This window comes from Pelophylax lessonae (assembly GCF_965119305.1).
Source record: "Pelophylax lessonae genome assembly, chromosome: 1".
NCBI lineage: Eukaryota > Metazoa > Chordata > Amphibia > Anura > Ranidae > Pelophylax > Pelophylax lessonae.
Window position 1 is genome coordinate 476,098,904 of NC_138768.1, and position 144,179 is coordinate 476,243,082.

Sequence of the window (144,179 nt, forward strand, 5' to 3'; positions counted from 1 at the left end):
ATCAGTATAAACAGGAACTGGAATCTATTGTAGATAGAGGTCATCAGCTGAACATCTTGAATAAAAAGGAAAAACTCTTTTTAGTACCTAAGTGCCCACGCACACCTATAATATATTATCTGCCAAAAATTCACAAGTGTCAGGTTTCCCCCCCGGGGCGTCCCATAGTCAGTGGCATTGATTCTGTGACGTCCCGGGTGGGGAAATATATTGACTTCTACCTACAACCGTTAGTGCAGAATATGCCTTCGTATATTCATGATAGTAGACATGTAATTAATTTATTATCAAACATCACCCTTACTAAAGACATGTGGATGGTTACGGCTGACGTATCCTCACTTTATACGATCATACCACACGAATTAGGTTTGGGTGCGGTCTGCATGTTTCTAAATAGAGACTCCACATTACCGTTGGCGCAGATCTCATTTATTATGGAACTATTAGATTACGCCACCAAACATAATTATTTTTGGTTTGGGGGCCAGTTTTTCAGACAGGACACAGGTGTCGCAATGGGCGCTAAATATGCCCCGTCCCTGGCCAATCTGTTTATGGCCCAGTGGGAGGAGGATGTCATCTATGCCCACAGCAGACCACAGGTTCTGTTGTGGGCTAGGTACATCGATGACATCCTCCTCCTATGGGACGGAACTGAGGAGGATTTAATTTCATTTTTGGATTCTTTAAATAATAATTCCAGGGGCATCTCTTTAAATTATGATAGAAGTCAGACGGTTATTAATTTCTTAGACTTGTCTATTGCCATTCATGAAGGCACTTTCTTACCTCTACACATTTCAAGGCAATGGATAGAAATGCCTATATACCAGTTGACAGCTGTCATCACAGTTCTTGGCTAAGGGCAGTACCTAAAGGCCAATACATGCGTATTCGTCTCAATTGTTCTAATAAAGCTGACTTTGAGAGGCAGGCCCAGGTACTCATGGAGAGATTCATTGATAAGGGCTATGATCAAGACTTTCTGCGTTGGTCCCTGGAGCAAGTAAGCCAGATGGATAGATCCCAGATGTTACTAACACGTCCCTCTGGCGTCCTTGAGGAATTCACGTCAAGTCCTTCCTTTATTACTACATTTTCCAATCAGTCTATGGGAATAAAAAAAATTGCTTATGCGTCATTGGCACATCTTAAACAATGACCCAATTTTAAAAAATGTCTTACCAGAAAAACCGCGAGTCATTTTTAAGGGTATACCAAATCTGCGTGATGTGTTGGCACCCAATGTGATTGAAACCCTTTTAAACAAACCTACTTTTTTACATCAGCTGTATGGCTTTTACAAGTGTAATAGGTGTCAAGTTTGTCGCTTGAATCATATAAAACAAAAAAACACCAAAAGTTTTGTGTCTACAAGCACTGGAAGGTCATATAAAATTAATCCTTTCATTTCCTGCACGAGTACTGGAGTGGTATACCTCCTCCAGTGCTCGTGTGGGTTTCAGTATATTGGGAGGACCAAGAGTCCCTTATTTGTGCGCATTAATGAGCATATCGCTAATATTCGAAAGGGCTTTAGAAACCATTCGGTTTCTAAGCATTTTTTGATATCTCATAATAAGGACCCTTCAAATGTTATTTTTTTAGTCATTGACAAGTTCAGTCCAAAGTGGCGTGGTGAGCCGTTAGTGAGGGGCCTTTCTAGGTTGAAAATGGCCTGGATCTACAGAGCTAAGACTTACACGCCCTTTGGACTCAACGTGGACACTGATGTCAATGCGTTTATAGATAACGCTTAGCCCCTTTTTTCTTATTGTTATTTTTAATATACATTTTTATTTTAATTTTATGTTTACGATTGAAAACCTAGGCAGGGTATCTGTATGTTGCCAATTGAGATGAGTAATGATGCATTTATTATGTCCCTCTTGTGACCTAATGTGAATATGTTCGATATAATTTCCGAACTGATACAGTTATGGTCAATAGTGATGAGTGATGACACACATATTCTGTCTCCTTTTTTGTCATTAATAATTTTCTAAATTTTTAAATATTTTTTTGATTTGATTAGGGATTAGTTTGGTTATGTATATATTCATTGTAGTGTATTGGAATGCATTTCCTTTAGTGTTTTTAATAACATATGGAACATTCCCAGTGTGACCTGTGGGCAGTTTGCGTCCAGTCGACTAATAATATATATATACTTAATTTTTTGTGGTCATCATACATTTAAGTCAATTGTTCCTTGCTACTGGTATGATTGCATATTTGCTTATATAATTTGGTTCCATATGTTCGTATCTGGTTTGTGTCTGCCAATATGGTACTGGAACAGAAACTTATTGCTGTTCGGCACACTAGATACATTTGGTCATACTGGCCACATTTTTTAGTTTTATTAAAATTTTGTTGAGGATTCCTATATTGTTTTAAAAGATTTGCATATTATAAAGTAATCCCAATAAACTTTTCATTTTGTGAGGGCACGCCATTGCAGTATGCCTCAATAAAGATGGCGGACGGTTTTTATCCCAGAGGTCATGCTGGGTGGATCCCTTTTTACAATTGTATTTAACAGGTGTCGTCAGTGCGCCGCCCGTACCTTGAGAATGTCAATTCTGACTAAACGTACGTCAGTCGCAGCGTGCTGACGTCACCAACACGAGACGTGAGGACAGGTGTTTAGAGCCGACCGGCCGGCGGCTTTAATTTAGCGCTTACCCTCTGCTGTTTATTAAGTGTTACTCTTTGTATTTTACAATAAATGTTATGGTTTTACACTATGGGGCATTTTATTTCCTATATGTGACCGTATAATTTTACGCCTTTGGGAATATCCTTGGATGCAATATCTTCCTCTGGTTGGGACCTATGTATTCTGTGCTTCTGAGGGGATCAGTATCTTTGTCAGCACTTCATTGAATATCCACCTGTTGGAACCTGAAACATCCATGCTCCCGAGGGGATCACTATTTATTGTCTGCATCATCTAATCATACTTCTGGTAAGCAGTTGTGTATGTTGGTGGTGGTGACAGCTGTGGACTGGATTCTTTTATACCTTGGACCATATCCCCCTTCTTTTGGCTACCTATAATATCATACTGGCATCTGGTTTTTGGCACCGTAATTTGTGCATCTGGTGAGCAGTTTGTATGTGTGGGGGGAGGTCACGCGTATGACTGAACTTGGCAGCTATCTGGATATATATCTTTCCTTTGCTACTAACACATGTGTGTTCGGTAAGCAGTTTGTTGTGTCGGTGGAGGCCTTTGTTTTTTACTTTAGCACTTATTTTCTAATTTACACATATAGGTGACAATATTTGTGGTATGTGCACCTTCTGTTACCAATACAGTATCACGCTATGAGTTTTGTATTTTTATATGCACATGATTGACACCCATTGAGTACATTGTGTCATCTGAGGCCGGAATGCACCATAAGGGTCTTCCCCAATCCCTGGTCATACGGTGGATCTGGAGAGTTATTCATCATCTTTTCAGGCGTTTGAATTTACTGTTTCTGGTAAGCAGTTTATACATCTAGTGTCAATCCCTTATTGAAGAGCTGCACATCAGTTGGATGCACTTATTATATACAGAATATTTGGACACTATTTGCTTTGTTTTTCACATAATTTTCTAATTTTTACTATGGGACTTTACAAGGACTAGTGTATGTAATATATACAAAGTCTTTTTTTATTTTACGTTTTTTAGGTGTTTGTCACACTTTAAGTTGCTGCTTTGAAATTTTTATTATTTAGCGTGGTTACCCCCCTCTTTATTATTTGATTTACAAAAACAACATCCCCTGGACTGATCTTTGACTGAGCCAAGAACTTAAAGTACTAAGGTTTCTGCTTGCAGTTGCTACGGGTAACCCAATCCTTACCCGCTTGCCGACCGTTGCATGACTATTTACTGCGGCAGTCAGCCCCCTACAGGCAAAATGACATAGGGCTACGTTGCTCGCCCACGAGCGCTCCCACCCCCGCTCGTTCACTAACATCCCCGCGTGAGTGACCGGCGGCTCCGATGTCCGCCGGTCACTCACGATCTCCCGCTGGAGAGGGAGAAAGGCTGGCGGCTAATGTAAACAAAGCCGCCTGTCATTCCCCCTGGTGTAATTGCAGAGATCATACGATCCTGCTATGTAGGATCATATGTCTCTGTGGTTACATCACAAGCCACGCCACCCCCACAGTTAGAATCACGCCCCTAGGGATACATTTAACCCACTGATCACCAATAAAGTTAACCCCTTCCCTGCCAGTGTTAGATAGTTACATAGTTAGTGAGGTTGAAAAAAGACATCAGTCCATCCAGTTCAACCTATGATGTGTGTGTGTGTTTGCATATTTATAGCACTGATTACTGTAGTAATGTCACTGGTAGCCCAAAAAGTGTCAAAAATGTTAGTCAAGGGTCCAATCTGTCTGCCCCAATGTCGCAGTTCCGCAAAAAAAAACGCCGCCATTACTAGTAAAAAAAAAAAACAATAAAAATTATATAAATCTTTCCCGTAGTTAGTAGACGCAATAACTTTTGCCTAAATTGGCCTAAAATGTTAAAAAATTTAGATTTTTACATTTTTTTGGGGGAATTTCATATAAAAAATGAGAAAAATATTGTTCTTTTTTCAAAATCGTCGCTCTTTTTTGTTTATAGCGCAAAAAGTAAAAATTGCACATCAATGATCAAATACTACCAAAAGGAAGCTCTGTTTGTGGGAAAAAAAGGACATCAATTTCATTTGGGTACAGTGCCACATGCCTGCGCAATTGTCTGTTAAAGTCATGCAGTGCCGAATCGCAAAATAGGCCCTGGTCTTTGAGCAGCCAAATCCTCCGGGGCTTAAGTGGTTAAAGTGTAATCTTCAGCAGCCCTCTAGGGGGCAGTGCTACAAAAAAAAAAAAAAATTTAAAATGCAAACGCATACGTTACTCCCGCACACATATGTAAACAGTGATTGCACCACACAGGTATTGTCTCGAATGTCAAAGCGAGAGCTATAGTTCTAGCATCAGACCTCCTGTGTTACTTTAAACTGGTAGCCTGTAAATGTATTTAAAGTGTTGCCTATGGAGAATTCTAAACAACGTAGTTTGCCATCATACCACAGGCAGATGCAATTTTAAAGGGTGACATGTTAGGTATCTATTTACTCAGCGTAACATCACCTTTCACAAGATATAATAAATTGGGATAAATATTGTGGTGTTTTTTTTTTTTTTTTCTTCAATAAAGTGGATTTTTTTCCAATAAAATTGTGTTTTAAAAACCACTGCACAAATACTGTGTGACATAAAAAATTGCATCACCCATCATTTTATTCTATAGGGCTTATAATTAAAAAAGTGTATATAATGTTTAGGGGTTCTAAGAAATTTTCTGACAAAAAAAAAAAAACAAAGTCGATTTTTATATGTAGGAGTAAGTGTCAGAATGGGCCCGCATACAAAGTGGTTAATCCAAGTTCTGATAATGTGAACGTGATAATCAAAATAGAAACTGTCAATACTATGATTTCTCATTCAAATCAAGTAAATACTGCCTGTATATAACCTCTTTGGTTTTAAAGCTTTAAATTGGGGATAACTTGAGCAGCTTCGGGGCTTAACAGGAGGGAGTACATGGACCTCTGCAAAAGGAATACAGTTATCTCCACCTCACTAATACTTAATGCCTTAAGCTGGTTTAGGCTGTCTGTGCAGGGACACATTCACCTTGCACTGTAACAGAGATATCAACAGGCAAAAGAACTATAGAACTCCTGCAAACCTAATTAGAAATGGTTAATTTCCATTTCATAAGAATTAACATCATATAATGAAATAACATTTAAAACGTTGAGGTTTCTGTAGCGTTTAGAAGAAAGAAAATTTTTTCTTCACTTTTTGCTATATAAAAAATACAAACATGGCATTTATGCTAAAAGCTATGATGGGATCTTCTATGAAGAATCTGGAAAATAAACTTGGGGGAGAAACAGAGACAAAAGAAAATCAAGATGGGAAAGAGACGGCAGAGTCTAAGGGTATGACAAGAGAAGAGTTTGAGGAATACCAAAGACAGCTGGTGGAAGAGAAGTAAGTTTTCTTCAGCTCTCAAAAGTGTAAATTGAAACATATTTGGTGACATATATGAAAAAAATGTAACCCATTTTTATCTCTAGAGCAAAATTGTAAATTGCATTTATCAACCAGTGTAATTAAAATGCTGCATTAGGGTTAGTTAAAGTCAGTTATATAGATGATGAACTACAAAAACAAAATTTGTTCCTGTTGATATGAATATTCTGTCTATTGTTACTACTTGTTTTTTGATTTATCACTTGTAGATGAGTTGCGATCTTTTACTATATACACAGAGAACTTTAAGAGTCGGTTCACACTGGGGCGACACGACTCTGTACTACTTTGGGGGCGACTTGTGCATTCCCATGCACCACGACTTCGGAGCGACTTGCAGGGACTTCACATAATGGAAGTCTATGCAAGTCACTCCGAGGTCGCCCCGAAGTAGTACAGGACCCTTTTTCTAAGTCAGAGCGTCTTGTGTCGCTCCTATTATAACGGGTCCTGTAGCGGTCAACGGACCGCGAGGGAGCGCGACTTGTCAGGCTGACAAGTCGCCTGACAAGTCGCGTTAGTGTGGACCGGCTCTTAGAAACACATACTGAATAGTGATAGGCGAATCTTTCTGTGATGCAAATCTTGTTAAATTTTTTGAAAATATGACCTTAAAAGGAGTACCCCTGAAGTCTATCAAGGTGCGGTCATGCGACGCTGTACCCAAACAAAATTTTCCTCCTTTTTTTCCCACAAATACAGATTTCTTTTGGTGGTATTTGATTTATTGTTTGCGCTATAACCAAAAAAAAGAGCATCAATTTTGAAAAAAAAAATGTTTTTCACATTCTGCTATATCTATATAACATCTTTTAACATTTAGGTTTCTGCTACATATTTTTGGTAAAAAAATTGCAATAAGCGTATTTTGATTGGTTTGTGCAAAAGTTATCGCATCTACTAACTACGGGAAAGATTTATATAATTTTAATTGTTTTTTAATAGTAATGGCGGCGATCTGCAATTTTTTGCAGGACTGCGACATTGCGGCAGACAGATCGGACCCCTAACTGGCATTTTTGACACTTTTAGGGGTACCAGTGACATTACTACAGTAATCAGTGCTAAAAATATGCATTGTTTCTGTAATAATGCCATTGGCAGGGAAGGGGTTAACCCTGTTGGTGATCAAAGGGTTAAATGTGAGCCTAGGGGAGTGATTCTAACCATGGGGGGGTTGTGGCTTCTGAAATGATCATAGAGACATGTAATCCTATATAGCAGGATCACATGAGCTCTGTGATCATCCCAGGGAGAAGGACGGTCAGCTGTGTTTACAACAGCCGACTGTCCTTCTCTATCAGTGGGGAATGATCGCGGGTGTCAGGCGGCAATCGGAGCTGCCTGACACACGCATCTGCTTCGCCCCCTAGACTCCCCAGAGCGAGCGCCGTACATGTACGGTGATTTGCCTGGGAGCGGCTGCCTGCCGCAGTACATCTGCGGCGGGCAGTCGGCAAGCAGTTAAAGGATAATAGGCAAACTACTCTGAAAAAAATCGAAGGGTAGCTGGGCATTGCCATGGGGGAACCTGTACCAATGCAAACAAATAAAAAAATGAAGAAAATACTTTTTGGAAATATATGACTCTTAGCAGTCAGGATGTTGCAGATGTCTTGCTTTTTTGGAAAACTACAAGAATGCAGAGACAGGAAATTACATCATAGCTATATAGTTCCATAACAAAAAACACTAGCACTTAAAGTGGTTCTAAAGGCAATACATTTCTTGCCTCAGTGCTAGTGATGGACGAACATCGGCCGGGGCGGTTCGAGAACGTTATCCGCAAACTTTCTCAAACGTTTGCGAACCGCAAGTTTGCGGCGGGCCCCATTGACTTTAATGGCAGGCAAACTTTAAAAACCTTCAGGTCATATTTGCAGCCACAAAATACTTACTAGCTGTGCACAAATAGTCCCACAACATGGACATTGTCATAACAGAAGTATTGCTATTGGAAAAGTTGCCATAAAAATTTTTTATTTTTTTTTTTCAGCAAAAACATTTTTTTTTTTCTAAATCAGCCAGAACTGACAGCAGCCGGTAAATACATATAGGGTCCATTCACATGTCTTCAAAATGGGTCCGCATCCGTTCCACAATTTGGCGGAACGTTTATAGACCCATTGATTTTCAATTCTAGTCTGAAAAATTAGGCATTCACAGGATAAAGAAGTAAGTGTCAGCCAGTACAGGCCCCAAAAATTAGCCAACAGGCGTTTACCTGACAGCAAAGAATGTTGTATTCTGTGGCTGGAGGTACATTAGGCATTCACAGGATAAATAAGTATGTTTTGCTCATTACAGCCCCCAAAAATAAGCCAACATGCGTTTACCTAACAGCTAAGAACGTTGTATTCTGTGGCTGAAGGTACATTAGGCAATCACAGGATACAGAAGTAAGTGTCGCCCGGCCATTACAGGCCCAAAAATTGTCCCACATGCGTTCACCTGACAGCGAAGAACGTTGTATTCTGTGGCTGGAGGTACATTAGGCATTGACAGGATAAATAATTGTCGGCCATGAAAGGCCCCAAAAAATTAGGCATTCAATGGACATAAAATGCATTTTATGCTGCTGTATTTACTGAAGACAAGGACCATGAATTGTTATGGGTGGATGGCAGTCAGGCGGATATTTGTGGCCTGTCATAAGGAATTTTAATCAAACATGGTCTACTGGTCACATGTGTTGAATTCCTCTGAGATCCATGCCTCATTCATTTTTATAAATGTGAGGTAGCCAACACTGTCATGAGCTAATGAGTTCTTTATTACAATTATCCTACTATTACTGTCATGAGCTAGGCGCTTATTGGTCACAACCCCCCCTGCTGCGCTGAACGTCCTTTCGGACAGGACACTGAATGGGGGGCAAGCCAACAGTTCCATTGCAAATTGTGCAAGCTCTAGCCAGAGGTCAAGCCTGCCCATCCAGTAGTCCAGGGGTACATCACTCCTCAGAGCATCCACATCGGCCGTTAACCCGATGTAGCATGACACCTGTCGGTCTAGGCGTTCCCTAATGCTGGATCCAGAGTACAGCTGTCGATGGGTTGGCTGAAAGAATGATCTCATATCAGAAGTGACCAACACATCTTCAAAACGCCCTCTTCTTGCAGGCACTGTTGGATTGGTACCCGCAACTGTTTCTCTGTGAGTGGAAATTCCTCTGCCAGCGCACGCAAAAGCAGAATGCAGCATTTCTCGAAGCAAGGCCTGGAAGTCCTGCATTCTGACCGCCCTCTGTGATGGTGGTAACATTTCCACCATTTCTTGTTTGTATCGGGGGTCTAAGTACGTTGCCACCCAGTACTGATCCTTGCCCTTTATGCTTTTTATACGGGGGTCCCTCTTAAAACACTGGAGCATGAAGGCCCCCATTTGCCCTAAACAGGAAGCGGTGTAGGGGCCTGGCTCCTCCCCCCATCCACGGACAACACAAGGGATCCCAGAAAGGTTTAAAGCATGCTCTTCTTGCTCCTCCTCATCTGCCCCGGCACCATCCTCCTCTGACTCCTCTTCAGACTCCTGTTGTTGACTTGTCTCAGATGGAGTAGCACCCCCTCATTTAACATTGCGACTTCCTCATCTTCCTGCTCCTGCTCCTCGATGGCTTGATCAATGACACGACGCAATGCACACTCCAGAAAGAAGGCGTAAGGTACGATGTCACTGATGGTGCCCTGGCCGCGACTGACCAGTTTGGTGATCTCATCAAATAGCCGCAGAAGTCTGCATGCGTGGCGCATGAGCAGCCACTGGCGTGGTGAAAAAAACCAAGCTCCCAGAACCTGTCCTGCCGCAGAGTTCGTACAGGTAGTTGTTAACTGCATGTTTCTGCTGGAGCAGCCTATCAAGCATATACAAGGTTGCGTTCCATCACGTCTGGCAGTCACAAATAAGAAGCCTGACGGGTAGGTTGTGTCGCCGCTGAATGTCAGCAAGGCGAGCCATGGCTGTGTAAGATCTTCTGAAATGGCCCGAGATTTTCCTGGTCTGCCGCAAGACGTCCTGGACCCCAGGGTATTTGGCAGCGAATCACTGCACAACCAAGTTCAGGACGTGTGCCATGCATGGCACATATGTAATTTTGCCCTGTTTCAGCGTGCTCAGCAGATTGGCGGTGTCAGCCACTGATCTGCCTATGAACGCAAAGCTGAAGGGAGTGCAGGACCAGTGTGGCTCTTGGCTTCTAGTCACAACAGACCCAGCACAGCATGGCAACGTTTCACCTGGCATGTGGAATAGGTTCTGGGGATCTTGGGCAGCGCAGCGGAAGAGACGGTAGCAGCGGAAAAGGAGGAGTCAGCCGAGGAGGAGAGGGAGGATGGAGTAGGAGGAGGAGAAGAAGAGGTAGGCCTGCATGCAATCCGTGGTGGTAAAACCAAATCTACACGGGTGCCACGGGTTACATGTTTGACGGCCGTCAGAAGGTTCACCCAGTGGGCAGTAAAAGTTATATACCTTCCCTGCCCGTGTTTGCTAGACCTTGTGTCTGGGGTCAGTTGTATCTTGGCATTGACACTGTGTGCCAGAGATACATTCTTTTGCCGCTAAACATGGCCATACAGCTCTGGAATGCCCTTCTGTGAGAAATATTTCCTTCCTGGGACCTTCCATTGTGGTGTTCCAATGGCCACAAATTTCTAAAAGGCCTCCGAGTCCACCAGTTGATATGGCAGTAGTTGGCGGGTTATCAGTTCCGACAAGCTAGCAGTCAACTGTTGGGCAAGAGGGTTAACCGGCGTCATCATTTTTTTATGCTCCAACATTTGGGCCACGGAAGCCTGCCTTTTTCCAGAACAACGTGAGAATGGCATGATGGAAGGTGGAGTGGAGGACAATTGTGAGGAGAGAGAAGGAGAAGGAGAAGAGGCTGGACGGTGAGAGCCTGGAGCGTGGCTTTGTGGGTTCTGACAGCGTTGCTCCCACTGGGCTCGGTGATGGGAGTTGGGGTGCCTTCTTAAGGCGGTCGTCCCTAGGTGAGTGTTGGGCTTACCACCACTTATGCGTTGACTGCAAAGGCTGCAGATGGCAACACTATTGTCAGCAGCGGACACATTAAAAAAAGCCCACACTACGGAGCCATGTGCCGGAGTCCTGGGAGCCCCAGATGTGACTGTACATGGTTGATGGCTCGCTCCTGATACATTAGCAGTCTGCTTTGTCCCTCATGTGCAATGTAAGTTCCGCCTGCTTCTCCTCCCTATCTGCTGGTCCATCTCTCACTCTGAACTCCCCTCCTCTTCCCCTCTTGTGGTCGCCCACTTGACGTCCATAGACACGTCATCATCGACGTCACCTTCCCCACCACTAACATTCGAGAACTCAGAGTAGGCAGCAACAGCAGGGACCAACCTCCTTTGGCTGATCTGGGTACTGTCGTCAGACTGCTGGGTGGCGGCTGTTGCTACCTTCTCTTCCTGATCCGATGCCAACAATGGCTGCGCATCGCAAATGTCTTGTGATGGATCGGAAAATAATTCCAGTGACTCAAGAAGAGGGTATATGGTGGTGGTGGTGTTGGTGGTGGTGTCTTTGGGGATGCAAACAGCAGAGAGTGAAGAGGGTGCAGATAGAGAGAATGAGGAGGGTGCAGAAGAGGAAGGCTAAGTGAGCCACTCAACCAAGTCTGGTGCGTCCTTTGACATAATCGAACGCACCTTCTGAAACTTCACACTTTAGCTCCGGCCTACTGCTCCTGCCCTACCCCTACCACCCCTGCGTAAGGGCCTGCCTCTTCCTCTGCCTGTCATTTTTTTAAATTACCCTGTGACAAAAGTCTCTAGAGAAGCGCAGTGTATGTGGAAGAAGGTATATAACACCCCGCTTCAATCTGTGGTTTTTAGGGGCCACTGGTCTATCACACCAGTTCTACAAAAAACTGGCCAGTAACTGTTGTCACTGTGTGTAACACAGTTAACGCAGCAAAAGAGGCAACATTTTTGCAGGACACAAATACACTGTTATACTGTTAGATAACACCCCACTTTAATCTGTGGTATTGAGGGGCCACTGGTCTATCATGCCATTTTATACCAAAAATTGGCCAGTAAGTTTGGCACTGTGTGTAACAGAGTTAACGCAGCAAAAGAGGCAATATTTTTGCAGGACACAAATACACTTATAAAAGTATACTGTTAGATAACACCCTGCTTCAATCTGTGGTATTTGGGGGCCACTGGTCTATCACACCAGTTCTACAAAAAATTGGCCAGTAAGATTGGCATTGTGTGTAGCAGAGTTAACACAGCAAAAGAGGCAATATTTTTGCAGGACACAAATACACTGTTATGAAAGTAGACTGTTAGATAACACCCCACTTCAATCTGTGGTATTGGGGGGCCACTGGTCTATCACACCAGTTATACAAAAAAAATGGCCAGTAAGTTTGTCACTGTGTGTAGCAGAGTTAACGCAGCAAAAGAGGCAATATTTTTGCAGGACACAAATACACTTATAAAAGTATACTGTTAGATAACACCCTGCTTCAATCTGTGGTATTTGGGGGCCACTGGTCTATCACACCAGTTCTTCAAAAAATTGGCCAGTAAGATTGGCATTGTGTGTAGCAGAGTTAACACAGCAAAAGAGGCAACAATTTTGCAGGACACAAATACACTGTTATAAAAGTATACTGTTCGATAACACCCCACTTCAATCTGTGGTATTGGGGGGCCACTGGTCTAGCACACCTGTTCTCCAAAAAATTGGCCAGTAAGTTTGGCACTGTGTGTAGCAGAGTTAACGCAGCAAAAGAGGCAATATTTTTGCAGGACACAAATACACTGTTATAAAAGTATACTGTTAGATAACACCCCGCTTCAATCTGTGGTATTGGGGGGCCACTGGTCTAGTACACCAGTTCTACAAAAAATTGGCCAGTAAATTTTGGCACTGTGTGTAGCACAGTTAACGCAGCAAAAGAGGCAACATTTTTGCAGTACCCAAATACGCTGTTATAAAAGTATATTGTTAGATAACACCCCACTTCAATCTGTGATATTGGGGGGCCACTGGTCTATCACACCAGTTCTACAAAAAATTGGCCGGTTAGTTTTGGCACTGTGTGTAGCACAGTTAACACAGCAAAAGAGGCAACATTTTTGCAGTACCCAAATACACTGTTATAAAAGTATATTGTTAGATAACTCCCCGCTTCAATCTGTCGTTTAGGGGGGCCACTGGTCTATCACACCAGTTATAATACTTTTTTAAAGGTGCTTTTGTCACTCTTTGTAGTTGTAGTATCGCTGCAGAAACGCTCACCACACCAGTCACAATGCTGCACAGTGCACAATACAAATCCACTATAATATGCTTTCTATATTATAAAGTATATTATAAGTGTATTACACCCCTATATAGTGCACACCAAAGAATAGTACACCTATACCGAATACCAATCCTTGAAAGGACTTTTGTGGACCTATAACAGAGCGATCTGTGTCACTGACAATCTGTCCCTTCACCCCACAGAAAACCTCTCCCTACACTGACAAAAGAGACAATATAGATAGTACACCTATACCAAATACCAGTCCTTAAAAGTTTTTTTGAGGACCTATAACAGAGCGATCTGTGTCACTGACAGTCTGTCCCTGCTGCACACAGCAAACTGCTTCCTACACTGACAAAAAGCAGAATGTAAAATGGCTGCCAGCTCAGGTCTATTTATAAGGTAGGGGGTATGTCTATGTGCTGAAATGTCTCAATTGGCTGTCCTGTTCCACCTGATGGATGTGTCATGGGTCAAAGTTCTCCCCAATGTAAACTAATATGGCTGCCGCAAACAGTGCCATATGTTCGCAAGATCCGCGAACTGCGAACGAGCAAAGTTGGCCACGAACCTACCAAAGTTGGCCACGAACACCATTGCACAGAGCAGGTTAGTATACCATGTTCATTATTAAAAAATAAATAAATAATTTACAACAAAATAGTAGAACTGCTAATCTCAGTATAAAATATAAACATGGTTGTTGCACCTATGTCTGTATGAACAGCATGCTATCACTCCTACTCAACAACAAAGCAAGCAAAATCCTCTCTTGTATTTGGAGAGGTATGGACTGCAGAGAGGGAGACATCATATTGCCCCTGTACAAATCATTAGTAAGACCTCATCTGTAATATGTAGTTCAGTTTTGGGCTTCAGTTCACAAAAAGAATATTGGGGAACTGGAGAAGGGGCAACCAAACTGATGAGAAGCATGGAGGAGCTCAGCTATGAGGAAAGATTAGAGTAACTTAATTTATTCTCTCTTGAGAAGAGAAGATTAGGGGGGATATGATCAAAATGTATAACTATATAAGTGATCTATATAGTGAATTAGGTGTTGAGTTATTAGCTTTAAGGATATCACAGAGGACCAGGGGGCACTCTTTACATCTGGAAGAAAAGAGATTTAATCTCCAAATACGGAAAGGTTTCTTCACAGTAAGAGCTGTGAAAATGAGGAATAGTCTTCCTCAAGAGGGGGTTTTGGCCAGCTCAGTTTATTGTTTTAAGAAAGGCCTGAATTCTTACCTAGATACACTCAATATACAGTAACTGGATACTAATATTTATAGGTAAAGTTGATCCAGGGAATATCCGATTGCCTTTTAGGGAATTATTGTTTTGCCCCTGCTGTAGCAAATTGAATCATGCTTTATTGGGGTTTTTGACTTCCACTGGATCAATTGTGGGTATAGAATGGTATATATAGAGGATTGTATTTTTTTTTCCCTTCTGTTGGTTGAACTAGATGGACTTGTGTCTTTTTCTCAACCAGACTAACTATGTAACTAACTCTCATATAAGTCCCATCTTCTGAGTTCTGCACAGTATTGCCAGCCCCCTGAAGTGAAATTTACTGGCAGGACACCAAAATTTACAAACGGCACCAATTTTGTTTCAGGCAAAAATCATGAAATTTACTGACAGAGCCACACTTTTTTCCGACACTGCAAAAAAGTACCTAAAATTACCAATTTTTGTGCTAAGCAGTGCAAATGTGAATATTTTAACTATAAACATATACAGTATCTCACAAAAGTGAGTACACCCCTTACAGTTTTGTAAATATTTTATTCTATCTTTTCATGTGACAACACTGAAGAAATAACACTTTTCTACAATGCAAAGTAATGAGTGTACAGCTTGTATAACAGTGTAAATTTAGTTAAAATGTCCAGATTGGGTCCAAAGTGTCAATATTTTGTGTGGCCACCATTATTTTTCAGCACTGACTTAACCCTCTTGGGCATGGAGTTCACAAGAGCTTTGAAGGTTGCCACTAGAGTCCTCTTCCTCTCCTCCATTACGACCTCACGGAGCTGGTGGATGTTAGAGACCTTGCGCTCCTCCAACATCCATTTGAGGATGCCCCACAGATGCTCAATAGGGTTTAGGTCTGGAGACATGCTTGCACGGTCCATCGCCTTTACCCTCAGCTTCTTTAGCAAGGCAGTGGTCGTCCTGGAGGTGTGTTTTGGGTCACTATCATGTTTGTATACTGCCCTTCCACCCAGTCTTTGAAGGGAGGGGATCATGCTCTGCTTCAGTATGTCACAGTACATGTTAGCATTCATGGTTCCCGCAATGAACTGTAGCTCCCAAGTTCCGGCAGCACTCATGCAGCCCCAGACCATGACACTCCCACCACCATGCTTGACTGTAGGCAAGACACACTTGTCTTTGTATCTCACAAAAGTGAATACACCCCTCACATTTTTGTAAATATTTTATTATATCGTTTCATGTGACAACACTGAATAAATTACACTTTGCTACAATGTAAAGTAGTGAGTGTACAGCTTGTATAACAGTGCAAATTTGCTGTCCCCTCAAAATAACTCAACATGCAGCCATTAAGGTCTAAACCACTGGCAACAAAAGTGAGTACACCCCTAAGTGGAAATGTCCAAATTGGGCCAAATTAGCCATTTTCCCTCCCCGGTGTCACGTGACTCGTTAGTGTTCCAAGGTCTCAGGTGTGAATGGGGAGCAGGTGTATTCAATTTGGTGTTATCACTCTCACTCTCTCATACTGGTCACTGGAAGTTCAACATGGCACCTCATGGCCAAGAACTCTCCAAAGAGCTGAAAAAAAGAATTGTTGCTCTACATAGAGATGGTAGTTGAATCCTATCACTCAGTACCTAGTGCAAGTGGCCATCATCTCGATAATTAGATACAAAAAGGGGTACCCCCAAAGGTTTGGGACTTTAAATGCCACTAATAGACTGAAAAGATTGGACAAAAAAGTATAAAAAGTATAAATTTTATTACAAATCAACAACATTTACATTGACAATTTATATATACCCAGCAACCAGCTGAATATACAGAGAATTAAATTTGCATGCAATAACAGACCAGTTTCTGTACAGAAGACTCCTAAGAACCATTGGTGGAGAGAACCGGACCAGACCCTACGCGTTTCGGGTGTAACACCCTTCTTCAGGGGTAAACCAAAGTTCAATACACTAATTGTACCTATATGAATAAATTCAATTTAGTATGATACAGATAAACACATATTCAAAAGGAATTCCATTTCTATGAGAAGTGTCATCATCTTTACAAGTAACGGTACCTACCAAAGGAAGTCCTTCTATAGAGGTAGCTGGTCTGTTGATTAAAACGGTATACAACCGAAAAAGGAATGCCAAGTCTCACATAAACATGGTTCACTGGGAAAGAGAGCAGTATAGAGAGTGGCTGGTAGATGGTAGGACTGTGGGCACCTCAGTGATCCAAAGTTAGTCCTGAACGGTCCTTAATGGGCATCTAGGTCGGTATAAAATACCTGGAATCAGTCAAATAGACAAAGAGATATGTATGTAGTTGTGTTTTAGTAACTAGGTGTCTAAATGGCCATCTACCAGCCACTCTCTATACTGCTCTCGTTCCGGTTCTCTCCACCACTGGTTCCTAGGAGTCTTCTGTACAGAAACTGGTCTGTTAATGCATGCAATTTTAATTCTCTGTATATCCAGCTGGTTGCTGGGTATATATAAATTGTCAATGTAAATGTTGTTGATTTTTTTCATGTAATAAAATTGATACTTTTTATACTTTTTTGTCCAATCTTTTCAGTGTATTAGTGGCATTTAAAGTCCCAAACCTTTGGGGGTACACCTCTACATAGAGATGGCCTAGGCTATAGGAAGATTGCCAAGACCCTGAAACTGAGCTGCAGCCTGGTGGCCAAGACCATACAGCAGTTTAACAGCACAGGTTCCAACCAGAAAAGGCCTCACTGTGGTCGACTAAAGAAGTTGAGTGCACGTGCTCAGCGTCATATTCAGAGGTTGTCTTTGGAAAATTGATGAAGGAGTGCTGCCAGCATTTCTGCAGAGGTTTAAGGGGTGGGGGGTCAGCCTGTCAGTGCTCAGACCATACTCTGCACACTGCATCAAATTGGTCTGCATGGCTGTTGTCCCAGAAGGAAGCCTATTCTAAAGATGATGCACAAGAAAGCCCGCAAACAGTTTTCTGAAGACAAGAAGACTAAGGACATGGATTACTGAAACCATGTCCTGTGGTTTGATGAGACCAAGATAAACCTGTTTGGTTCAGATGATGTCAAGCGTGTGTGGCGGCAACCAGGTGAGGAGTACAAAGACAAGTGTGTCTTGCCTACAGTCAAGCATGATGGTGAGAGTGTCATGGTCTGGGGCTGCATGAGTGTTGTCAGCACTGGGGAGCTACAGTTAATTGAGGGAACCATGAATGCCAACATGTACTGTGACATACTGAAGCACAGCATGACTCCCTCCCTTCAGAGACTGGGCTGCAGGGCAGTATTCCAACATGATAACAAAATACACCTCCAAGACAACCACTGCCGTGCTAAAGAAGCTGCGGTTAAAGGCTAAAAGTAAAAAAAAAAAAGTAAAAGGGTAAAGCTGAGGGCTAGCCAAGCATGTCTTCAGACCTAAAAGCTACTGAGCATCTGTGGGGCATCCTCAAACGGAAGGTGGAGGAGCCCAAGGTCTCTAACATCCACCAGCTCCATGATGGCGTTATGGAGGAGTGGAAGAGGACTCCAGTGGCAACTTGTGAAGCTCTGGTAAACTCCATGCCCAAGAGAGTTAAGACAGTTCTGGAACATAATGGTGGCCACACAAAATATTGACACATTGGGCCCATTTTGGACATTTTCACTTATGGGTGTACTCACTTTTGTTGTCAGCAGTATAGACAATAATGGTTGTGTGTTGAGTTATTTTGAGGGGACAGCAAATTTACACTGTTATACAACCTGTACACTCACTACTTTACATTGTAGCAAAGTGTAATTTCTTCAGTGTTGTCACAAGAAAAGATATAATAACATATTTACAAAAATGTGAGGGGTGTACTCACTTCTGTGAGATACTGTATGTGTATGCTTTGCTTCTAAATATTTGACATGTTTCAAATCAGGCTTCTTTTCATTCCATAGCTCTTTTGGAGTTTTCTTTGTTGCTTTTCCGGGTAAGTGGCTTTGAATATAGCATGTTGTTTTTATTGCCTCTCTCCGGAAGGTTGTTGGCATATCCTCATCAAGAAACATGCTTCTACCACTTTCATGTAATGTGCAGTTTATTATGCAAAAAACATTTTGTTCTGGATTGTATGGTACAGTATTTTACATTAGTCTGGAACCATATTCCTCAGAACATCTTGCGTTTTACCAATTATGTACTTTAGTATGTGACATTATCTGTGCAGAGTATTTTAGCCATTTTGCCAAATGTGTTGTTTACTGTAAGATATTGTTCAGGTTTATACGAAACTTCATCTTTTTATGTTTAACAGATCATAGGTTACCTTGAGTACTCATCAACTAATATGAGAAAATAACTTTTTTTTCTGGACTTTTCTGGACCACATAGATCTGAGTGAATTAAGGTGGTATTAACCCAAAAGCATATATTTATTATATTACAGTTTACCTATTCTTAGATGTGAGGGTTGCAATAGTCTTTTTCTAGGCTTTCTTTCCTTTATTTTCATCTGGTGATCCAGCCAGTAAATTTGTTGTTTTTCAACAGAACAACCACTGACAGTTGTGCTTACAAAGATCAGCTTTTATTTATTCATGTAAAACATTTAAACCAAAAGAAAAACAGCTCTTTCTGTCAGTGCCGGATTTAAAATGGGACAAAAGGGGCAATTGCCCTGGTCCCCACTGCCAGAGGGGTCCCCAGACTTCTTTTAGAAAAAAAAAAAATGAAACTTATTTTCTTGTCAATTTCAGCAGTGTGTTAATCGAGGAAATTGTCCAGTTTGCAGCCTTTGCCAAGCACCCATCATGTCTCACTCCATCTCAACAGGCAGTTTTATTATATGATGAAGGGCTTGCTGATAATTTTTCAGGTGTTATTATAGCTCTTAGAATATTTGCGCATGATAGTTACTAGTTGTACGGGAAAAAAGGCCATTGAGCAAATTGGCACTGATAAAGAATCATCTGAGAACCACAATGACCCATGAGTAACTAAATGCTCTGTGCCTACTGTCTGTCGAGAGCAGTATCCTCAAGATGATACAGTTTGATAAGTTAAAGATTTTGCAGATGCTAAGTGCAGGAAGAAAGACTTTTTTTGTATATATTGTAGTGTGATGCATAACTGTGATATATGACTTGCTACAGTCAATAAAACAGCAAGAAAAAAAAAATCAGAAGTGTCTTCTTTGGAACCTAACTTATATATTTTGTTAAACAAATGCAGTTCATCATTCAGTTCACTTTTTTATTTATCATATAGTTTAATTTCTATGTTGAGGAGCCCCCCAAGGTCTACATCCAGCACTAGTTGCTGCAACTGCTTGCGTAACAGTGTGATCTGGAATTTGGCTTAAATTTTTTCATATACCCAAGTTTACTACTACATCTAAAACTCCCCCTGATCTTTTAGACAGCGTTAATAACTGTCTTGAGAGACGGGGTTTCTTATTTGCCCAAACAAATTTGATAAATATTGAATTTCTTTGTTTGAAATAATAAGCTGGAACCTTAATGGGTAGTGTGATAGTGGGGAGCATCTTTACCAGACATGCGTAAATATTTTCAAGCTTCACATCTTCGAAGACTAATTGATTGGTGTCGTCATGGAGACTCTAAGCTCTGGGTACAAATTGAGCAGGCACATACACCAATTCCACTTAATAGAGCACCATGGTGCTATGATGAATTACCAACAGAGCTGAAATTACACCAGTTAATTGGTACAACTCTACAAAATTGTTCACAATTATGCTTTCAGGACTCTCTATCCTCACATGATTCGCCATTATTCCCAATTTAGGGGAACCCAAAATTCTCCATAGGCATGGAGGCACACTCTTTTAGATCTCTTAGTACGGCAGGTCATTTCCAAGCCATACATTTCTTAAGGGAAGATAAATGGCCTTCTCTGGAGACATTATTGAATGAGATGGATATTTTTAGACTTCCTTTCTGTAATGCACTTCAACTATCACACTTTTTTCATTCAATCCCCAACCCTCAGAATTACAACCGTCAATTAACAACCTTTGAAAGATACTGTTCAGATACAGGAAATATTTATCATGTGTTATCTAAAATATATGATCTGATAAATATACCTGAAAGGCAATATCAGTTATCTTATTTTGATAAGTGGGACAGGGAGCTGTCTCGTGCCTTCTCACCGGAGCAGCGTCAGAGTATGATCAATCTTGTCCATAAATCCTCTATATGTACTAAATATCAAGAAACGAATTTCAAAATAATGACAAGGTGGTATTACACTCCATATAAATTACATAAAATCTCGATTAATAACTCCGATCGATGCTGGCGCTGCTTGGTGGAGGAGGGCACGTTAATTCATATTTTTTGGTCTTGCCCTAGATTGACGGATTTTTGGAAAAAGGTTAGAGAGATCATGCAAAAGTTTACAGAAATTGAGATCCCGGAAGATCAGGCTTTTTTTTGCTACAAATAAATAACTTATCAATGAGGAAATATAGAGAATCGGTAATATGTAATTTAGCAAATGCGGCCAGACTAAGCGCCAGTTCACACTGGCGCGACGCTATTTTCAGGGGCGACCTCCGAGATCGCGGTGCGAGCAGAGCGCCGCGACCTCGGAGCGGCCGCCGCAGACTTCATAACATTGAAGTCTATGGCGGTCGCCTCCTGGTCGCCCCAAAGAAGCTCCGGACCCTTTTTCTAGGTCGGAGCGACTTGTGTCGCTCCTATTAGAACGGGTCCGTAGCTTCCCTATGGGAGGCGACCTGCAGCGACCTGTGAGGCGACCAGGTCGCCTCACAGGTCGCCCTAGTGTGAACCGGGGCTTAGTATACCTCTTAATTGGAAAAAACAAATACCTCCAACAATAGCAGGTTGGATTCGGAAAATAAAGGAAATAAACAAAATGGAGGATCTAGTAATGACAGCTCAACATAAGAGGGAAAAATATATAGAGACGTGGGGAGCATGGAACTTATTTATACTATCGAGAGAAGATTTAGCATTAATAGACTGAAAAATAGTATGAAAGTATGGTATAAGTGTCGAGTATTTTTCTTTTTTTTTTTCTCCTTTTTTTGGGTAGACGAAACATGCGCCCGCCAGGAAATGGAAGGGATTATTATCCCTCCTCCCCCCCTTCTTTCCCCTTCTCCTCCTTCCCTCCTCTTTGGGTTTTTTTTTTGTTTTGTTTTTTGGGGCTTTTTTTTTTTTGGGTTGTTTAGGTATACATAAAAGAAGAAAAACTGGATTTGAAAGAGACCGTACTATTTGTAGCTTTATTATGAAGTCAAATTGGTTGTATAGAAACAGAAGTAGGCTATTACGGATAAGCTTAGTTGGCTGAACCGGAACCGGAAGTGAGGGTTCGTGCGGTTCGTGCGGCAAGGGAGAGAGGAGGAAGGAAGAGGAGCTGCGGGGACACGTGCGGGGGAAGCCGCACAAGGGGTGCGGGTGCACCGTGCAGGGACCAGCAACTGAGCGGAGGTGGAGGACGGGAGCCGAGGCAGAGAGCGGCGGCGGTCAGAACCCGCCTTCCTTAGTGCCTGGAAGAAGAGGAGGAGGACCGTCCGTCCCAGTGTGTGTGTGTGTGTGTGTGTCAGCAGCTGTGAGTAGACCAGCAGCTGCAAACAGGGGGAAAGCTGTGTGACTGTACTCTGTAAGAAATCAATAGCTGTTTGTCTGTACTGCGACTGACTGCTGTGTGACTGTCTCTGCAACTGAGTACCTGGTAAGTATCCTTGCGACTGGTGAGTATCTTTGCGACTGGTAAGTATCCTTGCGACTGGTGAGTATCTTGCGACTGGTGAGTATCTTTGCGACTGGTGAGTATCCTTGCGACAGGTGAGTATCCCTGCGACTGGTGAGTATCTTTGCGACTGGTGAGTATCTTTGCGACTGGTGAGTATCTTTGCGACTGGTGAGTATCATTGCGACTGGTGAGTAGCTTTGCGACTGGTGAGTATCTTTGCGACTGGTGAGTGTCCTTGCGACTGGTGAGTATCTTTGCGACTGGTGAGTATCTTTGCGACTGGTGAGTACCTTGCGACGGGTGAGTATCCTTGCAACTGGTGAGTATCCTTGCAACTGGTGAGTATCCTTGCACTGGTGAGTATCCTTGCGACTGGTGAAGTAACTTGCGACTGGTGAGTATCTTGCGACTGGTGAGTATCCTTGCGACTGGAAGTATCTTTGCGACTGGTGAGTGTCCTTGCGACATGTGAGTATCTTTGCGACTGGTGAGTATCCTTGCGACTGGTGAGTATCCTTGCGACTGGTGAGTATCTTGCGACGGGTGAGTATCCTTGCACTGGTGAGTATCCTTGCGACTGGTGAAGTAGCTTGCGACTGGTGAGTATCTTTGCGACTGGTGAGTATCTTTGCGACTGGTGAGTATCCTTGCGACTGGTGAGTATCCTTGCGACTGGTGAGTATCCTTGCGACTGGTGAGGATCCTTGCGACTGGTGAGTATCTAGTGACTGGTGAGGGTATTAGCGACTGGTGGGTACCCCAGGTTTTGTACCAGGGAAGTTAGAGGTAGTGTAGGTAAGGAAGAGCAGGTCGTTAATATTATCCCCATAGAGTAGTGGGTAATAATGTCCGACAGGATTGGGGATGCCACTCAGTGCACTTCTTGCGGCATGTATGCGTTCCTTGATGAAACAATCGAGGACGAATACTGCTGTGCAAGATGTGAGCGACTTGTTGCTCTGGAAGCCCACATCGTGGATCTAGAGAACACAGTGACAAGACTGCGTGGCATCTACAACCTGAAAAGGAGCTTGGACATTACCCATCAGGCGCTGGCAGGGGTCAGCATAGAGGAGGAAGGAATAGAGGAGACGCAAGCAGCAGAGGTACGCAGCTGGGTGACTGTTAGGAATGTTAGGGGGAGGAGAGTCAGGGAGGCCAGTCCTGAGTTGGTAGACCCTAACATGTTTGCCGAGTTGCAGGTTGAGGGGGATATCAACTCAGGGGTGGCAGTGCTGGAGCATGCGCCCTCCCCCAGCTGCCAGGGGAGGGACGGCTCCAGGAAGAAGGGGGGCCGTAACGCAGGAAAGGTTAGACAGGTTGTGGTAGTTGGGGACTCAATTATCAAGAGGACAGAGAGGGAAATCTGTAAAAAAGATCGCGTGAACCGAACAGTTTGTTGTTTACCGGGCGCCCGAGTTCGGCACATCGCAGATCTGGCAGACAGATTGTTGGGCGGGGCTGGGGATGACCCAGCGGTCATGGTGCATGTGGGCACTAATGACAAAGTTAAAGGTAGGTGGAGGATCCTTAAGAACGATTTCAGGGACTTAGGTAATAGATTGAGGAAAAGGACCTCCAAGGTGGTTTTCTCTGAAATACTGCCGGTACCTCGAGCCACACAGGAGAGGCAGAAGGAGCTTAGGGAAGTTAACAAGTGGCTGAGGAATTGGTGTAGGAAGGAGGGGTTTGGGTTCCTGGAGAACTGGGCTGACTTCTCAGTCGGCTACCGGCTCTTTAGTAAGGATGGGCTGCACCTTAATGGGGACGGTACAGCTCTTTTGGGGAGAAAGATGGCCACCGAGTTGGAGGGGCTTTTAAACTAGGAGACGGGGGGGAGGGCTCAGAAGTAGAATCAGTCAGGAGGGAGCAGAGGACTGAAGGCAGTTGTAGGGTCAACAGCGACAGTAGGTCAACAACATCAATTGGCGGGTCTGTGCGGGAGAACAGCAGACCAAACAGAAATAAACAAAACCGCCAATCACGTTTAACTTCCGTAAAACTAAGAGGGGTATATGCTAATGCCAGGAGCCTAGCTAATAAGATGGATGAGTTGGAAATGTTAGTACATGAGGAAGACATAGACCTTGTGGGAATAACGGAGACTTGGTTCGACCCCTCACATGACTGGCTGGCCAATATCCAAGGGTATTCGGTGTACCGGAAGGACAGGGTTGGTAAAAGAGGGGGAGGGGTATGTCTCTATGTCAAGAACAATATAAAGGTGCTAGAAAGGAGTGACATTACGGATGGGATGAGCATGGATTTAGAATCTGTGTGGGTTGAACTCGATAGGGAAGAAGATAAGGGAAAAGTAGTTGTGGGGGTTTGCTATAGGCCACCTAACCAAGGGGAGGAGGTAGAGCTGGAATTTTTAGCACTAATAGGTAAAGCGGCAAAACTAGGATCAGTCATCATATTGGGGGACTTCAATTATCCCGACATTGACTGGGAAGAGGGGACTGCACACTCGCATAAGGCCCGGCTATTCACGGAAACCTTACAGGATAACTACATGTCGCAGTTGGTGGATTCCCCTACTAGAGAGAATGCTATCCTGGATCTATTGATCACTAATGACCCAGACATAATCTCGGAGGTAGGAGTCCAGGACAACCTGGGCTCTAGCGATCACAGGATGATCTCATTTAGTATAAATAACAATATAAAAAGGCAAGTGGGGAACATAAGAACCCTAAACTTCAGAAGGGCAGACTTTCCAAAATTGTACTCATTGATGGAAAGGGTAAACTGGGACCAAACCCTGGGATCACTGACCACAGAGGAAAAATGGGAATGCTTTAGAACAATATTAAGCAAAGGCATCTTGCAGTGCATTCCTATGGGGAATAAATTTAGAAGAGACAAAGCCAAACCTGGCTGGCTAAACCGTAGCGTTAAAAAACTTATTAGGGGAAAAAAATTGGCCTTCAAGAAATATAAATCAGAGGGCACAGTATCGGCCTTCCAGCAACACAAGGAGGAAAATAAGAAGTGTAAACACGAAATCAAGATGGCTAAAATCAACTTTGAGAGACAAATAGCGGAGGATAGTAAAAAAAACCCAAAGAAATTCTTTAAATATATCAACAGCAAAAAAACTAGGGCAGAGCATATTGCACACATAATTAACGATGATGGGAGGATGGTTACAGAGGACACTGAAAAAGCAACCGTGCTGAATTCTTTTTTCTCGTCAGTCTTTACGCAGGAAAAGGAAGGGTACACTGACCATGACTGTATGGTTAGTAGTAATACACAGGACTTGCCACTATGGCTAACAGAGGGGGAAATCGGGGAAAGACTGGATAAACTTAACACAAACAAATCACCAGGCCCGGATGGCGTACATCCGAGAGTGCTCAAGGAACTCAGTAAGGTTATATCCAGACCACTGTTCCTGATCTTTGCTGACAGTATTAGGACAGGAGATGTACCAGGGGATTGGAGGAAGGCTAACGTGATTCCGATATTCAAAAAGGGCCAGAGACATATCCCGGGAAATTATAGGCCTGTCAGTCTGACATCAATAATATGTAAACTTTTGGAGGGGATGATAAGGGACTATATCGTAGAGTATGCTAAAGACAACAACATCATCAGTAGTAACCAGCACGGGTTTACAAATGGGCGTTCTTGTCAAACCAATCTCTTAGCATTCTACGAGGAAGTGAGCTGTGAGCTAGATAGGGGGAGACCAGTGGATGTGGTGTACTTGGATTTCGCTAAGGCGTTTGATACAGTTCCCCACAAGCGCTTAATTTATAAAATAAGGTCTGCAGGTATCGACAGCAGGGTTTGCTCTTGGATACGGAATTGGCTAAAAGGCCGTGTCCAAAGGGTAGTAATAAACAGCGCATACTCAGACTGGTCTGAGGTAGTAAGCGGGGTGCCCCAGGGCTCAGTCCTGGGACCAACCTTGTTCAATTTATTCATAAACAGCATTGAGGAAGGGATCAGTAGTTCGTTATCAGTTTTTGCAGATGACACAAAATTGGCCAGGGCAATAACTGCACAGCATGAAGCAGATATCCTACAGAATGACCTGGACAAAATTACGGAGTGGGCAACGACATGGCAAATGAGGTTTAATGTGGAGAAGTGTAAGGTTTTGCACTTGGGGACCAAAAACATAAAAACACAATACACGTTAGGAGGGGAACCCTTGGGGGAATCAAAAATGGAGAAAGATCTGGGAGTCTTAGTTGATGATAGATTAGGCAACAGCATGCAATGCCAAGCGGCAGCTTCCAAAGCCAACAGAATATTAGCATGCATAAAGAAAGGGATGTATTCCAGAGATAAGACTATAATCCTTCCACTTTATAAAACTCTGGTCCGACCGCATCTGGAGTATTCTGTCCAGTTCTGGTCGCCAGTCCTCAGGAGGGATGTGTTGGAGCTGGAGAAAGTCCAGAGAAGGGCAACTAAACTGATTAGGGGGTTGGAGGACCTTACCTATGAAGAGCGGCTGCAATCGCTCGATTTATTTTCCCTGGAGAAAAGACGTCTGAGAGGGGACATGATAGCAATTTATAAATATCTTAATGGGGATCTCAGCTTAGAAGAAAAGCTGTTCATTCGAAGGAATTGCATGAGGACTCGAGGACATACAATGCGATTAGAGGAGAAGCGTTTTAACCTCAGGCAACGTGGGGGGTTCTTTACTGTTAGGGCTACAAGATTGTGGAATTGTCTACCACAAGAGGTGGTTTCTGCGGGTAGTATGGTGACTTTCAAAAGACTCTTAGACTTACATCTCAAGGATCAGGAGATTGAGGGCTATGTTAGATGATTACAGTCACACACACCTACACAGGTTGAACTGGATGGACTATTGTCTTTATTCAACCTCACCTACTATGTAACTATGTAACTTAGATAAGAGATTGTGATTGTTAGATATTTGTATTAAAAATTATGTAAGAACCCAACTTTTTCCTACATTGTTAAATTACATGATTATAATGTATGTTTTTGGTTGTATGGTCTTATCTCAAATCCTTAATAAAAATGTATAAGTGAAAAAAATAAATAAAACTCCCCTCCCCTTAGACCAGTGATGGTGAACCTTGGCACCCCAGATGTTTTGGAACTACATTTCCCATGATGCTCATGCACAATGCAGTGTAGTTGAGCATCATGGGAAATGTAGTTCCAAAATATCTGGGGTGCCAAGGTTCACCATCACTGCCCTAGACCAACAATGCTGCTGTCCAAAGGTGCCCCTGTGCTCCCTCATCTACAGCAGGAGCACTCTAATACAGGTGGTGTGTTGCCAGCTGGGTCACCAGGTGAAAACAGTGCGGGGGGGGGGGGGGGGTGCCTGAAAAAAAAACCCAATGCAGCCACGTCTAAGGATTAGGTAGCTGCAAAAAACATTTTTGGTTTTGGGTTTAATACCACTTGAAGTTTCCCTTTATTTTTGCAACTAGTATACTTCTTTATTTGACTACATGGGTGAATTTTCACACAAATGGCATACCAGTCTTCGGCTAGTTTCTTTAGAGTTTTAGGATTCTTGTGTCTAAGATGACATTGCTAGGTATGAATGCAATTCAAATGGTATTCTTCTTTGATAATGTTAACCTCAGCTGTGATTTTTCTTTTTGCTAGTATGTGGCATACTTTAGTGATAATATAGCTCCTATCTCTGATTGTAACTACATATCCCTGATCAGTGAGCTTCTTCACTCACAGAAGGTTACTTTCAAGAGTAGAAACATATAGTTCATCTTCGATAGATATCGAGAGCAGTGTAGATAACCTTCCCCTTATTCCCTCTGAGACTATATACTTTCTACTAGCTGTTATCTATTAGCTGTAATATGTCTTGCTTTGATCAGACTAAGTGAACATTTTTTTATCATTGGTCAAATAATTTCTAGCTCCAGAGTCAATGCATTAGGCAAAAAATTCTGAGGCAGCCGCTGGGGAGTGAAAGGCACACTTGATATCTGAAGCATCTTTTATTTATTCTTTAAAGGGGTTAGAAAGTCAGAAGGTTTTTTTGTATCTTAATGCATTCTATGCATTAAGATAAAAAGCCTTCTGTGTGCAGCAGCCCTCCTTACACTTACCTGACGCCCTCTCTATCCAGCAATGTCCACGAGTGCCCCAGCTGTCCAGGACTCTCTCTCCTGATTGGCTAAGACACAGCAGCAGCGCCATTGACTCACACTGCTGTCAAACAAACTCAGTTAACCAATCAGGGGAGTGTGGGGTGCGGCTCAGCTCGGGTGCCCCCATATCAAGCTGTATGCTGTGGGGGCACTCGACAGGAGGAAGGGGCCAGGAGCAGTGAAGCGGGACCAGAGAAGAGGAGGATCTGAGCTGCTCTGTGCAAAACCACGGTACAGAGCAGGTAAGTATAACATGTTTGTTATTTTAATAGAAAAAAAAAACGAGACTTTACAATCACTTTAACACTGACTTTTTTTTATTACACAGAATGTAGGGCCAGTTAATAACTTGGTGGGTGTACCACATCCATGTACAAACCCAATTCCAAAAAAGTTGGGACACTGTACAAATTGTGAGTAAAAAAAGAATGGACTAATTTACAAATCTCATAAACGTATATTTTATTCACAATATAATATAGATAACATATCAAATGTTGAAAGGGAGACATTTTGAAATGTCATGCCAAATATTGTCTCATTTTGGATTTCATGAGAGCTACACATTCCAAAAAAGTTGGGACAGGTAGCAAAAAGAGGCCGGAAAAGTTAAATGTACATATAAGGAACAGTTGGAGGACCAATTTGAAACTTATTAGGTCAATTGACAACATGATTGGGTATAAAAAGAGCCTCTAGGAGTGGCAGTGTCCCTCAGAAGTCAATATGTGCAGAGGATCACCAATTCCCCCATTGCTGCGGCGAAAAATAGTGGAGAAATATCAGAAAGGGGTTTATCAGAGAAAAATTGCAAAGAGTTTGGAGTTATCATCATCTACAGTGCATAATATCATCCAAAGATTCAGAGAATCTGGAACAATCTCTGTGTGAAAGGGTCAAGGCCAGAAAACCATACTGGATGCCCGTGTTCTTCGGGCCCTTAGATGGCACTGCATCACATACAGGAATGCTACTGTAATGGAAATCACAACATGGGCTTAGGAATACTTCCAGAAAACATTGTCGGTGAACACAATCCTAAAGTCAATGATTACATGGCGCTCTCTGATGGTGGGTGGCATACCATGATGTAAAGAGGTAAAAATATAGAAAGTAAAAAATGGGTAGAAAAATATAAAAAATATAAAAAAGGATGAGGTGGAAGGGGGGAGGGGGCCCACGAAAGCGGCTGCCAGCTGGAGCAAGGAGAGGCTCTGAGGAGAATAAACAAAAAGAAAGCAGCGCCAGCTTAGTGAAGCATAAGGTTTATTAATACAAAAAACACATAGTGACTTACTCTTAGGTAAGTAAAGGCCGGTAGGGTAGGTGAATGGTATCATCCATCTTCTTGCCCTGGATACCGTGGCAGAAAGGAGCGGTGCAGGGTGCCGGTGGTGCGTGGAGGTTGTTGTCTGGCAGTCTGTCTGATGATGCTGTGGTGGTGGAGGACTCTCAGTGGGGCTCCACTTCCTACTTCCTGTCAGCCCGACATCTTTTCCTGTGAGGCGGAGGGAAAGATGGGCGTTGCTAGCTTTTGGAGCATCTGTGCTCCTTCATCAGACAGGCTGCCAGACAACAGCCTCCACGCACCACCGGCACCCTGCACCCCTCCTTTCTGCAACAGTATCCAGGACAAGAAGATGGATGATCCCATTCACCTACCCTACCGGCCTTTACTTACCTAAGAGTAAGTCACTATGTGTTTTTGTATTAATAAACCTTATGCTTCACTAAGCTGGCGCTGCTTTCTTTTTGTTTGGTAAACACAATCCACCGTGCCATTCGCCGCTGCCAGCTCAAACTCTATAGGCCAAAAAAGAAGCCAAATCTAAACATAATCCAGAAGCGCAGGCGTTTTCTCTGGGCCAAGGCTCATTTAAAATGGACTGTGGCAAAGTGGAAAACTGTTCTGTGGTCAGGGAGCATCGATAGTTTCAAAAAACTATTAGATGGGCACCTTAAAGACCACAACATAGAGGGGTATACAAAGTACGGTTAACAGCAAACACACACACACATCATAGGTTGAACTGGATGGACGGATGTCTTTTTTCAACCTCACTAACTATGTACTGTAACTATGTAACTATAAGAGGGGCCACGGCCTTGGACCTGTAGAGCACCCTGTATGGAGCGGCTTTGGGGTTTGGTATTCCAAGGGTCTGGATCCCAGGGTCCAGCGCCTAAAAAGGACAGCGTTACAGACAAAACCTTGTATCTGCTTCCCGAGGCTCGGGTACCATCCCTTTAGTCCATTGACTGTTTTGGATGGATCCGATAGCTAACCCCTTAGATTCAATGATCTTTGATTGGGGTATGATAACATAATCTTCTTCTTATTTGAAACATAACAAACATTTGGAGCACCTCTCCACAGCGACCTTTACCTTTTAGACACTGGCGAAAAAACTGAGGTACTTCTTGTGTGGGAGGGGTTATAAAGGGGGTCATCAATTCTCTATATAACCATATGTTATGATTATGGCTCTGTGTCCCGCGATGTACGAAAAGAAAACATTTTTGAAAAAGTGAAGCACTGTGAATACTTTCCAGATGCACTGTACGCTATATTACCAAAAGTATTGGGATGCCTGCCTTTACACGCACGTGAAATTCATTGGCATCCTAGTCTTAGTCCGTAGGGTTCAATATTGAGTTCAGTTGCGTCACTAGGGGGGGTCTGAAGGGGCTATTGCCCCCCAACATTATACTGTGCCCCCCCCCCCCAAACAGGATCCTCCTGCTCTGGCATGGCGGGTTGGTAAAAGCCCAGATTGCCGGTTCCCGACCCATCATCCCCAAGCATCAGTGTAAGGAATGGAGCCAGCACTAGAGAAAGAACAGCCGATGCTTCCTGTATAGCGCTGTCTCCTGTCACAGGCGGAGTGATACCAAATGCAGTGCGATACAGGAAGCATCGGCTCTGCTCTCTACTGTAGCTACATGCTCCCTCCAGTGCCAGCTTCTGTGACCTGTCACACTGATGCTTAGAAATGGTCGGGAACCAGCCAGCAGTACCAGCCAGCAGTACCTACCATCATTACACGCCAGCAGTACCCACCAGCAGTATCAGCCAGCAGTACCCACCAGCAGTACCAGCTCTAGAGGACAGCCAGCAGCAAGCACCAGCCATACCTGCCTGGGGGACAGCAGAAACCAGCGATACCTGCAGAAATCCTGAGGAAGAAGGGAAGATTGAGGTCAGTTGAGGTGCAGGTAAACTGCAGTGCATTCGTGAAAGGCCCCTTTCACACAATTGGTCTGATCGGGTCTGCCTGTCTGTTTTTCAGGTGGACCCAATCAGACCCTTCATTCACCTCTATAGAGCAGCAGATGTAAACAGACTTGTGTCTGTTTACACCCACCTATCTCCAATCCGATCCACTTAAAAAAAACAAAAGGGGATCCGTCCCCTTCTATTTGGGCAGATTGGATCGGAGGGCCCACATGGGCTGTGTTCATGTCTGCTCTGCATATGCTGAGTGGACACGGACCTGTCATCTGCCCGCTCTGCTCACTGTGGCCCGCAACCGGTTACCAAGTCGCTAAAGTGGCCCTTGCTCCTCAAAGGGTTGGGCACCCCTGCTTTAGGGGCATGAGTCCCAAATGGAGAGGCGCACTGTAGCAGCCTTCCCCCTTAGATTCACCATGGTGTGGCGGGGGAAGGAGTCCCAGATAGAGAGGTGCGCTATACTGTAGCGCATCAGGAGACCAGTGGGGAAATCATAAAGATCTCCCATGAAGTTGATAAAACTGTTAACACTTTCATCACTGTGGTTGGCAGGTCTCACTATTCTTCCCTACCTCCTCCACGCTGAGAGCATGGCATCAATACTAGGCTTTATTACAGCAATCTTTGTGCAGATATTTTTGGCTAAACTATGGCCACATATCAGGGAGAGTGGAAATTTCCTAACTGACCTTTAACAATAATCATGATCATGCACAGATGTCGACATGTCCCCATCACTTATTTTTAAAGCCAAATGAAGAATGAAGCTGGCACTAGAGGAAGCAGAGCCGATTCCAAGCTTTGCAGTGTAATACCTTCCTTACAGGATGTCTCCAACTTACAAGCCAACCTCAATACACTTTTTTATTGGGCAACTATGTGGCAAATGAGGTTTAATGTTTTTTTAATGTAAAGTTATGCACTTGGGGGCTAAGAAAATGCATCATACATACTAGGGGGAATAGAACTGGGGGAATCCATAGCAAAGAAGGATCTACGTGATCTGGTAAATCCTAAGCTTAATAATAGCATGCAATGCCAAGCTTTAGTTTCCAAAGCAAGCAAAGTCCTTTCTTGTATTAACAAAGGCATGGACCCCAGAGAGAGAGAGAGATGTAATTTTGCCCCTGTACAAATCATTAGTAAGACCCCATCTGCAATATGCAGTTCAGTTTTGGGCACCAGTTCTTAAAAAGGATATCGGGGAACTGGAGAAAGTACAGAAAAGGGCAACCAAACTGATAAGAGGCATGGAGGAGCTCAGCTATGAGGAAAGATTAGAGGAATTGAATTTATTCTCTCTTTAAAAGATGAGTTCAAGGGGGAATATGATCAACATGTATAAATACATAATGGGTCCATATAGTGAACTTGGTGTTGAGTTATTCAATTTAAGGTCATCATAGAGGATAAGGGGGCATTCTTTACGTCTAGAGGAAAAGAGATTTAGTCTCCAAAATGGAAAGGTTTCTTCACAGTAAGATCTGTAAAAATGTGGAATAGACTCCCTCCAGAGGTGGTTCTGGTAAGCTCACTAGATTGCTTTAAAAAAGGACTGGATTCTTTCCTAGGTGTAAATAATATAACTGGGTACTAATATTTATAGGTAAAGTTGATCCAGGGAATATTTGATTGCCTCTCAGGGGATCAGAAAGGAATTGTTCCCCTACTATAGCAAATTGGATCATGCTTTGCTGGGGGTTTTTGCCTTCCTCTGGATCAACTGCAGGTATAGGATTGTGTATATGGAAATAAGGTTGTGTTTTCTTTACTGTTTTTTTTTTTTTTTTTTTTTTAATTATTGGTTGAGCCAGATGGACTTGTGTCTTTTTTTTTTCAACCTGACTAACTATGTACGTCAGTCTACCCATTGTTTGAGCCAAGTCTTTAAGGTTACACAATCCACATAAGCATAAATGATTATAAAAACAAATGGATGGTTTCAATCAAATAGTACATTCCAGTAAAACAATTCCTTAATTAATCAAACATTCCTGGAATACATATTTTTTATGCCAAACTAGACATCCAAACTAGGACATTTCTCAGAATCAACTTTTAATGTCCAAAAACCTAAATTAAATGTATTATCAGAACACAGGTTACTTTTAGTTCATAATTAATTCTAAACTCTATACTTTTAGTTAATCTACCTTATTCCAAGGAATCTGACAAATACATGAATTACAAATTATGTATTAAAGTTACAATGGTAAGTTTACAATGTCCCTTTATGCATACAGAAGAAATCCTGAAAAAAGTATTAGTAGTAGTAGTATATAGTATACGGTATTTTTCAAACAATATGATGTTCAAATTTAATATTCAACTTGTCAGCTCCCTCCTGTTTGTTCAGATGGTTCTGTATACAAAGGGACATCTCTGATCTTCATATCTCCTGAAATCTTTAGGCCCTGAGGACTAGATAAAAGGATAATTACTTTAAAGTAATATGAGTGAATATATATTTTGAAGCTGTGAGGATTTATAAGTATACATCTAATCAGTAGATATATGAATATAAAGATACCAATGATATATAAAACTCCATGGAACACACCGGAAAACCAACCACCTACTTCAGAAAACCAGTTGAGAGGATTAAGCCAATCCAGCACCACATTCCAAACGGTCCATGGTTTTTCAGTGTGTGTCTCACGGAAATCATTCTTCAATTGTTGTGCTTTTTTTTTTTTCAAATTCTTTATTTTGGTTTTGCATAGAAAACAAAGACAAAGTATAAAGTGCGTAAAAACATAAGTAAACAAACAAAATATGACATATCGATCGAGAAGGTCACCAGCAAGTGCAAGAGACGTAGTCTCAAAAGGAAGTTGAACCAGGAAAACATTAGTTATGCAAGCTCATCACTTTATCAAAAACATGACCGAGGATCGTGCGTCCTGTCAATTGTAGTACAAGTAAGGATGGCCCCTTACACTGGCGTATGGAGGCAAGGTCAGGACAACGTACACGTCCCAGGGTCATTCAATCAATGGTATCATCTCGATAACAGAGGAAGGGTACCAAGGATCCATGACTGGGAAAAGGGGGGTCAGGAAGGGATATAGAATACAGGAAGTATAGACATAAGTAGAGCACAAAGAGTGGAAGAGAAGGGGGAGCCAAGAAAAAAGGGGGGTGGGAGAGACATAGAGAAAGAGCGGGGTGGAGGGGGGGTAGACAGGGGAGAGGGTGACAAGGGAAAGTGACTCCCGCACGGGTGACCCAGTGTCCAGTCGGGCCATTACTGCCGGGGAGATGAACCCAAGATCCGGCCCTCATCCGAGAGTATGAACTTGTTCCAACACGCCCACGTTTTAGTGTATTGCTCCCTCCTCCCACGTGCCGTCAGTACCATGTCCTCCAACTCATTAATCCATTTCACCCTCTGCAACCAGAGGGAGATCGTCGGAGGGGTCGAGCTCTTCCAGCATAAACTAATGCACGATTTCGCCGCGTCCAGAAGGTGGCGCAACACAGAGCGCTTATATCGTTTTGGGGCCATGCCCGAACAATGCAATAGAAAGAACGCCGGATCTTCCGGAATAACTCGTTCCGTCATCCGTTGTGTAATGCGGCGAACTTCAGACCAAAAGTCCCCCAACCTAGGGCAACTCCAAAAGATGTGGGAGATAGTACCCTTATCCAGCTGGCACCGCCAGCATCTATCCAAGGTGCCCGGAAAGATGCAGCTGAGTCTATCAGGAGAGTAATACCAATGGGTGAGGATTTTATAGTTGGACTCTTGGATACGTGTGCAAATGGAGGATTTCAGGGAAAAACGGACTATGTTGCGTCGTTGTGGTTCCGTGAAACTCCGGTTAAGTTCCCATTCCCACTTGAGGATACCTGGCAGGACGAAGTCCTCCGGAGGGTGGAATAGAAGCGAATACAGTTGGGAGAGTGCATGGGGCATGTGTCCCTGTGACATCAAAAGTAACTCAAAAGGTAACAGGTCTCTCGTAAAGAGCGACGTTTGGCCCAGTTCCCGAAAGAAATGGAGTAATTGTAGAGCCTGCCACCTAGACAGGCGGAACCTACCGTCCGGCGAAGTGAGTTGGGAAAGTGAAGGCCAGTGATTATCCTGAATAAAATGGGAATCCTGAAAGATGCCACCCTGAGCCAGCTCACCAAACCTGTCTCTCCCACAGCCCAGGGTGAAACGTGGGTTCCCCAAGATCGGGAAAAGTGGCCCCCTCGCGTCTGCTAGTCCCTTACCGATCACAATTGAGGAGTACGCCCTAATCGTCAGCCCAATCAAGGGATGCTGCCGGACCTCCGCTGGCAAGTCCCGAGGTATCAAAGGCACTCTAGGCAATAACACGGGGAATAACGAGGTCTCCAAAGAGACCCATTGCTTCAAGTTGGCGTGCCGAGCCCAGTCAATCCATCTTGTCAGCATCACTGACTGGTAGTTGCGTTTGACGTCGGGTAAGGCAACCCCGCCATGCCGTTTGGGCAGCACCAGGAAGCGTCGAGCCAGGCACGGCCTCCGCCCAGCCCACACAAAGTGAGTAAAAACGGAGTCGACTCTCCAGAAAAAGTCTGCCGGAATAGAAATCGGAAGTGCTTGCATCAAATATAACAATTTAGGGAGTATCGTCATCTTGAGGATGTTGCACCTCCCGAACCATGAATGGAGCCCCGAGGACCACCTCATGAGAAGAGCGCGAATAGTCACCAAGAGTGGAGGGAAATTCAGGCGCAACAGATCCGTCGGGTTAGGGGAAATCCAGGTGCCCAGGTCCCCCCGTGGCCCATCTAAATGGGAAGTCCTGGGTCAGGGTATTCTGCACCGGCTGCGTCAGTGCAACCCCCATGACCTCAGATTTTGAGAAATTGATTTTCAGATTGGAGACAGCACCGAAAAGATCCATCAGTAAGAACCCCTAGTATTGCTGCCAGTTTACACAGTAATAACCCCTAGTATTGCTGCCAGTTTACACAGTAATAAAGCCTAGTTTTGGTGCCAGTTTACGCAGTAATACAGCCTAGCATGAGTGCCAGTTTACGCAGTAATAACCCCTACTATTGGTGCCAGTTTACATAGTAATAACCCATAGTAATGGTGCCAGTTTATGCAGTAATAGCCCCTAGTATGAGTGCCAGTTTACACAGTAATAACCCCTAGTATTGGTGCCAGTTTACACAGTAATAGCTGCTAGTATTGGTGCCAGTTCATGCAGTAATAACCCATAGTAATGGTGCCAGTTTATGCAGTAATAGCCTGTAGTATTGATGCAAGTTTACGCAGTAATAGCCCCTAGTATTGCTGCCAGTTTACAAAGTAATAACCCCTAGTATTTGTGCCAATTTAAGCAGTAACAAAGCCTAGTATTAGTGCCAGTGTATGCAGTAATAAAGCCAAGTATTGGTGCCTGTTTAAGCAGTAATAACTCTTAGTAATGGTGCCAGTTAATGCTGTAATAGCTCTTCGTATTGGTGCCAGTTTACGCCGTGATAAAGCCTAGTATTGGTGCCAGTTTATGCAGTAATAAAGCCTAGTATTTGTGCCTGTTTACGCAGTAAAAACCCGTAGTATTGGTGCCAGTTTAGGTAGTAATAACTCTTATTAATGGTGCCAGTTTATGCAGTAATAGCCCTTAGTATCAGTGCCAGTTTACGCAGTAAGAACCCCTAGTATAGGTGCCAGTTTACGCAGTAATAACCCCTAGTATTGTTGCCAGTTTACGCAGTAATAGCCGCTAGAATTGTTGCCGGTTCATGCAGTAATAACCCATAGTAATGGTGCCGGTTTATGCAGTAATAGCCTCTAGTATTGATGCAAGTTTATGCAGCAATAGCCCCTAGTATTGCTGCCAGTTTACGAAGTAATTACCCCTAGTATTGATGGCAATTTACCCAGTAAAAGCCCCTAGTATTGGTGCCAGTTTACGCAATAATAAAGCCTAGTATTAGTGCCAGTTGATCCAGTAATAACCCCTAGTAATGGTGCCAGCTTACGCAATAGTAACCTCTAGTTTTGGTGCCAGTTTACGCAGGAATAAAGCCTAGTATTGGTGCCAGTTTATGCAGTAAAACCCCCCCAAGTATTGGTGCCAGTTTAGGCAGTAATAACTCCTAGTAATGGTGCCAGGTTATGCAGTAATATCCCCTAGTATTGGTGCCAGTTTACGCAGTAAGAACCCTTAGTATTGCTGCCAGTTTACCCAGTAAAAACTCCTAGTATTGCTACAAGTTTACACAGTAATAAAGCCTAGTATTGGTGCCAGTTTACGCAGTAATAAAGCCTAGTATTGGTGCCAGTTTACGCTGCAATAGCCGCTAGTATTGGTGCCAGCTCACGCAGTAATAACCCAATAGTTACTCTATAGCAGCACATTTGAGATATGTAATCATTTTTTCTTTGCTGATTTACTAGGATGTATCCCATAATCTCCAGACATTATCCAATGGTGGTCCTGTTGACCTTGCACCACGATCCTCTTCCACAGCTCCCGGGGATGATTTTCCCCATGCACCTCCAAACGACCTCATGTAAATTTTGCAATCCTAGCTACTTTAGCTACTTTATCAGTGCCAACAGGTATATCCCCATTTTCTCCCCTTTTTCCTCTCCCCTTCCCTTTCCCCCACCACCCCCCCCCCCCTTTTATGGCCCTTTGTTATATCATACTAACAACCATGCATTTTATTTTAGACACGTTTATATTTACATACGTTGCATCTGCTCCTGATGATTGGTTACAACCATGAAACGCGTAAAGCTGTTAAGGATGCCACGCCATGGTTATTATGTGCCTACCACTACTTTATGCATTGCAATGAATTTTAACGCTAATTTATTTATATTATCTATACTGGTGCTAGTCCATTTGACTCAATTGAACACCATTGACATCATTATGTGCAATAGTATTATGCTTGTTGCAATGGGCTGTCTTTTATGCATTTCTGAATGTCATCCACCATTAATGATGTATCCATATCATTTTGGTTTGATGTAAGATGTATGTATTTATCTATTAATTAAATATGATGTTATGTTTTCTATGTATTTATGTTATTTATCAGTAATGACCACCACTGTCATTATGTTATGATGTTTACCTATGCATCTATTTATTAAAACGTGACATACAATTATGCTGTTATGGATTTCATACACACATATGCAATATTTACGCCAGCCCATTGATACATTCTTATACAATTACCCTGATTGCTGCCATGGTTTCATTTAAAGTCCCAACCTCCTTTTTGTTTTTATAATAACCCAATAGTAATGGTTCCAGTTTATGCAGTAATAGCCTCTAGTATTGATGCCAGTTTACACAGTAATAGCCCCTAATATTGCTGCCAGTTTATAAAGTAATAACCCCTAGTATTGCTGCCAGTTTACGCAGTGATAACCCCTAGTATTGGTGCCAGTTAACGCAGTGATAAAGCCTAGTTTTGCTGACAGTTTATGCAGTAATAAAGCCTAATATTGGTGCCTGTTTACGCAGTAAAAACCCGTAGTATTGGTGCCAGTTTAGGCAGTAATAACTCTTAGTATCGGTGTCAGTTTACGCAGTAAGAACCCCTAGTATTGATGCCAGTTTACGCAGTCATAACCCCTAGTATTGGTGTCAGTTTACGCAGTAATAGCCGCTAGTATTGATGCAAGTTTATGCAGTAATGGCCCCTAGTATTGCTGCCAGTTTACAAAGTAATTACCCCTAGTATTGGTGCCAATTTAGCCAGTAAAAGCCCCTAGTATTGGTGCAAGTTTAGGCAATAATAAAGCCTAGTATTAGTGCCAGTTGATGCAGTAATAATCCCTAGTAATGGTGCCAGCAGACTCAATAGTAACTTCTAGTTTTGGTGCCAGTTTACACAGGAATAAAGCCTAGTATTGGTGCCAGTTTATGCAGTAAAAACCCCAAGTATTGGTGCCAGTTTAGGCAGTAATAACTCTTAGTAATGGTGCCAGTTTATGCAGTAATAGCCCCTAGTATTGGTGCCAGTTTACGCAGGAAGAACCCCTAGTATCGGTGCCAGTTTACGCAGTAAGAACCCTAAGTATTGGTGCAGAAATAAACATTAATTACCCCTAGTATTCGTGCCAGTTTACGCAGTAATAGCCGCTGGTATTGGTCCCGGTTCACGCATAATAACTCCTAGTATTGCTGCCAGTTTACGCAGTAATATCCTCTAGCATTGCTGCCAGTTGACACAGTAATAAAGCCTAGTATCGGGGCCAGTTTACGCAGTAATAAAGCGTAGTATGAGTGCCAGTTTATGCAGTAAGAACCCCTAATGTTGGTGCCAGTTTTACGCAGTAATAGCCGCTGGTATTGGTCCCGTTTCACGCAGTAATAACCCACAGTAATGATGCCAGTTTATGAAGTAATAGCCTCTAGTATTGATGCCAGTTTACAAAGTAATAACCCCTAGTATCGGTGCCAGTTAACGCACTAATAAAGCCTAGTATTGGTGCCAGCTTATGCAGTAATAACCCCTAGTATTGGTGCCAGTTTAGGCAGTAATAACTCTTAGTATCGGTGTCAGTTTACGCAGTAAGAACCCCTAGTATTGATGCCAGTTTACGCAGTCATAACCCCTAGTATTGGTGTCAGTTTACGCAGTAATAGCCGCTAGTATTGATGCAAGTTTATGCAGTAATGGCCCCTAGTATTGCTGCCAGTTTACAAAGTAATTACCCCTAGTATTGGTGCCAATTTAGCCAGTAAAAGCCCCTAGTATTGGTGCAAGTTTAGGCAATAATAAAGCCTAGTATTAGTGCCAGTTGATGCAGTAATAATCCCTAGTAATGGTGCCAGCAGACTCAATAGTAACTTCTAGTTTTGGTGCCAGTTTACACAGGAATAAAGCCTAGTATTGGTGCCAGTTTATGCAGTAAAAACCCCAAGTATTGGTGCCAGTTTAGGCAGTAATAACTCTTAGTAATGGTGCCAGTTTATGCAGTAATAGCCCCTAGTATTGGTGCCAGTTTACGCAGGAAGAACCCCTAGTATCGGTGCCAGTTTACGCAGTAAGAACCCTAAGTATTGGTGCAGAAATAAACATTAATTACCCCTAGTATTCGTGCCAGTTTACGCAGTAATAGCCGCTGGTATTGGTCCCGGTTCACGCATAATAACTCCTAGTATTGCTGCCAGTTTACGCAGTAATATCCTCTAGCATTGCTGCCAGTTGACACAGTAATAAAGCCTAGTATCGGGGCCAGTTTACGCAGTAATAAAGCGTAGTATGAGTGCCAGTTTATGCAGTAAGAACCCCTAATGTTGGTGCCAGTTTTACGCAGTAATAGCCGCTGGTATTGGTCCCGTTTCACGCAGTAATAACCCACAGTAATGATGCCAGTTTATGAAGTAATAGCCTCTAGTATTGATGCCAGTTTACAAAGTAATAACCCCTAGTATCGGTGCCAGTTAACGCACTAATAAAGCCTAGTATTGGTGCCAGCTTATGCAGTAATAACCCCTAGTTTTGGTGCCAGTTTACAGAGTAATAGCCGCTGGTATTGGTCCCGATTCACGCAGTAATAACCCCTAGTATTGCTGCCAGCTTACGTAGTAATAACCCCTAGTATTGCTGCCAGTTTACACAGTAATAAAGCCTAGTATTGGTGCCAGTTTACGCAGTAATACAGCCTAGTATGAGTGCCAGTTTACGCAGTAATAACCCATAGTAATGGTGCCAGTTTATGCAGTAATAGCCTCTAGTATTGATGCCAGTTTACAAAGTAATAACCCCTAGTATTGGTGCCAGTTGACGCACTAATAAAGCATAGTATTGGTGCCAGTTTATGCAGTAATTCCTCTAGTAAGCATCTGTGCCAGTTTACGCAGTAATAACCTCTAGTATTAGTGCCAGTTTACGCAGTAAAAAAGCCTAGTATTGGTGCCAGTTTACGCAGTAATAAAGCCCAGTATTGGTGCCAGTTTATGCAGTAATAAAGCCTAATATTGGTGCCAGTTTACTCAGTCATAACCCGTAGTATTGATGAAAGTTTACGCAGTAATATCCCCTAGTATTGGTGCCAGTTTACGCAGTAATAGCCGCTGGTATTGGTCCCGGTTCACGCAGTAATAACCCATAGTAATGGTGCCAGTTTATGCAGTAATAGCCTCTAGTATTGGTGCTAGTTTACAAAGTAATAACCCCTAGTATTTTGAAAGTTTGCGCAGTAATAACCCCTAGAATGGGTGCCAGATTACGTAGTAATAACCCCTAGTATTGCTGCCAGTTCACGCAGTAATAACCCCTACTATTGCTGCAAGTTTACACAGTAATAAAGCCTAGAATTGGTGCCAGTTTACGCAGTAACAAAGCCTAGTATTAGTGTCAGTTTATGCAGTAATAACCCCTAGTATTGGTTCCAGTTTGCACGGCAATAGCCGCTAGTATTGGTGCCAGCTCAGGCAGTAATAACCCAATAGTAATGGTTCCAGTTTATGCAGTAATAGCCTCTAGTATTGATGCCAGTTTACGCAGTAATATCCTCTAATATTGCTGCCAGTTTATGAAGTAATAACCCTTAGTATTGCTGCCAGTTTACACAGTAATAACCCCTAGTATTGGTGCTAGTTTACGCGGCAATAGCCGCTAGTATTGGTGCCAGCTCACGCTGTAATAACCCAATAGTAATGGTTCCAGTTTATGCAGTAATGGCCTCTAGTATTGATGTCAGTTTATGCAGTAATAGCCCCTAATATTGCTGCCAGTTTATGAAGTAATAACCCCTAGTATTGCTGCCAGTTTATGCAGTGATAACCCATAGTATTGGTGCCAGTTTACGCAGTGATGAAGCCTTGTATTGGTGCCAGTTTATGCAGTAATAAAGGCTAGTATTGGTGCCTGTTTACGCAGTAAAAACCCGTAGTATTGGTGCCAGTTTAGGCAGTAATAACTCTGAATAATGGTGCCAGTTTATGCAGTAATAGCCCTTAGTATTGGTGCCAGTTTACGCAGTAATAACCCCTAGTATTGGTGCCAGTTTATGCAGTAATAACACCTAGTATTGGTGCCAGTTTGCGCAGTAATAGCCGCTAGTATTGGTGCTAATTCATGCAGTACTACCCCATAGTAATGGTGCCAGTTTATGCAGTAATAGCCTCTAGTATTGATGCAAGTTTACGCAGTCATAACCCCTAGTATTGGTGTCAGTTTACGCAGTAATAGCCGCTAGTATTGATGCAAGTTTATGCAGTAATGGCCCCTAGTATTGCTGCCAGTTTACAAAGTAATTACCCCTAGTATTGGTGCCAATTTAGCCAGTAAAAGCCCCTAGTATTGGTGCAAGTTTAGGCAATAATAAAGCCTAGTATTAGTGCCAGTTGATGCAGTAATAATCCCTAGTAATGGTGCCAGCAGACTCAATAGTAACTTCTAGTTTTGGTGCCAGTTTACACAGGAATAAAGCCTAGTATTGGTGCCAGTTTATGCAGTAAAAACCCCAAGTATTGGTGCCAGTTTAGGCAGTAATAACTCTTAGTAATGGTGCCAGTTTATGCAGTAATAGCCCCTAGTATTGGTGCCAGTTTACGCAGGAAGAACCCCTAGTATCGGTGCCAGTTTACGCAGTAAGAACCCTAAGTATTGGTGCAGAAATAAACATTAATTACCCCTAGTATTCGTGCCAGTTTACGCAGTAATAGCCGCTGGTATTGGTCCCGGTTCACGCATAATAACTCCTAGTATTGCTGCCAGTTTACGCAGTAATATCCTCTAGCATTGCTGCCAGTTGACACAGTAATAAAGCCTAGTATCGGGGCCAGTTTACGCAGTAATAAAGCGTAGTATGAGTGCCAGTTTATGCAGTAAGAACCCCTAATGTTGGTGCCAGTTTTACGCAGTAATAGCCGCTGGTATTGGTCCCGTTTCACGCAGTAATAACCCACAGTAATGATGCCAGTTTATGAAGTAATAGCCTCTAGTATTGATGCCAGTTTACAAAGTAATAACCCCTAGTATCGGTGCCAGTTAACGCACTAATAAAGCCTAGTATTGGTGCCAGCTTATGCAGTAATAACCCCTAGTTTTGGTGCCAGTTTACAGAGTAATAGCCGCTGGTATTGGTCCCGATTCACGCAGTAATAACCCCTAGTATTGCTGCCAGCTTACGTAGTAATAACCCCTAGTATTGCTGCCAGTTTACACAGTAATAAAGCCTAGTATTGGTGCCAGTTTACGCAGTAATACAGCCTAGTATGAGTGCCAGTTTACGCAGTAATAACCCATAGTAATGGTGCCAGTTTATGCAGTAATAGCCTCTAGTATTGATGCCAGTTTACAAAGTAATAACCCCTAGTATTGGTGCCAGTTGACGCACTAATAAAGCATAGTATTGGTGCCAGTTTATGCAGTAATTCCTCTAGTAAGCATCTGTGCCAGTTTACGCAGTAATAACCTCTAGTATTAGTGCCAGTTTACGCAGTAAAAAAGCCTAGTATTGGTGCCAGTTTACGCAGTAATAAAGCCCAGTATTGGTGCCAGTTTATGCAGTAATAAAGCCTAATATTGGTGCCAGTTTACTCAGTCATAACCCGTAGTATTGATGAAAGTTTACGCAGTAATATCCCCTAGTATTGGTGCCAGTTTACGCAGTAATAGCCGCTGGTATTGGTCCCGGTTCACGCAGTAATAACCCATAGTAATGGTGCCAGTTTATGCAGTAATAGCCTCTAGTATTGGTGCTAGTTTACAAAGTAATAACCCCTAGTATTTTGAAAGTTTGCGCAGTAATAACCCCTAGAATGGGTGCCAGATTACGTAGTAATAACCCCTAGTATTGCTGCCAGTTCACGCAGTAATAACCCCTACTATTGCTGCAAGTTTACACAGTAATAAAGCCTAGAATTGGTGCCAGTTTACGCAGTAACAAAGCCTAGTATTAGTGTCAGTTTATGCAGTAATAACCCCTAGTATTGGTTCCAGTTTGCACGGCAATAGCCGCTAGTATTGGTGCCAGCTCAGGCAGTAATAACCCAATAGTAATGGTTCCAGTTTATGCAGTAATAGCCTCTAGTATTGATGCCAGTTTACGCAGTAATATCCTCTAATATTGCTGCCAGTTTATGAAGTAATAACCCTTAGTATTGCTGCCAGTTTACACAGTAATAACCCCTAGTATTGGTGCTAGTTTACGCGGCAATAGCCGCTAGTATTGGTGCCAGCTCACGCTGTAATAACCCAATAGTAATGGTTCCAGTTTATGCAGTAATGGCCTCTAGTATTGATGTCAGTTTATGCAGTAATAGCCCCTAATATTGCTGCCAGTTTATGAAGTAATAACCCCTAGTATTGCTGCCAGTTTATGCAGTGATAACCCATAGTATTGGTGCCAGTTTACGCAGTGATGAAGCCTTGTATTGGTGCCAGTTTATGCAGTAATAAAGGCTAGTATTGGTGCCTGTTTACGCAGTAAAAACCCGTAGTATTGGTGCCAGTTTAGGCAGTAATAACTCTGAATAATGGTGCCAGTTTATGCAGTAATAGCCCTTAGTATTGGTGCCAGTTTACGCAGTAATAACCCCTAGTATTGGTGCCAGTTTATGCAGTAATAACACCTAGTATTGGTGCCAGTTTGCGCAGTAATAGCCGCTAGTATTGGTGCTAATTCATGCAGTACTACCCCATAGTAATGGTGCCAGTTTATGCAGTAATAGCCTCTAGTATTGATGCAAGTTTATGCAGTAATAGCCCCTAGTATTGCTGCCAGTTTACAAGTAATAACCCCCTAGTATTGGTTCCAATTTACCCAGTAAAAGCCCCTAGTATTGGTGCCAGTTTACGCAGTAATAAACCCTAGCATTAGTGCCAGTTGATGCAGTAATAACCCCTAATAATGGTGCCAGCTTACGCAATAGTAACCTCTAATTTTGGTGCCAGTATAGGCAGGAATAAAGCCTAGTATTGGTGCCAGTTTATGCAGTAAAAACCCCAAGTATTGGTGTCAGTATAGGCAGTAATAACTCTTAGTAATGGTGCCAGTTTATGCAGTAATTGCCCCTAGTATTGGTGCCAGTTTACGCAGTAAGAACCCCTAGTATTGGTGCCAGTTTACGCAGTAATAGCCACTGGTATTGGTCCCGGTTCACGCAGTAATAACCCCTATTATTTCTGCCAGTTTACGCAGTAATAACCCCTAGTATTGCTGCCAGTTTACACAGTAATAAAGCCTAGTATCGGTGCCAGTTTACGCAGTAATAAAGCCTAGTATGAGTGCCCACTAGCAATGGTTCCAGTTTATGCAGTAATAGCCTCTAGTATTGATGCCAGTTTACGCAGTAATATCCCCTAATATTGCTGCCAGCATATGAAGTAATAACCCCTAGTATTGCTGCCAGTTTACACAGTAATAAACCCTAGTATTGGTGCCAGTTTACGCGGCAATAGCCGCTAGTATTGGTGCCAGCTCACGCAGTAATAACCCAATAGTAACGGTTCCAGTTTATGCAGTAATGGCCTCTAGTATTGATGTCAGTTTACGCAGTAATAGCCCCTTTATATTGTTGCCAGTTTATGAAGTAATAACCCCTAGTATTGCTGCCAGTTTATGCAGTGATAACCCATAGTATTGGTGCCAGTTTACGCAGTGATGAAGCCTTGTATTGGTGCCAGTTTATGCAGTAATAAAGGCTGGTATTGGTGCCTGTTTACGCAGTAAAAACCCGTAGTATTGGTGCCAGTTTAGGCAGTAATAACCCCTAGTATTGGTGCCAGTTTACGCAGTAATAACACCTAGTATTGGTGCCAGTTTGCGCAGAAATAGCCTCTAGTATTGATGAAAGTTTTTGCAGTAATAGCCCCTAGTATTGCTGCCAGTTTACAAAGTAATAACCCCCTAGTATTGGTGCCAATTTACCCATTAAAAGCCCCTAGTATTGGGCCAGTTTGTGCAGTAATAAAGCCTAGCATTAGTGCCAGTTGATGCAGTAATAACCCCTAGTAATGGTGCCATCTTACGCAATAGTAACCTCTATTTTTTGTGCCAGTATATGCAGGAATACTGCCTAGTATTGGTGCCAGTTTATGCAGTAAAAGCCCCAAGTATTGGTGTCAGTTTAGGCAGTAATAACTCTTAGTAATGGTGCCAGTTTATGCAGTAATAGCCCCTAGTATTGGTGCCAGTTTACGCAGTAAGAACCCCTAGTATTGGCGCCAGTTTACTCAGTAAGAACCCCTAGTATTGGTGCGGAATTAACCAGTAATAACCCCTAGTATTGGTGCGGAATTAACCAGTAATAACCCCTAGTATTGGTGCCAGTTTACGCAGTAATAGCCGCTGGTATTGGTCCCGGTTCACGCAGTAATAACCCATAGTAATGGTGCCAGTTTATGCAGTAATAACCCCTAGCATTGTTGCCAGTTGACACAGTAATAAAGTCTAGTATCGGTGCCAGTTTACGCAGTAATAAAGCCTAGTATGAGTGCCAGTTTAGGCAGTAATAACCCCTAGTATTTGTGCCAGTTTTACGCAGTAATAGCCGCTGGTATTGGTCCCGGTTCACGCAGTAATAACCCATAGTAATGGTGCCAGTTTATGCAGTAATAGCCTCTAGTATTGATGCCAGTTTACAAAGTAATAACCCCTAGTATTGGTGCCAGTTAATGCACTAATAAAGCCTAGTATTGGTGCCAGTTTATGCAGTAATAACCCCCAGTATTGGTGCCAGTTTACGCAGTAATAGCCACTGGTATTGGTCCCGGTTCACGCAGTAATAACCCCTAGTATTTCTGCCAGTTTACGCAGTAATAACCCCTAGTATTGCTGCCAGTTTACGCAGTAATAAAGCCTAGTATGAGTGACAGTTTACGCAGTAATAACCCATAGTATTGGTGCCAGTTTATGCAGTAATAGCCTTTAGTATTGATGCCAGTTTACAAAGTAATAACCCCTAGTATTGGTGCCAGTTGATGCACTAATAAAGCCTAGTATTGGTGCCAGTTTATGCAGTAATTCCTCTAGTAAGCATTGGTGCCAGTTTACGCAGTAATTTCCTCTAGTATTAGTGCCAATTTACGCAATAATAAAGCCTAGTATTGGTTCCAGTTTACGCAGTAATAAAGGCCAGTATTGGTGCCAGTTTACGCAGTAATAAACCCTAGTATTATTGCCAGTTTACGCAGTAATAGCCGCTGGTATTGGTCCTGGTTTACGCAGTAATAACCCATAGTAATGGTGCCAGTTTATGCAGTAATAGCCTCCAGTATTGATGCCAGTTTACACAGTAATAGCCCCTAGAATTGGTGCCAGTATACAAAGTAATAACCCCTAGTATTTTGCCAGTTTGTGCAGTTGATGCCAGTTTACACAGTAATAGCCCCTAGAATTGGTGCCAGTTTACGCAGTAATAACCCTTAGTATTGCTGCCAGTTTACTCAGTAATAACCCCTAGTATTGCTGCAAGTTAACAAAGTAATAAAGCCTAATATTGGTGCCAGTTTACGCAGTAATAAAGCCTAGTATTAGTGTCAATGTATGCAGTAATAAAGCCTAGCATTAGTGCCAGTTTACTCAGTCATAACCCGTAGTATTGTTGCAAGTTTACGCAGTAATAACCCCTAGTATTGCTGCCAGTTTATGCAGTAATAACCCCTAGTATTGCTGCCAGATTACACAGTAATAAAGCCTAGTATTGGTGCCAGTTTACGCAGTAATAAAGCCTAGTATTGGTGCCAGTTTACGCAGTAAAAACCCCTAGTTTTGGTGCCAGTTTACGCAGTAATAGCCGCTGGTATTGGTCCCGGATTACGCAGTAATAACCCATAGTAATGGTGCCAGTTTATGCAGTAATAGCCTCTAGTATTGATGCCAGTTTACACAGTAATAGCCCCTAGTATTGGTGCCAGTTTACAAAGTAAAAACCCCTAGTATTTTGCCAGTTTGAGCAGTAGTAACCCTTAGTATTGCTGCCAGTTTACGCAGTAATAACCCCTAGTATTTCTGAAAGTTTACGCAGTAATAAAGCCTAGTATTGGTGCCAGTTTACGCAGTAATAAAGCCTAGTATTAGTGTCAATTTATGCAGTAATAACCCCTATTATTGCTGCCAGTTTGCGTGGCAATAGCCACTAGTATTGGTGCCAGCTCACGCAGTAATAACCCAATAGTAATGGTTCCAGTTTATGCAGTAATAGCCTCTAGTATTGATGCCAGTTTATGCAGTATTAGCCCCTAATATTGCTGCCAGTTTATGAAGTAATAAACCCTAGTATTGCTGCCAGTTTACACAGTAATAACCCCTGGTATTGGTGCCAGTTTACGCAGTGATAAAGCCTAGTATTGGTGCCAGTTTATGCAGTAATAAAGCCTAATATTGGTGCCTGTTTACGCAATAAAAACCCGTAGTATTGGTGCCAGTTTAGGCAGTAAAAACTCTTAGTAATGGTGCCAGTTTATGCAGTAATAGCCCTTAGTATTGGTTACAGTTTACGCAGTAAGAACCCCTAGTATTGGTGCCAGTTTACGCAGTAATAACCCCTAGTATTGGTGCCAGTTTACGCAGTAATAACCCCTAGTATTGGTGCCAGTTTACACAGTAATAACCCCTATTATTAGTGCCATTTTACGCAGGAATAAAGCCTAGTATTGGTGCTAGTTTATGCAGTAATAAAGCCTAGTAATGGTGCCAGTTTATGCAGTGGTAGCCCCTAGTATTAGTGCCAGTTTAGGCAGTAAGAACCCCTACTATCAGTGCCAGTTTATGCAGTAATAACCCCTAGTATTAGTGCCAGATCACACAGTAATAACCCCTAGTATTGGTGCCAGTTTACACAGTAATAACCCCTAGTATTGCTGCCAGTTTACACAGTAATAACCCCTAGTATTGCTGCCAGTTTACACAGTAATAAAGCCTAGTTTTGGTGCCAGTTTACGCAGTTATACAGCCTAGCATGAGTGCCAGTTTACGCAGTAATAACCCCTACTATTGGTGCCAGTTTACAAAGTAATAGCTGCTAGTATTGGTGCCAGTTGATGCAGTAATAACCCATGGTAATGGTGCCAGTTTATGCAGTAATAGCCCCTAGTATCAGTGCCAGTTTACGCAGTAATAACCCCTAGTATTGGTGCCAGTCTACACAGTAATAGCTGCTAGTATTGGTGCCAGTTCATGCAGTAATAACCCATAGTAATGGTGCCAGTTTATGCAGTAATAGCCTCTAGTATTGATGCAAGTTTACGCAGTAATAGCCCCTAGTATTGCTGCCAGTTTACAAAGTAATAACCCCTAGTATTGGTGCCAATTTAAGCAGTAATAAAGCCTAGTATTAGTGCCAGTGTATGCAGTAATAAAGCCTAGTATTGGTGCCGGTTTAGGCAGTAATAACTCTTAGTAATGGTGCCAGGTAATGCTGTAATAGCTCTTCGTATTGGTGCCAGTTTATGCATTAAGAACCCCTAGTATTGGTGCCATTTTATGCAGTAATATCCACTTGTATTGATGCCAGTTTACAAAGTAATAAACCCTAGCATTGTTGCTAATTTGTGCAGTAATAACCACTATTAGTGCTACCAGTTTATGCAGTAATAACCCCAAGTATTTCTGCTAGTTTACACAGTAATTAAGCCTAGTTTTGGTGCCAGTTTACGCATTCTCTTGCATTGGTGCTAGCTTACGCAGTAATAACCCCTAGTAATGGTGCCAGTTTCTGCAGTAAAAGCCTCTAGTATCGATGCCAGTTTACACAGTAATAGCACCTAGTATTGGTGCCTGTTTTCAAAGTATTAACCGCTAGTATTGGTGCGAGTTTAAGCAGTTATAACCCCTAGTATTGGTGCCTGTTGATGCAGTAATAAAGCTTAGTATTGGTGCCAGTTTATGCAGTAATAGCCTCTAGTAATCATTGGTGCCAGTTTATGCAGTAATACCCTCTAGTATTGGTGTCAGTTTATGCAGTAATAAAGCCCAGTATTGGTGTCAGTTTATGCAGTAATAAAGCCTAGTATTGGTGACAGTTTACGTAGTAATAAAGCCTAGTATTGGTGCCAGTTTACGCAGTAATATAGCCCAGTATTTGTGCCAGTTCATGCAGTAATAACCCTTACTATTGCTGCCAGTTTACGCAGTAATAACCCCTAGCATTGCTGCCAGTTTACACAGTAATAAAGCCTAGTATCGGTGCCAGTTTACACTGTAATAAAGCCTAGTATAAGTGCCAGTTTACGCAGTAATAACCCCTAGTAATGGTGCCAGCTTACGCAATAGTAACCTCTAGTATTGGTGCCAGTTAACTCAGTAATAAAGCCTAGTATTGGTGCCAGTTTACACAGTAATAAAGCCTAGTATAGGTGCCAGTTTACACAGTCATAACCCCTAGTATTGGTGTCAGTTTATGCAGTAATAAAGCCTAGTATAGGTACCATTTTACGCAGTAATTAGACCTAGTATTGGTGCCAATTTACGCAGTAATAACCCCTAATATGGGTGCCAGGTTATGCAGTAATAAAACCTTGTATCGGTGCCAGATTACGCAGTAATAAAGCCTAGTATTGGTGACAGTTTACGCAGTACTAAAGCCTAGTATTGGTGGCATGTTCTCTGCACAGAGGACGTAGGGTAGAATAGTGAGAACTGCCATCCACAGTGATAAAAGTGTTAAGGCCAGCCACAAAGGTGGCGGCAGTCCTAACACTTTTATCAACTTCATGGGAGATATTTATTCCCCATGGGTCTCCTGATGTGCTACAGTATAGCGCACCTCTCCTTTCCTCCGCCACACACCATGGCGAAACTAAGGGGAAAGGCTGCTACAGTGCACCTCTCCATCAGGGACTTATGCCCCTACAGCAGGGGTGCCCAAACTTTTGAGGAGCAAGGGCCACTTGAGCAACTTGGTAACTGGTGGTGGGCTACAATAAGCAGATGACAGGTCCGTGTTCACCCAGCATATGCAGAGCAGACATGAACACAGCCCGCTCTACTTTATGGGCCCACTGATCTGCCCAGATAGAAGGGGACAAATTCCCTTCTGTTTTTTAAGTGGATCGGATTGGAGACAGGCAGGTGTAAATGGACACAAGGTGAATGGAGGTCTGATTTGGTTTACCTGAAAAACAGATAGGAGGACCCGATCAGACCGATTGTGTGAAAAGGGGCTAAGGCTGCTTTGATACGGATGCACTACAGTTTACCTGCACCTCAACTGACCTCAAAATTAACTTCTTCCTCGGGATTCCTGCAGGTATCGTTGGCTGGTGCTGTTGGTGGGTACTGCTGGCTGGTTCCCGACCCACTATTCTGGAGCATCAGTGTGACAGCATGCTTCCTGTATTACACCTGTCACAAGCGGAGTGCATTTGATATCACTCCGCCTGTGACAGGAGCCGGCGCTCTATAGAAAGCATCGGCTCTGCTTTATCTAGTGACGGCTCCATTCTTCACACTAATGCTCAGGGATGGCGGGTCGGTAACCTACAATCTGGGCTTCAGTTGCCATCCCAGAGCAGGAGGTGGCACCTGGATCCTGTTGGGGGGCACAGTATAATGTTGGGCCCCCCTAGTGACGCCACTGCTGTTGGAAGAGTAACCTCCACCCCAGTCTGAGGTCCAGTGTGCTCTGAAGCAGGTTTTCATCAAGGATGTTTCTGTATATTGCTGCATTTATCTTTCCCTTAATCCTGATTAGTCCAGTTCCTTCCAGTCTCCCAGGCCTGATTGGTGGAGTGCTGCAGAGATGGTAGTTCTTCTGGAACATTCTGATCTCTCCACAGAGAAATTCTGGAGCTCTGTCAGAGTGTTCATCGGGGTTCTGAGTCACCTCCCTTACTAAGGCACTTCTCCCCTGATCGCTCAATTTGGCCAGGTGGCCTGCTCTAGGAAGAGTCTCGGTGGTTCCAAACTTCTTCCATTTACGGATGAAGGAGGCCACTATGCTCATTGGGATCTTCAATGCTGCAGAAATGTTTCTGTACCCTTCCCTAGATCTGTGCTTCAATAAAATCCTGTCTCTGAGGTTTACAGACAATTCCTTGGAATTCATGGCTTGGTTTGTGCTCCGACATGCACTGTGGGACCTCATAAAGAAAGGTGTGTGCCTTTCCAAATCATATCCAATCAACTGAATTTACCACAGGTAGACTCCAATCAAGTTGTAGACAGATTTCAAGGATGATCAGTGGAAACAGGATGCACAGGAGCTCAATTTTAAGTATCATGGCAAAGGCTGTGAATACTTATGTACATGTGATTTTTTTCATTTTTTATTTTTAATAAATTTGCAAAGATTTCAAACAAACTTCTTATACATTGTCATTACGGCGTATTGTTTGTAGAATTTTGAGGAAAAAAATGAATTTAATACATTTTGGAACAAGGCTGTAACATAACAAATTGTGGAAAAAGTGAAGCGCTGTGAATACTTTCCGGATGCACTGTACACCCATACACACACACTATAGGTTGAACTGGATGGACTGGTGTCTTTTTTCACCCTTACCAACTATGTAACTATGTAACTGCTAACTGTTTTAATCTCTGCCTATGCAGTTTGTCAGCTTTCTCTACAACAACTTTTAATTCACTGACACTATGGCTGTTTTGTGCCCCCCTTTTTTATGGCTTAATCGAAAGCCTCCTTATTGGGCTTTTTGAGTATAGTTTGAAAGTCATTCAGTGCATTGTGGTTTAAAAAAATTCTTCAGCACATAAATTCACTGGGACTGTGAGTCTTAAACCTGTAAGGTTTGCCTCAAGCTCATGCTAGTGGCAAACCAAAACCTCATACCTCAGTATATTCCTATTGCACATATTACTGGGCAAGGCCTAGAATAAGAGGGCCAGCAGGTCAACTGGTATCAGCATAGACAAGGAAATATGTTTCCACCACATAAGAAATCCATAACAAATAGTCAAAATATTTATTAAAGCAATGGCATCACAGTTAGTGCAAGTGCGCCAATTGCTCTGTGTTCTGTTCTCACTACACTTATGCCCCAGGCGTCTGTGCAGCTCAACATACAGCTAAACCTTCAATCCTATAATAACCTTTTAGTAACTTTAGGCTTTATTCCGGTGAAAGAATGGTGGTCACATGAAACAGGATACATATGCGAATAGGATTGCGAATAGATAGGATTGTATAAGATAGGATTGATTTCAGATAGAATTGATAAGGTGAAACTGGAAAAAAACAGATAAAGCATACAATCAGTATATAAACATAAACAAGATATGCACTGAGTATATAGCTAACAGTTCATAGGCATACCAGCGATGCTTCCTAGAAGAATTCAGGAATCTCCCACAGGAACATGAGATGCAGCCTGGCTTGTGTCCATGAGGTGTCTAAAATGGAGATTTTTCAGAGAGAGGTGGAGCTTATACCCAGTGATAGAAAACAGGAAATACCACAAAGTACTGTTCATTAGTAGTCTTTGTCACAGTGCCATCTTGTGGACACTATGGGTATTGCAAGTTTCAATAACATTAATTCTTTTCTTAGGCTGGAGGCATGACACTCCCGCCTGGTATCAACAGATACCACTATTTATTCCTCAGATGACAACAACAAAATTAGTTCAGAAACTGGTCTGAGGAACAACTTTGTCTCCTTGTTTCTGTGGATCTTGACTTCCACTTTACATTGGAGTGATGATGTGATACAACCAAGTAAGCGATGTGGTGGTGACCAGGAACTATTAGAGGGTTTCACTCATCTGACTCTAGGTTGGCTTGTTTTAGACGACCACCTACCCTAAGTAGTTCATTTTGATCAAGAAATGGGTCAAGTTTTCTCAGGGCACTGTCTCTAGGGATAGGTTTTCTGTTCAAGATACAGTCAATCTCCTTAGCATAGGCTTCATGCTGTACAGTGCGGATGATAAGATCCTGAGACTGCTGTAGCTCTAATGCTGACCTGATCCTTTGACAATGGTGCCATCCCTTGCGGTCACAGCCGTTTGAGTCACCTTTAAAGGAGCGAGCTATATGGATAAGACAATAAATAGCTCGAACAAGTGTCTTCCATTTTGAGAATCTGGTAAATCTGTTAGATTTAAGCTGGCAGCCTGAAGTTGTAGTATGAAATGTTGAGATCTCAGGACGGATGTCAGTATCTGAGTCTGGATCTACTAGTTTAATAGTGTCATTTTTAGAAAAGGTCTGTTCTGCATCGTACAAGAATGCAGGTCCAGTAAACCATGTTGTGTCTTTCAGGTTACATGCAGCAACAGCTCTTGTAGCATGGTCTGCAGGATTATAGTCAGTAGGTACGTAGTGCCATTGTGTTGGACTAGTGGATCTCCTAATCCTCAACACTCTGTTGTTAACATAAACATAGAAACGTCTGGTCTCATTGTAGGTGTAGCCTAGCACTACCTTGCTGTCTGTGTAGAGTTGAATATCCTTGAGGTCAATATCCCTCTCTGAGGTTATTAGTTCTGCTAGTTCAACAGCTAGTACTGCAGCACAAAGTTCTAGCCTACGCACAGTGTGCTCAGGGTGTGGAGCCAGCTTTGCCTTGCCCATGACGAATCCTACGTGGCATCGTGCTGTAGTGTCAACAGTCCTTAAGTAGGCCACGGCAGCTATTGCCTTGACAGAAGCATCACAGAATATGCAAAGGGTTTGGCTCTGTATCTTTGTAGAAGGTACAGGAGCATATGGGCGTGAAACATGGAGATCAGATAAGACTGATAGAGAGTCCCTCTACTCTACCCAAGAGCTCCTCTTATCAAGGGGTAGTGGGGCATCCCAGTCGGATGTTTCATGAATCAAGTCTCTAAGTAAGGCTTTACCTTGAATTGTAACAGGTGCCGCATGTGACAGTATTCACCGTCATTGGAATTTAAAGACAGATAAGTAATGGTTTGGATTGCTTCATATTTGCCAGCAGTATCTCCATATATAAATATTAAGATTTATTCCCATTTGCCATGAAATCTGTAATTCCTAAATGTTGTGTATATTACATATCTTTCAATGTCAGCAAGGTTATCCTTTTGTTTGTGTATTGGGAAGGATTGTGGATTGCCCGGTCTCATTGTAAGTGCTAATGACCTCCCATTGTTCTGTGTCTGGCTATTGTGTACATTGATTGCCCCCTGGGGGCTTCTGTCTCATTGCACATGGCAGTCCTTCTGGTCAAGCTATCAGACCAATCCCTGCTGACTCATTTTCAAGTCCTCATTTGCATGGCTAAGGAGGACCTGAAGGAGAACGGCATGTACTTTGCAATTGACCAATGGGAAAGCGGTTGTTGGGGGCAGGATGTTCCAAATTGTGTATATAAGTCTTGTTCAATAAAGTTGTTTTAGAGTTCCTTCAACCTCAATCTAGAGTCCTGTCTCTTATTGGGGGATATGCTACAAGGGATTGCTATGGTCTTCCATACTCCCTTAGAGAATCACTGAGCTCTTGTAAGAGCTTGTGTAAGAGCTTGTTCTGCTGCACTCTCTGGGGAGAGAGGTTCACCCACAGGAACCTGGAGCCTTGTCGTAGGTCCTGGGTGGGTAGGAGATTGCGAGACCCTGACCAAGCTGCAGCGGTTCGTGGGGTCTGAAGTGGTTACGGTGTCTGGTGGAGTGCTTGGAGCCCTTGGAAAGCACTAGGAGCATCTGTCAACGGAGGTACCCGGTCAGGGGTGCCCTGTTCCGTTACACCGCAAATCCTAATGGATCTTGCAGGCTATTGATTGTAGACAAGACACCTCTGCGAGTGAAGGGTCTTTCTTCTCCATTTACTTGGAAGGTAAAGGAATCGGATTTCAAGTCCCAAAGTAGACCTAGACTGCGCAGTACAGGTAAAGAGTCTGTACCCAGATCTAAGCCCTTTAGATCACTGGAATGGTCTTGAGCGGGAAAAGCTTCCATTACCTCTTTGCTGTTAGAAGCAATCTTGTGAAGCCTGAGATTAGAACAAGCGAGCATTTCCTGTGCTCTTTTAAGAAGACATATTGCGGACTCGCTGGAAGGTAAGGATTTTAAACAGTCATCCACATAAAAGTCTTTCTCTACGAATTGTCTTGCATCTGAGCCAAACTCAAGTTCACCTTCTTGGGCGGAATGTCTGAGTCCGTAGATAGCGACTGCAGGTGAAGGGCTATTGCCAAAGATGTGTACCCTCATACGATACTCTAAGATATCTTTGGAAGGATCGTTGTCTTGGAACCAAAGGAACTTTAGGAAGTTCCTGTCTTCCTCTCTGACCAAGAAACAATGGAACATCTGTTGGATGTCAGCTATGAAGGCAATAGACTCTTTGCGGAATCGTAAGAGCACTCCCCAGGAGTTTGTTGTTGAGGTCTGGGCCTGTCAAGAGGACATCGTTCAAGGAGATACCCTTGTATTTGGCACTAGAGTCAAACACTACTCTAATTTGACCTGGCTTTTTAGGATGGTACACTCTGAATATAGGGAGGTACCAACCCTCTTCGGAGTCTTTAGGGGTGGGAGCCACCTCGGCATGACCGTTATCAAAGATCTTCCCCATGAAAGAAAAGAAATGTTCCCTCATCTCTGGCTTTCTTTGCAAATTACGTCTAAGGGAAGCAAAACGTTGTAACGCTTGTTCTCTGTTATTGGGTAAGCGTTGTCTCTGTGGTCTGAAGGGAAGAGGTGCAACCCAGCTGTTTGTGCTGTCTTTGACTAGACCTTGCTCCATTATTTCTAAGAAGAGTTTGTCTTCGATAGACATTGCCACACGATTGTCATCTTTAGTTCTCTGAAAGACTGTGCACCCTAAATGGTCTTGGTCACTGTCACAGGCAAAGTTGTCACTAGTGGGGCTTGTGAAGGGACAAGATGAGTGGGTGGCTTAGGCTGATTCCTTAACAAGGAAATGGTTGTGGCATGGCTGGAAAAGAGAGGTACGCCCATTCTCTAGGGTATTTGTGAGCATGCTGCTAACAGAGTTAGGTTTGTGCATGCTTCCTAGACAGACATCTCCTATGATGACCCATCTGAGGTCTAACTTCTGAGCATAAGTGGCGTTATTGGGACCATTAATTTTAGCTCTTGATTTGTGGGCTTGTAAGATATCTCTCCCAAGGAGCAGGATAATCTGAGCCTGAGGATCAAGTTCTGGTATCAGATGTGCTATGCGTTTCAAGTGTGGGTGATGAGCAGCTACATCTGGTATAGGAATTTCAGATCTATGATCAGGGATCTGATTGCATTCGATAAGAGTTGGCAAAGACAAGCATGATCGCCCATCAATGGACTTCGATTTGGTAGCCGGATGCTCTGCTACCGGCCGTCTCCACTTTTCCTGCACAAGTTTTTAAGGAGTAGGGAATGCTGGGGCCTTTAATGCTGAACATGTCAAAGAAAGTTGAGCTGGCTAATGACTTTAAAAGCTTTGTCTTTTTGGCCTGCTTGGTAGACTCTGACTAGGCAGATTTTGGAGCAGGACCTACCACCTATGGCTCCTTTGCAGACCTCTGTACATTGTGAAGTGACCTCTGGTGTAGTTGTGGTGGTGTGCTCCTCCTCCCCGCCGTGCTCACTAGTGCTGAGGGTGTGTTGTAAAGTCCATGGAGCTGGCCCAGGATGCAACCCTGTGTTGTGATCTGGACTGTCACATTCTGTGCATTTTAAACTGACCTTACAGTCCTTGGCGAGATGAGATGTTGAAGAGCAGCACCTGTAGCAGATGTGGTTCTCCTTGAGGAAGGCTTTGCGGTCCTGTAGGGTTTTCTCTCTGAAGGCTCTGCATTTTAGGAGAGGATGTGGCTTCCGATGCAAGGGACACTGCTTACCAGGATCTTGGACCTTTGTCTCTGAGTTAGAGAAGTTGGCAGACCTGTGAAAGGAACCTGGAGGAGACACGTTAGTTCTGTGTACTGCTACTGGAGGTTTGCGAGGGTTAAGTCCCACAGGAGCAGCAAACAACAGCGTAAAATCAAAACTTGGATCATTTCTTGTTTTAGCTTGCTGGCACACAAAGTCCACAAAAACAGAAAAGGGAGGGAATGGAATATCATGCTGTCTTTTAAATCGGGATCCATGTGTAATCCACTGCTCTTGCAAGTTATAGGGTAACTTTTGTATGATGGGGTTGACACCTCTGGCTGTGTCAAGGAATGTACGTCCTTGTAAGTCTCCCTCGAATTTAGCTACTTGAAGTTCCATTAACAATCACTTAACTCTCTAAGTTTATGGTAGGCTTTGCTAGGTATTTTGGGAAAGTTATCAAGTATTTTGAATAATGCACTTTCTACTGCTTCTGCTGAACCATAACACTCATCAAGTCTATCCCAGATTGTTCTAAGACCAGTGTCTGGGTGGTTTATATTTATCATCCTGATTCGCCTGGCGTGCTCGGCAGACTCATTTCCAAGCCATTTGATCAGGAGGTCTATCTCTTCACTGCAAGATAGCCCTAAGTCTCTGATGGTGTTTTGAAAGGATGACCGCCAGGCTCTGTAGTTTTCAGGGCGGTCATTAAACTTTTCAAGTCCTTTGGTGACTAACTTGCGTCGTGCAAAGAACCTTGCAAAGTCTATTGTGGCTTGGTTAGCCTGCTGTGTGTTGCCATGGTGAGGTGGCTGTGTGTAGTCATACCTTTTGAGGGCATCAAGCCGGCCTCTGATGTACCATTCTGGCTTGGGCGTTGGTTCTGGAGGGCGACTAGAAGGAAAATCTGGTATCTCACTTGTAGGGAGTCTGTCGTAGGAGACTCCACTTTGCATGGATTTCTCCCGTTTGCAGGCTTGAGGCTTCTCACTGACTTGCGGCGGTACCGTGTGGTGACTTTGACTTGTCTCTTTGATGTCATCTTTGACACTGCTTGTTTTAAAATGTTGTTTGATGTAGTCTGAAGTTCATTGTAGAGAATTTTGAGTTTCAGCTTCTGGATCGAGAATATTGGTGCATCTGCTGCGTTCACTTCGCGGGTATACAGCTAATTCTAAGGCTTCTGCTTCCGCTATGGCTGCTGCTACTTCCTTCTCTACAGTGAGTTTCTCTAGGGCTACTTCTAGGAGGGCTTCCTCGACCTCTTTCTGCATTTTTAGGCGGGCTTCTTTTTTCTTTGTTTTTAGGAGGGCTTCTTCCTTCTTTGCTTTTAGGAGGGCTTCTTCCTTCTTTGCTTTTAGGAGGGCTTCTTCTGCCTCTTCTTTCATTTTTAGGAGGGCTTCCTCTACCTCTTTCTTTAACCTCACTTTCTCCTGTTTAATCTGCATTTCTTGCTCAGTAAAGGCTGCTCGGGCCTTGGCGGCTTCAGCTTTCGCACGTGCTATGGCGAGTGCATTGCTTGGGAAGGAAGATCTAGAGGAGCCGGAAACTTGGGACCTTGTCTTGAGTGAGGATGTCTGGCTATGTGACATGTTGCTTGCAGGAATGCTTGACTGTGTAGAGACTGCTGTATTGCATATGCAGATGACTGCGCTGGCAGGGTAGCATGCCTCTGGATAGTCGCTGTCCTAAATTTCACTTGCTGGACTGGGCATGCCGGAACAAAGAAGAAATATAGACATTTACAATCTGCTGTCCTTTTTTAATCTTGTTAAAATGTAATAGATAGTTCTTGGCAGAAATCAGTAGCTTGCCAGGGTTGTTGCAATTATCTTGGAGACAAAGTACTTTAAGTACATGTTTCCTAAGACATACAACTCTAAGGGTATACATTTAGAGTTAAGTGATTTAATCTACAAAAGTCATGTTTTAATTTGGATTAGGTTTATTCACAACTGAAGAAGTTTTGCAAATAAAACTTGATCTACTGAAGATTTGCCAGAATGCAGTCTACCTTTATTCTAATAAATTTTTTTGTACTCATCATGCGACTTCACTGGTCTAATATTTATTTGGAGTAAATGTTTAAAGTGGGAATGTTTTGGTATTTAATTTAAATACACTTTAGCTAATTTCTGTGTTTTTAGTTTGATTCTTTATGTGCCTTAGTGAACAGGGAAGCAACTCACCAGCACCCCATGGAGGGTAGATACAGTATATTGCACACAAAATGGTTAATCCCAGTGCAATCTCTTAGTGCGATTAAGGTTAGGTCCTATGTATCATTTTTTCTTGACCCCACTTGTATATACATATAGGACAGTGATGGCGAACCTTTTTGAGCCTGAGTGCCCAAACTGCGACACAAAACCAACTTATTTATTTCAAAGTGCCAACTCTGGTGATGATACCTACCTCAAGAGGGATTGCAGTCAGTTTAGCACTCACCCGACTTCGGTGTCCAGTGTGCCTGGCAACAGCTTCTCCTTTTTATTTCTGTTCTGTTTCTATTTTGTTCTGTTATGGACAATAGAAAAGATGATGGCCCTGCTCGCGTGCCCACAGTGATGGCTCTGAGTGCCAGCTGTGGCACGCGTGCCATGGGTTCGCCATCACTGATATAGGATATACTTGTTGGTATCAACATAACTGTAGGCCTGTTAACTTGCAGCCCCTTCAGTCATGGGGATATCAGCCTACATGTCTGGTATGCCACAATTGACCCTGTATTGTCAAAAGTATTGGGACACCTGTCTTTACATGCACATTAACTTTAATGGCACCTCATTCTTAGTCTGTAGGGTTCATTATTGAATTGGCCCACCCTTTGCAGCTATAACAGCTTCAACTTTTCTGGGAAGCACATTTGTGAGGTCAGGTACTGATGTTGGACAAGAAGACCTGGCTCGCAGCCTCCCCTCTAATTCATCCCAAAGGTGTTCTACAGGGTTGAGGTCAGGACTCTGTGCAGGGCAGTCAAATTCCACCACCCCAAACTTGCTCATCCATGTCTTTATGGACCTTGATTTGTGCACTGGTGCACAGTTATGTTGGAACAGGATGGGCCATCCCCAAACTGTTCCCACAAAGTTGGAAGCATGAAATTGTCCAAAATATCTTGGTATGCTGAGGCCTTAAGATTTCTCTTCACTGGGACTAAGGGGCCAAGCCCAAACCCTGAAAAACAACCCCACACCATGTCCGTGTAAAGGCAGGTGTCCCAATACTTTTGACAATATAGTGTGTTTGTGTATATATATATATATATATATATACACACACACACATATATTGGCAAATAGACAAGGAGTAAACTTTATATAGTAATTGTATTTTGGTTCCCACGTGCAAAATAAATGCAGCTTGTGCAGTTCAAGGTGCTTGGAATACCAGCTAAGAAGACAACGGAATGCTTGCCATTAAGTATTCTATATATTTAGTTGGATATATTATCTGATCATAAGGCCATGACAACCTGAACTGCTAGGTCTACTGAAACTTAAAACATTACTTTCCTTTGAGCTTTCTTTAATTGAATAACTGGATACATATACTGTATCATTTATATTACACCTAGCTAAGAACTTGAGTAAGTAAGATGGCAGGAAATTGTTCAGAGATTGTTTTTGGTCTGTGTTCCAAAATCTCAATATGTATTGTGTGTTTTTTTAAAGTATGTATTGAATTGTGCATGAAGCTATAGAGAATGATTACATACATTTTTATCTGACTGCTTCATGGGTAAATAGAACTGTTGTAACTACTTTACTCCATTACTACACAGTGTAAACTATCATATACTGTATGTTTTTATAAGTGTATAAAACTTTATTCTCCTCAGGTATGCAAACTAGACACTGATATTTACTAGTTTTTAAATGAGTATTTCAATTGTGTCACAGTAATGCACTCTTTGAAAAGGTGACGTCACTAAGTAATCTGTAAATTTGCATTGCACTTAGAGTTAAAATGTGTAGCTATTTACTATCCAGTTGTCAAAGGGACCTCTTCAAAGCTAATAAAACACTTTTAGCCAAAAACCTCCATTTCGTTTTTATCCTTGAGAAGGCTTAACAAGACCCTGATGCCTTGATGGCTCTTACACAGGGAAAGAGAAGCCTTTAAAAAGGTGAAGTATGAACCCCTAATAACTATAAAGGACACATGATCAGAAACCTCCGCTTTCATAAAGTTTTGTCCAAAATCATAAGCAAGTTTGCCTATGTTTATTCCTATATATTGTTTAAAAGAAGTACTGATATGTGTTTACACAGGATAGAACGGGACCATGCCTTTGCACAGAAGAAAGCAGAGAGGGCAACAATCAGAATGCACATGAGAGACAAGTACAGACTGCCACAGGTAAAAATTGTTTTCTAGCATCTGTGTTCAAGCTGTGTGCTTACATTCACCAAAACTAAACTAAGTTCTGGTCTGAATCAATATTTCTCCCATTTCTAATCATAGACCTATTCAGATCTATACATTTTTAATTTGTTTTGGCCAAACCTGGAAAGTCTAAAATTACACAGATACAGTATGTACTACCACACCTGGGCAGATAAATCCAATGCATAAATGAATATGTATACATGAAAGATGACAAGATTACATCAAATGGGTAATACGTTATATAATATGAAAGTTTTTGCAATATCCATCACAATACATCTTACAGTAATAATATACAAAACTAGGCCAAAAGGTTGATGGAGGGCATCTTTTTTTTTTTTCTTTTTTTTTTTTCTTTTTTTTTTTTTTTAATACCAATTTCCAAATCTGTACTACAAACACTGATCCAAAATAAATTGTTTCTCGGACGAAGGAGCTAAGATCCCAGCTAAGCGGAAAGGGAAAGAAGAAAACGTTTTCCATACATATGGTCCATAAAAGAAGGAGCTGTAGTTTGATGAGCCACAGGAGGAGCAAAAATAGGGCAAGCAACAAGCTTGAAGACAATTCAGAATTTGAAAGAGGAGCTGATTAATGCTATATTCATATACCTAAGACTAAAGATCAACTATGTGATTATTAAATAAAACAAAGTAAGGATACAGTGCCTTAATAAACCTGGTAAAGAGTACAGAATGTATACATGTATTACCTGTAACACTAAATTTGTTACTTATCTTCTTACATGCCCATGTGGCCTTAACTATATGGGCAGGACCAATAGAAATATGTTTAAGTGCATCAATGAACATGTTAATAAAATAAAAAAGGGGGTATAGGTGACATAGTGCGTCAAACCACTTTAGACTGGCTCATAATAAGGACCCTTCTTTATTAAAATTTTATGGGATTGTTAAAGTATCTAAACACTGGAGGGGGAATGATTTGAGAAAACGAATATCACAAAAAGAGACCAGGTGGTTATTTGAAATAAACTCGCTTGTGCCATCTGGCCTAAATATCGATATAGATCTGAATTTCTTCCTGACTGATTTCTATGAACTAGCCTATGTAGTTAGTGTGTATGATATTTTATTTATTATTTTTCCTTACTTTTATATCCCTGTACCAAAGAGCTGTATATGAAGAGATATCTGTTGCTCTTAATAGAATTATACATCTTGAAAGTAAGACATAGCCCTATCGGTTGTCTAGGTCATGTATCCCTTTATTAGGAAGCCCACATAATATATATGTCTTCGGGAATTTTTAAATGCTAAAACTTCCATTAATTTAATTTTTGAACATAAATCTTATTTTTTGCTTTTTTGAGAATTTTTCATATTTTTTTATATCCACTAGAAGGCGGATTAGCTAGTCGGTATAATTATTTATTATTTTACTTTTTATTTTTATTTTTGCATCCCTGTACCAAAGAGCTGTATATAAAGAGATGAATGAAGCTCCTAATAAAAATAAATCTTGAAATTGAGACATAGCCCTATCAAATTTTGAGGTTATGGGTTGTTTTACCTGGAAGTCTACATAGTATACACGTCCCTGGGAATGTTATTACCTCCAGCTTTTGCATCTTTGAGCGTGATTCCCATTTACTGCATTTTTTTATATCTTCTATACTTTATTATGCCCACTAGATGGCAGACTAGCTTTTTTAAACCAGTTAAGATGTAAGATTGTAATACTAGTTTGACTATACAGTATTAAATATGGGATCCTTTATGGAATATATAATGAAATATATCTATAAAACTATATTCATATATTTAAAAAAAGAGGGGATTAGGTCTCGTTGAATAAATTGCATTCCTTTTTTTAATATTCGTTTTTTAGTAACTTTTATTATCTTTGCAATGTTTGTGATATATTTTATATATACTATATACTGCTGGGCAGAAGTAAGCTTCTGTTAGAATCATGGTAGCACCATATATAAAATATTGTTTATAATTTTTATGTTTGGGAGGCAGGGCCAGGCTAGTTTCCCTACTCAGTCTCCCCCTCCCGCCTGTGCTGTGCATCTGCTCCGGACCATCACTGAGTGTATAGGGAGGTGTTGTCTTCTATTGTGATTTGTTATTTGTAATGTACAGCAAGTGCAGCCTGCAGCGGGTGAGTGAGTTAAGCTTGGCTGGGGCAGTGGCTTTCATTGAAATCAATTACACCAATCAGAGTGTGATTGCACACATAAAAGGCTTCAAGAAAATGACCTCAGATTTATTTCCTGATGATGGGTGTAGTCGCGAAATGCATTGAAATATGAGCCTAATACTACATTTGCTGGGACACTTCCTAGAACATCCATATGGTGGAATGCCCGCCAGTGCTTTTGTATGGAGACTTGAGAGTGAGAGACAGTTGGAAGTGCACATGTTAAGCGTGAAATTCTACTGTGATATTGTGAGTGCATTTATTTAATTCTGTTATGAGCTTTTACTACAATCAAACTATATATTATCCTCTTGTGGTCCCTCCTGGAGCATTTTATTATAGTGTTACAAAATGGAAGTGAGGAGAGACGCGCTTGCTGGAGAATTGAAATCTGTTCCTATGAGAAGTGCATCTGTTTACTTTCTGCCTGAGGGTTACTTGGTGGCTGAAAGGTTCTGGTGAGCATGCATACATATATTTTTTAATTTGGTGAAGAACAGTAATTGGAGGATTTGAGCACTAGAATTCCCGAAGGAGCACAGTGTTTGGCTATCCTTAACCACTTGCCGTCGCTGCACTGCCTATTTACGTCGGCAGTGTGGCTCTCCCAGGCAAAATCATGTTAATAGGCGTCATCTGCCTGGGAGGCCACTAGGGGGCGAGTGCGCACTGCTGGACATTGGATTTGGACTCTTAGCAGTAGGGCACTCACTGCTACTACAGCAGTCAGTGCAAAACTGCTAGAAAAAAGCTAGGCAACAGCTAGACAGTGGATTGGAGTCAGTGGACTACCTCTGCAGTAGGGCACTCACTGCAACTACAGCAGTCAGTGCAAAACTGCTAGAAAAAAGCTAGGCAACAGCTAGACAGTGGATTGGAGTCAGTGGACTACCTCTGCAGTAGGGCACTCACTGCAACTACAGCAGTCAGTGCAAAACTGCTAGAAAAAAGCTAGGCAACAGCTAGACAGTGGATTGGAGTCAGTGGACTACCTTTGCAGTAGGGCACTCACTGCAACTACAGCAGTCAGTGCAAAACTGCTAGAAAAAAAGGTAGGCAACAGCTAGACAGTGGATTGGAGTGGAGTGGAGTGGACACTGGACACTACTCTTTTCAATACCCAATCCCAGTTAAGTAGAACAATATTATAATACAGAAAGCAGAACATTTCAGCATGTCCATGGTCACCTGTTAAAGGTCTTCTGTTTTGTTCAAACAATGCTGCAACTTCGTAAACATGCTTAGGAGGCGTGGAGGACAGAGGAGCAGAGAGAGAGAGGTATCTTCTAGCATGGGAAGCAAATCTTTTGTAGCGTGCCTCATTTTCTCTCCACCACTGAAGAGGATGACTTCTTCTGTCAATTACGGCTTCTTTCAAATAGAGATGAAGTTTATCATCAAGGCTCATCGTTGCACATTCAGAAGAATTTGAATCCTCCACATGAGGCCCCAATAAAACACTGAAAATGTCCTGATCAATTTGACGACGATGAAGCAGATTCTCTTCTGTTCGTTGATGTATTTGTGGACATTTGTGGCTGTTTTTTCAGCTTGCTGTTCTTCATAAAAGTAGTGTTCTGGACTTGTCTTTACGGCAGGAACCTCCTGCACCTCCATATCTTCTCTCAGCCATTGTTTCGCCTTAGCCAATACATCATTAGAAGAGAAAGCATGGCTCTTGTATCGAGGATTCAAAAGACTTGCAAGCACAACATTTTTAATCTCTTCATGCTTCTCAAAACATATATCAATCAAAGCTATTTGGCTTGACAGACCATCATTTGAAAGTTGGAGGGTGTTGTGTGCCATGATGACACAGAGGTCTGACGTATCAGCAAGCCTCATTCCTTTAGGCATGTTTGCTCCACTGTCTCAAAGTTGTGCAAGCATCGCTCGGTCTTTGTTGATTCCCCATTCTTCAAGCATGCCTAGAAACATTTCTCTACTGTACTCAGCTGTGTGGGATCCTTCCATCACTTTTGTATTCAACACCAATTGCCTTTTTGTCCATCCGCTGTCAATGAAGTGGCATGTAAGAATGAGTAGTGACTTGGACTCTGTTTGTGACCAGCAGTCCGTCGTGAATGAGAGTGAGCTGCCAGCATTCTCTGGTTGTAACATAGCCTTTACTTTGTCAACTACCTTTTGGTGTAGCTTTGCCAGCATTTCGGTTTGATAATACTTCTCACTCTTTAGTGTATAGCTTGGCTCAAGCATGGACATCAACCACTTAAATCCTGAATCAGACACCATTGTAAATGGCTGGTTATCAGTGACAATCATCTCTGTGATTACTCTGTCCAGCAGTTGGGATCTTCCATCTGAATCTACACAGTGACATCTGTTTTTTTCACAAACATATCTGTTATTGTTGCCTGGGATAGTGGAGGAGGTATTGAATCAAAACCACATTGATATTGATTTTGTTTTTTCTCTACTGCATGATACAGTTAAATATAATGAACTCTTACATGGGCCCAAAGATTTGACATATTTTTGTTTCTTGCAGTTACTGATCCCATGCTTATGTTGTTTTTACATGTGTTGCACACTGCTGCTTTTCCTTGAGATGGTTGAGACGAGAAATAGTCCCAGACCACACTATTACTCTTTCTCTCCTCTTCCATCTCTATTTCAACTTGAAAGACACAAAAAAAGATTAAAGAAATGGCTTGCTGAAGTTGCTGCTGATGCTGGCACTGGCATCCTGTTGTGGGTTGGTGGCTGATGCCTGGCAGTGTGGCTGGCTTTGTGTCACCCTGTTGTGAGTGGCTTGCTTGCTGGAACACTGTGGTGGCTGGCTGGCGTCACCCTGTTCTGGGTGGCTGGCTTGCAGGAACACTGTGGTGGCACCGGCTGGCTGGCTTGGTGTCACCCTGTTATGGGTGGCTGGCTTGCAGGAACACTGTGGTGGCTGGCTGGCTTGGTGTCACCCTGTTATGGGTGGATGGCTGGCTTGGTGACTGGTGTCACCTTGTTATTGGTGGCTGGCTTTCAGGAATAGTCTGTGGTGGCTGCTTGGATGGCTTGGTGTCACCCTGTTATGGGTGGCTGGCTTGCAGGAACACTGTGGTGAGTGGCTGGCTTGGTGTCACCCTATTACGGGTGGCTGGCTTTCAGGAACACTGTGGTGGGGGGCTGGCTTGGTGTCACCCTGTTATGGGTGGCTGGCTTTCAGGAACAGTCTGTGGTGCCTGGTTGGCTTGCTTGGTGCCCCCCTGTTATGGGTGGCTGGCTTGCAGGAACACTGTGGTGAGTGGCTGACTTGGTGTCAGCCTGTTATGGGTGGCTGGCTTTCAGGAACAGTCTGTGGTGCCTGGTTGGCTTGCTTGGTGTCACCCTGTTATGGGTGGCTAGCTTGCAGGAACACTGTGGTGAGTGGCTGGCTTGGTGTCACCCTGTTATGGGTGGCTGGCTTGCAGGAACACTGTGGTGAGTGGCTGGCTTGGTGTCACCCTGTTATGGGTGGCTGGCTTGCAGGAACACTGTGGCGGCTGGCTGGCTTGGTGTCACCCTGTTATGGGTGGCTAGCTGGCTTGGTGACTAGTGTCACCTTGTTATTGGTGGTTGGCTTTCAGGAACAGTCTGTGGTGGCTGGTTGGATGGCTTGGTGTCACCCTGTTATGGGTGGCTAGGTTGCAGGAACACTGTGGTGAGTGACTGGCTTGGTGTCACCCTGTTATGGGTGGCTGGCTTGCAGGAACACTGTGGTGGGTGGCTGGCTTGGTGTCACCCTGTTATGGGTGGGTGGCTTTCAGGAACAGTCTGTGTGCCTGGTTTGCTTGCTTGGTGTCACCCTGTTATGGGTGGCTGGCTTGCAGGAACACTGTGGTGAGTGGCTGGCTTGGTGTCACCCTGTTATGGGTGGCTGGCTTGCAGGAACACTGTGGTGAGTGGCTGGCTTGGTGTCACCCTGTTATGGGTGGCTGGCTTGCAGGAACACTGTGGCGGCTGGCTGGCTTGGTGTCACCCTGTTATGGGTGGCTAGCTGGCTTGGTGACTGGTGTCACCTTGTTATTGGTGGCTGGCTTTCAGGAACAGTCTGTGGTGGCTGGTTGGATGGCTTGGTGTCACCCTGTTATGGGTGGCTAGGTTGCAGGAACACTGTGGTGAGTGACTGGCTTGGTGTCACCCTGTTATGGGTGGCTGGCTTGCAGGAACACTGTGGTGGGTGGCTGGCTTGGTGTCACCCTGTTATGGGTGGCTGGCTTTCAGGAACAGTCTGTGTGCCTGGTTTGCTTGCTTGGTGTCACCCTGTTATGGGTGGCTGGCTTGCAGGAACACTGTGGTGAGTGGCTGGCTTGGTGTCACCCTGTTATGGGTGGCTGGCTTGCAGGAACACTGTGGCGGCTGGCTGGCTTGGTGTCACCCTGTTATGGGTGGCTAGCTGGCTTGGTGACTGGTGTCACCTTGTTATTGGTGGCTGGCTTTCAGGAACAGTCTGTGGTGGCTGGTTGGATGGCTTGGTGTCACCCTGTTATGGGTGGCTAGGTTGCAGGAACACTGTGGTGAGTGACTGGCTTGGTGTCACCCTGTTATGGGTGGCTGGCTTGCAGGAACACTGTGGTGGGTGGCTGGCTTGGTGTCACCCTGTTATGGGTGGCTGGCTTTCAGGAACAGTCTGTGTGCCTGGTTTGCTTGCTTGGTGTCACCCTGTTATGGGTGGCTGGCTTGCAGGAACACTGTGGTGAGTGGCTGGCTTGGTGTCAGCCTGTTATGGGTGGCTGGCTTTCAGGAACAGTCTGTGGTGCCTGGTTGGTTTGCTTGGTGTCACCCTATTATGGGTGGCTGGCTTGCAGGAACGCTGTGGTGAGTGGCAGGCTTGGTGTCACCCTGTTATGGGTGGCTGGCTTGCAGGAACACTGTGGTGGCTGGCTTGGTTGGTGTCACCCTGTTATGGGTGGCTGGCTTGCAGGAACACTGTGGTGGGTGGGTGGCTGGCTTGGTGTCACCCTGTTATGGGTGGCTGGCTTTCAGGAACAGTCTGTGGTGCCTGGTTGGCTTGCTTGGTGTCACCCTGTTATGGGTGGCTGGCTTGCAGGGACACTGGTGGGTGGCTGGCTTGATGTCACCCTGTTATGGATTGCTGGCTTTCAGGAACAGTCTGTGGTGCCTGGTTGGCTTGCTTGGTGTCACCCTGTTATGGGTGGCTGGCATGCAGGGACACTGGTGTGTGACTTGCTTGGTGTCACCCTGTTATGGGTGGCTGGCTTGCAGGAACACTGTGGTGGGTGGCTGGATTGGTGTCACCCTGTTATGGGTGGCTGGCTTGCTGGAACACTGTGGTGGGTGGCTGGCTTGCAGGAACACTGTGGTGGGTGGCTGGCTTGCAGGAACACTGTGGTGGGGGGGGGGCTGATTTGGGGTCACCCCTGTTGCGTGGGTGGCTGGCTTGGTGTCACTCACTTACCCTGGCCTGTTGTGGCGGGTAGCTGGCTTGCTGGAACACTGGTCATGGTGGCGGGTGGCTGGCTTGGTGTCATCTGGGTGGCTGGTTACTTGCTCGCTGGGATGGCACCCTGTTGTGGTGGCCATCAGGTTGGTAAGTTTGACAGGCTGTGCTTTCTGTCAACTCGACATGCCACATTAAATGTGCCTTTTATGTAAACAGCCCTCTTCGGCTATATTGTAGGCTTTGGAGGGGAGAGAAAAAAGGTGGCTCAGCCCCTTGGCTGCCTGAGTCGAAGAAACGATAACTTGAAATTCACCAATTTTGTTTTCAAAGCAAAATTGTTGGTGAAACTGGTCTAATTTTTGCCATGTGGACACCCTTCAAAAAACCCTGGCAACCAATCAGTGAATGGCCATCACCCTCCCTTTATAAACCAGGCCTCTTGCTTTCCCTCCCTCAGTGTGATGGTGACTAGTGGCATAGATAGCCGAGAGCCACCAATGAGTGCATCATACAGACTACAGCTGCAACATTAGTGATTTAAACACAGTGGGAGGTTCTCTTGAGTACATTAAATAGATAAGTAATGTTTTACCAGGAAAAAATACTGGGTGCATTAAAGAGAGCAGAACTGCAATAATGAGTGTATTATTGATACTACAGCAGCATTAAAGGAGTTGTATGCATTAAGATAAAAAGCCTTCTGTGTGTAGCAGCCCCCTCCCAAGCACCCCTAATACTTATCTGAGCCCATCTCTATCCAGCGATGTCCACGAGTCCCTCGACCGCCCGGGACTCTCCCTCCTGAATAGCTGAGACACAGCAGTGGCGCCATTGGCTCCCACGACTGTCAATCAAAGTCAGCTAGCCAATCAGGATAGAGAGGGGGCGGGTCTCAAGGTCTTACCTTGTCTTCATGTTGGCAGCCATCTTGGACATGTGCAGACTGCTGTCTCTTATAAACTCTGTTTGCATCATCACTTGCCTGCTGCCTGGGCGTCGCTCAGTGATGATGTTGCACACCTGACTATATCTATCACCTGAGGGCTTGCAGTCCTTGCCCTTGTGTTTGTGCTCGAAGGTGCATCACTGCTAGCAGTCTTCTGTTCTCCATGTTCCTCTGTACATGACCTGGCTTGGCTGATGACTTTCCTGGCTCTCGATTCTGCATCGGCAGACTACCCGCTATTGGACTCGACCCCTGATTGGGTGACTACCCGCTTCTAGACTCCATTCTGGCTTTGATGACTTCCCGCTTCTGGACTCCATTCCGGCTTGGATGACTACCCACTTATGGACTTGACCCCGGCTGTTCCTGAGTTCGCTCCTCGCTCTTGCTGTACATTTATTGTTAAAAAACAAAATTACTGCGCTAACTAAAAAGTGAAAAGTGAAAAAGCAGCTGGCACCAATCACTAGACAAAAAAGTGATAAACAAAAAAAACCAGGAAAAATAATAATATGCAGCGCTAATAATGATATTAATGTCCGACAACATATAGAGTCCAATCAAATAGAAATTCATATGTGAAAAAATGGTGATGAAAAGAAATCCAATACGGCAAAATGATATGAACTAGTTGTGCAGCAAATCCCAACACCAGTGAAGGTAAATTAGATTGCGCTCACCAGATGGATGGGACCCAAATACCATAAGGGGTCAAACAGGCTTGAAAGAGTGATGGTGTATCCCAGTAAGATTCACCGACCACGGTGGACAGCATGTAGATCCCTGGTGGATGTAATCAGTCAAAGGCTCCACTTCCACACGATGGATGGTGTATCAGAAAAAAAGGGGGACATACATAGCGTAATATTGCTAAAAACAGGTTTATTTTAAAGATAGCTGATACACTTACAAACATCCGTGAAAGAATGGCGTATATCATATAAAACAGCTGGGCTGACTAAGTCCTCTTTACATGTTTCGGCATATGTGCCTTTTTCCTTGATGGAGCTGTTCAAGGTTAGTATTTCGATGTACAGAGTAATATTTGAAGCAGTGGATTTTGGTAGTTGGCTGTGTCTATTGCTAGGCGTCTGTTAACTTGCTCAGGCTCAACATATTTTGCGCTTGCAGTGGCCAGTGGCATAGTGTGGGGGGTGCTGGGGGGCCACTGGCACCAGGCGCAACATTTAGGGGGGCGCATCCCTTGCCTGCCATCCGCCGGATCATAGTGCCCGGTCATCCGCTCACCCGCACTCCTCCTCTTGACTTCCTTGACGAGCGGCAGACCGCTGAAGGTGTCACATGCGGAGCTGGTCGTGGGTGAAGATGCTCGGTGCATGTGCAGCATTGCTTCCAGTTCCGGAGTCTCCCCCTGCTGTCCAGGCCAGCTGCCGACACGCTATCTCTCCGCTCCGGATCGCCTCCTCGAGTAGCCAATGTTTGAACACAAGGTAAGTAATGTGCTCCCTCCCCCGGGGGACCAGGGAAGTGGACATGGGAGCAGGAAGGTGGTTCAGTGTAGGTGGGTCAGTATAGGGGTCATGTAGGGGGGGTCAGTGTAGGTGTCAGTATACGAGGGGTCAGTATAGGTGTCAGTGTAGGGGGGTCAGTATAGGTGTCAGTGTATGGGGGGGTCAGTGTATGTGGAAATTTAGGGGCGGTCAGTATAGGTGTCAGTGTAGGGGGGTCAGTGTATGTGGAAATGTACGGGGGGTTAGTGTAGGTGTCAGTGTAGGGGTCAGTGTATGGGGGGGGGTCAGTGTAGGGGGGTCAGTGTATGTGGGAATGTAGGGGGGTCAGTATAGGTATCAGTGTGTGTGGGGGGGGGGTCAGTGTATGGGGAGGTCAGTGTAGGGGGGTCAGTGTATGTGGAAATGTAGGGGGGGTGAGTGTAAGGGGGTCAGTGTATGTGTTAGTGAAGGGGGTTAGTGTAGGGGGTCAGTGTATGGGGGTGTCAGTGTATGGGGTAGTCAGTGTAGAGGGGTCAGTGTAGGGGGGGTCAGTGTGGGGGGGGATCAGTGTAGGGGGGTCAGTGTAGGTGTCAGTGTATGGGGGGGTCAGTGTATGTGGAAATGTAGGGGGGGGTCAGTGTATGGGGGGGCAGTATAGGTGTCAGTGTAGGGGAGGTCAGTGTATGTGGAAATGCAGGGGGGGGTCAGTGTAGGGGTCAGTGTATGGGGGGGTCAGTGTAGGGGGGTCACTGTGGGGGGGTCAGTATAGGAGTCAGTGTATAGGGGGGGTCAGTGTAGCTGTCAGTGTATGGGTGTCACGTACCTGATCCAAAGCCGGAGTGTAGAGAGGGCTCCCCCTTGCGGCTAGGTGCAGAGCACCCCTGGAATTGGGACAGGGAGTGCTGTGCCCGAAGTAGCACGGGTTGCCGGTTGGGATGACCAGATGATAGCAGGAACCAACTCGTTGTGAAGTCCCAAGCAGGTCTGGAACACTTTGGCAAGCCAGGCAGTCTCAAGGTGAAAACAGGAACAAACTGGAAGAATACTGGAGCGAAGTCAGGAGCCAAGTCGAGGTCAAGTACTGGAGAAGGCAACAGGAATCCAAGAGCAAGCCAAGAGGTCAGGAGCCAGGAGATCAGGAGAAGCAGAGTCAAACAGTCCGGGTCGGCAACAAGAGGTCAAGATCAGCAGGTTTACAAGGCACAGGGAACACAGGAGGCTGTTGATCATCCAGCAACTAGTTGTTGTGGCTGCTGGCTTTAAATAGGCCGTTTGGCGCCAAGCGCCATTACGCATGGCGAACGAGCGTGCGCATTGGCGCACGCACATTCCTGACTGCGTTTGCCCATGTTTGGGCGCGCATTGGCGCAAATTCGCTTATTGGCCAGGATGTTGGTAGTACCCTGACAATGGGGGAGTCAGTGTAGCTGTCAGTGTATGGGGGGGTCAGTGTAGGGGGTGTCAATCTAGGGGGGGTCAGTGTATGTGGAAATGTAGGGGGGGTCAGTGTATGGGGGGGTCAGTGTAGGTGTCAGTGTATGGGGGTCAGTGTAGGGAGGTCAGTGTATGTGTAAATGTAGGGGAGGTTAGTGTATGTGTTAGTGAAGGGGAGTTAGTGTAGGTGTCAGTGTAGGGGGGTCAGTGTATGGGGAGGTCAGTGTAGGGGGGGGTCAGCATAGGTGTCAGTGTAGGGGGGGTCAGCATAGGTGTCAGTGTAGGGGTCAGTGTATAGGGGGGTCAGTGTGGGGGGAGGTCAGTATAGGCGTCAGTGTATGGGGGGGGGTCAGTGTCAGTGTAGGGGGGTCAGTGTATGTGGGAATGTAGAGGGGGTCAGTGTAGGTGTCAGTGTACAGGGGGGTCAGTGTAGGGGGGGTCAGTGTAGTTGTCAGTGAAGGTGTCAGTGTAGGGGGGTCATTATGTGGGATCAGTGTAGGTGTCAGTGTAGGGGGGGTCAGTGTAGTGGTCAGTGTAGGGGGGGGTCAGTGTAGGTGTCAGTGTAGCGGGGTCAGTGAAGGTGTCAGTGTAGGGGGTTCAGTTGAAGGTGTCAGGTAGGTCAGTGTAGGGTTCAGTGTAGGGGTCAGTATAGTAATTAGGTAGGTCAGTGTAGTGATCAGATCTGTGAGTGCAGGAATCAGGTAGGTCTGTGTAGTGGTCAGGTAGGTCTCTGTAGGTGTCAGTATAGTATTCAGGTAGGTTAGTGTAGGAATCAGGTAGGTCTCTGTAGTGGTCAAATAGGTCTCTGTAGGTGTCAGTATAGTGATCAGGTAGGTCAGTGCAGGAAACAGGTAGGTCGGGGTAGTGGGCAGTGTATTGGTCAGGTAGGTCTGTGTAGTGGTCAAGTAGGTCTCTGTAGGGGTCAGGTAGGTCTGTGTAGTGCTCAGGTAGGTCGGTGTAGGTGTCAGTATAGAAATTAGGTAGGTCGGTGTAGTAATCAGGTAGGTCAGTGTAGGAGTAAGGTAGGTCAGAGTAGGTGTCTGTGTAGTGGTCAGGTAGTTTAGTGTTAGTATAGTGATCAGGTAGGTTAGTCTTGGAATCAGGACGGTTAGTGCAGGAAATAGGTAGGTCAGGTTAGGTGTTTAGTAAACAGGTAGGTCTGTGTAGTGGTCAGGTAGGTATGTGTAGTGATCAGTGTAGGTCTGTGTAGTGATCAGTGTAGGTCTGTGTAGTGGTCAGTGTAGGTGTCAGTATAGTAATTAGGCAGCTCAGTGTAGTGGTCAGGTCGATTAGTGCAGGAATCAGGTAGGTCAGTGTAGGTGTCTGTGTAGTGGTCAGGTAGGTTAGTGTAGGAATCAGGTAGGTCTCTGTAGGTGTCAGTATAGTGATCAGGTACAGGTAGGTCTGAGTAGTGGTCAGGTAGGTCTCTGTAGTGGTCAAATAGGTCTCTGTAGGTGTCAGTATAGTGATCAGGTAGGTTAGTACAAGAAACAGGTAGGTCAGTGTAGTGGTCAGGTATTTCTGTGTAGTGGTCAGGTAGTTCAGTGTAGGTGTCAGTATAGTAATTAGGTAGGTCAGTGTAGTGGTCAGGTAGGTCAGTGTAGGTGTCAGTACAGTAATAAGGTAGGTCAGTGTAGGAATAAGGTAGGTCTCTGTAGTGGTCAGGTAGGTGAGTGTAGGTGTCAGTATGGTCATCAGGTAGGTCTGTGTAATGGTCAGGTAGGTCTGTGTAGGTGTCAGTATACTAATCAGGTAGGTCAGTGTAGGAATAAGGTAGGTCTCTGTAGTGGTCAGGTATGTCAGTGTAGGTGTCAGTATAGTAATCAGGTAGGTCAGTGTAGGAATAAGGTAGGTCTCTGTAGTGGTCAGGTAGGTCAGTGTAGGTGTCAGTATAGTAATCAGGTAGGTCAGTGTAGGAATAAGGTAGGTCTCTGTAGTGGTCAGGTAGGTGAGTGTAGGTGTCAGTATGGTCATCAGGTAGGTCTGTGTAATGGTCAGGTAGGTCTGTGTAGGTGTCAGTATACTAATCAGGTAGGTCAGTGTAGGAATAAGGTAGGTCTCTGTAGTGGTCCGGTAGGTCAGTGTAGGTGTCAGTATGGTAATCAGGTAGGTCTGTGTAGGTGTCAGTATAGTAATCAGGTAGGTCAGTGTAGGAATAAGGTAGGTCTCTGTAGTGGTCAGGTAGGTCAGTGTAGGTGTCAGTATAGTAATCAGGTAGGTCAGTGTAGGAATAAGGTAGGTCTCTGTAGTGGTCAGGTAGGTGAGTGTAGGTGTCAGTATGGTCATCAGGTAGGTCTGTGTAATGGTCAGGTAGGTCTGTGTAGGTGTCAGTATACTAATCAGGTAGGTCAGTGTAGGAATAAGGTAGGTCTCTGTAGTGGTCCGGTAGGTCAGTGTAGGTGTCAGTATGGTAATCAGGTAGGTCTGTGTAGGTGTCAGTATAGTAATCAGGTAGGTCAGTGTAGGAATAAGGTAGGTCTCTGTAGTGGTCAGGTAGGTCAGTGTAGGTGTCAGTATAGTAATCAGGTAGATCAGTGTAGGAATAAGGTAGGTCTGTGTAGTGGTCAGTTAGGTCCGTGTAGGTGTCAGTGTAGTGGTCTAGTAGGTTTGTGCAGGGGCGCAAATTACTTACCTTGCCCCGGGCGCTGACAACCCACGCTACGCCACTGGACGTGGTGTACCTCCTTTCCAATGCACTCTTTCACTTTCTAACACAAATTGTTTCCAATTCCCTGTTTTCTTACCGGTATTGGCCTGATCACCCTGGTGGGTTGCAGAGATAGATAATAAAAGGTTGTATTTTCTTACTTTATCAATATATACTGTATGTCACAATCTATTGCTATTATATTCATTGGCCTCTCTGTCCCTCTTTGGGTGCCCCCTATTTGGCTGCCTGCTCCATCCACAGCTCCCAGGCAAGACTGTTCCAGTGGTACCTTTCCATGGCTCTCGCCATCTGGTGAGAGATGACCCCATTTCCACCTTGATTTGGTGATTGGTGTGTGATAATAACAACTTGTATATATTGGGAAATGAACTGTAAATGTTAATTGTGTACAGTTACAGATGTTGTTTATCAACTTTGATTTTGTTATCTCTTGAACAAGTAAACCTTGTTTCACAAAATGCATTGAGAGAATATATCAGTGCTTTTTTTTTTTTTTTATATCTGTGCTGTTATGTATGTTGCGGGTGGCTATATAGCAACATATACAAATGTCCAATTTTAAAGTTTGTTTAAATATAGCCTATATCTTGCTTTTTAACTTTTACAATGGATTGTGAATAATCACATCATGGTTTAATTATTTGGTGTTAATCTCTAAAAGTTCCATGGGCATCTGCTTCACTTTAATCACTTGCCGACCGCCCACAGTATATTTACTGCGGCAGTCAGCCCCTCCTGGGCAAAGTTACATAGTACTACGTCGCTCGCCCAGGAGCCTGCAGGGGGCGAGCGCGCGCCGCCAGAGGCGCGCTCCGCCCCCGCTCGTTCCTGCACATCACCTCACGTGTGACCAGTGGACCCGATATCCTTTTTAAGAACCGGTGCCCAAAACTGAACTGCATATTCCAGATGAGGTCTTACTAATGATTTGTACAGGGGCAAAACAATATCTCTCTCTCTGGGGTCCATGCCTCTCTTAATACAAGAAAGGACTTTGCTTTGGAAACAGCAGCTTGGCATTGCATGCTATTATTATGCTTAGGCTCTACCAGAACACCCAGATCTTTCTCCGCTATGGATTCCCCCAGTTCTACTCCCCCTAGTATGTATGATGCATGCATATTCTTAGCCCTCAAGTGCATAACTTTACATTTATCAACATTAAACCTCATTTGCCACATAGTTGACCAGTGAAGCAGTGCATTGAGGTCTCCTCTGTCTGGCTGCTGGGGCCTAAATAACTGAAAGTGGCCTTTTCCATTGCTGGGTGACATGAAGCCTGATTTTCTGCTATGGGACCTCTCTCCTCTGTCTGGGTGTAAGGGGCCTACATAAATGATAATGACCTGTTCCATTGCAGGTTTACCTGAGGCCTGTGTTGCTGTTACGGGACCACTCTCCTCTTTGCGGGTGCCATGGTCCTGAATTAGTGAATGAGCCCTGTGGCACTACTGGGTGAAATCAATACTGTCTTGGCGTGATTTTAACTCTCCTCTTTGTGGGTCCCGTGGGCCTGAATGTTTGAATGAGGCCTGTGGCCCTGCAGGCAGACATGATTCCTTCTTGGCTGTGATGACAACTTCAACTCCCATGTATGGCTGCCATTGGCCTGAGTCTGTGAGTGAGGCCTGTGACACTGCTGGCAGACATAAATCCTTCTTGGCTGTGATGAGAACTTCAACTCCCATAGCATTCCCACCTGACACCACCCCAACTTCCTATTCCACCTCCTCCTCCAAGTTGCCAATTGATATTGGTTAATTTTTTTTTTTTTTTTTTTTTTTTTTAAGTAATTTCCCTATCCACATTTGTTTGCAGGGGATTTACCTACATGTTGATGCCTTTTACCAGGGTTATTTTACAGCCTTTTTAGTGCCCAAAAGTTCGGGTCCCCATTGACTTCAATGGGGTTTGGGTTCAAGTTCGGGTTGAGTTCGGATTCCAAACCTGAACATTTTCGTGAAGTTCTGCCGAACTTCTCAAACCTGAACATCCAGGTGTCCGCTCAACTCTACTTACCCCCTCATAAAAAAAAAAAACAGGTTTGTTTGACAACTTCTGTTTTTCATGAATCCATGCTGTCTGTTGCTTAAAATATTTTTTTCCAGCAAGAACTCATCTATGTGGTCTTTTATTAAACTCTCCAGTATCTTCCCAACTATATAAGTTAAACTAACAGGTCTATAGTTACTTGGCAAAGACTTTGATCCCTTTTTAAATATGGGCACCACTTTGGCCCTATGCCAATCCAGTGGTACTATTCCAGTCTAGAAAAGCCATAATAAAAATTGCAGCACTAAATAAATGAAGTTCACAGTAAATCACAAAAAAAAGTCCATATAGTGCTTGAACACTAAAGTGCATAGTGACAGTTGAAAAGAAAGTCCATTGAAGTAATATCCAAAGAAATGGGATTGTTTAGATGAATATTCACTAGACATGTGCATGACGAAAAGTTTTTTTCGTTTCGTTTAAATTCGTTAATCTAGTTAATTCTTTTTGGTAAACTTGGTTGATTTGTTCAATCCATATCCGGAATTCGTATTCAGAATTCATATTCGGAATTCTTTTTAAGTCTTTTTAGAATTTTCCTTGAATTTATCGATTTTTTTCTGATTAGAAATGTTTCGAAAGAATACATTTTGAATCGGTGGAATTGAAAACTTTTAGACCTTTTTTTTTTTTTTCTTTTTTTTTTTTCTTTTTTTTTTTTTTCTATTTGAATGTGGCAAAGTGAACAAACAAAAGAGACATTTTCATCAAATGATAACAATGACATTATAAATCATCTTTGGTTTAACAAAAACAGCATTATTTCAAAATGGTATTCTAGTAACACACACAGTCTTTGATTTCAGAAATATGTTTACAGTTCGAATTTAATGTAAAATTTGATTCTAATTTCAATTTGAATTTCCGAAATACAGACAAATTTAGTTTAGTTATTCGGAGCATTTGGTAAATTCCATTTATACTGAATTTGGGTATTTAGATATATCCGTATCTCCGAATATCGAAAAATTAGTCTGAATATTTATTAGGAGCAAAACAAACCACACATGTCTATTATCCACCTAGTGCACCGCCACCATGATAATAAGCAGGATGTGAGCTTACCAGATCTCTAGACTCCACACCATAGAAGTCTAGACATCAGCGAGTGACCCCGCCCCATGTAACGTCATCCACCCAGCATGCCCAGTCGGTGATGTCACAAGGGGACAGGGTCACCCGCTGATATCATCGTGTGAGTCTGTCCCTTACCTATTTAGGAAAGAACTGCCAGACAGAGGAGCAGGCAGTCAGTGGGAGCCTTCAACGAGGCTGGAGGGTTTTATTTATTTTTTTCGGCTCCAGCGGTGGCGGCAGGCATCGTGATTGACGATGGATCTACTTTGGGGGACATCTTTTTTTTTTAATAAAGGAATTGTCAAAAACTTGTTTACACTTTTTTGTTGAGTAGGTAGGGGTACTATGTACCCCATACTCATTCACATGGGGCAACGCTGGGATCTGGGGGCCCCCTTGTTAAAGGGGGCTTCCAGATTCTGATATTCTGATAAGCTCCTCCGCCCGCAGACCCCCACAACCACTGCCCATGATTGTGAGGAAGAGGCCCTTGTCCCAATCAACATGACAGAGCCCCCCTGCCCCAAAGCACCCCCCCCCCCATGTTGAGGGCATGTAGCCTGGTATTCTTCAGGAGGGGGGGTGCTCGCTCGTCCCCCCCCCCCCATTTCTGGCCTGGTGGGCTGCATGCTTGGATAAGGGTCTGGTATGAATTTTGGGGGTGTACTTTTCTTTTGCCGGCATTCGTTTGTTTACATTTCAGCTCTCGGCAGGGAAGCCCGCTGACAGCTGATGAGCCATCAGTTGTTAAGGACGCAGAGGCCGACTTCCTGCCCCACTCCTGAACAAGCAGCTAATCTTCACATAGAATTCAAATCTAAACCAATTTCAACAAAATTCGTTACTACAGTATTTCATTCGGAGATTCAGATACATTCAAATCTCTGAATAACCAAAAATATGTCGGAACTTACATTCAAACCGAAATGAATTGCACATGTCTATTTTCAGCATCAGGCATCTGTTTCTAAGGCTATAAGGTTGTCACCTAAGCTTTACCGGGTGCAATTTCAGGCCTTATCCAATGCCAGTTTTGGGAATAAGGTGCTGCTAGTTGCTCTGTTCTACGTCAGTATGTTAGCATTGTTTACTGTGCTGCTTACCCCTCAGTTGGACTGCTTTTGGATCCCATGGTTAAGATTGAGATCATGTTTCCTGTATTGTACAATTAGGAAAATGTGACTTTTGACTTTTTTTTTTTTGAGTACAACAAACTATTCCCAACACACACGTTCCTGTAGGAATGGCTGTGTATTTAAGTGAGTGCTGCGGCAACCACCGGCTGGAACTGTAGATAGCTTTGCTTCTGCTGTAACAATGTGATTGCTGAATACATTTTGGACCCATTTTGAACATCCATAGTGTGCTGGTGACATTTTCTCGCTTTTCTTGGAGTACAGTACAAGACACAAGTCCCTCCCTTCTGATGCTTATGATTTCCCTAAGCCCTGTTTTGAACGTACTACAAAAGCCAAAAATCCCATTTTTGTCCTGAAGTTGTGTTTGTCTCATTATTCAGCAAAATCTTCTTATTTCTTCAGTGAACCCCAAAAAAGCAGTGCACTTCAGGTCATGCATTTTTTTCCTCTAACCCCTCATGGAATCTCTAATAAATTTACCAGGTAAAAAGAAGTCCGCTCCATAACCATGTTAAAAGTTTCTTCTTTCACTCTTCCAATAAGGACAAGTGAAGCAATCAATCACTTTATTTTGGAGGATTAACCTTTTTTTCCAAAGCATGCTATCAAGAATCTAACTGATGTCAACACAATTTTTTTTGTCTGAATTAGAATTATTATTGTATTTTGAAGGAACCTGGTCACAGTAGTGGCTTTCTATTGTTCTGGTCTCCACCTTCAGATGTTACACTGGAAATTATGTATATGAATGATAATAACATGCAAATTAAAATAATTGAAAACACACAGCTCCAAGACATCTCATTTGCATCCCAGGCTTTAATTTTTTTAAATAAATAGTTTCTTACTGCGTTTTCTGGCTCCTTGTAATGTACTCCGTAAGATCTTGAACTTCTCCTTTTCTTTTTCGCTGGGTAGTGTACGTTGGTTGCGGCCATGTTCACTGCGGCCATGTTCATGGCTGCGGCCATGTTCACTGTATGTACACTACAAATCCTCAAGTCTATATTTCCCAGTCAATTTTGGGAGCAAGCAAGAGAGGGTGAGCTATGTTCCTACTTACAGTGGGACCATGGAGAACGAATGTAGCCACCTTCTAACAGGAAATCAAGTTATTGGAGCAATAGAAAGCAATTTGGGGGAGACTGAGAGCAATAGAAGGTACTTTTTGTGTTAAGACTACATATCAAATTTTATTTCCTTTTTTGTTATTTTTTAAATTTACAGAGTGAGAAGGATGATGCCCAGTTACAGATGGTGGGAGGAGAAGTGGAGCTTCCAGAAGATCTTGCTAAGATGGTGCAGGAAGATGAAGAGGAAGAAGAAGAACAGGGCTTTTTAGTTTCCATGCTACCTGACTTTGATATGGATGTGCTGAAGACACGGGCTCAAGGAACCATTACAGAAGTGAAAAGAGTAGCTGAGGAGAAATGTGAAATAATGTGACAAATTATAAAATGGATAATCAGGCTGAAATAAATAAAGCTGCAAATGCTCTTTAGCAATATTCAGTTATGTGTGTTATAATTTAATAAGCTTTTATTCTCACTGAATTTAATATGCTACTATTTAGGGCAAGAGTATTGCTATTTATTGTACCATATGTAATCTATAATTTTTACAGCTATAGTGTCTAACATAATGGATTACTTTAGTTTCAGCAGTTACGTGCAACCAGGGCCAGGACAAGGGTGGGTAGGAGGGCAACAAACAAAAGAGAAAACAGGCGCCTCTGAGTTAAGACTGCGATTTAATATGGCAAATAAGTAATAAAAACTTACATCAAAGTAAGTATAAGCAGACAAGATGGGTCCTTCCGGTGTCCATGTGGAGGCTGGGGCTTGGAGTCATCACTGTGGGTCTGTAATCATCTCCTCTCTTCCTCTTCCTGTCCAGCAGGAAGTGGAGGGTGTCACAGCAGTGAGATGGAGGCTTGGACAGCAGGGTGAAACCGCAGTGAGATGGAGGCTTGGGCCGCACAGTGGCTGTGATGCTTGTCCACAGGATCTTCCGGCGTAATGACTGACGCGTTTCCGAGCATGCGCACTGTGGTGGGAAACCAGTGCGCGCTCCTTTTTCAAAGTCAAATTTGACTTTGAAAAAGGAGCGCGCGCTGGTTTCCCACCACAGTGCGCATGCTCGGAAACGCGTCAGTCATTACGCCGGAAGATCCTGTGGACAAGCATCACAGCCACTGTGCGGCCCAAGCCTCCATCTCACTGCGGTTTCACCCTGCTGTCCAAGCCTCCATCTCACTGCTGTGACACCCTCCACTTCCTGCTGGACAGGAAGAGGAAGAGAGGAGATGATTACAGACCCACAGTGATGACTCCAAGCCCCAGCCTCCACATGGACACCGGAAGGACCCATCTTGTCTGCTTATACTTACTTTGATGTAAGTTTTTATTACTTATTTGCCATATTAAATCGCAGTCTTAACTCAGAGGCGCCTGTTTTCTCTTTTGTTTGTTGCATGTTTGGAGATCGCTTCTGCTCCCCAACAGGCTGGCCCTGAGCATTCAGACTATTTCCTCATCTCACCTTAAGACTTTATCATAGCCTTGATGTGCTATTATATGGACTATCGTTTTTATGTAGTGCTAACAGCTTGCGCCACTTGTTCCATTTCTTGGGTAGGAGGGCAGCTGACCTGGGCACTGTCGTATGATGTGAGATGGGTGGGAGGTATTACGTTCTAGTCTAGGAGGGGAAATCTGGGGGGGGGGGGATACTACGAGTAGTGATTTAGTGGTTTAGGGAACTTTGTGTTGAGATGGGGGAAGGAGATTTGTGCTAGGAGGGGGGATTTGGGGGGAATTTTGTGCTGGGAGGGGGGTTTTTCAGTGTGGGGGGAGAAGTTGTGTACTAGGAGGGGAAATTTTAGGGGTAGATGGTTTTTGCTAGGAGGGGTGTTTTTCTTTTTGGGGGGTCGTACATTTGAGCTGGGGGGGATTCGGGAGATGGGGGGCATAGATTTGTGTGAGAGGGGGTATTTCAGGAGGCAAATTTATGTGTGGGGGGTAAGCAAGCAGATTAGTGCTCAGTTCTTTTGTGGGGGGGATTTTTGCTGACACATATTCCTTATACATCTTGGGGGTGGGGGCGGTTTGGTATATTCGCCCTGGGCTCTAGATGACCTTGTCCCGACAATGCATGTTACAGTAATAAGGAGTCCTTACCTAACTGTAATATGTAACCTTTTTCCATGTCCTGTAGTATGTTAATACTACCACATGAGGGAGTGTTTGATTTCTAGTCTAGAACACTCAGTTATAGCTGGCTGCACACAGTGGTATGTATGGCACTGCACTTTGCTATAAAATAATTTTGTTTGTGTATACCCTGTAAATGTATGTCAAGGAGTACCATCTTTGCAGGGCATACAAAAGCAGAGATTGCATAATATGGCAACACAATCAGCCCCCTAAGCCCATTAGAGCAATAATAATTATGTATTTGCATTACAGTGTTAATTTAATAAATTGTGGTGGGCTTAACTTGGGCAATGACTCATTTTATTACAGTATTATTATCATGTTTATCATATTATGACCACTTTAAAGAGGTTTTAACTGAAAAAACAAAAATATATTATCTTGCAGCTTACCAGTACTTAGATGTGGTGGCTGCATTCGTTTTTTATTTTCTTTTTTTATGTTTAGCTTTTTTCCCTTTATTTCATCTGATCAACCTGCCAGTAACACACTTCCCATCTTAGGGTGTCTGCATTCTGGATGAAGTAGTAAAGCAGACACCTTTAGACAGCAGCTTCATCAGTCCAGGGAAAGGGTAGTGGTAAAATAGCAATTTAGATGGACTTGACTAACAAATTGAAGCTGAACTCCAGATAGTAAATTACAACGTATCTCAATGTGGTATATGTCCATATGAATGTACATGAGGCCAGCCAGATGTTTGCTTTAAAAACTTATTACTAGGTATGCTCTTTGTACATTCGTACTATTTTTCTTCCAAATGATAACATATAAAATAAAATCTATGTACTGTGTACATATCTGCTACAAAATGTACCTATCCCAAAAAAGTTGTAGACAGATATTCCATAGACCCAGCACCCATGCCAGTAAAACTTTAGTTGTTTTTTTTAGCACATATGCAGCTTAAATAAGGGTCACCCATTCTAATGTATTTTAGCCAGTCCTTGTCTTAGTAGAAGCATTCAATCAGGCATAACAGTGCACAGGAAACCATGGACCAGAGCACACATATCAGACAATCAACTCTCTAAGAGCTCATGCACTTGGTTGCACTTCCCCTACAGCATCCAAGCCAAGTGTATTTTTTGCACCCAAGAGTCACTAGTGATGCTTACAGCCTACTAAAATACACAGGGGCTGTACAAACATTTGAGTGGTACTCGTCATGGGCATCTGCAGAACTTTTTTTCAGGGGGGGGGGGGGGGGGCGTAATTTTAAGATAACCCATGCCCCACCCCTTTTTGACAATGTCATGAAGGGGAGGGGCTTAGTCATTATCACATAACGTGCAGGCATCCAAAGGGTTGAGAAACCTGATGCAAAAGCTTAATAGAAGAATAAAGCTGCCATAATCTGTCTTTATGTTCACACTACTGACACTATTGAATGTACGCTGAATGTTCGCTGATCTCCCTTCCCTCCACCTGTTGGTACTTGCCATGCCAGTCCCAGGTCTGCCAATGGGTGCATGGAGCCCAGGAAACATGACTGAGGGGTGTGTGTGTGTGGGGGGTGGGGGCAGGTGTCCGGTACTTGTTGTGGAAGTGATCTGGTGGCTACACTGCTAATGGATTGTTTCCATATGACAGACAACACTTGGCTTGTCAGGTTTATACACAGTAAGTGAGATGCTTTCTTTTTTGTTTTCATTTACGTTTTCAGGGCAGTAAAATCGCATGACTGAGCCACGTTTATCACAACTCAATCACTCTCCCTTATGCTACAAAGGCACTGCCACCATAGTATGTAGTACGGCAGTGGCAGCTGAGGGTTTTACACACTCCCAGTGGATAAAGACATTGGGCATGTATGTAAAACCCCCTGGCACCACTGTTGTACTATGTATGACAGTGGCAGTGCATTTGCAGCATAAAGGGGAGTGGTTGGGTGTTGGTAAACGTGGCTCAGCCATGCATTTTTACTGCCCTGAAAACGTAGATTAAAACAAGGTGTAAAAGAAAGCATCTCACTTACTGTGTATAAATCTGACAAGCCAAGTGTTGTCTGTCATATGGAAACAATCCATTAGCAGTGTAGCCACCAGATAATTTCCACACACCCCCTTTAGTACCAGCCACCCCCACCCCCCCCCCCCCCCCTCCACACACACACACGCACCAGTCCTCAGGCATGTTACCTGGGCTCCATGCACCTATTGGCATACCTGTGACTGGCATGGCAGGTACCAACAGGTAGAGGGAAGGGAGATCAGCGAACATTCAGCATGCATTCAATAATGTCAGTAGTGTGAACATAAAAACAGATTATGGCAGCTTTATTCTTCTGCATCCATCTGTGCGGAGTGGACCGGACTGCATACATCCAGGGCGTGTAAGCTGGGCGGGCTGAGCCCCCAATGCAGGGGAATTGCAGTCGCATACAGAAGCAAGCTCACCAGCATGATATCAATAGGAACCCAGCCTTAACACCCATTCAGGGAGTCTCCTTATGGAGCGTATGTTTTGAAGCCTACCCTTATTAGCCATTTGGTAAGTAGAAATCCACTAATTGTACAGCACGTGGTGATACACAGAGTGTTGGTGCACTTTTGTGATTGGGAATATTTCTCAATCAATTCACTTCATGCATAATAGGAGTGGGATCTGGTAAGGACCCATCCATTGTTTATGTTTGCATCAAGAGGTGTTGGACACAAAGTCGGCTTTTAACTTCTCTAATAGAAGGAGTCATTAATATTGGACTGTTATCTGTTTGCTTAACCACTTTAGCCCCGGAGGATTTGGCTGCTCAAAGTCCAGGCCCTATTTTGTGATCCGGAATTGCGCGGTCGTGCAACGCTGTACCCAAATGAAATTGATTTCCTTTTTTCCCACAAACAGAGCTTTCTTTTGGTGGTGTTTGATCACTTGTGCAATTTTTATTTTTTGCGCTATAAACAAAAAAAGAGCGACAATTTTGAAAAAATAACAATATTTTTCCCATTTTTTTATATGAAATTCTCAAATAAAATGTAAAAATTAAAATTTTTTAACATTTTAAGCCAATTTGTTTTCTGCTACATATTTTTGGTAAAAAAAAAAATCGCAATTAGCGTATTTTGATTGGTTTGTGCAAAATTGATTGCGTTTACTAACTACGGAAAAGATTTATGTCATTTTTATTGTTTTTTTTTAAACTAGTAATGGCGGCGATCTGCGATTTTTTTTTTTGTGGGACTGCAACATTGCGGTGGACAGATCGGACCCCTGACTGACATTTTTGACACTTTTGGGGGTACCAGTGACATTACTACAGTAATCAGTGCTAAAAAATATGCACTGCTACTGTAATAATGACACTGGCAGGGAAGGGGTTAACATTACTGGTGATCAAGGGGTTAAGTGTGTCACTAGGGGCATGATTCTGTCAGGGGGCGTGGCTTGTGAAGTAATCACAGAGACATGCGATCCTATACAGCAGAATCACATAGCCTCTGTGAATACTTCAGTAAGAATGACAGACGGCTGTGTTTACATCAGCCGTCTGTCTTTCTCCCTCTGCTGCGGGTGATCATGAGTTGCCGGCGGCCATCAGAGCCGCCGGTCACATGCGCTGGCTCCCCAGGGAATGATCGGAGGTGGGAGCGCGCCGGCGGCGGCGTGCGCTCTCCCCCTAGAATCTTCTGACCGAGCGACGTAGTACTACGTCGCTTTGCCCAGGAGTGGCTGCCTGCCACAGTAAAACTGCGGCGGGCAATCGTTATGTGGTTAAAGAAGTCACTTATACATTACGTCTTTACTGAGAGACTTTTTTCAATCCGTTTTCACATCATTTATGTTTGCAATGTATTTTATGGTCACAGTGGGTTTTTCATTATTTTATGATACACCACAACCTTGTATATGAATTGTTTATATACCATATTTGTTGTATAATTTTTGTAGAGCGCACTAATCTTTTTATACACCTTATGTATCTAGATGTTAAATACTCGTTGCATCGCCTTATTACTTACCTTGTTATCATGCCTTTAGCAATAGATCAATTAGTTCATCTTCTGACTCACTTTTTCACAGTCACCGCTGGTGTGTCCCAACTTTCTCCTCCACCAGGCTCCTTTCCTCTGCGGGCCCCAGCTCCACCCCTCCTGACTGATGTCAGCAGGGAATCCTTGGTCTGGCCCGCCCCCTGCAGCTGTCGGAAGGAGAGAGGACAGGCAGAGCAGGGAGCCAGCGGCGATCAGCGCACAGTGCAGAGCTTGACATTCCAGACATTCCGGGGGGGGGACACTTGCCCCCCTTGCCCTCTCGTGCGGACACCCATGGTACTCATGTGCATGACTGTATGCATACAGATAAGTATGCACCCAGAATGCACCAAGTCTACATTCAGACTTGTTACGTTCTGTATGCAAATGGTCATAAGCACCACTTGGATGTGTGTGTACAACCACTGTATATTTCAGCTTGCCATTGATTTTTACAGGCTGCTTTACAGGCTGTACCTAACCACCAGTGACACCCTGGGCACCTAAACATGTCTTTTTTTTAGGCTGTGTAGGCAAATGCATGTATATGCATGACCCCTAAAATAGGTGCATTATCAATGCAAAACTATATACAGATAATTCTCAAAATATCAATACCAACATCCATTAAAACAGAAGACTGAGTGCAAACTGAAACACAATGTGGAAACAACAAATTATCAAAAAGATCCATACCACAAAACATCATAACCTATATATTAAATCCTAAGATGAGCACCAGTTATGATCTCAATTGCATACTTACATTGGTCCAGCTTGGCAATCACACGTATCATACTTTCTGTTTCATATTAATAGATTCATATTAACCCAATATGATTTCACATCCCATACATGTACCGATCACTCACTGTGTTCATTCATAACTTAAGCATAGTAAGCAGTGTTTACTATGCTTCAATTTGTGAATTAACAGGAAGCAGCTCTGCACAGAGCCATTCCTATTCATTCACTGTCCAGTGCAGCTGAGGCTGCAGAGAAAGGAACTGGGGAATCTCTGTCCTCAGTCCTTTTCTCTGTTTCAAATGTGAAACCCCTGTTTAGACCCCTGATATTTCACCAAAGCCCCACAACGAGGCTCCTAAAAAAGTTGTAAACAAATGATAAAAATAATTTTTAAAAATTATAAAATGAACAAAAATAATACAATAATAAAAATAAAAAAACGACTAAACACCACTGATGTCCACTGCCCTACTGACACCATCCACTGTCCTACTGACACATCCACTGTCCTACTGACACATCCACTGCTCTACTTATGCCTCGTACACACGCAACGATTATCGGCCGACCTATCGGCTGTCTTTTGTCCAGTGTTGTTGTGTTGGTTGAAATGTGCTCTAGATTGCACACGAATTTTCTCGGCCAACAAAAACCAACTTCAGAAGTGATGTCATGTGCTGGTTTACTTTCCGTGTGTTTTTTCTTCTCTGAGCATGCCCAGTCTTGCTCATCAGATTTTTGTCTGCCGAAATCTGTACTGACTGACGGAAAATCGGCCGTTCTGTTGACGGCCAACAAAAATTTTATAGCCTGCACACCAGATTTTGTTCGGCCGAAAAGTCGGAGTCGGTTGTCGAAAGCATCATACTAACAAGCCGAAAATCGGCCGATCGGGCGTTGGCCGAAAATTCACGGCCAACTATCGATGCCTGTGTACGAGGCATTAATGAAACCATCCACTATCCAACTGAAAGCAACATCTGCTCTAGTGACACATCACAGCTTTACTGAAACTGTCCACTGCCCCTCTAACACCGTCCATGTTTTAATACAATTTTAAATACGTGTTTACATGTATTTCTAATAGTGATCGTGTATATGCATATACTGTTTATATATATAAATATATATATAGTGTATATATGCAGTATATATACAGTATATATATATATATATACACATACATAGTACCTTCTAGAGTACAGTGTACAGTGTAGTGAGGTAAATTTATGCTGACTCACAGTAGTTAAGTGAGTGTGGAATTTGCTGTCGGTTCAGCTTAACGTCAGGTTGGAAGGCTCTCCTTTGTTCTAGAGGTCCATGGAAACTTCTAGAAGCTAGTGGATGGAGGCTGTTGTTGTAGAGTGGAAAATGGAGTGATGAGGTTGATGTCGTAGGGCTTGGAATGGGACCTCAGGGAGGGCTGGGGGGGGGGGTCTTTGCCTCCAGGCTGGAGCTGAGGGAGGGACCTTCACCACCCTTTAGTCTCATCCAGGAGACTAACATGGGAAGATCTGTCCAGCAGGAGGTCTGCACAGCAGGATGCAAGGGACAGTGTAAGTACCTCTACCTATCACCCACAGGGCCGACAAAGGAGAAGGCTGCCAGATGCAATTTTTAGCAAGCTTTTATGGGACAGTGTCACAAGCTAACATACATCCTTTGCTCTGGGACACTTTTCAAAACAACCAGGTGGGCTGGTATTTTCTGCAAGTGTTAGGACTTTGTGAGTTTCATCAAGGGGACATAGTGTTCCTGAAACTTTGCTACTGATCCAATAGAGATTGCTATCACCCTGGAGAGAGTACAGTCCATCCCATATTGCCTCATCCCCATCCAAATTGTTTTCCACCAATAAAACAACAAAAACAAGTTTATGGACTGGTTACTGACTCTGTATGTAAGTTGGAAAATGTGTGTTGCCTGACTGTGCAGGAATAGGGGGACCCAAAAATCCAGCAGCCCTCTAGGGGGTAGCGCTATATATATATATATATATATGCACACACACGTGTGTTTAAGCTATGTGGTGGACACTCTAATGCAATAGGCCGTGCACACCTATGTCACATTCCTTTATAAATTTAATTTACAGAACTGCTATGGGTATAAGTTTGCACCAAGTTTCTATACTTTATACAGGCTTTCATGAACATATACAACCTCACAGTTAACCCATACAATATAAACTTGGTACTCTACAAAAAATATATAAATGACCATTTTCTGACTCTAAAAGGGATAATAATAATAGGTAATTTTTATTCTATTTAAATTTTAGTTATCAGGATCTGCCTTGCATCTGCCATATTGTCACATCCACCTCATTCTAGTACCAGCTGTTTATCTCTGTATGAGGCTGCCAGGGTGCAGCCAATCAGAGGCCACTGGTAGCGCAGAAGATCCACAACCGGGCACTGTTATGATAGGCTAGTGCATGGAAGAGAGAAACCTACAGTTTTCTGCAGTTAATGATTTGTGGGGCCACGTCATGCTGAAAGGTGGATGTGTCTTAAGGGGGTATGGTTAAATTTAACATATGCCTATTTTCTTCATAGACTGCACAAATAAGCCATGGGCTTTCTTAACACAAAATATGCCTTAAATAATGTGCTATTGGGATGAATCCTATAAACACACATAAACCTCAGCACAAACCATCACTTTTTAAAAATTACTGAATATAGACAGAGAGGTTATAATAAAGAAGAACTTCACTAATGGGCCATACACACTATAAGATTTTCTGAAGACTTTTTCCTTTAGACTTCCAAAACCATATAATATGAGGTCAAACCTAAACACTTTCAATTTGTATGCAATCAGGCAGGCCCTTGCACTACATCGAAAAGGTAAATCTGAAGGAAATCTAACCACAAAAGTTGGATAGTGTGTATCCAGCTTAAAGCAGTCTACCACTTGGCAACCTGAAGCTGTTAAGATAATGAAACTCTTTGGTTGGGAGTATGCAATAAATAGCACAACGTACTGAGTATGCCTTCCTAGAGTATATATGATACAACATACTGTATAGAGTGTATAGGGTATGTACAGTGCAGAGTAGTGTCCCTTCCCAAGGGTGTGCTGTAAAAAAAAAAGTGGTGTAGCACTACTCCCGTGGGAGCTACTGGTTTTCGGATTCCCCTGGGTTACCCATAGCAACAACTTGATAATAGAGCATATTCTAAGTGCTTGTCTTAGTCAGGAAAGAGTCCTGGGGTTTGGGGTTTTTTGTGTTTTTATTTGAGAACTGGGATGGGAGAAGGGATGAGTGGGATACTCCAACTGAATAAACTATGCACAATTGCTGGGACTTCTGACTATAGCTGGATGCGGCAAGGCCGCTGCTTCACCTTTCCACTATAGTGAAGAAGCGAACTGTACTGTACTGTAAATTACTCTTCAGGGCCCTACTTGGCACCTCCTTTGTCCCTATTCTTCAGGGTTCTATACAGCACCCCTTTACTCTGACACTCTGTGTGAGCTGGCCCCTTGATCCTCTGACTTTCCTGGAGTGGTCCCTCTTCCTTGACAGACCCTTTGGCAAGTCCCCTGGTACTCACGGACACTGTTTTTCCCGGAAGACTCTGCCAGCAGCTCCACTGTCAGCTTTACAGGATCCTCTGCAGCTCAGCTCCACACCTGGTTCTCTAGGCCGACTGCCTAAGACCCCCTTTCTTATACAACAGGAGGTTTTTGGTTTTACCTAGCACCTGACTAGGAGGGTGCTACAGTAGGCATGGCTACACATTGCTAAATTTTTGTATGTGAAAGAATAGTCCAGTGTCATAAAAAAAAAAATGGAATTAAAATACCTCAGTGTCAGCTGAAGAAAAAGTTCCTCAGTGCCAGTGGTCAGTGGGAGGAAATGATGGTGTCATTGTGAGGAAGAATTCCTCAGAGTCAGCAAGAGTACAAAATGCAACAGGGTCAGTGGTTGGACAAAAATGCACCATTGCCAAAGGTAAGTAAACAATTCTGCAGTGTTAGTGTGAAGAGAAAAAAGCCCCTTCATCAGTGATTGAAAATAATGCCCACATATCATATTGAAAAAACAAAAAACAAAAACATGTAAATGGTCAGAAAAAAATGCCCCTGTGCCAGACCTGCTTCAGCTCGGCCCATTATTGAATCAGCCAGCCCACCAACCTCAGATCCCTCCCTTAATCAAAGAAAAAAAATATTAAGCAAACTGCTTTAACCACTTCTGGACCAGAAGATTTTACCCCCTTAATGACCATTTTTTGCAATGTGGCACTGCGTTACTTTACCGGCAATTGCACGGCTGTGCGGCGCTGTACCCAAATAAAATCGATGTCCTTTTTTTCTCACAAATAGGGCTTTCTTTTGGTGGTATTTGATATTTTTATTTTTTGCGCTATAAACAAAAAAAGAGCGACCACTCTGAAAAAAAAAACAATATTTTTTACTTTCTGCTTTAAAACACAGCCAATAAAAAAACAAAAAAATCGAATTTTTGCATCATTTTAGGTCAATATGTATTCTGCCACATATTTCTGGGGGGAAAAAATCCCATAAAGTGTATATTGATTGGTTTGCGCAAAAGTTCTCACGTCTAAACTAGGAGATAGATTTATGGCATTTTTATTTTTTTTATTTTTTTTTTACTAGTAATGGCGGGCGATCAGTGATTTTTAGCAGGACTCCAAAATTGCAGCAAACAGATAGAACACCTAACTGACACCTTTGAGGGGAGTACATAAAAATATGCACTGATACTGTACTAACGACACTGGCAGGGAAGGGGCTAACACCTGGGGCGATCAAAGGGTTAAGTTTGTCCCTAGGGGAAGCTTTCTAACTCTGTGGGGGATGGACTCCCTAGATGAACACAGAGACCTGTGTTCCTGAATAGCAGGAACACATGATCTCTGTGTTCATCTGTGACAGAACGGCGGTATGCCTTGTTTACATAGGCAGACCGCCGTTCTGTCTCTATGGGGAGCGATTGCGGGTGACCAGTGGACATCGCATCCGCCGGACCCACTGATTGGCTCCCTCTCTGGTAAAACTATGGCGGCTGGTCAGCAAGTGGTTAATATGGGACAAATCTGCTTCCTGTTCTGAATAAAACCTTTTAGTAGTTTTTATTAGCCTGCTGTCACAAACGTCCCACCTCGCCCTTTTTGTGTTAAATTTGGGATTTGAACTCAGGTTGCCAGGCACATGCAAACCAGGGACATGGCATCTACAATGTACGCCTTAACACCAGGGTGATGCTTTACCATAAAGCTGAAATCTTGAAGTGCCAAGAACCACCTTTTTGTCTGGGAGTCAACTCAAGGGAATCTAGAACCCACTTCAGAGCGAAGCAATCTTTTTTTTAATGGTGGCATAATTTAACTCATGGGACTTCAGTTTCCTGAGGTAAATCCTGGGGTCATTTCTCCCATTCCAAACCTGTGACAAGAAAGCTCCCATTCAACATTTGACACATCGATCTGTGCAACAATGTCCCTAGAGAAGTCAGGAGAGTACAACACTGGCTGACCACACAATGCTGTTTTAAAGACTCAAATACTGCTTCTGTTTTTTTTTTTTTTTTGGGGGGGGGGGGGGGAGGCGCATAGTCCATTACTAGAGACACTAGACTTCAATATTACTAGCGGACTTCAACAATGAGCTGACCAAATCTATAGCAATCCTCTTGAAAGGGACCTCACTAATGGGGAAAGGGAACAAAGGGTCAGGGGTATAGATAAGGGGGTCCAAACCCCCCAGAGTGTCCACTGTGCAGCAGCTAGTGGTGACAGCTGAACTGGACACCCAAAGCAGGAGATGCCCTTGCAGCCTAGTAGTTCAGAGTGAGGTAGTCCCATAGGCCAAATTTTGGTAAGGTTTAGGCACCAGCAGTTGCTCAATTGTTTGTGAAACTTGGTAAAAGAGGTTCCTTTCAACAATGAAGTTTGGGCCGAAAATGCTTGCATCTGGATTCACGAATTCACCATCTATTTTTACCACATTCTTCCAGGCTCTTTTTGGCATGGGGTCCTTCAATTGTTCAGTACTACAATCTGTGTATCGCAAACTCAAGAGGTTTTCGTTTCTCTTCTGAGGATGCAGACTCTTCCTTTCGGCTTCTTAGGCTTCCTAGGATCACCTAGTTTTTCCAAAGAAGCAATTGATGGTTGGTCTGGGCAATCCCAACGTTACCACAATTTTGTAAAATGGCATTGTGCGTTAAGTGGGAAACTACAGCCAAATGAGGACACAGATTACCAAGGGGGGTCTCAAAGAACACTGTTGCAATGCGAAACTCTCTAATGTCCTCATGTACACACATCACATCTAGCCCTTCCCCTATATGCACCAATAACCTAATCAAAGAAAATAGTGCTTTTATTTAGCCTCCCCCAAAAACTTGAGGTATATGTAAACCCAAAACTTTTTTTAAAGGCGTGGATAGAGTAGGAAAAGTCCCTTTGAGAAGACGGGCCTTTACTTGCTGACTCAAGACATACTAGGAAGGGAGATCTGTGCAAAGTAATGGGAATCCCCTCTTGAACAGTTGTCATTGGTACAGTTGTCCCTATTGGAATATTTCCCCTCTATTCCTGTATCAGTGGAATTTTAAAATTTTGAGTTTCTCCTCAAAAAAGAGACTGAGAAACGTATTAGCAAAAAGAGAAATGGAAAAAACCTACTAGCGGCCTTCCATCTAAATATTCTTTGGCAACAATATATAACACTGTTCTAAACTATTCCAAACTATTCTACCTATTTGAAACTTAGAAAGAGTTTGGATTTGTAAGGCTTAGGGGGCTCTTAGCTGCAGTTTAAATAAAGAATGTAATACAATTTTATCAATGCTATGAGCTAGAAGTAGCACAATTCAGTGATAAATATATGTACTGAATTGTGTTGCTTTTACATGGCACATTAATAATACTTTTATTACATATGAAGACTAATACAGTCTTTTGTTCAGCTGTAAAACCATGTCATGGGTCCTAACCCTACTTTATGCAATCCATACCGGTGAGCTCTTGGTGCTGAGTGCCCTAAATCACTACCAAACAGGGCCGGACTGGCCTATCGGGATACCGGGAGATTTCCCGGTAGGCCGACTGCCCTGGGTCCGCTTTGAGAGCAGCAGCACTCAGAGGGCCCGCCCGCAAGTTCCGGCCGCCCGCCCGCAAGTTCCACCCGCCCGCCCGCAAGTTCCGGCCGCCCGCCCGCCCACAAGTTCAGACCGCCCGGCCACCCGCCCGCAAGTTCCACCCGCCCGCAAGTTCCACCCGCCCGATAGTTCCGGCCGGCCGCCCGCCCGCAACTTCCGTTCCGCCGCTGTGTGACTGGGGGAGTGGCCTGGCCACCGTTGTCTGCTCGCTGCTAAGGGGAGGCTGGCTGAGTGAGCAGCGTCACTGCAGATGAGACCGCCTATCCTCTCGTCTCCGCCCATTGCTTCAGCGAGAGAAGCTGAAGGTGCCGGTGGAAGCAGAAAGTCAGCTGACGCTGACGACCAGTAGAGTGAGGGGGAGGAGCTCTGCTCTCTGCTGGGAGACACGTCAGAAGAAGCATCCCTGCGGGGCAGCACGTGTGTGTGAAGAGGCACTGAGGCTGAATCAACTGACAAAGTAAGTACAGTAATCAGCAGTGCAATTGATCCCATCCTCCATCACCACTGCCCCCTGCTGATCTCACCACCCCCACATATCTTATCCCTGATAGGATGGGTGGGGGGGGCAGCGGTGGGGAGGATGGCACCCCCCATCACCACTGCCACTAATCTACCCTCACCACTATAGCTGCCACTGATCCCACTCCCCTCACCACCATCACTGATCCAACCCCCCCACCACCACCACCCCTGCCACTGATCCCACCCCTCTCACCACCACCACTGCCACCGATCCCACCCCCCCTCACCATCACCACCACTGATCTCCCCCCCCTCACCACCACCCCTGCTGCCACTCATCCCACCCCCATCATCACTACCACCATCGCTGCCAGCGATCCCACCGCTGCCACCGATCCCACCCCCTCATCACCACCACCGCTGCCACCGATCCCACCCCCCCTCACCACCACCGCTGCCACCGATCCCACCCCCCCCTCACCACCACCGCTGCCACTGATCCCATCCCCTCACCACCACCACCACCCGCTGCCACTGATCCCAACCCCCCTCACCACCACCATCTTCATCACCACTGCTGCCACTGATCCCACCCCCTCACCACATCTACTGCCACTTATCCCACCCCTTCAGCACTGCCACTGATATCACCCTCCTCACCACTACAACCAGGGCTGCCGTTAGAAATTATGGGGCCCTGTATAGTCTACCAGACCTGTTTTTTATCCTGAAGCTATTCTACCCTACCCTGCAGCAGCCGGCAACAGAAAAAAGAATAGAAGCGTCAGAGCTGCTGTAGGGGCACAAAGGACAGCAGGCAGAAAGTGGTCATCAACAGTGGTTTACTAGAACAGATCTCCTGTGGTTCCCCCCTTCCCTCTGCAGCAACTGAAAACAGGTGGGAGGGAGAGAAGATGAAGCCAGCAGCGCTGCAGGTAAGGGGGACACATACAGGGGAGCCTGGGCAGTAGGGAAAAGGGGGTATCTGATCATGGACAGGAGGGGGTGATCAGTATAGAGGGGGGCAATTGCAAGAACCAAAGCAGCAGGAGAGGGAGGAGGAAAAGCCAGCTTTCAGCTGCTGCAGGGAGACCCATACAGGGTATCGGTTCCTGTAATTTTCCTCCCGCCACACCAGTCACCCCCTTTTCCATGATCTGATTCCTCCTACTGCCTGGCCCTCCTGCTGAACTGATGGGGCCTGGGCCTCATACAGGAGGCCCGTATCCAGCTCACTCCTCTTGGCCCTGCTTCCTAGCTGGGGGGGTTGCCTAGGGTGTCAAAAATCTCCTGTGCCATGTCTGCAACCTCTGACATCTCCTGTGTCATGTCTGCAACCTCTGACATCTCCTGTGCCATGTCTGCAACCTCTGACATCTCCTGTACCATGTCTGCAACCTCTGACATCTCCAGTATCATGTCTGCAACCTCTGACATCTCCTGTGCCATGTCTGCAACCTCTGACATCTCCTGTACCATGTCTGCAACCTCTGACATCTCCAATACCATGTCTGCAACCTCTGACATCTCCTGTGTCATGTCTGCAACCTCTGACATCTCCTGTGCCATGTCTGCAACCTCTGACATCTCCTGTGCCATGTTTGCAACCTCTGACATCTCCTGTGCCATGTCTGCAACCTCTGACATCTCCAGTGCCATGTCTGCAACCTCTGACATCTCCTGTGTCATGTCTGCAACCTCTGACATCTCCTGTGCCATGTCTGCAACCTCTGACATCTCCTGTGCCATGTCTGCAACCTCTGACATCTCCTGTGCCATGTCTGCAACCTCTGACATCTCCTGTGCCATGTCTGCAACCTCTGACATCTCCTGTGCCATGTCTGCAACCTCTGACATCTCCTGTTCCATGTCTGCAACCTCTGACATCTCCTGTGCCATGTCTGCACAGCCTATGACCATCTCTTGTCTTTTAGCATGTCTGCAGTCTCTGAGGGGGAGTCTGGAGAGGAGTCAGGAGTGGGAGTGCCGCCAGGATGGGGGTCACGGGAGAAGTAATATGTATGTGGAGAGAAGACTATAGGATAAACCCAGAGCCAACAAGCTGGAACCAACTGACTGAGCCCTGCACGGTGCACCTAGGAGGTCAGTGACAGCTCGCCAGACCAGTCTGAGTAGGGGTCAGTGACGTAAGGGGGAAGTGAATACAGTAACCCCCCTTCTTTCTGCATAAGGTGGTCTCTGGTCACATTTCTAGAGTTCCTGGGGTTTCCCTTTACATCAGTCTGCAGGATTCACCATTACAGTGCAAGGGGGAACTCTGCGCACCCTCATGTAAAGGCAGACTTTGATTATTTTTTATTCTGGTAATATATCGCCATCGCAATAAGTGGACTGTTCTTGATAATTGCTCCACTTTTAACTGTAATTTGCTCTTATGTACAGTATGTATGTATCTATCTATATACATATAGATATAAAACCCTATGTGATTTTATATCTGTCTTATCTACATACTGTATAATACACGCTTCACATGTGCTTTAAAATGCATGGTTTTCCCTTTTTTGATCAAGAAAATAATGACGCTATGCTGTTGGGTCGGTATAATAATGCTATGGGGCTGGTATGAAATTATTTCCAGGGCTGGTTTTTATTCCCAGTCCGGCCCTGCTACCAAACTCCCATTCCCAAAACAGAGCTATCATATGGCTATTTAAATTAGAATGGAGACCTGATGTAATGAACAGACTCTACATTTTAGTGCATGGTCCGCTTTAATCTCCCCTTGACTTTAACCCTGAGCCCTACCTACTGTATTAACTAAACCTTTTAACCACAGACTTTAAATCTAAGCTATCTTTACCCCTAAACTAATCTAAAATACTAAACAAACCCCAATTGTGTCATACATATGCCTGAAAGCAGCAAGACTTAAAGGGATCGTAAAGGCAGAAGATTTTTTTATTCTAATGCATTCTATGCATTAAGATAAAAAAAAAACTTCTGTGTGCAGCAGCCCCCCTCAGCCCCCTCTAATACTTACCTGGGCCCGTCTTTAGCCAGCAATGTTGCAGGAGTGTCTAAGCTGCCTTGGACTCCCCTCCTCATTGGCTGAGACAGCCAATGTGTTGCTGCCAATCAAAATCATTCAGCCAATCAGGAGAGAGAGGGGGTGGGGCTGGGCCACGGCTCCATGTCTGAATGGACACAGGGAGCCGTGACTAGGCTCGAGTGCCTCCATAGCAAGCTTCTTTCTGTGGGGGTACTCAACAAGTGGGAGGGGCCAGGAGAGCCGAAGAGGGACCCGAGAAGAGAAGGATCTGGGCTGCTCTGTGCAAAACCAACTGCACAGAGCAGGTAAGTTTGTTATTTTTATTGAAAATAAAACAAGACTTTAAATCACCTTAAGCCTCACAGTCTTGTTATAAAGACTCCAAATTTCAAGATCCAAAGAAATTATAAACATTGACTTAAGGACTGCATCTACCTCCTCCACCACACCAGGTTAGTGGAGAGCACAGTTTACATAAATATTATGTATATTATAATCACCAAGGTCATCATATTTTAAGAAGATGTAGCACCCTCTTAGTCAGGTGCTAGGCAGAGAGAGTAGTTTTGGCTTGGTCTGCTTATCAGAAGAGCAGCAGGCAAATGCTGTACACACTGTTTATCAGAGAGCATGATCTGTAGTCAGGTCTACTCAGTGTGCCCAGTGTGTATTCATCTGGTCTCAGGGAGTGTTCCAGCTGATCCAATGGGGAGGCACGTTGGATGCTGGAGGAAACCTAACCAATGGTACACAGGCTTTTAGTACTGTCCCAGTGGGTTGGCACAGACAAGTGGTGCATTATGGGACAGGGTATAAAAAGCCATGGGGACATGAGGTAGAGGTCTTTGGGCGGGAAGCCAGGTCCCAGAAGGAGGGTAGCGGTTGCCTCCTCTTCTGCAACAGTTGGTGGTGGTTACAGGCAGTCGGCCTGGTGAACCAGTGCATGTGAGGCTGAACCCAGAGGTCCAGGAGAAGCTGACTGCAGGAGTTGGGGCATCAGCGAATCTGGAAAAACAGTGTGCGTGAGTACAGAGGAACTTGCCCAGGGGTCTGCCCAGGAAGGGGACCACTCCGGAATGTAGAGTCAAGGGATGGGTGTCAGCTAGCACAGAGAGAAAAGGGGGTACTAGTGGAGTACCCTGAAGAGAAGTATCATAGAAACACTTACCTTACCTTCATTCAAGTGGCAGGATGAAGCAGCAGCCTTGCCGCACTCTCAAGTTAGATGTCCTCAGCATTGTGAATAGTTAACAGTTGGAGTATCCCACTCATCCCTTTATCCCGTCCCAGTTCTAAATAAAACCACAAAAACAACACCCCCTGGACTGATCTTTGACTGAGCGAAGAACTTAAAGTGCTAAGATTCTGCAAACAGTTGCTACGAGTAACCCAGGGGAATCCTTAAAGTCTAATACTCAGCAGTCCTCTAGGGGGCAGTGCTACATATACATACCTTCTGTTTTTAATTCTTCAACATGTGCCTAAATGCTAGTGTCATTGAGACACCAGGGCCAGTTTGATTACCATGGTCATCATATTTTAACCACTTGCCGACCGCTCACATGGAGCGTACTGCGGCAAAGTGGCTCGATATCGTCCAGCGACGTAGACCTACGTCGCTGGACTCCTCCCCTTGTGGGTGGCGCGCATGCCGCTGGAGGCTCGCTCCCGCTGTATTCAGACACAGCGGGAGTCGGGCCAGGGGAGGAGAGGCGGTGATCACCACCGCTCTTCCCTGATCGTCCGCGATCGAGTGAGGAGATCCACCCGCTTGTGTAAACAAAGTGGGCGGATCTCCTAAGTGACAGGCAGGAAGGGATTACAGGATTCAGCATAGCTGAACCTGCGATCTGTGCCTGTGTCACACAGTCCCCTCCCCCCACACACGTCAGTAAGCACCAGGCATATATTTAACCCCTTGATCACCAATAAAGTTAACCCCTTCCCTGCCAGTGTCATTATTACAGTAACAGTGCATATTTATAGCACTGTTTACTGTAGTAATGTCACTGGTGCCCCCAAAAGTGTCAAAAATGTCAGGCAGGGGTCCAATCTGTCTGCCGCAATGTCGCAGTCCCGCAAAAAAAATCGCAGATCGCCGCCATTACTAGTTAAAAAAAAACAATAAAAATGATTACAATTCCTGTAGTTAGTAGCTGCGATAACTTTTGTGCAAACCAATCAAAATACACTTATTGTAATTTTTTTTACCAAACATATGTAGCAGAAAACAAATTGGCCTAAAATGTTAAAAAAATTTGATTTTTACATTTTTTTGGGGGGAATTTCCTATAAAAAAATGTGAAAAATATTGTTATTTTTTCAAAATTGTCGCTCTTTTTTTGTTTATAGCGCAAAAAGTAAAAATTGCACAGGTGATCAAATACCACCAAAAGAAAGCTCTATTTGTGGGGAAAAAAAGGACATAAATTAAGTTTGGGTACAGCGTCGCACGACCGCGCAATTATCCGTTAAAATAACGCAGTGCCGAATCGCAAAATATGGCCTGGTTAGGAATGGGGTAAAATCTTCCGGTCTTAAAGCGGTTAAAAATACGCTCATTGAGAATTTTTTTGTCAAAGACATGTAGCTAAATACATTTTGGCCTAAATATATGACAACAATTGAATATATTGGATATTTTTTAACTGTCAAAGTAGAAAAATATTGTTATTTTTTCAAAATTGTCGCTCTTTTTTTATTTATATCGCAAAAAATGAAAAGCGCAGAGGTGATCAAATACCACCAAAAGAAAGCTCTGTTTGTGGTAAAAAAAGGACGTAAATTTAGTTTGGGTACGGCGTTGCATGACCGCGCAATTGTCAGTTAAATTCGCACAGTGCCAAGTTGCAAAAAGTGGCCTGGACGTAAAGCAGGAAAATCCTCCGGTTCTAAAGTGGTTAACTAAACATAACTTCTGCTGGGACACAACATCTTTTTTGTATTATGTGTCTTTATATTATAGGACCAATAATACACTCCTGGTTATTGGATAATGCAGTTGTGTGTGATATTGTACAATCCAGGCAATTAGAATATTAGGCAGTTATACCATTTTTACCCACATACAAGAAAAAAAAAAACACATTTGAATTGGAGAAAATAATTATTTATATTCATGTTCATGCAACGCACGATCTATATTTTCCTGCGGCCTCTGTTTTGGATATTTTGATGCAGGGATATCTGTTGCTTTTTTTTTACCTCTTGATGTATGGTTTCCTTAGGTGCAACCTTTTCACGAAATGCACACACAGTATGAATGGACTGAAGATTAAATGTTACCCACATGATTATGTTATTAAAGTTACAGTTTTGACCAACATGGATATCGCCAACTGTTTCCATGCATTCCGTATTCAGTAGCTGACACAGCACCTTTTAGCTTTAGATGCTTTGATCCTAATAGGATCGAGGGTTAAATCTGTCATTAAAATGCTACCAGCTACAGAGCTGCATCTTAACCAATTACCTACCAATTAGTGGAATGAAGCCGTTCTGCATTAATATTTTAACATGATGAATCCGATCACAGATCTACAGACCCCCCTTAGTGGCTTGTTAACTCATGCTCAGCCAAGTGCATTTAAAAAGCCTAAAATGGAGAATCTTCACGAGGAGGGATTAATATGTAACATTCTGCCACTGACTTAGCAGCTTTATCAAGTAAAGCTGTCACTTTGAGGGATAAGAAGTAAATCCAGAACATTTAATAAAGATATAATGCCTCTGCCACAGCTAAAATAACTACAGACCGGAGATTAACTTACGGGCCATATTTCTTTTTGTGGCTAATAACTTACATGTGTCTTAATGCATGCACAATATAGATAATCATGGTAAGACAACTAAATGAATAAACCATGCATTCAGGAGTGAGAAAAAGTTTGCAAACTCTTAAAAAAATTCCAGATTTTAGTTATATTTAACAAACAATAACCACAGCATTTTGCATTGACAAATGTTTACCGAGTAAATATTTTAAAATATCAAGGTCATTGCTTGAAAAAGCAATTCAATTTCTTAATTAGCGCAACTATATATTTTGTAAATAACTTCAACAAAACTGTTTATGTTTCTATGTATAGTATTATTTTGGGACGCCTTTCTTGCACTGAAACACTGTAGTATTCCAGTAGGTTTAGGATAAAGACATTGGCCAGTATAAAATATAGATTTATTTTTTCTCTCTATGAGCCACTATTAGATTTTGGTTCTGTGTTTTGAATGAATGACCTGTATGACCTGTAGTAAGGCAGTTGTAGGGTCAATAGCGACAGTAGGTCAACAACATCAATTGGCGGGTCTGTGCGGGAGAACAGCAGACCAAACAGAAATAAACAAAACCGCCAATCACGTTTAACTTCCGTAAAACTAAGAGGGGTATATGCTAATGCCAGGAGCCTAGCTAATAAAATGGATGAGTTGGAAATGTTAGTACATGAGGAGGACATAGACCTTGTGGGAATAACGGAGACTTGGTTCGACCCCTCACATGACTGGCTGGCCAATATCCAAGGGTATTCGGTGTACCGGAAGGACAGGGTTGGTAAAAGAGGGGGAGGGGTATGTCTCTATGTCAAGAACAATATAAAGGTGCTAGAAAGGAGTGACATTACGGATGGGATGAGCATGGATTTAGAATCTGTGTGGGTTGAACTCGATAGGGAAGAAGATAAGGGAAAAGTAGTTGTGGGGGTTTGCTATAGGCCACCTAACCAAGGGGAGGAGGTAGAGCTGGAATTTTTAGCACTAATAGGTAAAGCGGCAAAACTAGGATCAGTCATCATATTGGGGGACTTCAATTATCCCGACATTGACTGGGAAGAGGGGACTGCACACTCGCATAAGGCCCGGCTATTCACGGAAACCTTACAGGATAACTACATGTCGCAGTTGGTGGATTCCCCTACTAGAGAGAATGCTATCCTGGATCTATTGATCACTAATGACCCAGACAAAATCTCGGAGGTAGGAGTCCAGGACAACCTGGGCTCTAGCGATCACAGGATGATCACATTTAGTATAAATAACAATATAAAAAGGCAAGTGGGGAACATAAGAACCCTAAACTTCAGAAGGGCAGACTTTCCAAAATTGTACTCATTGATGGAAAGGGTAAACTGGGACCAAACCCTGGGATCACTGACCACAGAGGAAAAATGGGAATGCTTTAGAACAATATTAAGCAAAGGCATCTTGCAGTGCATTCCTATGGGGAATAAATTTAGAAGAGACAAAGCCAAACCTGGCTGGCTAAACCGTAGCGTTAAAAAACGTATTAGGGGAAAAAAATTGGCCTTCAAGAAATATAAATCAGAGGGCACCGTATCGGCCTTCCAGCAATACAAGGAGGAAAATAAGAAGTGTAAACACGAAATCAAGATGGCTAAAATCAACTTTGAGAGACAAATAGCGGAGGATAGTAAAAAAAACCCAAAGAAATTCTTTAAATATATCAACAGCAAAAAAACTAGGGCAGAGCATATTGCACACATAATTAGCGATGATGGGAGGATGGTTACAGAGGACACTGAAAAAGCAACCGTGCTGAATTCTTTTTTCTCGTCAGTCTTTACGCAGGAAAAGGAAGGGTACACTGACCATGACTGTATGGTTAGTAGTAATACACAGGACTTGCCACTATGGCTAACAGAGGGGGAAATCAGGGAAAGGCTGGATAAACTTAACACAAACAAATCACCAGGCCCGGATGGCGTACATCCGAGAGTGCTCAAGGAACTCAGTATGGTTATATCTAGACCACTGTTCCTGATCTTTGCTGACAGTATTAGGACAGGAGATGTACCAGGGGATTGGAGAAAGGCTAACGTGATTCCGATATTCAAAAAGGGCCAGAGACATATCCCGGGAAATTATAGGCCTGTCAGTCTGACATCAATAATATGTAAACTTTTGGAGGGGATGATAAGGGACTATATCGTAGAGTATGCTAAAGACAACAACATCATCAGTAGTAACCAGCACGGGTTTACAAATGGGCGTTCTTGTCAAACCAATCTCTTAGCATTCTACGAGGAAGTGAGCTGTGAGCTAGATAGGGGGAGACCAGTGGATGTGGTGTACTTGGATTTCGCTAAGGCGTTTGATACAGTTCCCCACAAGCGCTTAATTTATAAAATAAGGTCTGCAGGTATCGACAGCAGGGTTTGCTCTTGGATACGGAATTGGCTAAAAGGCCGTGTCCAAAGGGTAGTAATAAACAGCGCATACTCAGACTGGTCTGAGGTAGTAAGCGGGGTGCCCCAGGGCTCAGTCCTGGGACCAACCTTGTTCAATTTATTCATAAACAGCATTGAGGAAGGGATCAGTAGTTCGTTATCAGTTTTTGCAGATGACACAAAATTGGCCAGGGCAATAACTGCACAGCATGAAGCAGATATCCTACAGAATGACCTGGACAAAATAACGGAGTGGGCAACGACATGGCAAATGAGGTTTAATGTGGAGAAGTGTAAGGTGTTGCACTTGGGGACCAAAAACATAAAAACACAATACACGTTAGGAGGGGAACCCTTGGGGGAATCAAAAATGGAGAAAGATCTGGGAGTCTTAGTTGATGATAGATTAGGCAACAGCATGCAATGCCAAGCGGCAGCTTCCAAAGCCAACAGAATATTAGCATGCATAAAGAAAGGGATGTATTCCAGAGATAAGACTATAATCCTTCCACTTTATAAAACTCTGGTCCGACCGCATCTGGAGTATTCTGTCCAGTTCTGGTCGCCAGTCCTCAGGAGGGATATGTTGGAGCTGGAGAAAGTCCAGAGAAGGGCAACTAAACTGATTAGGGGGTTGGAGGACCTTACCTATGAAGAGCGGCTGCAATCGCTCGATTTATTTTCCCTGGAGAAAAGACGTCTGAGAGGGGACATGATAGCAATTTATAAATATCTTAATGGGGATCTCAGCTTAGAAGAAAAGCTGTTCATTCGAAGGAATTGCATGAGGACTCGAGGACATACAATGCGATTAGAGGAGAAGCGTTTTAACCTCAGGCAACGTGGGGGGTTCTTTACTGTTAGGGCTACAAGATTGTGGAATTGTCTACCACAAGAGGTGGTTTCTGCGGGTAGTATGGTGACTTTCAAAAGACTCTTAGACTTACATCTCAAGGATCAGGAGATTGAGGGCTATGTTAGATGATTACAGTCACACACACCTACACAGGTTGAACTGGATGGACTATTGTCTTTATTCAACCTCACCTACTATGTAACTATGTAACTATGTAACTACTCAAACCCTTTTAAATGTTAGCCCACAGACAGATGCCCTGACTTTTTTTTGTAGAATATCCTGATACAGTTGTAGGAATATGCAGTCCTTCGTTGTCTGTATTTGAAATTTGTTATTTACCACTGAGTTAGTTGGGAATGCACAGATTTCGTGTCCCTACTAGCTGAGTCAGAAACCCTGACTAGAGGACTGTGATCATTTATAAAGGAAAATAGACACAGATTTGGACCACATTAACATCCATGCAGGAGCTATTGTTATATTTTATCCAGGCTTATGGTTCTCTTATTTGCATACAGGTTTAGCGTCATAACCTGTTTGGGGAGGACCACTTCTTATAACCAAAGGGCCCCCTACTTAAAAGAGGACTTGTAAAAATAAATTTGTCTCTTAATTATTCTAAATGATCAATATATCATTAGATTGTCCAACCCTTACTCTAAAGCCTCGTACGCACAAGTCGAAAATCGGCAGGGAATTTTCGTCCGACGATCGATCTGCCGATTTTCGGCTTGTTTGTATGATGCTTCCGACAACCGACTCCGACTTTTTGGCCGAAAAAATTCTAGTGTGCAGGCTATAAAAGTTTTGTCCGCCGTCAAAACACGGCCGATTTTTGTGCAGTCAGTACAGATTTCGACAGGGAAAAATCTGATGAGCAAGACTGGGCATGCTCAGAGAAGAAAGAACACAAAGAAAGCAAACCAACACATGACATCACTTCTGAAGTAGAATTTTGTCGGGCGAGAAAATTCGTGTGCAGTCTAGGCACATTCCAACCAACAAAACACCACTCTGGACAAAAGACGGACGATCGGTCGGCCGATAATCGTTGCGTGTGTACTAGGCTTAAGATTTTACTATTGGTATTCAAAGTTTTATTTTCCAAAAGATTCGGCTCTTGCCCATACGGCACTACAGCTTTGCTAAATTGAAAGGCGCTCTCCAGACTAGGTCATCAAGGTGATGAATTACAATGATTTAAACTGTTGCCGACCACACTCTGTGTATTTACTGCGGCATTGTGGCTCTCCCAGGCAAACTGACGTAGGGCTACGTCGGTCGCTCGTCAGTGGGGAAGCCGTCTGACACCTGCGATCGTTCCCCGCTGAGAGAAAAGGACGGTCGGCTGTTGTAAACACAGCTGACCGTTCTTCTCCCTGGAATGATCATAGAGCCCCTGTGATCCTTCTATGTAGGATCACAGGTCTCTATGGTCATTCCACAAGCCACTCCTCCCCACAGTTAGAAACATGCCCCTAGGTACACATTTAACCCCTTGATCACCCACATTGTTAACCCCTTCCCTGCCAGTGTCATTATTACAGTAACAGTGCATATTTTTAGCACTGATTACTGTAGTAATGTCACTGGTCCCCCCAAAAGTGTCAAAAATATCAGTCAGGGCTCCAATGTGTCCACCGCAATGTCGCAGTCCCACAAAAAATTGCAGATCACCACCATTACTAGTAAAAAAAAAAAAAACAATAAAAATGACATAAATCTTTCCCGTAGTTAGTAGACGCAATAACTTTTGCGCAAACCAATCAAAATAAGCTTATTGCGATATGTAGCAGAAAACAAATTGACCTCAAATGTTAAAAAATTTAGATTTTTAAATTATTTTTTGAGAATGTTATATAGCAGAAAGTGAATTTTTTTTTTTTTTCAGAATTGTTGCTATTTTTTTGTTTATAGCGCAAAAACTAAAAATCGCACAGGTGATCAAATGTCACCAAAAGAAAGCTCTATTTGTGGGAAAAAAGGACATCAATTATATTAAGGTACAGCGTCGCACGACCGCGCAATTGTCCATTAAATTAACACACTGCTAAATCGCAAAATATGGCCTGGTCATTAAGGGGGAAAATCTTCCAGTCCAGAAGTGGTTAAATTCTGTGTACCCTCTTGAATCTTTAATAACTTTGCATAATGTTCCCTAAAGCTTGACAAAGATAGTGGTGGGTTTTTTCCCATGGACTGCCTGCTTCAGGGGTTTGCACAACACAAGATTAGGATTAATAATTTGACATTGCCACATAAAAATAAGCTTTCTGCTGTTTAACCAGGCTTTGGTAGATTGGCTTGCATGTTTAAAATCTTGCTGCATTGTATATACTCCAGCATTTTCTTGTAGAACTACAATAAAAGTAGTGCAATACAAAAATGTATAGTTACATGAATGATTAAAAGCCATTCTGGACCAAAAGAAAGCTAATCAGACCCAAAATACTTACAAAAGTATCTGGTAAAATGAAGTACATCTTTTATAGATCAATATTTTTTTTCTTTACAAAGAATCAAGTAGGCTCTTTGTCTAGATATGTGTACACCTATTTACGTGTGATCATGTCGCAAGTATAATATTAAATACAGTTCATTTTTGACCTATTTAATACTTTGCCTAACCCACTACATACAGGTATATTGCATATATTGCTTAACAATGTGCTCAAATGTGACGAGATTTAGACTGCTAAACCAAATCTATCCTAGGAAGCAGAGATATTATGCTTATGTTTTACAGATGGGATCAGGTTCTTACGGATATTTTATTTTTTAATATTTTATATTTTGTCAAAAATAATGTTTCTCATTCAAGCCAAAACATTTTATTTTGGTGTCATGCATCCACAGAACTTTCTGAGTTTTTAATTTGGCCAATGCAAGACAGTCCTTTGATACCTTAAATGCTAGCCTGGGGTTCTCCTTGTATTGCATGTTTTTCTTTTGGTGTGATCTTTTTGGTCAACCACTCCTGGGGAAGGTAGCACTGGTGTTGGTCTGCCTTAATTTGTACACAATATGCGTGACAGTGAATTTGTGGAATTCAAACTGTTTAGAATGAATTTTGTAACCTTTTCCAGCCTGATGAGTTTAGGGGTTTTCTAAAGTCCTCAGAGATCTTCTCTGCTCAAGCCTTTATATACAGAAACATGTGTTGTTAAGATCAGAGTTGTACAGTGAAGTGACCCAGATTCCTGATCTTTACATAAGGCAATACTGTCTGTGGGCTAACGTTTAAAAGGGTTTGGGTAATACGATTATCATCCTATTGTTTGGAATACCTAACTAATTTCATCTTTAAATGAACTGAAAAAGCGAGTTTAACCTACTTTTGCCAAACACACACAGTACGTAACTTTGAATAATTTACTCTAAGTAAATAGAGAAATAAATTGTTCTAGATTTCTATATTTAATTATGTTCTTGTTATCTCGTTATGCTTTAGGTTACACTTTTGCAGAAATATTGATAGTGATACAATGATCATTAAACCAGGTATTGGTACTTTTGGCAGTGTGGGCAGGTGCCAAGTCCTGCTGGAAAATGAAATCAGCATCTCCATAAAGTTGGTCAACAGAGGGAAGCATGAAGTGCTCAAGAATTTCCTGGTAGAGGGCTGCGCTGACTTTGGATTTGATAAAACACAGTGGACAAACAGTGGACCAACACCAGCAGATGACATGGCTGCCCAAATCATTACTGACTGTTGAAACATTCACACTGGGCCTAAAGCCCCGTACACACGTACCGATCGTCGGCCGAAAAGCTTCGGCCGACGACCGATCTGCCGATTGTAGGCTTGTTAGTATGATGCCTCCGACAGCCGACAGCGCACATTCGGCCGAAAAGAATCTGTCATGCAAGCATTAAAATTTTTGTATGCCGACACCAGAGCGGCCGATTGTTCGCCAGTCAGTACAGATTTCGGCCGACAGACCGCAGATTTGCAAGACTGGGCATGCTCAGAAAAGGAAAAACACAGGGAAAGTTAACCATTACATGACATCACTTCTGCAGTCGGCTATAGTCGGCAGACAAAATTCTTGTGCAGTCTTTTGCACTTTTCAACAGACACCGACAGCCCTGGACAAAAGACTGCCGATCGTTCGCCGACGATCGGTACGTGTGTAGGGGCTTTATGCAACTTGGATTCTGTGCCTCTCCACTTTTCCTTCAGACTCTGGGACCTTGATTTCCAAGTGAAATGCAAAATTTTCCACAGTCCGTGATGATTTTGGGAGCCATGTCCTCTGCTGGTGTTGGTCCACTGTGTTTTTTCAAGTACAAAGTCATCGCAGCCCTCTACCAGGAAATTCTAGAGCACTTCATGCTTCCCTCAACTGACCAGCATTATTTACTGTTGGTTGTAAGCCATAATCATCAAAATTAAAAGAAAAATGCCTATTGCTTAAATTAACTTTTTGATGATATTCTAATTTTATGAAATGCACCTGTATATACAGTATCTCACAAAAGTGAGTACACCCCTCACATTTTTGTAAATATTTTATTATATCTTTTCATGTGACAACACTGAAAAAATTACACTTTCCTACAATGTAAAGTAGTGAGTGTACAGCCTGTATAACAGTTTAAATTTGCTGTCCCCTCAAAATAACTCAACACACAGCCATTAATGTCTAAACCGCTGGCAAAAAAAGTGAATACACCCCGAAGTGACAATGTCCAAACTGGGCCAAAAGTGTCAATATTTTGTGTGGCCACCATTATTTTTCAGCAGTGCCTTAATCTTCTTGGACATGGAGTTCACCAGAGCTTCACAGGTTACCACTGGAGTCCTCGTCCACTCCTCCATGACGACATCACCAAGTTGGTGGATGTTAGATACCTTGCGCTCCTCCACCTTGCATTTGAGGATGCCCCACAGATGCTCAATAGGGTTTAAGTCTGGAGTCATCACCTTTACCCTCAGCTTCTTTAGCAAGGAAGTGGTCATCTTGAAAGTGAGTTTGGGGGTCTTTATCATGTTGGAATACTGCCCTGCGGCCCAGTCGCCGAAGGGAGGGAATCATGCACTGCTTCAGTATGTCACAGTACATGTTGGCATTCATGGTTCCATTCCCTCAATGAAGTGTAGCTCCCCAGTGCCGGCAGCACTCATGCATGACCATGACACCCCCACCACCATGCTTGACTGTAGGCAAGACACACTTGTCTTTTTACTCCTCACCTGGTTGCTGCCACACACGCTTGACACCCCCTGAACCAAATAAGTTTATCTTGGTCTTTACAAAAATGGGAGGGGTGTACTCACTTTTGTGAGATACTGTATATCAATCCCAAGTGCTGGATATTATAAAACAATTTTCTTCTAAATCACTCTGTGCAAAAAAAAATGTCACTCCTCCACTGCAGTGCTCCACTCAAGGTGTATAGAGGTATAGAGGTCATTAAAAGCCTTTTTTTATTATTTCTTAACCCTTCCTGAGTTCCAGGTGTCTCAGATAGTGTCCACTTCCTCATGTTCACTCAAGACAAGTAGAGACATACTGCATAGTGTTTTCCAGTTTTTAAAAACCATTAAAAACACACTCACATTCAACAATGCACCATCTCTTAAATGCACAATGGTAAACCATTATGTCAACAAAAGACCTCCATTTGGCATACAGTATAAATCAGCATGAAAAACGTATAATCCAAGTTATCAGGCACAGACCAGGGATTAACGGCACCACAATGCACATAAGGTTCCTATAGGGGCATTGTCATGTGGTGTGCTGGCAAGACAAATTTGGGTTGCTACTGAAAACATATAACATGTGTATGCATTCCACTACCAATCATTTGTTAGGATAATGCATAATAAAATAAATGGCATTTTATTGCATGTTACCACATTGCAGAGGTGTGAAGCCAGCAACGTGGTAGTTGACATTTGATTTCTTTTAAATTTGCCATATATTGTTTGCTGGCAATTAACCTAATATGACCCAACTTTAGAACTGTGTTGGAACAACCAAAAGGTAAAATTTATTTTATGATTTTGGCGAATGCCACACAAAGACCTATAGATCTTTGTATCAGTGGTGCAGAGGATAACTTGCAAAATTCCATTGTTACTTTTTACTTACAGTAAGCTATGATAATATAGAAAACAGAAAACTGATATTAAATATTAACCAAGTTATGGTTATTTTCTGATTTTCCTGATTTTCTGCATGCCATCACACTGCTGGTGTAGCGCCGCCTCTTGGATAACCCAGTAGAACTGTTTAAATGTATAGTACCTCCGCAGATTAATGTTCTGTAGCTAAACGCACTCTTGCATGATAATTTAGGAAAGGAAAATGATGATAACTATCAGATATACATTTTCTGTTTTTCTGACATCTGCATGGCATCATGATAAAAGTAATTAGGTAGCCAAAACTGGAAGGGTTCATGTTATGTTCTTCTTTTAATTAGAAAAGGCTGAGAATAAGTCCGCCCAATATTTAATGTCAGGTGGACAGTTACATCTACTTGATAGTTGGACAGGAAAGTGTGGGGAGGTGACCATGCCATTACCCTGCATATTGTTTCTAGCAAGAAACTTAGAGGCTGCCCCTGAAGCCTACCCGCTTCTTGTGGTGTGGACTGTCATGTTTTCTGGATTCGGTATTGCATTCACCCTATAAGTCTCACCTATTATTTTAACAATACACAGTGTGAAGCCACATGTAGATGCTTCCATCCCTTGGTTCTTACTAAATAGCAGCATAAATATAATTTAATTTTCTGAAACTCAAAGTACTGTAGGAGTGCCCAGACCTGTCTACAGTGGAGCAGTCTGGCTGCTTAAAGGGACTTGTGGGCAGTCCCACTATCAAAAGAACTTTCCTAGCTCAATTTTTTTGAGGATGGATTGTGAGGCTCTTGAAAAAGGGTTTTTTAGCTGCTTTCAAAGTCCTCCTGTACTCTCTACCTGGTCTAGAATTCCCAGCTTCATGTGTCTTTCATTCTTTCATTTGGTGGTATCCGTGGGTAGAATCTCTTATGCTGCATTTTTTGCCTGTCTTAAAATTATTCCAGATTTCCCTCCCAGTTGCTTTCAAAATAGCTGCATCTAACTCGTCTCCAAGCAAGGTCTTGCCTTATTAACACATTTTACACCAGCCACCATTCTTCAAAGATGGGTCGGCCAACATGGTACCCTGGTGAGGCGTGACTTCCACATGGCACTGTGCGGACAGGTCTGGTGAGAGCTTCTCTGGAGGCATCTAGAAAAGTGTTGAATACTTCACTCGTACCCCCCTTTTTTCCACTCAGCTGCCATGGGCAAGAGGACAGGACGCTCTCTGCCCACCAAGGGCTCTTCTGCTGGCTCTATTAAGTGGTTTTTAGCCACTAAACAGGAGGAGACTCGAATGGATGCTGTGGACGCAGGCCGCTCTCCGCATGGCAGTGGCTTCACCCCTCTTCTCCGGCAGTCCTCCCGCCATAGCTCTCCGGCTTCTTCCTGCGGGACAGATAGAAGAAGCCCCATCTCCCAGACATCTGGAGGTCGCGACCTCGTGAGTGGACTGCCCACGAAGCACGAATTGGCTTCTATGCTACACAGCCTAGAGAAGACCATTAAAAAAGAAGTCTCCGCAGTGCGCACTGACCTGTCCCAGGTCCTCTTTAGAGTTGAAGAGACTGAACACCGGCTCAACGTTCACGTGGCCGCCATCAGGGATCTGCAGACTAACCAAGAGCGAGCAGCCATTGCCCACAGAATGGCCCTGTATAAGATTAAGGACCAAGAAAATTGCAATCGCCGCAACAATATCTGCATGCGCGGTCTCCCTGAATCCACCAGGGATAATGATCTCCCCGCCACTATTAGGGGCACATTTAACAAACTCTTTGGCAACTCTGTGGACAACCCCTATGCTTGAACAGAGTCCACAGAGCACTACACCCGAGCAATCTTTCCACCGACACACCGCAGGATGTCATCTGCCGTGTTCAATATTATGAAGAGAAAGAGCTCATTATGCGCAGTGCGCAAGAAGCTGCCACTCTGGACTTTGATGGGGCCACGCTAGCCTTCTTCCCTGACCTGGCCAGAGAAACTCTTGATCGCCACAGGGCGCTGAAACCCCTGACTGATAAGCTTCACCATAGTGGCATCCCGTACCGCTGGGGCTTCCCAGCCTGCCTCATCGCTAACAGAGATGGCCACTCAGCAACCCTGCGTTTCCCGGAAAACCTGGAGAAATTTTGCATGGACATCAATATCTCACCACCTGAACTCCCCGGATCAAGAGGAAGTTCCGATCCTTGAACCCACTGCGGTACCCCAATGGCATAAAGCACCCCGCAAACATCGCTCTTCCACCTCAGAATCCATGCCCAAAACCGGGTAGAACCTGCTGTGTCTGCTGCACTCAATTGTGTGGGCTCCGTGCCCTCAACACCTTTGACTGTTTTTTCGGTGTACCTGTTCCTTCTCTCTCCCCATCTCTTTTAGCAGTGCTGACTCTCTTTTCAGATCTGATTCACACCCTGCCTGTTGCGTTGTTTCCTCAGTGACTTCCTGAGATGCCAGGACACCACTATCACTACAGTTATACTCGCTAATCCATTGGGTATCGTATAAATGTATATCTTTGTTTGCAATTATCTAGTTGTCATTTGCACTATATCTCACTTATTGGGGTATATTTCCTACACTGCTGAGCCTCCAGCGGCGCTCACCACCCACTGCCTTACCCCACATCCTTCTGTTTCCCATGTGTTGGATGGGACATTTCATCCCCTCCTTGGAGACGCTCGGGCACTTTGGCTGGCAGCCCCCTTGGGGGCCGGGGCGGTCGGTCCCCAGGGCCCGAGTAGACCCGATGTCAGGAAGCCTTCTTTCTGTGGGCTTTCTCAGGGCTCGCGGGGTGATGGCACTTGGTGTTTTGTTCTTGCTTACTTCATTGTTGTCTTTCTTTTCATTTCTGAACTGCTCTTCCTTCCTACATCTTTTCCTCACTCTCTCCTTTCCCTTCTTCCCCTTGGACCCCAAGTGTTGTAAAATGCATGTGCTCTCATCTAGTGGTAATTCTTGGCGACCCTTAACCTCTTGTCCCTGAATGTCAGGGGCCTACTCACGCCCAGTAAACGTCATTCTCTCTACCGTGAATTGAGACTTCTGAAATTCAACATAATCTTCTTACAAGAGACCTATCTCGCTCACTTTACCAACACAAGACTCTCCTCCCCTGATTTTCCCATTTGGTATTATGGACTATCTGACATTTGTAAGGCCAAAGGGGTCGCCATTGGTTTCCACAAAAATATTCCTTTTCAGCTGGACTCAATGGAGGCTGACCCTAATGGTAGTTACATAGTTACATAGTTAGTCAGGTTGAAAAAAGACACAAGTCCATCCGGTTCAACCAAAAAAAAAACAGTATTGAAAACACAACCATACAATCCCATATACACAATCCTATACCTGCTGTTGATCCAGAGGAAGGTGAAAATAAACCCCAGCAAAGCATGATCCAATTTGCTACAGCAGGGGAAAAAATTCCTTCCTGATCCCCCGAGAGTCAATCGGATATTCCCTGGATAATAGATAGGGGACCCTGGGTAATGATGCTTGCACTTTAGCCACAATCTATGCCCCCAACAGTGCCCAAACCTCCTTTATTACTTCTACTTTAGATAAGCTGACCTACTTTGCCCGTCGCGCTATCATCCTTGCAGGTGATTTTAACGTTCCCTTAGAACCCACCCTTGACACCTCTAAGGGATCCTCTTCCATCTCTCATAGACGCTTAGCACATATTCGGAAGAAACTCCACGACACCTAGCTAATTGAAACTTGGCGTATTTCTCATCCCACCAAAAAAGATTTTACCCACTATTCCTCACTACACCGCTCATATGTCAGGATAGATTATATTTTCATAGACCATCACCACCTACATTTACTAAAAACCACTTCTATCGTCCTGACCATCATTTCAGACCACGCCCCAGCGTGCGCCACCATACTTTCCCCTTCCCTCCCTCAAAAAACAGCTAATTGGAAACTTAACGATTCTCTTCTGTCGACAGAACCCGATAAAAAATATGTGGAAGAAAGCCTACGCCTTTTCTTCTCTGACAACACCTCTCCTGACATTGGCCCTGCGGTCTTGTGGGAGTCTCACAAAGCCCACATTTGGGGAAAGCTCATAGAATTAGGAGCCCGCAAGAAAAAGGAACGACTGGCCTGCCAATCTGACTTGCTGTGCGATATTCATGCCCTGGAATGCTCACACAAACTTTCCTCCTCTGACTCCCTACTGCTTCAACTGACACAGAAGCTAAAACAAACAATTGAACCACACTGACCACAAAAACAAGCTCCCTATGTTATCCCAACGCTGGTATGAATGGGGGACAAACCTAGTAAGCTTTTGGCGAGATCTCTTAAACAGAAAAAATCTGCCACGTATATCGCTAAAATCAAGGACGAAGCTTCTGCCCTCGTCCATGAAACGAAAGCCATAGCCAATGTTTTCCGCTCCTTCTATCAGCGTTTATATAATGTGGGCTTCCAGTCAATGAGTGTCACTGACAGACGAAAAACTATTAGGGATTATTTGTCTAAGGCTAATTTGCCACAGCTTCCCGAGGCATCTCTCCTGGCCCTTGAGGATCCCCTCACTCCGGTGGAGATGTCCTCGGCCCTGTTGTCTATGGCATCAGACAAAGCACCCGGTCCAGACGGCTTCACAACTGCTTACTACTGCACTTTCCAGGACACGCTTATCCCCTACTTGACAGCATATGCCAACTCCTTACACGACGGTGACTCTATCAGACCAAAAACTCTCCATGCCCATATCCCCCTTTTTCCCAAACCAGGCAAAGACCCTACAATATGCGGCAGCTATTGCCCATTTCCCTGTTAAATATTGATGCTAAAATCTATGCCAAGGCTCCAAGGGTCTAGTGAATAGGTTGCTTCCCCTGGTTCCCAAGTGGATCACAAACAACCAAACGGGATTCATGCCGGGCTGAGAGGCACGCGACAATTCACTAAGCACCCTGTCTCTGACCTGTTTCATGCGTGTGCGATCCCAGTCCACCCTTCTGTTATCTACAGATGCTGAATAGGCGTTTGATATTGTGGACTGGGCCCTTGCATGATGAACATGATCATGGCCCTATATGACTCCCCTTCAGCCCAGATCTGGATCAATGGTATTCTAAGTGACAAATTCACCCTGCATAACGGAACCAGGCAAGGCTACCCCCTTTCACCAGTTCTCTTCGCTCTGTCCCTGGAACCTTTTCTAGCAATGATTAGGCAGAACCCTAACATCCATGGAATTTGAACGCCCTCCCATGAATATAAATACGCACCACCCCCTCCTTCCTGAAAGCGTGGGAAAAGGATCTACTCACCACCTTATCTGAGTCCCAGCACTTAACAATACTGCAACTGACCCACACTACTTCTGCCTCATCTACAATGGCCGAAATTAACTACAAATTGCTCTCCCGTTGGCACCTGACTCCAGCCAAATTGAACCGCATTTTCCCCCTCACATCTCCCCAATGTTGGAGGGGCTGTGGGGAAGCAGCTTCCCACGTTCACCTGTGGTGGCAATGCACTAAGATACAGGTCTACTGGTCAGATGCATTACACTGGATCCATAAAATCCAAGGCTCCCATGTCCAAAAAGATCCCTGGGTGGTCCTATTTCACTGTGTTACGGAACTTGTGGGCCATTGCAAACACTCCATTACTCCCCACCTTTTGAATGCTGCAAAATCACTCATACCCCGTCATTGGGCTCAACCCACTGTCCCCACAATCCAACAATGGCTCCAACGGGTTGACCAGATTTACTTGAGGATCTAACCTACTCCCAAAGAAGCCTTTCCTCCTTGTCATACAAAATCTGGACCTGCTGGCTTTTTTTCACCCACACTTCAGAATATGCTGCCCTTATAGCTTCTCCCCCTCCTTAATCTTGTGACTTAGTTTTGGTAAAGTATGGTTTCCTGAGTTTGCCTATTCATTCATGTTCATATGGTGCCTGCATTATATGCTCTTATTCTTGGTCTTTTCTAAAGTCACAACCATGGTCCTCTCCCTCCCCTTTCCTTCTTATCCTCCCTTTCTTCCCCCTTCCCCCCCCCCCCAATCTCCCTTCCCTTTTACCCCTCTTCTCTCTTTTTTCTTCATTGTCTAAACTTCCTTCTAACTTACCTACCCCCCTCTTTTATATCTCCTCTAATCTCTTAGATACGTTCTGTAGTTTGCTCCTTGTTATGACACACTTGTATTACACAACTGAATAAAGACACTGCTTGCCCCATTGTAAGTTTACAGAGAGTAATGTCTTTCTTGAACTGTGACCACGTATCACCGTTGCTCTATGTGACTAAGTTCAAGCTAAAAATGATCCTACTATTACTTTGTTTTGATATGGTGTGTTTTTATGTACTCTACTGCATTATATTTTTGTTATTTGTTCTTTGTTACTGTACCAACCATTTTTTCTCAATAAAAATGTATTAAACAAAAAACCTGGTATCCTGGTAATCTCTTCTAGAAATGGAAGAGTAGCTCTCAATGTCCTAAGTTATGAAAGAAAGCCATGGCAGCCGCTACAAGCATCAAACACAGTGTGCACCTTACCCTTACAGATTGCAACCCCAGGCACCATGCCTTCAGGAAGAAAGCAACTTGTTAAACCATCCAAAAAAACCCTACTGCAGCTCCTTTAGGGGTATATCATAGGGGTTCCAAGGGACACCGCAATACTGTTGCAGCAGGTAGGGAGATCCAGGTATATGCCAGGCTCCTATTCTTATCACATACTCCGTCACAGAGAATGACAAAGGAATGTTCAGCAGTGGGGGCATCAGACATTTTAGTTAAATTGTTCTTTGGGGTTTTATGGAAGGCAGGGCTAGCCCATTGGTATGATGCCATGCAGATTTCAGGAAAATTAGATGAGTTGAGTGAAGTAGATTGACAGGCAGCTAGGAGGCAAAATTTCACCGCCTCACAGCCTGTTTTAGCCCTAAAAAGCATGCACCACCACGATGCATGAGGTTTCAGGGTGTTTGAGTCATGGTCTTCTTCACTTAGGAGTACAATTTTTGCCATGGCATGTGTGCAACCCTGTCTAGTCATTGAATCAAGTTGTGGGGACGGGGGGTGGTTAAGCTCTGGATCAAACTCCTATTTTTACCACCCACAGCCACATCTGTGAATGAGCCCTTTCACTAGTAAAATAGTGGATCCAAATTAACCTGTTAAAATTCACTTAGACTGTGCTTTCTGCTAATCTGACTCAAACCTCTGTATTACTGTGTCCAGCTACAAGCAGATTAACAAATTATTAAACTACTTATGGACCTGGTTGACTCAAATACTAATGTGAATATCTAATTCCGAGGGAAACCCAGGAATTCAGATTTCTGAAGCAAATTTCTGCCTGTACTTTAAAATCCCCTCTGTAGGGTAAATGTGGGAGTTGGTTAAATATAAACAATTTAATGCACCTTTACTTGCTCAAGAAAGTTTGCCAGCAGTTTCCCCAAAACTAATGCGACCAGCCTGAAGCAGATGGTTTTCACAGGTTGGGAACAGCCTGCAGGATGAGTAACAAACAGTAAAAGACCTGTTAAAATAATAAAAACAAATATAAGATTCTCAGAAAAGATTTTAATTCTCAGTTCACACAACTAATTTTCATTTTTTTTTCATTTTTTTAGAGGTGTTTTTTTTCTCTTAGGCTGGCCATACTTTATACATTTTTTATTATTTTTTTTCAACCAGAGGGTTGAAAAAAAAAAGTGCCGATTTCCCCATCCACACATTGAAGGTGGTTGGATGAACCATCCCAACAGCACTATTGTACAGTATTCTGCCTTCAGGGAGCCTTCACTGCTGGGGCAGAATACAACGATCAGTGTTTCCAGTTATATCCGACGGCACTGATTTTCATTTGGGAAAAACTCAACAGACTGGTCGTACAGAAGTCGATTAATAGATCAACATCTGTACAACCAGAGTCCCAAAAAAATGGATCTAAATGTATCTGGCCCCTGCTGAACCAGCCTAATTTCGATCAATGTATGGTGGTCTTTAGTGGGGCAAAAGGTTATTGATTATGTGCAAAATGTCATCTGCTGACCTAAAGAGAGAGAAAATCGTAGGAGTATATGTAATGTTGTAAAGAACTAAGTTTAAAAGACTGCTAAGTACACTAATGTGAATAAGGTCTCATGCACATTGGGCATGCAGCCAGCAGTCTATGAGAAGCTGACAGCTGTTGTGGCTGAATGAGGCAGGATGGTGCACCGAATAGTAATTTTGCTTAGGGCAGTATGTGCCCAGGGATGAATAACCAAAGCACAAGCATTCTAGCAGTTATGTGGCAGAATTTTTTATCATTCAACACAAAATGTTTTCTGCCACTAGAGGTCACTCTGTTCCTAACAGCTTGCCAGCAACAGATTTCAGACTATTCCAAATTGGCTGCCTCAATTTACATCTTTAGGGTGACTACTGAAAAGGATACATGTGCCAGCCTGGAGAGTGTTTAACATTAGAGGGAGGAGTGTTCTGCAACATTGCATAGGAAGGAAAAAAATGGTAAGAGAGCATTCTGGAACAAGACATTTGAGAGGGACTTCAGAGAAACATCCTGTTGGATTCTTCTGGTCATATTTCTGTTGTTCAGTACCTAGAGCAGGGATCCTCAAAATGCTGCCCTCCAGCTGTTGCGGAACTACACATCCCATGAGGCACTGGAAAACTCTGACATGCCCAGACATGACTAGGCATGGTGGGAATTGTAGTTCCTGAACAACTGGAGAGCCATAGTTTCAAGACCCCTGACCTAGAGGATAGTACAGAGAAGTAGGAGTGGATACTACCTGTTTTTCTGTCTGAGGAGAGCTGGCTGCTGAATAGTAACCACCACATAGTTCTCACAAGCAAGTCCTATATGCTACAGTGATTGTCCGTCAGATTTATAGTCTTTGCACTTCTTTGCTGCAGGATAAAACTACCATATTTTCAGCTACTGTATCTGTCCATCCAATCAGAAGGAGGATAAAGGGGGGACATCTGCTTTACAGTCGTGTCTGTTGGTAAACTGATTCAAAAAGATCTGCCCACAAGGCAAATCATCCTAAAGGGATCACATTTAGTTTTATTGTACAGTTATCCAGGACCACAATGCAGATTTATGAGATCACCAATAGATAACATTTGGGACTAATATTACAGTTTGCCTAAATAGTTTGGGGAAAGTGCACTGTAATATTACAAATATTGATGTTCTAATGCCAAAATTGTGATTCCATCTCTAATTATTGAACTTGTTTGTCTGTTTCCTTTAACCATTTTTCCTTGTTTCTGCATGCAGGTGCCACTGAACAAAGTTGTCTATCTTTTACTACTGTCTAATACACCATGTTATAGGATTTCAAGGGTGTCACCAGAATTAGGTAAGAGCTGTACACTTAATATTTAACATTTACTGGTACACTACGCAAGGCTCAGTGGCCAAGGTTGAGGAGAAGATGCTTACAACTGCTGTTTGGGTGCTTCACTAGCCAAAGCTTTATGGCAGAAAGTAAACAAGAAAGCTACAGCGAAATACCTCACATGACAGTTTGCAACAAGGCACGTGGGAGACTCTGAAGTAACCTGACAGTTATATAGTCTCAGGAGTCCAATCGTTTATTTTCCTTTAGAATACACCCCTACACAACTCACTTACATCATGGCAGCCGCATGTTATTTCCTGGTAACCTGCTGGAGCTTCCTGTTGTGAGAAGCCTAACCTGAGCCAGGTTAAACACCTCAATACAGTGCACTTTCACCCCCTTCCTGCCCAGGCCAACATTCGACGCTGTCACACTTTAAATGACAATTGCGCAGTCATGCAATGCTGTACCCAAATAAATGTTTTAGCATTTCCTTCCCACAAATAGAGCGGTCTTTTGGTGGTATGTAATCACAGCTGGTTTTTTTAATTTTATGTTAAAAAAACTAAAATAAAAAAATTGCGGGAAAAAAAGGGTTTTCTAAGTTTCTGTCAGAAAATTTTGTAAATAAGTAATTTTTCTGCTTCACTGATGTGCGCTACTTAGGCAGCACTGATGGACACTGATGGGTGGTACTTATGGGCAATGATAGGTGGCACGGATAGGCAGCACTGTTGGGCAGGCACTAATGGGCTCTGCCGTCATTTTACTATACGACAGGCGGGAGGCGGTTAAATGTTTCTTGCCCTCTCACTACCTTGTTTAAACTCATATAAAAGTCCCAGAGCCTGTTGGATGACCTTTTTTTAATTGGAATCTACACAACACATTTACAGTACACTGTCAGACCTGCATTTATATATAATTATAGGACTTTCTAAACAAATATACAGTAAATGCATTTACCTATTTTTCAATGGTGTCATATACACTGTGTATATACCTGCACTTAGATGCAGTCAATTTAGCTGCGTCTAGAGAAAGTAGAATTTTGCACATCCAATCTGATGCCCTCCTAATGCATGTCCGTAACTACAAACTAAGCACATAATTATTTTTTAAAAATACATGATAAAACAGCAACACATTAGTTATATGACTTATAATTAGATAATCTCACTCACGTGTTTTTCTTAACAAATGTTAACGCCAGACTTACATTATATTACGTGCATACATTAGGGTGCTATGTGTTGCGCACAAAATTAGATGCATATGCAATGGAATACACTGGCAAGGTGCATACAAATGCCATTCATAGGTCTAAAGGCTTTAAGTTAGCTATAAAATGTATATTATATATAGATCGTATATAATGTACACCATTTGTTAAATACTGGGATAACAGGGGACACAGATATTTGTATTTCTGATTAAACAGTCTCAAAAAGAAGGAGAAAAAAAAATACCTTTTTTACTTGCACTATCTATTGTTAGAACTTATACTAAACCTGTACTATACATATACTTACTGTATACTAAACCTATACTATACCTATACTACTTACAGTAAATTCACGATGGTGCTGCAGTGCAAACCAGGACTTGCATTTTCTGATTGGACAGATCCTGTTTGACATGCACCCCTCTGTATATAAAGATTGTGCTGTTTATTCTCATCCCTTTTATACACACACACACACAAGCAATGCATTTTTGTTTGTCCATGCATTCTGCTTGTGGGAAAAATAGTTACATTCTGAAAAATGAAGCAAGTGTGAATGAGCCTTAATTCTGCTGTTTTTTTACTGCAAATATAGGTGTTTTATGTTCAACGTAGGAAGACAGGTGCATTGATGGTTTAATTGTTCTGCCTCTGTAAAATCACAACTCACAACATTGGAGAATTTGTTTTTCAGGATAATTTGCACATGTTCACAGTTCCGTGTTTACCAGATATATGTACTGTACGTCTGTGTGTATATATATTCTGTTATCTTGTAGCATTCTTCCTTTAATTCGGTTTGTAACCTAAATTCTGTAAATACATTAGAAACCCATTAAGCATATTTATTCATTAAACAAATTTATCATGTTAAAAGAATAGGCACTACATACAATGTGTTCAAAACAAGCAAAGTTAAAAAAAAAACTAATCCACCAGTCCATTACACTTGCATGTCATCCTCTTCATCCCCTGACCCCTGCTTACTACTATTAGGAGGGGGAGGAGATCCTCTAATAAAGTATTGAAATCCCTTGTGCCTGCTGAGTCTCCCTTCAGTCTTGTGGACATCTGTGAAGTTTTAGCCAGTATTCCCTCTACATAACTGTGTTCCTGGCTGGAGCCCCCCTCCTCAATAGCTACTATCGCTTAAGTCTCCAAAGCCTGCTGTGGTTTACGTTAAAGGCTGATCCACTTGTTTGCTTGCAGTTAAGTGCGACTGGAAGAGACCTTGCCAGGTAACCTTACAAAAGCATAAACACATAATAATTAAGGCAGTTATTTTAAGACTACATTTCCTTTACACACATTTATGTTTTGGAGGCATTTATCACATATCACAAAGGACACCCTTTAACTGACCTGAATGTGATATTACCCCAATGCACTCTAAAAGTGAGATGGTTGACTATATTATAACATTCTTAACGCAGTACAATGGTGTGAAGAATTTTGACAAATACATTACATTTTACTTGCTCTGCAGAAATTAGCAAAAAGGTATAAAACCAAATCTAGAGGGAAAGAATTGTAACATATTTCATTATACAAAAAGCCAACAGAATACTTTTGTTATAAGGCATAATGCTGACCATACACAGTGTGGGTTATAGGAAGATTTGACAAGCTTTAGATGACCTTTTTTTAAATATTCAACAACATTGAAACATTCAAACCACTAATAACAGTAGACAATGAGGAAAGTGTGGGCTAAATGATTTTACAACTGGGAAACCATTATCTGCAGAAAAAATGTTGTAATGTAATATTTTAGCATACAGGGCAAATATATCCTCACATATCTATCCTGCTAATTAAAGCACAAATGGCTGAAAAGAGCCATTGCTTCAAAACTGTGCACATTTTATTAAAAGATGTCAAAATGTTACATAATAATTATATTCTTTAAATATTCGTCAAATCTCCTTTGAATCCAAAGGAACCCATTTATGTTTAGACTATTTCTTTATAGAATTATTGCATCTTTCTGTATATTGTATTGATAAAGACTTGTAAGAAAAGGAAAATAACAATTTGTATGTTGAGAAAAATCACCTCTACAATGTAAAGAGATTTTTTTTCCCAGTATGTAAGTGCTGTTGTTGCACTCTGGTTAGACCTAAACTGCATTTCGTTGCCTTGTACTGGTACATGTGTAATGACAATAAAGTTGAATCTAATCTAATCTAAAAGTGGTAAATATAGTAGTAATGAGCACAGAAAATTGATGATGTAAGTCTCTAAATAGAAAAACGTAAAATGATACCCTATAGCATTTTATTTTAAGATTATTTTTGTGTGATACCATATAGACATTATTAGAACCAGCATCCGTGTCAAAAATAGACATTATATAATTATATTATATAATGTCTATATATAACTAACCAGGCAAAATGTAATATTATTTTATTATATATAACTCCACCAGAGAAATTATGGGTTATTTCAATTTTTTTATTTTTTTGGTGCTTAGAGTAGTATTCCAACAGGGTATTTAAAACACTTTTTTAAACCGAAAACTATCAGAGAAGTGTGATCTTTGTTTGCAAATCGGTGAGAAATAATCTAACCACATCAAAACAAGAGGTAAACCAGTGTTAGGGCACACTAATAGTTTTTTTTTATTATTAGTTACAGTTACAGGAGATACAATCATGCACCACATTGTCATTTGTGATTGTTGAATTGTCATGCTTTTGTATTAATATGCTTTTTTTTTTTTAACTTTTAGATGTGTATACCTGTTAGTCTACTTCTATCATTTGCAAAATCTCCTTTTTTGGGTACCACTTTAATCCTTCAAGCCATCCCGCTAAAAAATGTTTTAGGGAGAATGCTGAGATTGATAACTTAGCATTCTACAGGAAAACAAAGCTAGTTTGTAGGCACCTGAAGATGTTTCCTTTTCAGTGTAAGTTAGCCGTGTTTTTTTTCCCCAGTCTCATTTTAAAGCAGGAATAACAGATAAGCAAAGAGACGAGGAATAAGAAAAGAAGGTTTGAACAGAAAGGAGGTAAAATGCACTTGAAAATCAGAGAAGAGAGAATTAAGGGAGTGAAGGATGTTAGGGGAAGGGTTTGTGTAGACACACTAGGTTATGTACTGAAGCTATTTTATATGTCAACTTTTTTCAGTAAAATGTGCAGAAAAGGGTGCTAGAGACTGTGGTGAGAAGTTAAAGTTCACATAGCTAATGTAGATCATGTTTGTGAAGAAGTCCTCCTAATGGTATAATGTCAACTAAAGGGCTAGTCAGTCAGCCATGAACACTTTTTTATTTTTATAGTGTCTTTGCTGTGCCAGGGTTAATGCTTGACAATGCAAGGGTAAGCATTGGTAAAAAAGGTTATGAAGTTCATTGCTCGTGACTGTTGTCTTGCTACTTTTAGTACAAAACGGAATAAAAAGCCGCAATTAGACAGAGCGAACAAAAATTTATTCTAAGTGCTTGTGATTTTGTGCTGGGGGGGATTGTGGAGGATAAAAGGAGGTCGTAATCACAATTACACCATGATATGAAATTTAAGGTGGTGTTAAACCAAAAAACACCAATGTATTATATTGCAATGTACCAATTCTTAGATGTGGTAGCATCATTAATTTTCTTTCTTTAGGCTTTTGTCCTTATTTTCACATGTTGAACATCATATAGCAGACCAAGCTGTCCAGCAAAAGTGTCAGTTAGATGGTTGAGACAAACCATTTAACACTGATAGGATGCTTACAATGGTCAGCTTTTAAATACACAAACAACCTCCGAGCACTGTATGTACCTACTTACTAGGGACATCCTAAATAGTGGGTCCAACCATTAAACACACATACAATAATTTAAAAAGTGCTGTGTTTATAAACTAAAACATAATATAATAAATGTGCAAGCCAGCACTAAAAAGTGGTTCCCACCATCAAATATACATGCAATAAATAAACTAAATGCCAAGCTTAAAAAAACCAAAGCATTATATAATTGATGTGCAACAGCTCCAAAATCACAAACATTAAAAACCACAGCATTAATAAATGAATGCAATAGTGAAAACAACTGTGCAACCTTGGTGTCAAACCAATCACGGCTCACATAATATATCACCCTATAGGCATAGAAATGTTATTAACAGTGTAAAAAAAATACAATGTTCATTTAAATAAAACATTCATATAGTGTCAAAATATTACTTCAAGTTTGTGTTCATGTGCTCCACACCATCACAAGGTATCTTCATGTGTGATCACACACTCCTTAACCACACACCACTGTGATAATTGGTGCCTGCTCAATTGGAAAAGAGGACCCCCTTAATTATTGGAGGTCCTCCAGCACAAGTAACCCATACGGGTTAGTTATCCTTCACTGCTCCACCCTCAGCCATTCTGTCACTTATATTGTATACTGTATAAAAGTTTACAATACTTAAATTAATAATCCCAAAGGGAAATTATTGTTGTTAAGGGTTAACCTTTCCTTCTTCCTTGTGCTGGATGACCTCCAGTAATTAAGGGGTCCTCTTTCCCAGGTGAGCAGGCACCTATTATGACAGTGGTGTGTGGTTAAGGAGTATGTGATCACACATGAAGATAACGCATGACAGTGTAGAGCAGATGAATACAATATTGAAGTACTATTTAAGTATATTATGACTGTTTTTTTGAATGGACATTGTATTTTTTTATGTTTTTAATAACATTTTTATGCTTATGATTTGATGTGACAAGGTTGTACAGTTATTTTTCACTGCTGCATTCATTTATTGGTATTGTGGTTTTTGTATTTGTGATTTTGGAGCTTTTGCACATTCATTATATAAAGTTTTGTTTTTTGCGCTGCATTTTAATTGTTGCATGTATGTTTTATGATGGGAACCACTTTTTAGTGCTGGCTTGCACACTTAATATGCCATGTTTTAGTTTTTGAAGTGCTGCACTTGTTTCAATTATTGTATAAATGGTCAGCTTGTGTTCATTGATGTAAAACCTCTATCCCAAAGGGAAAAAAAAACTGTTGCTGTAACTGCCTAAAAAGTGTTAGCTGGAGTTCAGATTTAATTTGTTAGTTAAGTCCAATAAATATGCTTGTGCATCTGACACTACCCTCTCCCATATTGACCATTCTGTTGTCCAAAGTGTCTCCGTTGCTCCTCCGTTCAGTGGAGATACTCTAAAACAGAACGTACTTTATGAGTAAGTTCCTGCTGCCTGCCCTATGTCCCACCCCTGCTTGCTTGTACATCCTTATGTATATTGTTTTTCATGCCAATTGTTACCTTTCTACAAAAGAGCACAGTTTAATTTTTTTTAAACAAAGTATTTTTCCATCAAAATCTGTAAAAGTTATTGGCCATACCGTATTCTTCCAAATTTTCAGGATGTTTCTGGACAAATGTGAAGGAGATCTGAGTGATCTAAGAGGGGACAATACACCATCATCATGTCCTGCAGAAGGAGAAGAAGATGAAATACCAAAAAAGAAACACCGCAGAAACAGAACGACTTTTACTACCTATCAATTGCATGAATTAGAAAGAGCATTTGAGCGATCCCACTACCCGGATGTATATAGCCGAGAAGAGCTTGCCATGAAAGTTAGCCTGCCAGAGGTTCGGGTACAGGTGAGACTAATAAAAAAAGGGGGATGGTTAAATTTACTGTAAGTGTAATACGCTTAATTTGTAGTACAACTTTTATAATCTAGCTTTATTTTATTTTTTTTATTATTTATAATACATGTTCATCCTAAATTTCAACCACATCCAGGTCTGCCAAGGTATACTTTAAATTTAGATCCACATTCCATTATGCTTGTCCTCTTTTTTTGCTGGTCCTTATATCCTTTTTTTTTCTTCTTTAATTTACAGATCTTGGAGCTTGGCCTTATAACATAATAAATGTACAATTATTAATACCGATACTTTAGGCACTCACCCCTGAACACCCCTAAGGGACCAGAGCAATTTTTCAGGGACTGTTTATTTGATAATAACTTTTTTTAGGACAATATTTGTCTTGGAAAAGAATATTTTTGTATATAATCCATGAAAAATAACCTAAATAATGTAATAAAATTAGCAAAACATACTTTTTTCCCTATTATTTTGGTACAAATTATAACCTAGTTATTCACAAATCAAACAAAAGTCTTTTTTGTGAAAATGAAAAAAAAAATTACAAATTAACAATTAGAAAAAAAAAAATGGTAGGAAATAATAGCTAAGGGCAGGAGGGGAAGAATGAGTTAATTAGGACTGATTTAGGGTAAACAAAGGGCTTACATTTTTATTTCATATTGTATTTCTTTTTAAATCCTCTTTACATTCCCTTTTTAGGCTTTAATTTTCCCTTTATTTACACATTGTGATTTGGCCAGTGAGTCTTTTATTCTTTTTCAACTTCTGTTAAAAGACCAAGCTGTCCAGAGGAGGTTAGGGAGTTGAGGGAAAAAACTTGACAGGGTTTTTTTTTTAAATTTATGTCAAACCTTTATCATACAAAAGAAAAATAACTGTTACTATAACTGCTTAAAATAATGTTTGCTGGAGTTCTACTTTATCCATCTAAATTTGCTAATGCATGGAACACTACCCTCTTCCCAGATCGACAGTGCTGCTGTCCAAAGGTATCTCCATTGCTCCTCCATCCAGAGGGGCAACACCGTTAAAAAGCCCATACACTAGTCAGTTTTTTTAATTCAACTAGCGGGTTGAATTAAAAATCTGATTTGATTCCCCATCCGCACACCCCATCCTCCCCACTAAGCTATTGTATTTTGACAGCGGGGAGACTTCCCTGCCATCACAATACAACTTTTTGTTTCTTGGTTTAGTACAGCTTTAACTGACATCATATGTTGATCAAAGATCCCTTTTGATATACATATGACTTAAACAAAATAAATACAAATTGTTGAAATATTACTTTGTATCTGTGTACTTCTGGCTGTAATTACGCCAACCTGGGAATTTCCAGCAATTGTGAGGGAGGAGCAGCATCTCTGTAGAAGAACAGAGCATTCTATATAGGGCCTGTGTACTGCGATAAACCTTTTTTGGCATGTAGCGTGCTTAAACTTTACAACTGGTATAAGCCCAATTGAATCTTCGAAACAACTAAATACATTCCAGGTGCATCTAAACAAAAAGTGTGCAAAGTCTTAAGCTGGATACACACTATGCAATTGTCTATAGGTTTTTTCCTTTAGATTTACCAAAACCATATAATATGAGGTCATGCCTAAACCCTTTCAATTTGTATGCAATCAGGCAGGCCCTTGCACTACATAGTTGAAGGTAAATCTAAAGCAAATCAAACAACAAAAGTTGTATAGTGTGTATCCCGCCTTAGAGTTTGTTTTCCTCAAAAATCAGCCACAGCTTCAGTAGAAAAGCCTGTCTCCTGCCAACATGCTGTAGAGTGGGACCTCTGCTTTCTTTTGGGAAGAAGTGGTTGTTTTTGCAGAGATCCAACACACCCACTTCTGAGCCAGGGCTAGATCTCTCTAATCAATGGGCAGCATGGCTTTTTAAATAGATAATTAAAAAGGGTTCTGATGTTTTTTATTGTTTCAGCAAATACAACAAACACTTAAAGGACAAGCTCTCTTTTAGGAAAAACTACATTTGTTCACGCTACCTAATGTAACCTAAGTGAGCCTGAAAATCCTAAAACAAGCTTATTTACTTCAACATGACAGCTGCAAGCCTCCTCAGCTGTTTCTATCCTTTGATGGGAAATCTTGTTTGATGCTGACCATGCCTGTGCAGTGAGCCCCCATAGCCTTAAATGGGACCTAACTCCAAGCCTTAGAGTACAGCCCTATGGAAGGGGTTAGTGTATAGGCATGGCCAGCACTAAAGAAGATTTCAGCCGGGAGGAGTTAAGCAGCAGAGAAGGCATGATAAAGTAAGTAAACAGCTGAGTAGCATACTTCTACGTTTATTTAGGTTAGAGGGCTAGAAAGGATAGGGTAATGTCGTTTTTACTAAACGTCTTACTTTGTTTAAAGTCATTCATTATAATAGTACAGTCAAGGATTCTTACAAAACAGACTCCATGACTTGGAGGTATGTGATGTTGGAACACTAGGCATCATTTAACAAGGTTTTTATTTAGGCAAACTAATGGGTTATACTAGATTTTAGCTGTAGAGCTATCCAGGTTTCTTTATTATGGATTGGCAAAATACAATGACTAAGTGCAAAAAGCAGTAATTAATCAGGAAAAAATGCAGTGCCATAATTATAATATATTTTTAGAATAAAGATAAGAATAAGAATAAAAAAAGCACCCAAATCACAGAAGTACAATTTGATAAACATATGATTCGCTTATAATTAACATTCCCTTTGCTGTCATTATACTTCTACTTCTTTAGGGAAGTATGGGAATATATGTGCAAGATGTGCTTGAAGTGTTGAGAGACTGAAATTAAATATAATAGAATCATGCCTCCTTAAAGAGTAGATCATTGGGAAACGCAAAGTTTATCTTGAAGGTTCATAGTGTTCTGTGACTTTTTACATTATTTGCTCTAAATGTGATCTTGGTGGATAATTACCATAATATAATTCCAGGCTCAGCTTAACCACCACCATGACATTTTATTATGCTGCATTCTTTACTATGCACTCCCTACTAATCCATAAACTGAAATATCCAATTTGTGACCACCTTGATCCGTTAATGGGATCCTTATTATCTAGAAGCTGTCCTTAGGAATGTTAATTGCTCTTATCCTAATGCTAGAGATTTCTCGCTCTCTCTCAACACCTGTTGCTGTACTAGATTCTAAAATACCACCTCTGATTTTTACTAAATAAGCATAATTATTTTTCATACAGGTTTGGTTCCAGAACCGAAGGGCGAAATGGAGGCGTCAGGAGAAGTTAGAGTCTTCTTCTGCCAAACTTCATGATTCCCCACTGCTCTCATTTTCACGGACGCCAATAACAGCTAATGTTGGGCCGCTAAGCTCTTCTTTACCGCTGGATCCATGGCTCACCTCCCCTATTTCTACAGCCAGCAGTGTGCACAGCATACCAGGATTTATAGCTCCTTCTCAAAATCTTCAGTCTCATTACACTGGTCATACTTTCCTCAACAGTGCACCTACAATGACATCTATCCAGCCTCTCAGCAGTGGTCCATACCAATGCATGGGAGGCTTTGTTGACAAGTTTCCCATAGAGGAGTTGGACCGAAGCTCCAGCATTGCTGCACTTCGCATGAAGGCTAAGGAGCATATTCATACCATAGACAAAACTTGGCAGCCTATCTGACAACTCCATGAACTGGGGCTATAGCCAAAACTGAAGGACTGTAAGCAACACTTAGGGCTAAAAGTGAATTCATGAGGCCAAAAATATAGGAGCTGCCGTTGCTGGCTATTTTTGAAAGTGCATCCGGGCTTCCCTACATTCAGAAATACAGTCACTGACTGAATGTTAGCTCTAGATCAGTTGCATACTAGATCAGATATTCTCAAACATTTTACCATGGAGTAATCCTTGAAATAGTTTTGAGGTCTCAGGAAACCCCAACTAAAAGTATTAGACCTACAGCTCATGGTACATTAGTGTGACCAATAGGTTGTACAGAGATTTAAAGTATAGGATAAAGAATGTGTTTGTTTTTTTTTTTTTATCAGAAAATAAAACGCATACAAACACCCAGCAAAGTAACACAGACAGTGAAAATTGTAATGCCCCCCTTACAATGGTGGTCATTTTAAGGAGGAGATCAGATTGCCACTGTTCTCTTCTCAAGGAACCCCTATCAACCATAGCAGGAACCCCTGTATTTCCCTGGATGCTGGTTAAGAACGGCCAAAAGTACAAGATAGTGAGGCCAAGAGCAGGTTATCAGCTGCAGAGCTTGCACCATTAGGTCAGCAAACACAACTACCATATTTAATCTCTCAATGGTTCTCTATAACGTTTACATTTTATTCATGTGTTGGTGGCTACATTAATTAAAAACAGTGAAATGCAAATAATGAAAATAATAAAAAGGGTATAAATTGCATGCTTAGAAGTTTTTAAAAAGTTATTCAGCAACATTTACCCATAGAAAATACATGGCAACTAAAACATGGTGTTTCTGAAATCTCAAGTAATTTCCTAAACTATTTTTTTCTAACATGTTTAAGATATATATATATATATATATATATATATATATATATATATATATATATATATATATATATATATATATATATGCTACCAGAAAAATGTGAAAAATGTAATGGGGCAATTTATCAAGTGTTTTACTGTAACTCAGATATTGTATTATCTGACAAACATTTCAAATGGTTGCCATATACAATGTTCTCACTTCAGGAGCCATGTTTATAGATTCCTGTTACACGTTTTATGGATTGTTTTTTTTTATAGCATACATGTATGCAAAAAATGAAATACAAATACAAAGGCAAAAAATCTGCAATTCTGCCCAGTGAGTTTTCTAATCCATATGCTATTATATAATGATGATCAATTTTTTTCCTCATTGCAGTCACAGTATAGCTTGGCCAAGAGTGAGACTGGATAGTAAAGGAACAGCATTTCATTAATTAGGTCAAGTTTGTGTGCTCTCCTCTAATTGGCAAATTATATTTGTTAGAGTTACAGCACTGTACAATTACATTGTTTCCCCTTCTTCAACCAGTTTGAATGTTTACATATAAGAGACTTCTGCAAAAGACAGATGGAGGTACATTAAAAAAAAAAAAAAAAAAAAAAATCAACGAATATAAGACAGGAATAAATAGGATTCCATTATATCTGCCTATGCTCAACTGTTTAAAAAAAATCTATATATTCAGACAAATTGCATAGCTGCACATTTTTAAAAGAGAAAAACAGGAATTATAAAAGATTGGAAATGTATCAGATTTTATGTGCATACTCATGCTATTACAATGCAATGCTATATTTTGTACCCTCAGCTAAAAATTAAGGGCCAGTCCACTATAGTGATATTTCTGTTATTTGGTAGACTTGGAGTTAAACCACTTGAGAATGTCAAATCTCTCTCAAAGACTTAATTGGTTAGATATTTGACCTGCACAGCTGCTGTGACAATTACAACGGTCTCACACTCCTTGCTAGGTATTATATTTTGGAGAATGGAACAAGAGGTGCTGGAACACACGAGAGTGTGGGAATGCCCAAAACTCCAAGATGGATTGGTACAGATGTGTGAATTTATGAAGGAAAATCCCATTCCTGGAGCGTCCAAGTCATATAGGTAGCCAGCAGCAGATTCAGTCTAAAAGGTTCCACCTAACAAAAAGTAAGAAATGGGGTAGACTGACCTTTAGGTATCTTACAACATACATCAGTATTTTATTTTATTTTTTTCACAATACAACTATGTGCCCCCTTCCTTAGATTTTTTATATCCTTTGAGAATAGTATATGGTTAGTGAATATGAAACAAACACTAAAAACAGATTGTAACTGTATTCTATCCCTAATGAATATATTCTATCTTACTGAAACCACACATAGCTATATTAATTGAAAGCATCATCCAAGAGATCTGAGTGTAACTTCTAATTTGAAAACAAACCCCCTTTAAACTTTTTAATTATCAAATTTCAATACGGCAAATTGGCCTAAAAAAACCCTTTGAAAAAAAAAAAAAAACAGTTTACAAAAAGGACCCTCTGATTTGACTCCATTGTCACTTAGCATATATTTAATTAAATGCTCCACTCACTTGGGTTTTTACAGTTTTATGTAATTTTTGCCAAACCAAGATTTGCAGATGGAAACCAAAAATCACTTGCAAGTAGTCCCCAAACACTTTTTTTTTTTTTTTACTATAAAACATGATAAAAATATTATAAAGTAAAAGTGTTTTACTAAAGGGTTATTTTCAATTATGTAGTAACAGCAGCCTCATCATCCTTAAGTGGATTTTGCAAATTCCTTTTACTTGTGCAATACAAATGTTATAGGGCAGTGTCTTCAAAAGGCATGTCTAAAGGTATGTCAACATTATAAGACACCATGGAATTCGCATGCGGATTCCATAAGTGACCATAAAATGGAGATATAACCAGTGAGGTAGAACAGCAAAAAGTTTGAGAAGGTTTAGATCCTCAAGACAACTATAAATGGATAATTTTTAAAAATCTTACTGAACTCAAACAGTTGTACATGAGTATAAAAGTGCAAATATATTCACAATTACAGTACAGTTTAAAAAATGTACATAAAATAAACAACTGGAACAGTGACAGTCTCTCATTTGCTTTTGTTACATACAGTGTCTTCCATCTTTCTTGAGGCGATTGTAGCTGTGCTATTGGTGCACATGCAACAGAAATAATTGAGTACTGTCCATGATTGTTTTTTGTATTTGCACTAACATACAATTTTTCAGGACAAGCTTTCTGGGTATGTACCCTTCTTCAAGGTCATAGGAGTACAGCTAGGACCTTGAATAAGGGGACATACCCCAAAAGCTTGTCCTGAAAAATTGTATATTAGTGCAAATAAAAAAAGTATCACAGACAGTACTCAGTTGTTTCTGTTACATATATACATATATTGCTAAAGTTATACCTGTTAGGTTGGGGAGGTCAGCCCGTACGTAGTGTGAGTAGGATGACACCAAAGGTCCCAAATTTTATGGAATTTTAGGGGACAGTTCCGTTTTCATACAAAATTCTTGTTTAATAAGAGATCATCTGTATAACTAATGGTTTTCATTGAATTACAGTAGGGAAGGAGGAATTCATCCATTTAATAGCTATGGCTTTGTGAGCCATAGGCAAAGTTTGTAGCAAGTATGTTCTAGTATAGTGTGGCCAATATTCTTTATCTAGTACAGTATACCAAATAAACATCAGGTATATAGGGAAGAGGGAAATGCAGTAAGGTGGTGAGCACAGTAATCACTCTCTGCCAAAAGTCCAATCTGACAACCCTAAATGAGGCACATGAAATCTACTTGGGGTTTATTACATCATACACAGTTGGGGGTGCCCAAATGTCCTATTTTGTGCAGTCAAACAGGAGGTTGCATTAATCTATTATTAACCTCGGGTGAATTACAGTATATACCATACCATTCCTCTGTAGACATAGTGGGTAGTAGGGGCTGCCTTTTGGTCTTAATAGCCAATAAAGTTGCACCCAGTTTAGTGTGTACCAAATGGGAATAGAGAGTATATTACCATTTTTGCAACTTTAACACACCTATGGGTGGGTTTTCACAGATAGATTTGTCCTGGTCCCTGAATTTTGCCTCCAAGCCATTACGCTGTTGTAAAAATCTATAAAAGAAACTATGGGGTAAATTATGTCTCCCCTGTAACTGCATAAAATAGTACATTGTTCCCTACTGGTAAATGTCTGCGAGAGTTACAGTTAAATGCAAAAATGCAGTATCTGCAATTGCACTAAATTTTGCTAGTCCCATAGGAATGAGATTTTTACAGGTCAAAAATCGAAGTTAGGCAGTTGCCTCAATCGACACCGATTTGGCCAGTTGGTGTTTCCAGGGGAATACCATAGCGGCTTCTAGATATATCAACAATAATTTTTGCTCCCAAGAATATGTACCAATTGTGCCTACAAGTTTTAGGGAACTACAAGGAGGACCCATGTGATTAGATGTTTTAGCTGTCTTATCAATTAATATGAATATCAGACAGGGCTATGCCAGCTTCCTCATGAGGCCTTTGTAGTTTCAATTTAGGCCAAGTGGTATCCCATATAAAATGTGAGAATAGAAAGTTAGGTACAGGTTAGCTGCAGAAGGATTTTGGTACCATCATAGATATATATAATAAATATATTGATAGATTTGGAAAATCATAATTTTAATTAAGTGAATTCTGCCTGCAACAAACAGGGCATTTTGAAGCACTCCTGCAATATATACTTGTAGTTTGCATTGGTGGACCAATGTTCTCTGAGATGGCCTGATGGGATGGGATCCTTTGTAATTACAATTCCCAGGTATTTAAAAGAAGGCACAATAGGGAGAGGGAACTGAGGTGGCCATGACATGGCTCTAGACGCCAATGGAATTATGACAGAAATTAGCAAGTTCGTTTTAAGACCCAAGTATTTACCAATTTTTTTGACAGTCTGAATGGCCCATAATAAGGAGGGGGTTGCATTGTGGATACATAATATTGAATTATCAGATGATTTAATATTCATGAAAAATATTTTAATAGATTTTGTACCTGGGTGCAGCATCAAGCTAGCAAAATGTTTTAGGCTAAGTATACAGAGTAAAAAAAAAAAGAAAAGTAAAAGTAAGTAAAAGTAAGTAACGGACCGTAAAATACCTGGTCGTGTAATGTGTGATGTGCTGCCATGTAAATCATGAATGGCATACAAATACACTAGGACTTATTTCATTTATTTTTGGGATTACAGAACTTTACAATGCTGACTCAGCTGAGCTGAGGGGGAGGGAGAAGACAAGACCCTTCACATGAACTTTTTTGTACATACCATATTTATTTATATTTTATATTATATTTAAATAAATAAGGCATCCCCTGAAAGTAAGCCCTAGTGTGTTTTTTTGTAGCCAAAATTAATATTTTTTTCCGGGGAAACACTGTCTATACTATTGGAGTAAAAAATCGAATCGCATGTTATTATTTATGGTATTAACACATTTGAACACGCACCACAGACACAGATTTAGCCATTGTGATATATGTAGTGCTACCCCCATAGGAGCTGCTAGATATTTTACCCGGATCTTCTCTAACTCCAGCTTCCACAGCCAGGTGCACTCTTACTTCTGTTCTTTATCTTCAATAATCAGTTTTTTTTTTAGTTTTGTTTTGTTGTTTTTTTTGAAGAACTTGGATAGGGAAGGAATTTAGTGGGATACTCAAAATTTAACTACTTACAATGAGGACAGCTTCTTTAACTGAACTGTGGAATAACTGTACAGTACACCGTACACTTTTGAGCAAGTCCTTTGAAGGAATAATGGACTGCTTTTCAGGATACTAGCCAATATCCCCTTTCTGCTGAACCAAGTAGCTGACTTTCCTAGCACAGAGGGAGTAGTAGCCAAATAACCAGGCCTCAAGATCTTTAACGTTTGTACTCACAAGGCATCTAGACCAAATGGTAGCCTCCTTCCAATTCTCCAGCAGCACCTTCCAGTGATCCCAGACAGATCTTCTAGGGACAGCTCCCCCTCAGTCAGCTCTTCAGAACACTCTGGTCAGTGCTTCAGCTTCCAGACCTCTAACCCGAGGACACATGGTAACAGGTGCGGAGGAGGGTACAGCACCCTCTCCTCAGATTGACTCTCCTCTCCAGAAAAAGACACACTTCCTGTGTGCTCACCAAATATAAATACCCTTTCCAGCATGCATAGAGGCCCCTATGCCTGTAATTGGTTGAGATGGCAGACAGCATCCATATTGATGCTGCTGACCTGCATCGATCCCTCCTATTCACCCAATACCTTCCAAGGTTGCCTGGATACAGAGGGGCCAATACAGAAGCAGCAGCACTGTGAAACACAAAGGACTCACTTACTAAACAATGTAACTTTCCCATTAACCAGGAAAATTACTTTAACCTAACCCTACCTAACTCTACCTCTCCTGTTCAGCAGAAGACCATGCTATACTAAACTATATATATCCTAGCAACCTACCTAGGAGGATGCTAAACTCACTCCCCACCAAAAAATAGGCCATGTCCTCATTGGTCTGGACACAGCCTCTACAATAAGGCTATACAAAAACAAAATGAGTATCCCACAAACTTGGAATGGGTGAGAAGGGAAATAACATACACAGGGTCAATATGGCCAATACAGTAATCCCCCGCTACATCGCGGTTCAGTTTTTGCGGTCCCGGTAATTCGCGGTTTTTTTTGTAATGTTATTTTACTATATAAATCATTAAAAATGAAAGATTTTTGTGTTTTTCATAGCTCTTGCTCTGTCTCTAAGTATCTTTTATGTGTTTAAATGAGTTTCTATTGTTTTAAAAGTGTGTTTAAAGACCTTAAAATGCTTCTGCACGTACAGTGACAGTAAAAAAACATGCCTACAATGCATTTTAATAGGGTTTTTCTATTTCGCGGAATTTCACTTTTCGCGGCTGGGTCCGGAACATAACCCCCGCAATGGAGGGGGGTTTACTGTACATTCAAAAAAAGTTAGGAGATAGAAAAATATAACACATCTCTGTACAATTATTCACAAGGTTACTGGTAGAGCCCTACCCAATGCATCTTTATATAGTGCACCCCCTGCCAAAAATATAAATGATTGGTGGGTTAACAAGCAAATACTCATAACACTATTATATGTGTCAACGTTATTTAGTTAGAACATTAGAATGGCCTCAGCCGGGGTGGGATCAGTCGTTGCAGTCCTGCGAAAGAACACATCATCAAGAAGGGTGAAACATCCTGTTTATAGCTAATTGTGGGAATGTCCTCTTCAGAGAGCTGACCTTCCCACACATAAAAAACCCACCAGATGCCTGCACTAACATTTATGCAGAATGATCCTCCACGGACTGCCACATTGTCTTTTTTTTTTCTTTCCAGGGTCCTGAAAGAGAAAACACAGAGGCAGACATTCTCTAACCTGACTAACTAAATCCTTTTTTTTTTCAGTTACAATAAGAAACTTAAAAGTCCTTTTTTTTTTCTCTGAGAAGGCCCAAGCTGGGCTTTAACAACATCAAGCATACACTCAGGGGACCCTCCCCTCTCTGGAGTGTAACTGGACAGATAGTTCCTTCCTGGGAAATTAATGGATATCTTCGCAAAGTGTCCAGATTAAACACATATCTTTCCACATTAGCAACATGGGCCAGGAACTCCCCTCTTGGTACAAAAGAAAAGTACAGGTAGCTTGACTTTGCCGTTCAAGGCCAAACTTTCACGGAACATGACTGAGACCCCTTTATTTGATGAGCTTGAGTGAACTGTAAGTCTCAGCCACTACTTAAAGTGAAAGAGGAGCTCTCTTTCTTTTCTATTGCAGGGGTGTAGGGTGAAAAATTGTAGATGAGGGGAGATGGCCCCCCGACAGTCAGCACTCAACTTGAAATTCAAAAATAGCCATAGCGACAAAAAGTGGGGTCTGGCTCAGGGCCAATAACAGCAAACAGGATGATGACAGTCTCCTTCATTAGTTTAGCAGTAGAATTATGGGTGGGGAATCCTGATCTCTCCTTTTGTGTCCTGGACTGTGGCAGACCATTCCCTGTCTTTGCAACCTGCTTTCACTACCAGCACTCTGTTCAAGTATATTGAGTGCCCCCCGACCCATGTTCTGCTTGGTGGACAGAAACTGTTGCCATAATTCAAGGCTAGATTGATTCCTGAAGGGCTTTGGAACATGCACGAAATTCCACACTTCTTCACTCCATGAGAATATCTTTACTTCCATCTCCTCCATGATTTCCCTGGGAACATACAATGGGAAATTATACCCGTACTCCAGAGCCAATTGCCGTTGGACTATCCTCTGGAAACTGGAGAATCTGGGCAACGCATCACGGTCTCCTCTTCCCAGTGGAACTAACAAACTCACTACTTTCAGTATGTAACTCTTATGCGCTTCATTTTGCACTTGTATTCTGCAAAAGGAGTGAGGAGGGGACAGATCAGGTCTCCTCTCCACATAGGCCTGACAGCACCCCAGATTCTTAGCACACAGAATCAACTGGGTGTTGTGCTCTCTCTCCTCGCTGTTCAGTCTGGAATACTGGGAATCGATCTCAGCCTCCCTTTCTCATCTGGACTCTATCCCCTCTTCTAGGGACCCTAAAGCATTCTCGAATCTCAGGGACCCCACATCCACGATTCCTGGCTCCACGTCTCAGAAAGAGCTTACAGACTTTAGACTCTGGATCTTCTGGGCCTCTGAGGTGAATGTTTCAGCCAGTTGGCTGCTTGCAGGTTCTGCCATACTGGTTACAGTCTGCTGATTACTCTCTATGGGTTTAATGCTCCTGCAGGCAAAGGTGCACAAATCTTGGGTCTGATACAGTGCAGTTCGAGTGTACAGCTCCAATCTCGGGCCCAGCGCTGATGTTATCGAACTGCTATCTTCCTGCTGAGCTACCACAAGAGTGTTCCTCACTTCAGCAATGTATCTTGTCTTCCAGTTTACTAGCAGGGTAACTGACCGGATATCACTAGGAAGGAACTCTCATCAATAGCATCACCCCACAGTGACCATACTGACCCCAGGCTCACAGCTTAACAGTAACCTGCTGGCATCTGCCACATACCAGTCCCAGGCGTTCTGCCTCGTCATAGCTGCACAGCGCCAGACTTCCTTGGGGTTGAAGCCAAACTTCGGTGTCCGTCAGTATCCTGCCCAGCAGTTCAGTCAGCCTTACTGAGAATCCACAACTGCCAGCAACTCTGGTGCTTGCACTAGCATCCGTTATCTTGCTGCTCTCTTGTCGCGGTTCCTCTCCAGCTACATCCGGTTATTGCACCATTACTCTGCCCCTTTCTCTGGATAAGCTGATCTTGGGCAAGTGCTCCTCCCAGTAAGCTGAATCATGAACATGCTCTCTTCCTTTTGGGCAGACCTTTCTTCCTGCGCTCTGGCCTAACCCCCTCTGTGCCACTATCAGCAGTGGCGCATACTTTAGCTTCAGGGTTATCAGCCTCCCAACAGGTCTCATGAGCTGGGTTAACTCCTTCACTGCCATCTGCTACTCCAGTAATCACAGACTACTGACATACTCGCTCCACCATTGTCAGGCTTTATTGTAATGTAGAGGGTAGCTTTCATACCCACAGTGTCACATCCTGAGTTAACCCCTTTACTGACATCCCCTACTCCAGTATTAACAGACTCTGCTGACATACTCACTCCCCCATTATCAGACTGAACACACACAGTCCTAAATTAACTTGTTCACCCCCAGCACTTGAAAATGTTCTGTAACTGGCCCTTATGCAGAGAACATCTTCCTCTGTAGTGCAAACACTAGTGAGTTCTTATCAGTTATCCAGTGCGGGCGCTGTGCTGTAATCTGACCTGACCAAGGGCGGCATTGCAAACCTGCTGGAGAGATGGGGGCCTGGAAGGTTAGTATCAGCAGGGACTGAAACTGGAGCGCCTGAGCGTAATTGGGGGCCGGGAGTAAGTCCTGTGAGAGAAAGCTGGAAGGGTCCATTACCTCCTGATTAGAATGGGCTATCTTGTCTGGCCAGGGGCCTGGAGGGCACAAGGTCCGTGGTGTCTGTGCCCCCTGGGAGTGGTCGACCTAGGGCTGCTCTGAGTAACACTTGGGTATGGGACCCCACTGTGTGAAAAGGCACATGGTCACATTCACAAATGCTTCCCTTATGCACTGCGCCTTTTAGGGCCTGGCCTTTTGGCTAAGTCTGGGGGCAATTTTTGCTTACCAGGCCTCAGGGCCTAGGCCACTGCACATTTGGCATGGCCACTTTTTTATTTTCTATTTATTTTTTTCCCACTGTTTGTCACTTTTCACTTTTGTGTGTTTTAACGGATTGTAGGGTGTGAGTCCTCAGGCTCACCCTGAAGTCTAGGGGGAGGATGTGTGGCCCTCAGGTTCCTTCCTCCCCTGCCTCCGGGGGGTCTCTCTTCGGGAGAGCCCCTTGACCTAGTATTCGGGGTTGGCTTCGGCTAGCCTGAAGAACGGGGTCTGCCAGGCCTTCTGGCTAGGCAGACCATGGAAACCTTAATCCCTGTCAGGAGCTTTGCGCCCCGGGGGATCAGGGTAGGAGTTCTACTTCTTCGGGGGGTTGACTAAAGCACACCCTTAGGTGCACTTTTTAGTGTTTGTTCTCATGCACATTTTTTGTTCACTTACGGGTTTTTTCGTTGTAGGTTTTTGCACCACTGCGGACTTAAAAAAAAAAAAAGAAAAATCTGTGCCTCTTCCTAGGCAGCCTTTAATTCTCTCTATGCCATTACTTGGAAATGCACTTGCGCTGGCAACCGTAGATCAGACATTCTCCTTCATGGCATAACACTGTTTCACTCCCATTGCGGTCCCACAATCCACACAGCAATACATAACAGTCTTTTGAACACTCTTACAGACTATTGCTGATAGCAATCTCTGTGAGAAATCCCAAACCCAAATCCCGCACGAGCCCCCAAATGTAGCACTACCCCATAGGAGCCGCTAGGATATTTTACCCGGATCTTCTTTAACTCCAACTTCTGCAGCCAGGCAGAAAATTTTGCTTTTTGACCAACATAAGTGCAAAAACCCAAAAAACTGTAAGCTCTATTGGCTGTAATGTCATTGCACAAAGTACTTGAATATATTACCAACATTAAATATTTCTTTCAGTACCTTAGTAGATGCCCCCTACTTATACTTATGTGGTAGTACAATCTTAATTTTGATGTTAAATTTCGATTTAGTTTTAGTCATAGTCTTTTGACTAAAATGCCATTTTAGTTTTAGTCGTATTTAGTCATCTGAATTATTTTAGTAGTATTTTAGGTGACGAAAATATTTTCAGTGACAAAATGAATACTACTTGTATCTCCTTTTACCATTTGCTTATCAAGGGACCAGTTTGCTGGTGATCCAACACAGATGAATGGCTAAAATATAAAAAAAGCAGATCTTTCAATGCACCAATTCTAACATACTAGAAATTGGCAATGAATTAGTTGTTTTTCTAGTTGTGCCCCAGAAAGTTAATGGCTGCCAAGACTTGCTCTTGGAAACTGTGAGATTGTTAAAGTAGAACTACACTGCATCTGAGCACACCAACCAAACACACAATTGATTTTAATATGCAAAGCAAATTCACCCATTCACTTATGTCTCCATGCAATATTTTGTTGAGACATCACTTTAAAAATCCCCCTAGTATTTATGGCCCAGGCTGTCC

The 144,179-nt window shown here is 42.7% G+C and overlaps 2 protein-coding genes across 2 annotated transcripts; both read left to right on the top strand.

Moving 5' to 3' along the window:
• Positions 1-5,852: 5,852 nt before the first annotated feature.
• LOC309555238 (complexin-3-like) lies at positions 5,853-82,527 on the top strand. Its single transcript, XM_082257135.1, has 3 exons — positions 5,853-6,063; positions 62,613-62,700; positions 82,292-82,527. Exons 1-3 carry the CDS (start codon positions 5,894-5,896, stop codon positions 82,508-82,510), a joined length of 477 nt encoding a protein of 158 aa, XP_082113261.1. The 5' UTR covers positions 5,853-5,893; the 3' UTR covers positions 82,511-82,527.
• Positions 82,528-128,683: 46,156 nt separating this feature from the next.
• On the top strand, positions 128,684-132,589 carry RAX2 (retina and anterior neural fold homeobox 2; the record flags this gene model as incomplete). Its single annotated transcript, XM_082254103.1, has 2 exons — positions 128,684-128,926; positions 132,152-132,589. The coding sequence occupies 2 exons, from the start codon at positions 128,684-128,686 to the stop codon at positions 132,587-132,589; spliced, it is 681 nt and encodes a 226-aa protein (XP_082110229.1).
• Positions 132,590-144,179: the final 11,590 nt, after the last annotated feature.

Coding starts and splice junctions, on each gene's coding strand:
- LOC309555238 (XM_082257135.1), top strand. CDS start 5,894: ATGGCATTTATGCTAAAAGCTATGATGGGATCTTCTATGAAGAATCTG. Junction 6,064..62,612: donor AGACAGCTGGTGGAAGAGAA/GTAAGTTTTCTT, acceptor GTGTTTACACAG/GATAGAACGGGACCATGCCT. Junction 62,701..82,291: donor ACAAGTACAGACTGCCACAG/GTAAAAATTGTT, acceptor TTAAATTTACAG/AGTGAGAAGGATGATGCCCA.